We start from the raw sequence: 121896 nt of genomic DNA on the forward strand, positions 1-121896 counted from the left end.
GGGATTCCGTAGAAAAGTAGAGCACAACCAGGTTTCAGAGAAGTAAAATGGGCAACTAAAGAAGAAAAGTTCTGCTGAAGTTTCCGAAAGGATATTCACTTTCACTTTCTCGTATTAAATGTAGGAACTGATAATTGGACCATCTGTCAAGGAAACCGCAAAGTTTGGCCAGATGAACATGAAAAAACTGGAATCATTCTTACCAATTTGCTTGGTAAGACGCGAGGTTTTAAATCCAAGCTCGGTATTGTTTGATTCACAGAAGAAAAGGGAAAAAATGGTTCTAGTCTTACATTTCAAGCCAGGTTTTAAGCTGATGTGTATAGACACAGAAGAACATTTACAAGAATCTGCAGCCTCAAACTTCCTAGGTTGGGAGGAAAGAATTTACCTCTGCAAAATGCTTCTCAGGGGAGTCAATGCACCAAATTACCATTTTCAAAAGAGACTCTAAATCTTCATTCCCACAGCCTTTAATATCCTGTCAAGAAACATCAGTTATGATATTATTCCCAAAGAAACAAAAAACAACAAATAGTTTTTGATTAGTTAATGAACAAGATAGACCACGTCAATGGGGTTTCCATGGTTTAGCTTGTAACAGTCAAAAGTTGCTCTGAGCTGAAAGAAATTCCTTGTGCAAAGGATCCATGCAACTTGATCACAATCTAATTGCTTTGCTTTGATAGCTTCATGTAATGTAGCTGCCTCCGACCTCGCGACTGACATATCCACCACTTCTTTGTCATACCTGTAGGAGCTCACTAGACTCGCTAGCAGCTGCACAAAGCCACGTTATGAACCATCAATATATTCCAAATTTCGATTGAATACACAAGTGAAAATTGAACTTCACAAAGCTAAGTGGACTGACTTTAGCCTACAGACTGATGTCAAACAGGCCCTATAATATGATGCCATGGGCAGATTTCATGAAACAGGTGAGCTCAGTAAGTTTCATGAGCTCGCCTGTTTCATGAAATGAATTTCATCAAATGTTTGCTTCTTATGTGTATGACTGAGGTTGCCTTGGGTTCATATCACTTACCTTTCCGAGTGGCATATCAACAGTGGAGGCAATATCCTCTTCAAGTGAGCAATCAAAAAGAGCACAATAGGCCTGCCTGACTGCCATCAGATGATGAGGAGATGATGCACATGCTACCTCAACTATCACTTCTAGGTGTTTGATTCCTTTCTTCTTTATCCTTAATGCATCCTTTGCCAGTCTAGCATCCCTTTCTGGAGGATCTTGTGTCCACAAAATCACTGCTTTCTATCAACATCAGGTGACGGAATTGTTACATATAAACATATGGAATTACATATGCGAGCGCAATAGCTTAATGGAATGGCATGCTCTTGTTATAACAAAAATGTCATTCAAAATAACCCATTGACCTTAATGGCCATTTTGAAACCTGTCTAGATGCAAAACCCGTATAACGATCAGAAGTACAGCTATATAGTAAGTTATGAGCATAGTTTTGTAGAATAGATCCTCTGCCATTGTCAATTATCTCTAATTAAAATTCAGAACCAAATGAGTTGCTGATGAAAAGCAACCCTTTATTTATTTTTTTTCATTCGAACAAGTCTTTTTTTCTTCTTCTCGGCATTTAAACAAGTCAACCATGCAGATATTTGAGTTAACTGAAAACTGGTTAGTACAACCAGATGATCCATCACCGTGTTCTCCTAAAATACAAACGAAAACATGCATTAGCAGTGATTGGATTGGTCCATATATATATATATATTTGTTAATAAATTATTTATCAATTGGAACTGTAAATGGAAATCAAATTCAAGAAACAAGTTGATCCCTTCAAGACATTTTAACAAAATCAATAGATTTAGATATAAACATGATGATTTTCTTTCTTAAGCTACTACATCTTGACAATCAACATTCACTATAAACTTGTTTGCACATACGCTGTCTGATTTACATAAAAAAACACTCCCATGCACACACATAATGCCATCACCACCACACCCAACAACAACAAGAATTCATGTTCGGTTAATTTTTTAGGTAACTTTTAGATTTCTGGAACTTTTTCTCCTATTTTATGACAATGAGGGACATGATAGGAAAGAGGAGACATACTCTAAAATCGCCAGAAAGTTCAGAATCGAGCCGCTCAATGAGTGATTCATTGTAAAGCTGCTGATATCTGTCTTTAATTATCCTCCTTTGGCTTGTAGTCCTGCACCCTAATACCCGTATTACAGCCTTCTCGTCCGTCCCCCATCCTATATTATAGCAAGACAAACATGGTAAGCAATCCATTTACAAAAACATTCATGAAAAAATATTTCAGATGAATATTGCAACTCCTTAATTTACTACTGCTACCCCATATCTTTGAAAGGACGAAAAAGAAATCCACAAACAAATAGAAAAAAAACTGGTGTAAAGATATTAACTTAGTAAATTCTAAGAAATCTTCGATAGAAATTCAAGGAATAGAGGGGAAAATCACCATAATCAATATTAAATTATCATAATTCGATTTCAGTCTTCTAATTTGGTTGAGATTAAGGCTTAGACGTCGATTTGAATTAATTTCATCAGTCATCCCATAATCATGCATAAATTAGATTGCGTAATTTTCAACATTATAAAAACAGAGCTATTGAGATGAAGATCATCGTATTTCAGTCCCAGTCATCTCTGATCACTGCAATGAATTAATAGACACATAATCACATATATTGCATATTGAAGCGAAAAATAAAACAACCCGAGAGTGAAATAACATAAGAATTAAGAACATCATGGCACTCACTACCACACACACAGCGAGTCGGAGACACACCATCGAAGGCTTTCTTGAGTCGCTCACAGTCTTGGTCTGCAGAAGGAACCACATTTGGCACTCTCAACGTACCCATTTTTTCCTTATCCGTCAAGAGCTTTTTTCTCTGCAAATCAGATTCAGTGAGCTAAACCCAATTGGAAACGATTCAGTTTCTTCGTACTACAAATACTATGTGACTGAGGGTTTATCTAACGGAGCACGTCTGTTCTTTGGCTGTCTTTGTTTTGTTCTTCATTGCTCTCTTTCCTTTCCGTGATCAGTTGGTTTCCCTCCCTCCTCGTAGGCTCAAACCCCGCTGGAATAAAGAACTTCTCGTCCATCTTTTTATGGACGAAAATACCCTCTTGATTGTATAAAAATTCAGGGGGTTGAATGATATATTCCAAAAGTATGGGGGGTGTAAATAACAAGCCCCTGTTCTTTTTCCAATTTATGATTTTCATCTTCACGTTCTTGCTATTTCTATGAACTCCCATGCTTAATTATTTTGTATTTCTCACTCGTCCCATGTCATGAACAATTTATTTACTTCATAATAATTGTTTTTTTTTTTCTTTCCTTTTGCGATTAACTCCTGAGATTTACATTTATTTAATTGTTTTCATACTCAAGAGGCTAAATTTGTCACCCAATATTGATGATCAGATATATGGTCTTTATAAACTGGTCATAACTTCTAATAAAATGTAACCTCTATGTACATAAACGTATCAGTTAATATTCAACTCAACCTGCCAATATTTATATACATTTATTTAATATATAGACTCAACCATACAAATTAAAGTCTTTTTTCAGATATGTAGCAGCGTTACATTCATGATCGTTTTAATATAATTTTTTTTTAAAAACGATGAATTAAATCGCTTGTTTAATATTCCAATAGAAACTCTGTTCTAAAAGAATGTTTCATTTATTTGGGGAATATATAGTAATCGTGTTTGAGACTCCTTTATCGATGCCCACATGCAGCTTCATTAATATTACTTGCAGTCTGTGATCTATCAATAAGATGATCAACATGATATATATATATATATATGCATGCAACAATATTCAACAATCCTGGCGACCTGCAACCAAGTTCCAAACTTTTCTTCCATTTTTTTTCTCATTGTTTCCTGGTTTCCTTCCTTGCGCTCAAATATTAATGCCGGCCTAGCAGCTACCAAAAGACAGAGATGGAAAGGAAGCATTATTTCTTCCAGGACGTTCCAACTCATCAATCACTATCTATCCAGCCTTTTTTTTTTTTAGCATATAATGCATTCTTTCCTCATGCAAAAACAATTGATGTCAATTGACAATCATAGTCGACATGGTAGGACATATAATAATAAAGGAGACGATGATCAAGACATGGGGCTGCACGTATATATATGGATCATCTTCCTGTAAGGACTTGATAATTCATGAACATGATCATGGCCATACATCTCAACAACAAAAGCAGATAGCCGATTACAGAGCCCACAAGGATTGTCTTTTTCTCCTTGCATGTGATGATGATCCCCACGTACACATTTGAAGGAAAAATATACTGTCGGATTTTTTTAACGTTAGTACTGTGATGATCTGATCCGATCCCTTTATAATCATAAAATCTACAACCTCATCGCTCAGAATCTATCGTACGTTCGTTATATATGTCCAAGTGAGATTATAATTTGTATATTATATGTAACATTAAATGTGATTTTCGATAACTAATTATATATATGACAGTTGACATATCACGCACACACTCAAGTTATAAAGGAATAGATTAAATATTCATATATAGATAAAATTATAATAATACGTCAACTAAGACAAGACAAACATGATCGATCGACGCGACTATCTTAATCCAAACATGTCCTCGGATATATATACTCCATGCATATATAATCTTTGAAGTTATCAAGATGATGAGAAAGATAGCGCGCTGCTTGAGGGTTGAGGCCATAAACTCAGGATGTATATATACTCTTAATTAATATTGTACGTACGATCTGTAACGAAAGTTATTGTATATGATCCATCCCATCATCTCTTGATCAGACAGCTAGCACAGATTACCTCTAAATATATGCAAGCCATAATTTTCGAAATAAGTCGATATCCAGCCCAACATGTCCCTCTTGAAACTTGCCTCGCGTAGAGAGATCAGAGCCAATTGCGGTACTACGGCTCACGCAGTGTCCAAGGACTAAAGATCGAACAATATATAGTATTATTATTGCCACCAAACCATGTCGAAGCTGCTGGCCCTACGATATATTGTTTTCCAGCTGCCACCTAACGAAATGGATTATTAATTGGACGTACGTACAAGATAATATATATGACCTATCTATTATATGTATATACATGTGATACTCATGCATGATACTTACAAAGCAGAATAAGGATTGCAATAATTGGCCGCGATGATGATCATCATCATGTTCTATCCACACCCCATATAATTAAGATCATTAATATATATTATATATATATATATATCTCATGTTAGATATATTTTGTAATCAGAATATAACGCTCCAATGGAAGGTTCAAACCATATGGCTTATATTCCAAAAAGATTAGTCAATCATACAATTGGAGCCCCATTAGAATCTTATAAAAAACAAAAACTTTTCCTTCCCAAACAATATGAGATCTCATTTACCACCTACCTTTATATTTATCATATGGAGTATCACAATCTCACTCCTTTAAATTTCAGACGTCTTCGTCGGACATGTCCATTGTAGGTGACGGCTAAAATCACACATTTCTAGTTGGGATAAGCTTTGATACCATTTGTAATGCTCCAATGAAAAACTCAAACCACATAACTTATATTCTAAAATGACTAGTCAATGATATAATTAGAAGCACATTGGAACCTTATAAAGAGTAATAATTTTTCATTCTCAAGTAATGTGCGATCTTATTCACCACTTACACTTATCTTTATTATATGAGATATTACACAGAATATCATTGGAGACTCTTCATTAATATTTGAACCTACCTATATTAATTATACGTCTTATATATATGGCATGTGCTACACACCTCTATTTTTTTTTTCTTTGGGTTTTGAATATAATATATATTCTGATATTGTTTGGTGAGAAGTATGAATTGTAACAAGTTCTGGGGTATTCTAAGAAATACACCAGAATGTAAGAGCATCATTGCAAGAATAAAACAGTATGGTACTTGATTATATAAAACTGAAGTAATAAACGATAATACGTTAAAGTGGTCGGTCGGGAGCTACATGTCATTAAACTCTTAATTCCGTTTTATTTCGGTTTTTACCAACCCCTATTATTATCATATTGGTAATATTTGATACACCCAAAATGCCCTTATAATTATTAAATGACATAATTGACATTGTGGGGTCTATATAAATTACTACTCTTGGCCGAGAAGATCTCCATCCTCCATTGCCTAAACTCCGACACAAAAGGATCGATGGCTCTCCCTAATGAATTGGAAGCTCTCACCGAGGCCTTCTCTGGTACTACTTTCGTTTTCCTCCTTTTTTCCTCATAAATATTACTTGCATTTCAACTTTCTTTTGGTTTAAAGCCATTCAATTTTAATTCACGTTAGTTCTTCTTTTCTTTTCCTTTTTTTTTATTTTTTATTTTTAATCCTTTTTTATGTTTTCATTCTAATTCCTAGGATTTGTATCAGTCTTTCTTCACTTTCTTCTGTGCAAGGGAAAATGGAATCCATTTTCTCCTTCTTCTGAAGTGAGGAAATTAAAGCTATCTATTATCTTAACAGTTGGTATACCTATGCAGGGCATGGAATCCACGAGCAGGCATTAGTGTCGATATTGGGAAAATGGCATCCTGAAGAAAGGAAATCCTTTCGGAAAGGAAGTCCGCACTTCTTCGTAGAGGACGAACGTAACTTCGAGCGGTGGGATGATCACCATGTCAGGCTTCTTAAGCATGAATTCATGCGTTTTAAGGTGATTTCATTTTATAAACTCTTTTCTCTAGTTTATCGCATTCGTACTATAGTTAACAGTATCAGATTATATTATTTTGTTCTAAAAAATAAAATAAAATCTTAACTAGTATTTTCAAATTTGAAGGGAAAAAAGTTTCAAGGGCTTTTTAGTAATTTTACCTTTAACAATTTGCAACATTTCAAAAGCTTTTTTTAAAAATTGTTTTATTAATGGTGGCTCCTTAAAAGAATTTGGTATAGCTTGGTCCTCAAAAATTTTAATTCTAACACTATCCATGAGTATACAATAAGGTGTAATCAATTGGGAAAAAAAATCAGATTGTTTTTTTTTTAACTTAAAAAATACTGCTCAGACGATTAAAAAAATAATAATAATAATAATTCTACGTACAATCGTGAAGTACGGAAATGCTGCATAATCGCTTTAAAAAAGAGTAGGGTCTATTATTAAAAAATTAATTTTTTTCATATGGATCTTATGTTTTATTAATTTTTTTCAAAACGATTACATGGCGATTGCACAATTTACAAATATATTTTCTCTAAGAAATAATAATAATAACTTGGAACGTGGGAACTATTGAGATAACATGTCTTTTGAATGATGATCAGAATGCTGTGGTGCTTTGGACAATGCATCCATGGGAAAGGGATGCTAGGTTGGCAAAGGAGGCCTTGATCAAGAAGGGTCCGCAGTCGCATGGCATTCTCATAGAGATCGCATGCACCAGATCAGCTGAAGAGCTTTTGGGAGCAAGGAGGGCCTACCATTCTCTCTTTGACCATTCATTAGAGGAAGATGTTGCCCACCACATCCATGGCAGTGAACGTAAGGTAATTGGTAGCATTAGTGTAATAATCCTATGTATGAGTTTTGGTGGAAGTGTATCAAGATTAGCTGATCTAATTGTCTGATGGAATTGAATGGTCTGATTTTAGAGAGAAATAGGAACATCACGTGGACCCCACATATATATTTAATGTCGTATCTATATCTCTCTGGAAGTGATATGACTATTTTCTACTATGCTTTGAACAGCTCTTGGTTGCACTTGTTAGTGCCTATAGGTATGAAGGATCAAAGGTTAATGACGATGCAGCAAAATTTGAGGCTAAAACTCTTGTTAATGCCATAAAAGATGCCAATAAGAGGAAGCCCATTGACGACGAGGAAGTAATAAGGGTGCTGACAACAAGGAGCAAGCCCCACCTCCAAGCAATATATAAGCACTACAAGGAGATTTCTGGCAAGAACATTGATGAGGTATGAGTTACAGAAGCACCAATATTGAAGGAATATGCACTATTAATAACAATCTAATTCAGCGCTTGTTTCCTAACCATATGCACGTTGAAGACAGCCCAAGTGTTCTTTAAAAATGGAGTCCTATTGAAGACATGACTACATTTTCTTGATCATAGATAACAATATTTTAGATATTGAATTCCTAACTTCCTACTCTGTAAAGATGTGTGCACTACAGAAAAGAACCCTATCCAATGATGCTCAACTGTCCTGTTTTGGGTTTCACTATCTTGTTCCATCAAACCCCATTCCAACACAATACCAATAGATAACTTCAAAGACTCCAGGCCTCACTCCCCTTGTACCAACAATCATTACCTCTGTTTCAAGAAGAAATATGATCTGAAAGCCTGCACATGGCATTCTCTATTGTCAATAATTGAAGTGTCAGTGTTTAAATCACTCCTAAATTTTCATCCATAATTTTTGTTCAGGATCTCGATGCTGATTTGCGGTTAAAAGAGACGGTGCAATGCATATGCACGCCTCAAAAATATTTCAGCCAGGTAATATGGAAGCCACATCCAGATTGCAAGGATATGCAAAATGCAAAGTTACTTAATTTTTTTTATTTTTGTAACATTTTTTCTGAAGGTCTTGAACACTGCACTGAAAAGGGATGTGGATAAGAAGACCAAAAAAGCATTGACTCGAGTAATAGTAACCCGAGCCGACACAGATATGAAGGAGATCAAGGAGGAGTACAATAAACTATATGGGGTTTCTCTGTCCAAGAAAATTGAAGATACAGCTAATGGGAACTATAAGGATTTCTTGCTCACTTTAATTGCAAGAGGTGGCTAATTGGAAATATGGGAGTTGATCGAATGATTCATAATAATTGGGTTACTTACATGTACTTTTCTTGCTGATTGTCAATCTTTTTCCTTTTTGCGGCAAGTGTTCCTTTTTTTATCCGGAGATTTTATTAATAATCCTCACTTGTGGCGAGGAATATCATGATTACATCACAACTATATATCCTTCAAGAAAATCAAAATCTTGCGGCATGTGTTCTTGTGCTTGTATGAGTTTTACATCATAAAACCAAATGTGGTCAGCCACTCATATGGAAGTTTTATACTGTGTTTAGTCTGTCTCCATTTTGATACAATAAGCAAACTGGTATAAATTTTCAATTATCTTATTCATCTAATTCCCTTTCGAACCACAATTATAATTCCCATGGTATTCTCATATCTTCATTCCCAACTATAATTCCCTAATGATTTGACTGATTTTCAGATTACTAAAAGGTGTGATGGATAATAATTCCCATATAATTATAAGTTTCATGTCGCGGTTGAGATCATAAACATATTAGTATCTAACACATTGATTAGGGAGGGCAGGGGTGGACCAAGAACATTCAACATTGTATGTTTTCCGGGTTCGAATTGGTACAATTTCTCAATTGATGCCTTGGATCAGAGACTCAATTCCCATTTACTGCACCCTTAAACTAATGTCCTCGACAACAAACTCCTTAACAAAGCACTCACCAAAACACTCAAAATTCATACTCCATAGAAATTCAAGTTAAGACCATGAAAAATAAAGACACCCAGCAACAAAGTCCAACTTAGAACACCACAATTAACCAAATTTATTCTCAAGACTCTCATAGGAAAGCTTGCATCCATCTTAATCTTCCTTCCCAAGCAAAGTAAGGAGGAAGGCCTTGTAATCTCCTGAAGTTTCTTTGGCCACTGCATGATCAAGGGAAACACTGTTCCTCTGGTAGTAAAGCTCCTTGATGTCCTTCAGGTCCCTCTCTGCCCTCGTTACAATCACACGAGTCAGTGCATCCTCATCAGTCCCATTTTCTTTTATTGCATTGCGTACTGTCTGCAGTATACCCAAGAAAATGCTCCTAGTCATTAATTGGAACTTATTTTATTACTCAAAATTCATCTTTGTTCTATAAAATGTCACCTTTTCAAAATACTTCCTTGGGTCGTTGATGCACCGAATTGCAGCATGCAATGCCTTTTGTAACGTCCCCTCATCGGAATCAACCAACAAATTCTGGGGAAAAAGGCATGTTTAGATCATCAGTTCTTTATACTATTAAATACTTGTGTGTTATTTTTGTTAATTAATATATTTTTTTTTAAAAACCCAGAGAATGTTGGTACGTACCTTAGTGATGGAAATGCCATGCTCATCTCTGTAGCGGTTGAAAGAGGCGATGAGCTGCGCCTTGCTTCTTGTACTCAGAATCCTGATAACTTCTTCATGATTAAATGCTTTGTCTTTGATAGCATCGTTAAGAATATCAGCTTCAGATTTCGCTAATCTTTCATTGATCTCATGGCCAGCATACCGATAAGCAGTCACTAGGGCTACCAAGAGCTGTAATTGTCACCAAAACCCCTAATTAATTGCTCTATCACCTCAAGTTCGGATAAGAAATTGAGGGGACTTAATTAATTCATATAGAATATGCTAACAACAAATAAATGAATAAATATACATGCCTTGCGCAAATCACCGGAGGTATGAGCAGCCACATCTTCTTCCAAGGAACGCTTGTAGCGACAATGGTAGGCTCGCCTCACCGCCAAGAGGTCTTCAGGAGATAGGATGCATGAAATTTCGATGATAACATGGTAATCAGTCTCAGCTTTCTTGATGGCTACATTTGCCAAAACAGCATCTCTATCTGCTGGATCCAATATCCACCGGTACACCGCTTTCTATATATCATGTATATTTTTCCAAAAAGATTGATCAACTTGTTTATGATTACGAGATAAATCATGTAATTAAGATAATCGATCGACTAACCTCAAAATCACCCGAGAGTTCAGATTCAAGGCGCTTGATGAGATCTTCTTGATAAAGCTCCTCATAAGCTTGCCTAATTTGCTGCCTTTGAACAGCATTTCTATGTCCGAGTATTGAGATTATTGCCTTCTCGTCAGTTCCCCATCCTAACAAGTTATCATGTTTGAAGATCGAGAAAAAGGGCAAAAATGCAGATTAGAACAATTACCATTTCTCACAAATCATGGTTTTTCTTTTGAACATATATAAAAGTGGCATCATTAATGTTATTTTCTTCAGTCCTCAGGGAACGAGAATTATGATGTAAAATGAGGAAAATTATATGAATTTAAAAAGGAAGCCTACGAAATCCAACCACAAATTATATGAATGCTTTTGATATGTTGAGCATTCACATATCAACACGCGCGTACGTATTGCATATGACTTGATCAAAAGATGGCCGGGAAGTTAATTAGACCGCTTACTACTACTAATCTCAGTCACCAAGAAAAATAATTCAAAAAATGGAAAAATCAAAGAACGAACAAGTTAATATTAATTAACCTTGAAAAGTCTTCCGGAGAGCTTGTGCGTCCTCGTGGACAGAAGCGTTTTGGGAAACAATGATGGTCGCCATTGTTAATTAGCTCTCCAATCTCTCTTGACAGAGTATAGACTGCTCATGTGAAGGAGCTTATGTATATGAAAAATGCTTTAAGTTCGTATGTTTTAATTTCCCACACGTACAGCCACAGATCCATTAATATAAATATGGAACTTAATTAATACGCTTTCAATTAGTTGGTTTATTCGTTCTTATATATATATATATATATATATATAATTAATATGTTAGGTGATGAAGCATGACATTTAATTTCGGATATATATTGGGATATTAATTTTGATTAATTAATTCCCTTTCTTTTATTTCTTGGCACTACAAAAATATTATTCTTAATTTCCTCTAAACATACATGATGGATCAAATTATGAGTCTGATCTGCACTGAAACCGTAATTAATTAATTTTCCATCCAGTCAATTAATTAGCATTACTATTAATTATCCGATCAACCAAACATGATGACAGAATTAATTTAATTTCCACTTAATTTTTCAATGGCTACAATTTTTCCATTCACCCCGAATTAATTGATGATGATGATGATGCGTGCAGTACATATATGTTAATAGTTTGAAAATATATATCTTTTGTAAGGAAACTACAAGGAAATTTCCTCTACGTACAATATTCTCATTTAGGAAGTTTCCAAATTTTCATTATATTCTCTAAAATGCTTGTTAATTAAAATTAAAAACATGAATCCATTAGTACGTGGCGCCCTTTTCTTAATTAATTTCTTGCCTTTCCACGACTACTCAACTAATTCATCTCTGAATTAGGAGCATGATGACGATCTAATTAAAGATGGGTGGATGTAGGCCGGGTTGTTCAACTATATTTGGATTATGGACACTTTCAATTTCTTTTTCTTTTTTCTTTTTTATGTTTTAATGGTTCAAACACTTCAAAAAATTAAATATGTTTAGATTATTGCCCCTAACTAGCTACGACATGCATACGTACAGTACTAGCATATATCATGTGTTGATTAAGAATATTAATACCTTTGAAAGCCTTTCGGAGAGCTTCAGCATCTTCCATAGGAGAATGGGTGTCAGGAGCAACGAGGCTGGCGGCCATTGATGATAGATATCTATATAAGCTTTTTTGAGTTTCTCTTCGATGATCAGTATATAGCTAGAGAAGATGATGAATGTGAAGAACACCTTGCCAATGAACGTCCTATTTATAATACTATGCTTTAACATCAGAATTAACGCCAAAGTACTCATGCTTATCACGTTAATTTGGACGTTACTTACATCTGATCAAAAAAGACAATACTCAGCATCTCTTCTTTCACACCATTTATTATACACATGATGCATGCAGGTCTTTTCCTTCACACCAATCACGAGTACTCTTTTCTTGAGTAACGCCTAAATATAGGTTTCAAAAAATTATTTGCTAGCTCCATTTGAATTAATCCTCCCTATTCAATTCTCTCCATTTTTCTTAGATTTTAAGGAAATTAAATTAAATAAATAAATAGTGGTTAATTAGATGTACGTCCGTGATGATTATATTTGATTATATTTAATGTTCTATGAGACAGTTGCATGGAGGACTCCATGGCCCAATGGATAAGGTGCTGGTCTACGGAACCAGAGATTCTGGGTTCGATCCCCAGTGGAGTCGCTTCTTCAATATGCATGCTTTTCTATTTCTTTTTCATTAATGCTTTTTTTCATGTTTCTTCCACCTTATGAATTCATAAACGATGAAAGCCAAATAATAAAGAATACTAAACTAGTAATGTTTCTAAAGTAATGCTAGTTATAGTTATTGGGTGTATAAGTCCCGCACTCATTTTAAAAAAAGTAAGATCTATTATTAAAAAATTATTTATTCGCAAAGATATCAAATTTAACCATTTTTTTCAAATAAAAAAAAATGTGCGAGATTTGCACTCTAAGATTGTATATTACTTTTTCATTATTTAATGAGAAATTATATTTATAATCATAAAGTGTGCATGCGTCACGCAATTTTTTTTAAAGAAAATAAGTTAATACGAGACCCATATGAAAAAAAAAATTAATTTTTTAATAATAAATTCTATTCTTTTTTAAAACGATTACACGGCGCTTGCACACTATGCATGTAGCATTACTCTAATTTAATATTTTTAGCATCTTATTGATTTCCAAATTAACCACATTTGATGGTTTTCACTAATGTTTGTTAAAGTTGCCAAGGATGCTAATCTATTAGGATCATCTCACTATTTATTTGTTTTTTTTATTTTTTATTTTCAAGGATAGTGGAAACATATATGTGAGTGATGAAAAACAAGCCCTTCTTCACCATCCACTTTTCTTATCTTCCTCAATCTTCTTTCTTACTTCTCCGATCTCTTCAATACCACCATAAATTCTTTTTATATTCTTCTATTTCTTGTGGTGACAATTTATTTTCGTCTATTTTCTATCATCATCTCGCTCTCTTCCTCATAATTATCGCATTCCTTCCATCACCATAATTATCGTAATTATTTTTGCCATCGAGCTTTTACAAATGGCATAGGTCGATATCTTATACAACCAAATTATTTGAAAATGGTTTATGTCATCAACCAAATACTTAAAAAAAATGTTTTTAAAAAAAGTATATATTATATTAAAAATATCATATAAATAATTTTAAGTGGAACTAATTAAAGTCTTTAGCTAATAATTAAAGCAAACATTATCAAATCAAACCACTTTAATAAGAGGATAATGAGTAAGCCGGAGTCAAAAATGGTGTTGCACATGGGCATTATCACCTAATTAATTAATCCAAAAAATTAACGCTCTGCCATTAAAAAAAAAAAAAAAACTAGGATGAACTAGACTCACAAAAGCAAGGCCATGGCCCACTCGGCCCGACTGAGAGCGACCTCCTCCACGAATTAGATCCACCCATTGGGCCCACTTGAAATGAAACGCAAATGAACCGAACAAAATTTATTTTTTCCTTTAAATTTCCGAAATGAAATTCAAATCCAGCTCCAGCGAATCACGTGCGAGCATAAGATCGTTCTCTCCTGGCCACAAGTACAGATACGCCCCGGACACGTGTAGCCCAACTCCACCAATCACAAACCCACGTGACATCACGTGCTCCCTAACTCTGGAAAACTCCGTTTCACTGTGTGGTATCTTGGCTTGCCGTTTGGACAACTACCGCAGGAGGAAGAAGAACAACAATAATAACACTACAAAAGACAGCATCTTCGCTTGCTGTTTTTTGGTCTCGGAAGCTTTATGCTATCTCTGTTAGCATTTTTCTGAGGATTTTGGCAAATGTGCGAGTCAATCTACTTGCGTGGCTATGATCTGGGTTTCTGCGTAGAGATTTGCTCTTGGCTTTTCAGAGATGTTTGATTGGAACGACGAAGAGGTTACCCAATTCCTCAATTCTTGCCAATTTTATTTAGTTTTGTGTTCCTTAATTTGTTTATTTATTCACATGTATGGCACGTCTTGGTTCCTCGTGTTTGATATGATTGAAGTTTGGTACTTAATAGTTTGATGGTCTGAATGTGAAATGGTTGTATGTGTACAAATTTGAGCTTATGATGTCAAGTTGCTTCTGAGTATGTTAGCTTGTCTTGTTCTGGCTGTGGATATGTTGCTTCTGGGTATGTCAGCTTGCTTCTGGGTATGTTAGCTTGTCTTTCCTCAATTGTGAATTCGTGTGGATATGTTGAACAATCATAGATATGGTAATAGGATGCCGGACTATATTCGGATTTTTTTAGTGCAGAGAATTAAGAACAAGGCTATGAAGTATGTATTGGTATTCTATCAGAAAGTTCACTGTTTTCTGAAAACAATTAGAAATTCAATAGAAAACATGTTCCCTATTTTTTTTTAATACCTTCTTACTGCTACTGAAAACTTTGAATAGGAATGGTCAAGCGAGAACCCAACTAGCATGGCTCAAGTTTAAATGGTACTTCAGTGTGAAATTGAGACTTTATTTCCGAGAGAGAGAACATTTCAATTTCAAGTCTATCATGTGTTGGAAATATTTTCAAAATAATATATATTATATTTATTATTCATAATATTTTGGGGTTTATTTTTTAAAGTTATGAATTATTTTGGAAAATGATAAGTTATGAAAAGTTCATAAGCTATTGCTTATGGTTCTAATAATTTGGGTCTGCACTATAAATCAAATTAAATAATTGGCTTGGTGGTAAGAACCCTTAAATTGACCAAGTGGGTAGAGGTTCAAAACACAATGAGGCACCTTTTTTTAAGGTTTATTGTGGAAAATGGGCGTGTGGCCGAGCGTGGATCTATAGGCGTGGGCTCGCTCAGCCAGTGCAAGGTGCTTGGCGCACAAAGGCACAACTCTTGGCAAATAAAATGCCAAAAGTCGCACCTATTGGGTTTCAAACTCGTGCGAGAAGGATGGTAGGGAATCAGCATGACCGTTGGACCAAGTCCAACTTATGTATTGGTTGGCAGCAGGTGTAATGCATATACCTATTCAGAATAGATTACAAAAAAATGAAAACTTACAACTTTTTGTTCTCATTCTTTGGCCATCTATAAATAGACTCATTGGCCTACGAAGTGAACAGACTCAGAAGGCAATTTCAAAATTCTCTCTTTCCCAAAAGTTCTCATTTCTTCAAAACTTGTTATTGAGATATGTTGATTATGCGCAAAACAGATTTCTAATCTCTTGGTTGAATAGTAAAATCTGAGGGTATTCGGGGTCTAATTTCGTGTGTGCATAATGCAGTTAGACAAATAGACTTATTCTGAGCTTCATTATATCTTGGAGGCAAATTCGCTTGTAACCTATATACATACAGTTATTGGTGGAGGTGAATATTGTCTTAAGGAAGCGACATTGTAACGTACCTTAAAGCAAACTTTCCTCTCTCTATTTTTAGTTTGCCAGCCCTTTTTGCACCAACAATCTTAAGACAATATTTGATTATTAATGGCGCATAATTTGAGAGAGTTTGTTTCAGATTTTGTAAAACTCGAATGCTTTGATGGAGCCAATTTTTGATGCTAGTAAAAGAAGATGCACTTTCTCTTGGCCAGTCCCAAAGTGGTGTATGTTCTAACCACTTCTAGGCCTTCTGCAAATGAGGACAAGACAATCACTCAAAGTCGGACAAGGATCAAATGGGAACAAGACGACTACATCTACAAAGGACACATTTACAATGCAATGTCTGATACATTGTTTGACACTTACCTGAACAAAGCAACCACTAAGAATCTATAGGACACACTTGAGGCTAAGTATCTTTTAGAAGATGCTACAAGTAAGAGACTACAAAATTCTTCAATTATACCATAGTAAATTCTAAGCATGTTATTAAACAATTCATGCATATTCTTGATCAATTCTCTCAACATGACATGAAAATGGATGAATCCATAGCAATTTCATCCATTATTGATCAAATTCCTCAATCATGGAAAAACTATAAAAAAAAAAAAAAAAAATTGAAACATAAATGGGAGGAAATGTCTCTAGAAGAATTAGGCCAACATCTTCGCATATAAGAAGAGATCAGGCTTAGAGACAATAATGAAGGGTGTGAATCTTTGACCTCCAACATGCACATGGTAGAGGAAGATAAGACCCACAAACCCGGACAACCCAATGAATCCGAATATGAAAACCGAAAGAGAAAGAATAATTTTGGAAGAAAATAAAGTCACTTCCAAAATGAGAATCAAAAGAATCTGGAAGTAAGTTGCTTTCATTGTGGCAAACAAGGCCATTACAAAAGAGAATGTCATTGTCTTAAAAAGAAAAGACAGGACTCTAGTTCTAGAGAGAATTATGAGGCTATGATCTCCGAGACTAACACTCTTGAAGGAGATAACTCCTGGTGGATTGATTTAGGAGCAACAAAGCATGTCTGTAAAGACAGGAGCCTATTCAAGAGGTACAAACCAATGGAAGATGGTCATGTTCTTTATATGGGGAACCCATCCACTGTTGTAGTTAAAGGCAAAAGGACAATAAAAATGGAGTTTACCTCCGGAAAAGTTCTTACTCTCAAAGACGCGTATTATGTACCAGAAATTAAAAAGAATCTTGTATCTAGTAGTCTTCTAAATAAGTATGGGTTTAAATTGGTTTTTGAGTCAGAGAAATTTGTACAGACCAAAAAGGATAATTTCGTGGCGAAAGAATATTTGAGTGAAGGCATGTTCAAACTTGATATTAATAATTAAGTTAATGTTTTGCTTAATCTATGTTATTTAGAACACATTAATGCTAGAAGCCTAGAAATGATATGATTTAATTTATGAATATACATGCAAACAAATAAAAAAAATTGTGACTTGTATATGTGATTTTTCTATATATTGCTATGTTTATATAATGCTTTCAAAGAATTAAGTTAAATGGATAGTTGTACAAAGCATTTTATGGTATTTGAGAAATATCATGAATTATGGTATTGAGTACGACAAATTTCCTTCGGTTATAGAAGGAGGTTTCCTTCGATTGTAGAAGGAATATAAATGCTAGTTGGGAGCTAAGCATGATAATCACAAATCAACCAGTTGTTGGATACTTACCCTTGGTGGAGGAGTAATCTCTTGGAATCAAAGAAGCAAGCATGCATAACTTACTCAACCATGATGACTGAGTTTATAACATTGGTTTCTTGTAGCAAAGAGGTAGAGTGGCTAAGAAATTATTGATAGAGATCTTGGATTTGGCCAAAATCAATGCCACCAATATCTTTGCATTGTGATAGTTTAGGTTATATTGTCATTGGCCTAAGCCATAAATATAATGGCAAGTCGAGACATATTAAACCAATTACTCATAGATGAAGTAATTGCAATTGATTTTATGAGATATTGTCAGAAATGACATATTCATTAACTAAAAAATTTACAAGATAATTGATGTGGGACATCAAAGGGATGGATTTAAAGTCAAAACAATAAAATCACCAATAATGAAAACTCAACTCAACTCTTGAGCATATCATGACTCTAGTTCAATGAACAAAGTACATTATATGTCCTTGGTTTGCAAGCACTATGATATTAAAATTAGTCTTCAGACTAATTTACCATCCCAAGGCTTGAGGTGCTTGGTACTGTAATGAAAATGAGAGGCTGAGTAATAAGCTCTTAATAGACTTACAACATGGTTATGTTAAAGCGTTTAGCTACAGGACACTTTCGATAAGTCTACCTATATGAGTGTCGGGGGTCGTGTCGCCTCCTATGCAAATTAGGCTTTGTCTCTAGAGCGTTCATGAAACCAAGATATATACACAAGGTCAATCCACGTGTCGGTCTTTATGAACTACCCAAAGAGAAGAAAATTTATACATGAGATATATCAAGCTAATCGTATAGAATCGCTAGTTCAAAGCATGTCTACCATGTCATTCTGATTAGTTTTGATGTATTTTCACTATGTGAAGGTTCAAGTCCAAAAGACACCTTCATTTATGTATAAGTTTTCATATTCTAACTAGGATGTATTTTGAAAATGGTGGGGGATTGTTGGAAATATCTTCAAAATAATATATGTTATATTTATTATTAATAATATTTTGGGGATTTATTTTCAGAAGTTATGAATTATTTTGAAAAAAGATAAATTAAGAAAAGTTTATAAGCTATTACTTATGGTTAATTGGTTATAATATTTTGAGTCTGCATTACAAGTCAAATTAGATAATTGGCTTGGTGGTAAGAACCCTTAAATTGATCAAGTGGGTAGAGGTTTGAAGCACAATGAGGCACCTTTTTTTAAGGTTTATTGTGGAAAATGGGCGTGTGGCCCAGTCCGCACGAACCTATAGGCGTGCGGCTCGCTCAGCCAGCGCAAGGCGCCTGGCGCACAAAGGCACAACTCTTGGCTAATAAAATGCCAAAAGTTGCACCTATTGGGCTTCAAACCGGTGCGAGAAGGATGGTAGGGAATCAACATGACCGTTGGACCAAGTCCAACTTATGTGTTGGTTGGCATCAGGTGTAATACATATATTTATTTAGAACAGATTTTAGAAAAATGAAAAGTTACAACTTTTTGTTCGCACCCTTTGATCATCTATAAATAGACCCATTGGCCTACAAATTGAACAGACTTAGAAGGAAATTTCAAAATTCTTTCTCCCCAAAGTTCTCATTTCTTCAAAATTTGTTATTGGGATCTGTTCATTCTGAAGAGAACATATTTCTAATCTCTTGGTTGAATAGTAAAATTTGAGGGTTTTCGGGGTCTAATTTCGTGTGTGCATAACGCAGTTAGACAAACAGACTTGTTCTGGGCTTCGTTATATCTTGGAGGCAAATTCGCTTATAACACGTGTGCATACCGTTATTGATAGGAGATAATATTGTCTTAAGGAAAGCGACATTGTAACGCGCCTTCAAGCAAACTTTTCTTTCACTCTTTTTTGTTTTGCAGCCCCTTTTGCACCAACATCATGATTCTCAGTATCTTTGTGAAACATTTCCCACATTCAGCCTGCTCAACAATAAGTACCAATCCAGCTCAATATCACTTTAATGCAACAAATAGGAGCTGAAGATAGTTTGTGCAGTGCAGAGAAGAGTTCTTTGGTGGAGTGAATGAAAGTGACATGAAGGAACAAGGATTGGGCTGGAATTTCTGAAAATTATATTCCAATAAAAAGGGAAAATTTTAATTTCCAATATGGAATATTGCTCAAGTGGAGTCATATGCGAGATATTGAGTTTTGGTGTTCTACGATTTAACTGAAAAGATTAGGTGTTTGTTAAACTTTAGACAGAAACACAGAAAGGATGAGACTGAAAGAAGAAGCTGGTAACTTGTTAGTGAATCCTACTGCTTTTTAAAGTTGGGGCTTGGAATCAAATCCCACCTTCATCAAAATGCAGGTTTCATAGCAGTGAAGCCCATTCTCCTAGAAAGAAAAGATAAAATGAAGTGAACCCCGGTTATGGAGTCTTCATGAAAAAATGTGTCTTGTGGGTTAATTGGCCCAGTTTGGATTCAGAGATGAGTTGAGATGGTTTTAGATGAGTTGAATAAAATATTGTTAGAATATTATTTTTTAATATTATTATTGTTTTGGAATTTAAAAAAGTTGAATTGTTGATTATATTTTGTATGAGAATTTGAGAAAGTTATAATGATGAGATGAGTTTCCAATCCAAACCAGGGCTTAATGCACTTTCAATTTCCATATTCCTTTGGTTAGCAATAACTGAGTAGTGATTGATTTATTACTTAAAGGGCAAGACTGGAGGTATTTAGTCGACTTGTTTTAAAAGAATTATCAAGGTAGGGGATTTCTAAACTGTCAAAGGTTGGCATGAATAAGGGGTTTTGCTTTGCTTTAGTTAGATTTTGGAAAATTTGAATTATCGCTATTAAATCTATTGTCATTGTAATCACAAGTCATGCCGGTGGATTTCTCAATTTGGAGTGAACTAATATTTGGTGAAGGTTGACTCTTTTGATAGACAATGGTATTGGATAAGGTTTTGGCAGTGATAACAAAACCACCCTCAAGAGATGTGTGATTTGCAGGAGGCAAGAAAAATTAGCTGATCACGTATTTATTTTCACATGCTTTCATTCAGGTTTTTGGATTTATTGGGTTTTCCTGGCTTTTCTTAAGTCAGATTTCAATGCTGTTATCAACAAAGGGATCGTCTAATAAAGGGATTTGGTGGAAACAATTCTACTGGCATTGTTATGACTGAATTGGAATATATAAACTTTTGTAGGAATGGAAGTGATTGTAGAAGAGTGGACTGTGCAACTGTTCTCCACCCCTGCTTGTTGGTATCTCATAGATCTCGTACAACCATAGATCTTAGTTAAGTACATTATTTTTTGATTGACTATCACTTGCATGGAATGAAATAAGGCCAGACACTTGAAACAATTGCAGAAAGAAGCCAAAATATCTTTAAGTACTCCGAAAGGTCTTAGAAAAGCTTCGGATGTTCTGGAAACGAAATATATATAACATGAGCTTGAGGTCATCATGTATGCTGGGAGTCTTTCCAGCCCTTTAATTTTTAGAAGTGAAGTGGCATAGGTCTGAGGATCAGTGATCTCTGCTCTGAACTTTCCTTCAAGGAACCCTTAGGTCACTAGACTCAATCAAAGGTTAGCTAGGAGAGAATTACTTTAGGAAAGATCAGATAATTTCATTTGCATGTATGCTTTATGGATGGAAAGATCTGGTCAAGACGCACCTGAGGCATAACCGTATTTGCGGCTTCAGTTACCTATACCATCGTTTTCACAATCAGTTTTGCCTTCTTTTCTTTCTTTTTTTTTTTTTTTTTTTTTTTTTTTTTTTTTTCTTTTTTTTTTTTTTTTACTTTTGAATATTGTGCTAGATGTTTTCTTAAAATCTAAAGATATGTGTATTATACGCTTTTAGTGATCAGTTGAACTCTAATGATGGTGAACATTAAGAGTCTTTCCCTTCATACCTATCAAAGATGTTTTCCAGGGCTGCTTAAAATTTAATGAATTCTCCAACATTTATACTATCAATTGCTTAATGATGTTTTATCCGGTTAGATAACTTTGCCATTCTTACTTGTCGTAGTGATGCTTGAACCACTTAAAATTTCAGCTTGCAAACATAATATGGGGTGAGGGTGATGAGAGTGGTGACCACATTGTGCCTTATCCTGAGGCAAGTGAAGATTATCCCAAGAAGAAGCAATGGAACCAAGAAACTGCTACCATCAAGTCTACTGAGCTGAGGACAGCTGGGGTGAAAATTGATTTGCATGGCAGAAAGCTGGAGAGCAGTTCCGACCTTGACACCAATGCAGATATTACTACTTCAGGATTTGGCGAGGATTTATGGCCTGATTTGTCTTTATCCAATCCTGCCAAAACTGATCAGGATTCTATGGGTACTGAGGTGTCTAACAGCTTAACTGAAATTAAACAATTTAAAGCATCAAGAGGTGGTAAAAATGTCAATTATTCAAATAAAGTGCATTTGTATAGGTGTATATTTCTTTGTGTGTGTGTGTGTGTGTGTGTAGCCCAAGCAATAGAAGGGGCGGTTATTTAATTTTCTCATTTATAATCTGATTATTTGGACGGCAGAGACAGCTCAACTTGATAAAGATGTTGAAATTTTTCAAAATACCCATGAAGATAAAGAACAAGATGATTTGGTTGATTATGAATGGGCAAATATTGGAAGCTTTGATGATCTTGATCGAATTTTCAGGTAATTTGAGCTAGCTGTATCTCACTCTCTATCTTTTTCTCTCTACCTTTAGCAGTAATTTAGCATCACTTTGACAACACTGATACATTTTCTTGGTAGGCATGTGGTGATATGCTGATAAATAAAGATATTCTTTTATGAAATTGAAAAATAAATGTGCTACATAAAACTTATGTTTAGCTTTATCTAAAAAATGAGTTCTTCAAATATCATTGCCCCATTAATTTTGCCTTCAATTATCAAGTTCTCTAGCCTTGACAAGTAAAATAATAGAACTTGAAATCTGGAACTAATAGACAACTTTTCATGTTGGGCTTCTTTTTAACCTCAAAAGTATAACTACTAACTAGTATTATATTATAAGTTGATTCAATTTTGGTGAACTTTTCATTTCCCAATTTTACAAGTCTTGCATCATGTTTCAAGCTGAAAGTGCAACTGATTGATAAAAATATTTTAGATGAAAGATCAGGGCAGGCATGGTTAATTGTGAAAATATTCTCTCCTTCCCTTGTTTTACTTTATTACTTCAATTATTTTCCCATGTACTTTTTCCTTTCATTCTTCGCTCTTTTATATACTATGGTATCTATCTGACTCAATATCCTCACAAGTGATGATTTTGCAGTAATGATGACCCAGTTTTTGGCCATACAAGTGTTGGTAATGCTGATGTGCAATGGTCTTCTTCCAAAGATGTTGCTAACAGCCCAGTAAAAACCTTCCCAATATCTGTTGACTCACCAAGTTTGGCTTCTGGAGAACCACAGAAACAATCTAAACAATTTGAAATTAAAACAGAATATTTGCAACATGATGACCAGGCATTTACCTTCGGCCATGGGAACATCAAAGATCCTGCACTGCATGATATGCAGAATGCACATGGGATCTCAGATCATGTGGAATATGTTGGAGATAAAAGGAAGCCTGTGGAAAAGGCACAGGTATTAACTATTTTGCACTGCAAAATGCTTCTCACTTAAATAAGGGGACCACAGAAATCACATTAGTTTTGTTTGTCTCTTGCAGATAGATATGGACATGGTGGTGAAAACCTCTGCAGCAACCTCTCGCCCAGCTACTGCAAATGTCATGAACACTGAGGAGCTTATCAATAAGGTGACTCTTTTAAAAAAGATCAATTCAACCTCATAATGGTATAATTCTTAATACCTAATCTTGTATTCAATCAGCATTCAAAGGGGGGAACTTAGTGGAAATGTAATATCTTTCATGCCGCAATTATATATTTATTATCTCCTCGAAGCGTTTGCTTAAAGTAATGGGAGATTGATTATAGATATTATAGTTATCAAACTATATTTAAAGGTTCATATAGTTGGAATCTCTGCATCTTCATGTAGCCTCAGCCAAATACGTGGTATAGAATGATGTTGGGCCTTCAGAAAGAAATGTTTCCTGATGACTTTTCTATGAGAACTTCATTATTGCTAAGTGCAGTGGCGGATTAACAACTGATTCTGAGTGTTAAAAATTTAGAGTTGGCTGCCAAGTGCATTATGTTCGGGATCTAATAGTTCATCATTTGGTTATCTGTCAAAACTGGAACCTTTGGTGCAGTTTAGCTTGTAATCTCTGGATCTTTCCATCTGTGGCAGTTGTATTCCTAACATATGAAAATAGTTTTTAACACATTTTTGTCCTTTTTTTTTCTAATTGGTACATGCCTGAACATGCCATTGTATATCATGATGACTTTAAAGATCTGGACAGTAAAAAATTTAACCCCAAGTGTTCTACTTACCATTCTAGTTTCTTATTCATATGTATAGGCTTCTAGGCAAACAAAAAAGTTGAAATGTCAAAGAAAGTCATTGGAGAAGAATGAGGGGACAACATTACCTCATTTGCATGGTACCTGGTCTTCATCACGAAACCCACCTGGACAATTTGAGAGCCAAATGGCTTCCTCCATGCATCAGTCTCCTCCCTCTTCAATGCTCAGTCAACAGAGGCTGTTTCCAGGACCCGAGTCTTTACAATACCAGCATGTTGCCAATCTATATGTGGTTCCATCAGCATATGGGAATCTCACGAGTCCATATCCTGCCATGCCTGTGCTTGCTCACATTCGGTCTGCTGAGCATAAGCATCAGCCATTGCTTTCTGGTTGTGATGGTTCTCCATGCGGTCCAAATCCTCAAAGCAAGTCAGTGAACACCCCTGTGAAACCTCTGACCATGACACCTCAGGAAAAAATTGAAAAACTAAGGAGGCGGCAGCAAATGCAAGCACTGCTTGCCATTAAGAAACAACAGCAACAATTTAGTCAACAAGTCCCTTCTAACAATAATTTTATCACTCAAAGATGCCTCCAAGAAAGCCAAACTCAGCACTTTGAGGAAGCCAATCTTGAAGTTGAAGATAAAAGCACTCTTCCTGCTCTGAATCCAACCTCACCTATTGAGCAAGATGATTCCAATACAGTCTCTGTGGCAGTAAATAATTATTCAGTGGAGGATATGGTACTTTACAGGCTTCAAGATATTATTTCAAAGGTATGCCTGACTTATGCAGGGTTACTTTCCTTATAGAGTAGATTGGACTAGCTTAAAATTTATGATAGCAAATGTTTTGATACAGTTGGACATGAAATTAAGACTTCGTATACGGGATAGCTTGTTCCGGTTGGCTCAAAGTGCAATGCAAAGGCATCACGCTAGTGATACAGGCAGTACCAACAAAAGTAGCAGGGATGAACATGAAGTCGTTGCAAAGGAAGAAATCAACAGTTTTAATAGGTTGGTACACTGAATACAGTCATCATTCTGTTTCTTCAAATTGGAAGTGTGGACACCTCCTTTTCTTTTACATTCACGGAAACAGTTAAATTCGACCATCATGCACTTCTGATCTGTTGAAAGTTATTGTTGACACTAGATAAGTGATGGTTTACAGATTAAATATTATAAATCTCAGTTTTCTGTGCATTACTTCCTAGGTTAAAAGGACAGGTAGAGAACTGATGGAAAGTGGATAGTTACTTGACTTTGTTAAATCTTTTGATGCCAGTTGAACGAGATAAACTGTATAAACGTTTTTTCTCCCACTTTTGTTTGTCATTTGCATCTTCACTTGGTATGAATAATGATTACGTTATGTGATTATTTAAGTTCTTGAGAATAAGAAACTTTGATCATTTACAGCCATCGAGAACTCTTGATATCTTGCTTACATCCCTACCTGTATCGTTTATTAAAAAGATTAGGAAAAGGGCTAAATTCACATTCATTCCATGTCTGATCCACATTTTAGGTGACTTTTTGTGTAGCCAGTTCAGTAGTCTTTTTGCTTACCTTACAGGAAGGGAGAGAATTCATGTTTATTAGTTTTAGATATTTGAGCACAAACAAAGGTATTTATCTTTTATGTACATGTTGGATCTTCACCCTTGTTTATGTACATGTTGGGTTTTCCCACCCGTTATCTTAAGTTTTTGGGTTAAAATCTCCAAGAAAGTCAGTTTGTTTGATCTTACACTCCATATGTTTGGGCCGTTTCCTTCTTTTTTTTGGTATATTTCTTATGGTTCTAGTTCTGTTAGGCCGGTTTGGCCCATTTATCTCTGTTGTATTTCTGCTAAATCTATTGCATTAGCACGTGGGCTAGAGTGTTAGAGGAAGTCATATACTGGCCAAGTTAGACCATGATGATAGGAGTTCATTTGCTAGTTGCACCTATCCAACTTCAGCTTAATCATGGTGCAGCTACATCTTTTCCATGTTAGATGCTCAAATCATCATCACTTCCCTTAGTTGAACCATTATGGTATTGCAGGTATTCAACAATGCCTGACATGGAGACAGAGACTAATCCCATAGACCGAACAGTGGCCCATTTACTCTTTCATAGGCCTTTGGAGTTACCATCAAGACATCCTGATACACCTGAATCACCTATTTCTACAAAGCTTCCACATGAATGCAAAGTCGCAGGCTCAGTGAACTTGTCGATGGGCTGCCTGCCAGAGGGTGCAAAAAGTAAACAGAACTCTCCGCACCAAGGATCTAAGAATTCTTGCCCGTTATCTGAAACCCACCATGTCAATCAGTTTAAAAGTGGCCCTTGCATAGACACTTCAGAGAACGCTTCAAACAATGAGACTGCAGATGGTGGAGCTGTGGAGGCTGATGCCTCTAAATGAATGGAATTATCTTCCGGGATTCTGAGGGTAATTCCTTCCTTTATCTCTTCCATGCCTACTTATATGTTTTCCATACATAATTATATGGATTTACTGGTAACGCTATGGTTCTCTTCCATTGTCAGCCTAGTGGATCGTTATCAAGAGTGGATCATGGAACCTCAAACCTCATTGTTATGGAAGACCCTAGAGAAATTGCATGAATGCATGTTTCAAGTAGCATGGTCAAAATGGTTTTGTACTTCTATCTGGGATTTTACTTTTATCAAATTCATGGTGATGACTGTTGTGTGTGTGTGACTCAATATATGCCTAATGCATGAAAGGGTGAACCTACTTTAATGTCTCAAGTCTCGGCAGATACATGCATGCCAATTGAGTTGGAAAGTTTGAATTATATACTTGAGGTACTTCATTATGAAATCGTTGGGCTATATCTGCTTATGTTAAAGATGGAATCTTCACTCTCATATAAGATTTTGATTTGTTTGAGGATTTTCAACACATGATTGCCCTTGTTTTGGAGATTATTTGAGTATTTGAATCTTAATGCTGCTGCTTATCTTCAGTTGTGGTTAGAACAAAAATGGCACTCACTGGCTGAGGTTGCACGTATGAAGAGTTAATTACGAATGAATAAAATATCAAACAATCCAATCCACTCTATATATATAATTTTCAGTTTTCTAATAATCCCTTTTTATTTCTCCTCATATTTTCAATCATATCTTGTTTAATTTTCATTATGTCCAACAAATGTTACCCAAAAAAAAAAAAAAAACCCTTTTTTCTTCAGCACTTTACTTTTCTTTGCATGTAAATGAACAAGGACACCAAGAGTTCTATATTTGTACAAAAAGGCTCAAAAAGTACTAAGAATATCCTCAAGGATAAGGTGAATTTACCAAGGCATTTTTTATAGCAGGAAGCATACTATTTTGTCACATTATAAACTTCGAGTTTTCCTAAATATCTATATTTTTGTTATTTTATATTCTTAGTTCCGATGGAAATTTTAAAAAATGTTGATCCACATTTTTTTTTATCAGTAATACGTGATATTTCTTTCCCAAAAATGTCAATAACTTGTCCAGCAATAAAAACAATTCTGGAATGTTGACGGTATGAATTAGTCTAAGGGTGTAAAATTTAATTGAAAAGTTGGATCGGACTGGTCCGAACAGATGGAACCGGTCTAGCTTTGGACCGGTCCTGTTTGGGACCAGGTCCTTTAGTTCCAAAACCAGCTTGTACTGGTCCAGTATGGATATGTACCGATTCTATGCTTTTTAGTTTTTAGGACAGAACCAGTTCTCTATTTTATATATTTTAAATTAATTTTTTTAATATTATATAATTATAAATATTATATATATTTATATAATTATATATAAGATAATATTGTTATAATTTATAATATAAAATTTTAATCTTAAATATGAAAATTTATTTAATCATATGCTTTAAACATAATATATATATATATTAATAACATTTTATGGTATAAAAAATTTACATTTTATTAAAATTAAAAAACCGAACCTAACCTGATCAAAACTGATAAAACTGAATATATCGGTTTAGAAGGTTATTTGGTGGTAATAAGTTTTTAAAAATATAAAATTAATACATATCGATTCAAACTTAAATTTATATCGATTCAAACTTAAATTTTATCTAAAACTAGACTTGACTTGATCAGTTACACCCTAGTATGAAGTAGCTTGGTAAGTTGCGTCCATTGAAATAACTTGTGGACACGTGTCATTATGCAGGGAAGCTGCTTCAAGAAAGTTGAACTGCGTTGGTAAGGGAAGTTTGGGCCAACTTGGGTTAGACTGGGCTTACTAGGCCCTGTCCGAATTACAAATATCCATTGGGTAGGAACCATAAAATTACATGTCGGTTAACGGGCCCACGAGGAGAACTGCTTGTCGGTTACTCTTCGTCACAGTCAATACATCTTAACGAAATCTTCCAAAAAATCCAGAGAGGTTCGGGCAATGGACATGGAGGCGAAGACTAAAGAAGAAGAAGGGGAAAATGGGAGAAAGTGGAAGCGAAGCCTAAGGAAAAAGAGCTTTAAATCAGCTTCGTTTTGTTCAATAAACAATCTTGATGATGGCTGTCTCATGCACATCTTTAGTTTCCTTTCGCCAATTCCAGGTACCCATTTTAGCTGCTCTCACACAATTTCTTTCTTGCTAGTCGATTCAATCCAAGGTTTATCTTTTTACCTTTTGGTGGGTATCAAGCTATTTTGCTTTATATGGTAAAAACCAAACCTTAATTTCATCAAATATCCTTTTTTTCTGGGTGATTTATTATCATTCGTTAGGTAAAGACATTTTTTTGTCCAATCAAATTACCGCTAATTTTATGGTGTGAATGGATATCAGCCCGGTTTAGTTATAGTTTAGTTTAGCTACACTCATAACTTCGTAAGTTACAAGCTTTAAAGTCTGATTGGAGTCCATGTTGTTGATATCTCAGTGTAAATTTTGATGTTCATGAACCAAAAGAAATAGAAAACTATACTCCCATTCCATAATTGGCGGTCTCAATACTATATAATTAACCATCAAGGCTGCCGATTTATTTTAGTCATTACCGCAAGTCATGAAAATTTCGAAGAAAATATCTGAAATGGGTTTCTAAAAAGTTATTGAGGAACGGCTATTTTTCTTATATACTAGGAAGAGGAACCTGGCTAGATTTTTGGTTCTTCTCATGGACGACGAGGAACCAAGTCTATAACTCCAGGGAAGCCTGGGTGCAAGAAACTAGGTCAATCACCTCATATGTACAACTTCTGTTTATGTTTCCTTTTTCGTGGTTAGCATTCTTGAATAACATTGTTTTTCTCAAGTTCAGTGTGATTTTAATGATTTATGACGAGAAGATAGAAGTTTGAATGTTCTGATCATACAAATCGGCTTAGCCTAGTTGACTTCACCGCGATGCATGTGACGTAATTTTGTACGGTCCCTGTCACAAAATTGCTATTGAGTTTGCAGATCGGTATAACACCGCCCTCGTTTGCCACAGATGGCAGTACTTGGCATGTCACCCTCGGTTGTGGCTGCGAGTAGACCGATCAGTCAAAGATTTATCTGATCCTGGAGTTTTCCCCAATATTGAGACAGCCGTCGCTGCAGCAAGGTTTGCAAAGTTACATCTGCCCATATGCCATTCATTGGCTAGGTAGAAAGCTTAAAGCCTGATACCATTATTTTTTTTTCCCTTATAGGCCTGGAGACACCATTTTAGTTGCAGCAGGAGGGAGTCATCTTGCCTCTAATATTCAAATAAAAAAACCACTTTGTTTGGTGTGTCCAAAGTTCTTTTTCTTACTAGAAAGGTTACTTAAGTATCACAGTGATTGTGTGTGCATTTATAAATGGAGTTAGAAATTATATATGCATTTTAGTTTCTCCCTGAACTGGTATATATAAAGTTTACATCATTGGATTTCAATGCACTCAACATTCAATTGACTTTTCGAGAGAAGAAGATTTAAATTTTAATACTGATTCTTTTTTAGGCATGTTCTGGTTATTACCTTGAAACTAGATACAGTCGTGGAATGCACAAGCGTTGTACAATCGTTTTAAAAAAGAGTGGGGTCCACTATTAAAAAATTAGTTTTTTTTTCATGTGGGCCCCGTATTAACTCATTTTTTTCTTTTTTTCTTTTTCATCTTGTGTTATAGGAAACTTGTTCAACATTTTTTGGGTTGCAGCCTTATGTAGGTTGTATCTCTGTCTTACTTAATGGGCTAAATGTCTCACTAACTGCTAATAGCAATGCCTACTCATTGCTAACAATTCTCATGTAAATGTTTCGACTGCTGATTCTTAGAAAGTTGTGCGTCAACATTTTAGATGTATTACAATTTACATCTGATTTTCAAACTCTAGCTTACACACTTAAAGTGAATTTTATAGCTTCACTCATTGTAGGTTTACCGAAATTTTTTGGATGTATTCTAAAAATGTTGCTGTAAGCAATTCATTTCCATGAACTCCCATCATCATAGAACTCGGTTGCATTTGAACCAGCACTGAAGAAGCTAGGAAATTGCTTGCAGCTTTCTCATGGGAATGACAAATTCACTTGTTCTTTTTACACACTTATAATAAAAATGCCTATTTTGAGCAAAGGGTGTTCATTTCTTTTTACTGATTTTATTCCAGGAGAGAGAATATATACTTTTATTGTAGAATATCTTTCCATTTTTTGCTATTTCATGCTCGTAAAAAACTGCTATTTTCAATTTAATCTTACTTTGTTCAGATTGGTGGAGGTGAGCTTCCTGATGAGACAACTCTAATTTGTTCTCGAGGTTCAGACAGGTTTGGAAATTTTACGTGTATTATCTTATGTTGTTATGTGTGGTTTTATACCAGTTTTCCCTCTGAAAATATTATGGGGAACCATCTCCATACTGCTGGATCTAATGGTCCAAATTAAAGAGAAATGTGTTTGAGCCTTTTGCCTTGAGCATAGATTCACGTGTAGTGCATGTCTGTCACAAGAGATGTGCTGCACTAGTATTACTGGTGTTGAAAGCTGCCGTTTTAATTTATCCAGCAGTTTGGAAAGTACTCCTGGTGGAAATCACCACTCTGTAAACTCATCATGAGCAAGAAATTTTGGTATTTTCTGTTCATTTTGTTTGGGCAGCGCATTGGAGTTCCTGTCCACCTGCAAACTGGCAAACTTGACAGTGAAGGCAGAGCTTGGTTGCTGCTTACTTCATAGAAGGGGAAGGCTAACTATCGATGGATGTGTTCTTCAATGCGAGTCTAACCCTTGGACTATTTGTCATTCCCGATTGTGAGTACAGCCAGTGTTACTCAGCAGCTCCCTTCCTCAATGAAGAGCCATAGCGATGGTGTCTTTGTATCTCAAACCCGCATTGAGGGTGGTGCCAGGGCTGTTTTGACAAGTGGGGACCTGGAATTGCAGCGAGTTCGAGTCATTTATGCCCGAACATCTCTCCTGTTCTGGTTTGATGTGGAGCATCAGTGATGATTATCATCATCCTCAATTTGCCTGTGATATTGCTCGACTGTCTATTCTTGTAAACTTTATTCATAACCTTCAATTGAATGTTATTTTGCGGTTTCCCAGGTTTCTTACCAACTCACACTTCACTAGGTAAATATTTTCACCAATAGGATGTTGAGATCATTTGACAAAACCTTCGTGGCCCTGGAAACTAACTGAAATCTGTAGACAAGACCATAATTAGTTCCAAGCAGCTGGAACTGGGTTTTTCTTTCTTTCCTCCCTCCTTTAGTCCCTAAGAGTAGTGGTCCCAGATTGTGCGTTCACTGTATTTTTGTCGAACTTAATGTCATCTCTGTAATCTGTGTGATCAATATACAAGGAAGCAGCTCTGGGTTTCCGAAGCCCAAAAAATGAAAAATTAACTGATCTTTTTCGCCGGCGTAACACCATAATCCGTTACTAGCAGTGAGTTTAATGGCATTTTGTATTATATGTGTATGTATATAAATCAAGTGTTAAAATGTTGAGATGGGCATGAAACGTTGTCACGGTGCAGATGCAAGTAGCAATCAGGAATAACTGGAGACTAGGCCCTGTTTAGATTCACAACCCATCTCAGTTCATCTCACTATTATTCACTACTATTTATCAACTTTAATTCACAAATCTCACTATTATTACAACCTATCTCACTACTATTCACAATTCATCTCAACTCATCTTCGAATCCAAACGACACCTAAGACGCGGGTGGCGGGTGGTTTTGATGCGAAAGCAATCCCGAAAGGCTTGAAGCCTGAAACACACCTTAATAACAGTGATAATATTTTCACCAAGCTGTATACCACCCAAAAACTCTTTTCCTTCCTCGGAGGAGGATGGAGTCAGAAAACTGTTCTTAATTAAGAAATACCAAAGCAACATGCTCATGGAGTAAAGGCGTAATAACCCGAATGCAAACTGCGACAAAAACTTTAGCCATGCGCAATACAACAATGGTGAAAGTCTAATTATGTGCCATAGCTTTGCTACAAAATACAGCACTGAGACTCTTGCCCTCTCGCATTGACAAATTATCTTCCATTAGTTAAGCTGCTTCCCTCAATACGGCTATTCATAGTCAGGAAGTTGCTATTCTTATTGCGTATTCATTCTCATTTCACAACATCGCAAGAGCAACTTTTCCTAATGCCTAGTCTCTTCCAGCATTAACATTTGCTCCCAAATTCATACAATGCAATCCAACTTTCATCTCACTGCCGCGCTGCTTATCCACTAGTTTTCTGAATTACCTGAAAGTTGAACAGGGTATTAAACAACAACAAATCATGATAATTTTTTTTATCGGTAAATAAGAATTTTATTGCAAATAGGCAAAGCCAAGTACACGGGACATATACAAGAGACGCACCTAGGCATGCAAGAAAATCATGACAATGATGATAAAGAGAATAGTAGCTGCAAATAGTTAGTGAGGAACTCTTCAAAGCAAAAAAACCAAAACGTCTAGTTCATGTCTACTTTCCACATCAAATTATCCTCTCTCTAGACTGCAGGCTCGATAAATGAGCTAATCCAAAAGCTATAAGAAGCCACCCAAACTTCAACAGGCTGAAGCAGCATAGAATAAAAAACTTTATTTCATACCCCAATTTAAATACCCCAATTTAATGCCACATCAGATTTGGACATGATCATCCCATACCAAGGCCAGGAATAAGTTGGCCAGGAATAAGTTGGATTTCAAGAGGTTCAAGTAATCCCAAGTGTTTCTAATGGATTGTTTCTATATTCAATTGTGATAAGAGACTCTTTGGAGGAATCTTATAGTCGTTTTATACTAGTTTCTTTTTCATGTCATTGTATCTGATCCTGCCAAGGTCCGTATCTAATACCTAAATGAGATAGCCACCTTGTGCACATGGGGTATACTTTCCAGATTTTATAGTAATTATGCCTCCAGTAATTTCAGTATTGAATGAAATAAGATCCCATGTCATTATGAAGATAGTTGCTCTTTTAACGTACACCAGCCACTTGACAGAATTGCCATGTGTATAAGTTCCAAATGGAACATACATAGATATTAACATTTTCATTGTGCTGGAATTTTAAATTTCAAAAGTTCAAGCTTTTGCTTCATCAACGAAATGTGTTGTACTAACAATTTCACACTAGAGTCCAGGCACAGCCATTTGACTCATGTAACATAGAAAACAAAAATACTTACCCAACATATGACAAGAAAAGAGGGAGCTAAACTCATCTCCCTGTAGGTGGTCTTCGTTGCACCACCAAATCATCAGCAGAGTAATAATCAGCAATGAGGCGATACATGTATGATGGGTTGTGCCCTCCTCTGTGAAGTTGAGTAATTTACAAGTTATCACGCTAATAGGAATAGAGTGAACATGAAATATCAAGACTAGTACGACAGAGTTCAAAATTCTCAAAAAAACCAACTAAAAGCATACAGAAGTGAGCTAAAAGTAACATCCATGAATTAGAACGAGGACATAAAAGAAAAGATCGCACAATAAAGTGAAGGAGACATCTTTCAAAGAACTCCAGATTATGCAAAATTTTGGAAGTCCAGTAAATCCTTTCTTTTATGAAATTTACGAGAGGTTCAAATTTCTTACTTTGTCTTCTAAGCTACATAAACTCATAAAGCAGACATTAAAGGCTTTTTCTCTCTCCCCTTCTTTTCTGGTTTTCACTGGGGGACAAGGAGGGGGATTACTATCTTTAATAAGTACTCAAGATTTTATTAAAGACAAGGAGGGAGATTACTATCAGATAAAACATTGAGTATAATGCATAGCAAGCTCATTAGAGTAAAATTTTTTAGGCATTCTAGTACTGTTACTTACGTGTCAGTAATAAAAAGACTAACGAGTTTTGGTGGCACATAATCAAATGTTGGATTAATCACATGAAGAAGGGGGGAAGCAGTGCCACTTCCAAAATCCATGCAGTCAGAGAACTCTCCAAAATCCAGCAGCTCGGATGGGGATCTCAGCTCATTCAACAAGACCTCGGGATTGTGAGGATACAGAGGACACAACTGTCAAGTAGACAAAACAGCAATCCACAAGAGTACCATGAGCAATCACTAAATGATGACGATAACAACAATTTTAAGAAATGAGATTCAAAAGTAGGGCACTTCCACTTGCTAATAATTAGCATGTCAGAAACTTTAGACAAAACAAGCACTTGAGCACTCATTGACTCTATTGAGATACACATCGGCCAAAGCAATCACAAAATTTTCTCTGCTTCTTTTGCAATACATGTCAAATGTTTAGGCCATATAGATTTCAGTCATTACTAACTTTGTTTGCTCACGACCCACACAACCTGATCCCTGCTTTGATCCAAACATGCAAAACAAAGATGGACAGGTCATAGTATGCTCTATGGTCTATGGATATTGGCATAAACCTGATTAGATAAACAAATAAGCAACTAAAAATGAGTTTATTTTCTAAGAATATATGCTTTGTCTTGCAACTATTAGTATCCGTGTCGAAGGATCTTCATTATCTCGTAAATTCAATGCAGACAATTCACTTTTGGAAGTACACTAAATTCAACAGTTCTGAAACATTTTTTATTTTAGAAGTTTTTTTTATACAGGTATATTTTTGTTTTCAACACAAAATCGAAATAAGCAAGTAAAATCTTAAATACTCAAGTTACATGACCAAAGGACATAAGCCTTGTTTTACACTTTAGAAGTAATATATTTCACAAAACACAATTCCATTATATCCCATCCAAAGGGCATTATCAGTAAACACAAGTGTTTTAACTTCAAGCATAATAAAAGAGCAAGAAATCTAAGAATCGTTCATAAGGAGATCTGATTTATCTTTCATTAAAACCTCTAGGGCAAGTGGAGCTGTCATTGTGCCAAATTACCTTGTGACTGCCAGCAAGTACAACAAACGGAACTGCATGCCTTTTGGCCGCAAGTGCAACCATATTCAATCCAACGGGTGCTATGACCCCACCATTGGCCATGACAGCATGTGCTCCAACTATAACCTTAAGGAATTCCCACATGAAGCCAAGAATCAGTCCCAAATCCATCTCTAAAGGAGGAAGAAAACTTAGGAAAAAAAGAAAAGCTGAAGATCATCACTATACCATGTTCACCCGGGAAATCATGGCAAAGACTGCAGAATCAGTAATTAGCGTGGTTTGTAAACCTCTTGTGACCAATTCTTTCGCAAGAAGATGTCCTTGATACCTAATTGCAAAAAAACAAAGGACATTAAAAGAGAACATCAAAACTATCACAGCTAAACATGCTTCCAAAAGAAGTAGCCACTTGCACAAACCTTGGAGCACCCTCCGCAACAAACACCCGAAATGACCTCTGTTTTTCCTTCGCCGCACAAAGAAATTCCAAAACTGTTCTTGAACTTCCTAAAGTTAAAATTACCTCACTGGGAAAAAATTGCGATTAGAAATGTTATACAATGACAAGAACATCAAGAAGTTAAGACCATAGAAAAAGAATTTTCACACAAGCTGATGTTTGTATGATTGTAGTTTCAGACTGATGGGACAACACAAAAAGACATAACTTTATAGACATGTGAGTGCTCTACAAGTATGCGAGGAATACAGAGTAGAAGAACATAAATTATGCTAACAATCAGACTGCAACATCAATCCATGAACAGCTGCAGAACTCATTGCATGTATTATTCACTCAAACATGAACTATGGATCAAACACACCAATTCACAATCCTCGTCAACATATCATACTCATCAAGATATCTATGAAAATCTCGTTACTGTAAGGGATCGCATCGTAATGATTTGAGAAAGGGTAAGCAGTTCTGAGTCATGCAATAAAAGTCACAGCACTAAAGAGGAGCTTTGTTCATTCTGAGAAATGAATGAGTCGATTAGTTCAGCATGCCAGATGCATCCAACTCAAACATAAGCTAAAATCGGTTCCCCAAAGTTGACCATTATTCTCGTGATTTAAGTCAACGCTAGAATCATGTCACTTAATTTTCAACATTAGAGCTTTTACTGCAGGTTTGGGTTTAAGGAAAAGTATGGATTCATGATCGACTCCACCGTTTTGATGAGTCAAACTGCATATCAAAAGGATTCTGTGTAACACTCCAATAGAAGGCTCAAGCCACATGACCTATACTCCAAAAGGACTAGTCAATGAAATAATTTTTTTAAGTAATAAGAGAAGTTAATGAATACGCCCCAATAGAAGGCTCAAGCCACATAGCCTATACTCCAAAAGGACTAGTCAATGAAACTATTTTTTTAAGTAATAAGAGAAGTCAATGATACAATTGGAGCCCTATTGGAATATTATAAAGAGCAAGAACTACTCCTTCCCAAGCAATGTGGGATCCAATATACCACCTACCCTTATCGCTTATCAGAATGGGGTATCACATTCTGTTTCTGGCAATTTGCCACCATTATGTATCCACGTCCATGCCAAACTCCATTATCCATTTAAATATTTTCCCTTTAACCATATAAACACAAAAACAGCAGAAGGCTTTAGGCAAACAAATTAACCAGTTCATGCACAACTATTTCGTCTATAGCTCTTAAAAGAGGAAAACCAAAAACAAAAAAACAAAAACAAAAGCTACAGCTATTCTTGAAGAAATTTGATCATGAAAATCATATTTCTTTGTCAAAGTCCCATCTCTGGCTCCAAGTTTAAATTAAATCCCTCTCTAAATTTTCAGGTCTTTCACCTCAGCATAAAACCCAAAAACTTCACAAAGATGAACACTAACGAACAAACCACCACAGGAAAATGACAATAAAAATCAGCTGTTGATGAAATTTGAGGATGCATAAATCCCACAAGCATGAAAATTTATGCTTGCAGATATTTATTTCATTTGTATAAAAAACAATTTTAAGTGCATTGTCAACTCAAAATTGTATAAACCATTTCAAACAAATTTAAGACCATCTTGTAATTTTGAGCTTATGTATGAACACATAATGCTAATACAGAAGAGTTCACGAGCAAAAGGGGAATCTTTTTATGGGTAAGCTACACAGTTACACCTCACCCTCCAACCAGGTCGTAAGGGGGGAGTAGGTGCCATTTGAGCTACAGCTTGTTGGTGAAGAAAAAGGAAAAATTAAATCTAGAGGCAAAACAAATTCAATTTAATGAATGGTGATGATGTTGGATGAAATCCAAAACAAATCCAAAGAACGAACGTTGGATGAAATTAGGGAATTTTTCTTTAAAACTGTCTTTGGGCTAAGGCTAATGTAATGAGTGGTGATGATGTGTTGGAGTTTTCTAGTTTTTTCTATTTTTTTAGTTGTTGTATGTAGGCATTTCCTATAGTATACTTCCTGTGTACTTGGGCTATGCCTATTTATGGTAAGAATAATGATAGGGTTACTACCCATTTACTACTCTTTTTATATTTGATTTTTTTTTAATTTTTTTATTTCACTTAATGATTAAGAAAGTTTGTATTAGTAAAGTTATATATTTTTTAATTTTTTCTTAGTGATTAAGGATGTTAAAAAAATATTTAAAAGAAAATGATAATGAAATACCTTTCGGTAGTAGATAGATAGTAATAGAGTGGTAACCCTATCACTACCCTTATGGTAATAAAACTCTTATTAATTATAAAAAATAAATAAATAAATAAAAACAAATTCAATATTGCTAGTTTGAGGAAAAATTACTTTTGATGAATATGCTCTACTGCTTGCTCGGCAATCTGTTCATGGCAAGTGGCAATATCTTGAATAAGTTCATTAACAGCTTCAATGACACCATGCTTTAACTTCCGAGTTCTTGAACTTTTGTCAGCAGCTGCCAAGGAAAAGCATTTATGAACAACCAAAGCTCATCATTTTGAAATTTATTACGCAAATGGTTCTCCCACATTCAGCATTACCACTTCCATTGAAACAAAACACCACAGCAAGGAACAAATTTCGTTCACTCACCAATGTCCAACCACAATTAGCCACATTTATCTTCTGAGAATATAGACGCATAATTTTCAAATCATCATGCACATTGTAGATTGACTAAATAGAAATATAGAATGAACTGATAAAAGCTTTGATGAACAAGCATATTAATTATAAAAAACAGCAATAGCAAAAATAATTAATGAAATGAATAAAATTGCAGAGCTCACATTTGCTTTTTCCTTCAGAATCACCCCCAGATGAAGAAGTGTGAGGAACAGCTGCTGAGTCAGGCACATCCTCGAGAAGGGTCTGCAAGGAAGGTGGACGCAATGTACTTCTTGCAGCAGCAGCAACAGCAGCAGCTGATAGAACTGGATGATTATCTTGATCAGCATCGTCTTCATCATCACTAGCAGCTGATAAGCCCAGACCAGCCATAGCAGCCGTTGTGAGAGATAGATCCTCCTCCCTAATAATATGCAAAACACGCCTCACGATATTACCAACAGCAAGCTCTGCAATGATATACATATCATATTGTTATAGGCAAACAGAAAATACGTCTTTATACTCCATATAAGTAAAACCTTAAAAATGCAAGCCATCCTCCACAATTTTCATTTTCATGTGATTATACAATATTTTTTTGATAAGCCATCAGCAATGCGGAAAAATGAATCAAAGATATGTAGCCCGAGTGAATAAGCATTCTTAGACTGCAAAACCATATAAACAAATGTTATGCACATGTGCACGCATAAAATTTAAGAATAAGAGTGCTGTACTTCATAAATATTAAAGTTGATTGGCTCTGAGTAAAGCAGAACATAACAAAATAACACTTAAATTCAAAGGAATAACGTTAATGACTTTTATGCCTTGACAGATAAGTTAACGTTCCCCGGATGGTTTTAGGGCCTTTTTCTATCACACATTGTTGCTTTGGGCTTCATCCATAGTATGGAATGGAGCGAGCTTTAATGACTTTTATGCTACTTTTTGTAGCAGGTAGTTTGTAATTAGCTTTTTTTCTTGTATACTTCCTATGTACTTGGGCATTGCCTATTTACGTGGATCAATAAAACTTCTTACTTATCAAAAAAAATGCCTTGACATATTTTTTTATGCTAAATCTATTGGCAACAAGTAGCCAAAGTTTGAAAGCCTAAAATAGAAGTTCAAAATGACCATGTTTGATTCATAGAAATACTTGGCCTCCTGCATGAGCAATGAGAAAAACCAGTGTTGTTTTGTACATTACTACATTTCCGTTCTTGGGAACAAATTGTGACATGTGGCTCACTGAAATTGCATTCATCCACGACTGTTTGTAACTAAGAGACATTTGGCACTGACAATTTTACCAGGCCTTTTTTATGAGTGAGTTGATATAGTTAATGAGCAAAAATGATCCCACCCGAGTATACAGTATATACACCAAGTTAGAAGAGTGAATGGATCTTAAAAATCCTGAAAACTAAAACTGGAAAAACTGACTAGCCATTTTCTACACCTCCCTATGTGCAGATTTAAAGCATCCTTACAAAGAAAACCTGACTAGTTGTGCTCACAATAAGAAATTGCAAGAAAACAAAGCCCATATCAACAGAACTGCTAGAATGCTGTCTACCACAGCATTGGGTGTTCAATTTACCAATCTTAACTTCCTTAAAAAATTGCTTCATGAGAAAAAGAATAATAAAAAATAATAATAATTGGAAGAATAGTCTGAAAATTGAAAAGAATATCAATACTAAAGAATTCTCGTAAGGTAATAGTAAAAAGCCAATTTCAAGTTTACCTAATTAAAAACCTGTGGTTGATTCAAAGTTTTAAAGTGACTGCAATGATATAAAGATTTTTATCCTACATGGCGTGACCTTCATTAACAGATGAAGTTCTCTCAAGAACCTATACTACTGCATAATTTCTGGTCATGATTTGCGAAATTAATCCATACACATACCGACAGGATTTGCAGCAATCAGCTGCTCCCCAACAGCTCTTACAGCATCAATCAAAGCTCTAGCCTGGTTTCTGTAAGGTACACGCTGCTGTGAAATCACCGACCGAAGCAATTCAGCCGTCTGCCTTGCCGTGGCCAGCGAGCCCTCAATTTTACTGCGACCACAAAAAAAAAAAAAAAAAAACACATGAATGAGCATATGGTCTTGGAGTTTGGACAGAGCCTCCAGATACAGCCAGTGCAGGGAAGAAAAAAAAAAGTGCTGAAGATTTTACCGTTTTTTAAGTTTGTTAAGGAAATCATTCACAAGGACCTGTACGTCAGGCATGATTGTCACCAAAGTTCACCACTTCGCCTAAAAAAGTTGCATAATCTTGGTCAATTTTCGATTCTAGAAAAATGTAAGATAAAAGCGAAGGAAACTTAGATTTAAAATCTATGCGAAAGGAAACTTTTATGGCTTAGCTGATCCGAGCAGGACTTATCCAAGTAAGATCAGAAAGTTTTATTTTCTTTCTAATCTGCTGTGTCTGCTCAGCAAACAAACAAAATAAAAGAACCGAAAAAAAATTCCACCTCAATAAACTTCAAAATAAATGCTAGAATTGCCACTGCCAAATATTCAGCAAATTTATACCATTTTGCCACCACTCCTCTGTTTGGCTAAGTAGAAAATGTTACAAAAGTATAAAACCAACCTAAATGAAAATTGCCTAACACTTGAATACGTGGGAATACAAGTCCTCCTGATCAAACTTATGACAGCTCTATTTCCATGAAATCGAAAATTAAACAGTATAAACAGCACGACCCAATAACCTGCACCTTCTTTCCGTTTCCATCATTTCACAGCAACCAAAGAGAACAGATAATTACAAAAATAAATATAGACGATACGATCAACCAGATTAAAAATCGTGAACAGTAGAACGACTAACATGGAGTAGCTGAGAAAGATAATCTATGTGAATAGCTTACTTCCGGGATCGAAGAAGCATGCGAGTGCGAGAGGGTTTCGCTGACGCAAGCGAGAGGTGAGAGAGAGAGAGAGAGAGAGTGGGTGCGTAGGTGTCTGGGGTTTCAGAGCTTCGATGCTCACATTCATCTGCGAACGCGAGCTCATTCGAGTTTGGGTTTTGTTCGCCCGTGTTTTTACGTGCGGGCCACGGGTTTCCTTTCGGATTTTCCTAACGGGTTTCTCGGCCCGGACGCGGAATTCACCCGGTCTAAATTGGTCACTTACTTGTATTTTTTTCTTGTATTTATTTTGGCACACAATATTTTTTAGAAGGATAATGTCAACAAAAATATTTTTTAGAAGAATAATATTATTACCTATAATAAATATTATTATTTTCAGTAAAATTTATTTTAAATGACAAAATCAATAATAAAAAATATATTTTCTTTACAAATAATTATTTTTTTTAAATCTGATATAACAAAAACAATTTGTTGTTCAAGTTGAAAATATGACCTGGGTAAGAAGGAAAGCGAGTCAAATTTTGCTCCGGATTTTCATAATTGAAGAAAAAGCATGAACCATGTTCCAATTTCATACGTGTCTCATGATTGGATATACAAACTTTTTTATATCATATCATCTTATCATTACAATTTTCTTAAATTTTCATATAAAAATATAATAAATAATTCAACTTTTCAAATCTCAAAATAAAAATAAAACTAAAAAATATATTCTAATGATATTTTATTCAACTATTATTCAAAACATCTTATCTGAACTGTCTATCCAAACCCAACCTAAGATGAGTTGAATACTTTATAAATAGTAATGAATTGAGATTGTACAATGAATTTTATGGGATCTACCTAAGATAAATTTATATATATTTAGATGTTAAGATAAATTTAGATATATTTATGAGAAGTTAAAAAAGGTTGTAGATTTCACATGTAAATAGGTATTGAGTTTAAAAAGGTTGTGAGTCTCAGGTATAAATAAGTTTTGAGTTGAGATAGGTCTAGATGTGTTGAGATTAAAAGTAAAAATTGAATAAAATATTGTTATAATATATTTTTTTAATATTATTTTTGTTTATGATTTGAAAAAATTAAATTATTTATTTTATTATGTGAAAATTTGAAAAATATTATAATGATTAGATAACATGAGATAATATGAGTTAAGAGAAATTTGGAAAACAAACAAGATCTAATAATTTGAGAGTTAGATATTTAGATGTTAGACTCAATTTAAAATTAGACTGAACTGAATTGATCTCAATTCAATCTAAGTTTCAAATGAGGCCTTAATCACGAATGAGTGCTCTTGACTTGCTACATTATTGTCATTTTTATTTGTATTGAATAATTATATTGAAAAAAATTTACACTATATATGATTCACGTAGCATAAATTTATTTAAAATATAAATTTTAAATTTAAGTATTACGAATTAAATTATATCATATAAATAGTAAATAATATAAAGGTCTTCAAATAACACTATTTATATATTACTTATTTCTCTAAACTCGCATACAAAGGGATAGCTTCTCCACCAGCCAATCTTTAAAAACGAAATGCAGCGCACGACATCACCACAAGGCGTGATTAGAGCAATTAGAGCATTTTCAATGGTTTTTTTTATCATATTCTTTAAAATATATTATTAAAATATATTTTTTTATTTTATATACTATTTTTACAATCGGTCATACATTAATTTATCTATTTTTTTTATATCATTTAAATATTTTTTTAATATTTTTTATTCATTTTAAATATTTATTCTAACTATCAATAAATTTATAATATTTTCATATATTTTGATATTTATAATATTATATAATTATATCGTATTTCAGATTAATCTAAATTTAAACGCTAAACCACTATTACAAGGTTTTGATCCTAGTGCCTTTTGAAGAACTTCTTCGCCACTTTCAAATAACCAATTAATTGGCTACTATACTTTTCCTTCTATCGTTATGAGGAAGATAATTAAAAATGAAATAGTGGTAAATAAAATAGCCAAGAAAAAACATTAAAAGGAAAGAAAAAATAATTAAAAATATTTTAGAATCGTTAACAGTATTCTTTACATTTAGAGGATTATTGTAGCAAAATATAAAATAAAGATGAAAATACAAAATCTACTGAAATGATCATTTGATCAACTTTTTTTTTTATATTTTACAAAAAAATATATTTTATATGAGCCATTGTGAATAATATTACGATGTTTTAAATTGAAACAGAAAAAAGAAATTGAATAATGGCATCAATACAAATATTTTACAAGAAGTCAAGTTAGACTATTTAGTAGTGTCATTTTGTGCATGTTTGATTTTGAGTTTAAAAGTTAAAAAAATAATTTTAATAGGTTAAAAGTGGTTTGAGCACGTAACGAAAAGGCTGGCACTAAGGTCATTGCTGGTAGCTTTCGTTGAGGGATTTCGCTAGTGTATTTTATGTTTTTTTTTTTTTTATTCACATGTATTTTTTAATATTTTTTAATATTTTAAAAAATATTTATAATATTATTAAAAAATAATTTCTTAATCACAAAGTTAAAAAAAAAAAAAAAAAAAATCCACCCAGAGCCCCCAGCCGGAAGACTTGCATTTTGCTAACAAAAAATACTTCCATTTTTTTTTAATGATCATGAGAGTCTAGCTAGTATGTGAAAGAAGCGTCTATCTGATTTTTTTTTTTTTTTTTTCATAAAATACTAAATTGAAGTTATTGTTAAGAAGCTTCTATTGATAACGTGAAAATTAACATAACTAACTTTAAAAATGTTTTAGGCTTATGTTTGCAAAACTATATAATTCCAAATAAGAACTTCATAAAAAATTGTTTGATTTTAGATTTTGAATTTTTCTTTTGATTTGAGTTTTAAATTTTTAAAAAGAATAGTTAAAAGAGGTTATAATATCATTATTCTTTCAAATTTCGCAACCTCTCACCGTATACCTATATATATATATATAAAAAAAAAAGTTGCTAAACGAATGGTATACATTTCACTAATTATTTATTATTTGATCATTTGATAGGTATGTATATATATGAAAAATTATATACACCACATTATCATATCACTTTCATTTCATTATATAAGATGTATACATTTATTACTATTAGATATTTTTTATTATTCATTAATAATAAATATGTCATATGTTATATACTGAAGTCAAAATAAAATGAGAATAAGTGTATAATATTACCATATATATATATACTAGTAATAGAGCAACGTCCAAGGGACGTTTGCTTAGTTCAAATTTTTTACAAAAATTATATGATCTTTTATAAAAGGAAAATGATTAATAAATTATCTAACAAATTTTAGCAGTGATTTAATGTGCAAAGCGCATTGGGCACATTTGTCTAATACTCAAAAGACATTTACATCCTCACAAAAATGGACACAAAGGAATAAAAAAGAAGAATAAAAAAGGTCCAATACAACACAACTTTTATACGGATGAATAAGAATTTACTGTATAGCGGCTCGATAAAGGACAAAACATACAACCTGTAGAAGAGAAAAAGCATAAAAATAGTTTACTGACACAACTGACAAAATATAAAGGATAAAAATAATAAACCTAAAATATCTTACTACTCAAAAGTTTGACTTAAAATCACCGTTTCCAAAGCTGCAGTAGTGATTTAACAATTCCTATCAATATCCATCTCGATTCTCCTGCAACGGTGTACACAGTACTTTCAGATACTGAATTTGACCAAACCTGAATGCATGAGTTCTACTATTAATGTTACAAAATGCATGGGATTAATTTAATTCAATTTATTAGTAAAAGAAAATTAACAAACTTTGTAAGGGCATCTAATTTGACGGTCCATAACAAAAAAATGTATAATTAAAAGCAAGCAACTTAGTTAGCAGAAATACTTTTATCTCCCCTTTATTTTCATTCTCTGTTTGAAAAGGAATGGAAGGACTACGAAAGGTCTGAATACACCCAAATATATCAACAATCGAGATCTACAGTAAACATAATGCATTTCATGGGCTCTCATGTGTGAAGGAAGTCGTACCAAGATCCTTTCTTACCATGTACATGTTTATGGGAATTTCAGATAAAAGAATGCTCTTTCTCATAATGTGAATCAACTTTATTCTTGAGGAAAAGTACTCGTAATCATCCCCAAGACAATATAAAAAAAAGATGAATAAAATGTACTGCTGCTAAACAATCTGAGGAAAAGATGAAAAAAGAAAATATCTTGCATGAGAAATTCCAAAAGGTAATACTCAATGGATAATGTGAAAACCTGCAAAACTGACTAAAAGATAAGAAAAAGTAGACATACAACCTACAGACTGATGGATAAAGATGTGAAAAACCCAAATAAAAAGTATACAACGAAAAAGCATGAAAGTGGTGGACTGATGTCAAAACCTAAAGGAAATAATAAACTCAAAATAATCTAATACTCAATGGATAATGTGGAAAACTGTAAAACTGACTAAAGGATAAGAAAAGCATGAAAGTGTTGGACTGACATAACGGTCAAAACCTGAAGGAGAAAAATAATAAACTTAAAATAACCTAATACTCAATGGATAATGTGAAAAACTGTAAAACTGACTAAAAGATAAGAAAAAGTAGACATACAACCTGCAGACTGACCTTCTGAATCACACAACCTGCAGAGCAGAAAAAAAATCTTTGTTCGTACACAATAGCACAAAAGAAATGAACTTGCTTTCTCAATAAACAGGCACCAGCAAATTGGACGACAGAAAAGCAGGAGCAAGAGCAGAAAGATATTTGACAAGTCCCTTTCAAATGCATAAACTCCAGTTGGGTTCCGTGCATTTTTATCAAAGGTAAAGGCCTTACTGGTTTTTGGGTAACAGCTCTACATATTAAAGATGTGAAAGCTAAATCAGGTAGTAAAGATGTGAAAGCCCAATGAATAAAGACGTGAAAAACTGGAAACTGACTAAAATAACTGCTCCCAAAGCTGCTGTAAATGGCCCTATTGGTTTTTGGGTAACAACTCTATGTATTAAAGATGTGAAAGCTAAATCAAGTATTAAAGATGTGAAAGCAAGTTGTTATGCCTTACGGATGTAAAAGGTCAAAGCAAATGTATTTGATCATATAAACGCATGGGAAAAAAGGAAGGTTTTGCTAGTATCAAAATCCACATTTAAGCATGGAAATCTTTTCTTATGATAATGTCTTGCAGACAAAGAAAGCAGCTACCAGAGCAAGGGTCTATTTAACTTTCAATTGCTGAAATTTATTTATAAAAGAAAAGAAAAGAAAGGAAAGGAAACAAAAGAGCTAAACACAAGAAGTTCTTCTCTTTTTTTCAATTAACTGAAGCACCCATGGAAATGCACGTGACCTCATGCATCATCCATCCTTATGCAGATTGGAAGTGCCACTCAACACAAAAATAGAAAACATAAATAAAATGTAAAAACCTTTGATCATAAGTATCTCAGCCAGATTTGCCTTAAAACATATAAATTAAAGTAATACCATACAAATCACTTTCTTTACCAACAGAAGTTGAAGAAGAAACTAAGTCTGTCTTGGACAGCTTCAAACTTTCTGAGTAAAGCTCTTCAGCAAGATTGCCCTCCATCTGTACAAGCATAAACAAGTGAAACTAAAGTAACAAAGTCCAGCATATCAATAAGTAAAACACCACACACACATCTCATCATGTGCCATTGCTTAATTAATTTGCTTTCTATAAAGCATCTCCATGTACACCACCCTAGCTTTTTCGATCCCTACTGATGATCACTTCCATCGATGATCTTTGTAGCAAATATGTATCTAGGAATTATAATTGCTTCCATTTCTCATTATAAGGTGCATGCTTGAAACTTTGATCTAAATTATATTAATCAGCACTCTCTATTCTACTTTTCATGCACAAGTAAATCGATGCTCTATTTTGTTAGCGACTTTTGTCCACATTTTATCTTTATTTGAGCCGATCGAATGCAAAGGATGTATCGATACAAAATCGAAGTTCATCAACTATATATTGTCTCAACGCAATTAAATTAATTGTGCATGTATCTTTCAAAATAAATGTTTCAAACATGAATAATTCAACTAATAAATTAATGTTCTAATAACTGCCTAATTATAACGTCCAAACCAGTTTTTTAGCACCATTTCTTGCAATTTTTTTTTCCTTTTGTGTTGTATGCTCTGATGTTCTGGGATGCATGCATGGGGTGATTGTATTTTTCTTACTTTTACCATGATGTAATTAATTCGACCATTAAAAAAAGAGGCTATCTAGCTAGATGCAGTGAATGGTTTGAACAGAATATTATATACATCGATTATATAATAAAATACAAAATGCATCAAATTAAACACTACGTACTTATCATTACAATATCTATATATATCATCTTTTCCTAGAGAAAGTTACTCCTCGTACTTTGTTCCTGTCAGCTTAATTTCTTAGCAAAGACTAAATGGTAGAAGAAAATTGATCAAAAGCATGCTTTGTGGGTGCTTGCTTGCCTGCTTTTCTTTCTTTATTTCTTTGTTTATAGTGTTTTTTGCTTTAGTCGAACTTTTTGTAAAAGACATTGGCTGAGTAGAGATTTGAGTAATCGGTGCAGTTCCAAAGTAGAGATTTGAGTAAAATAAAATGACCAAAAAACACACAAAAGGTCTAAAATCGATGGAATTAATGGAAAATCAAAACATGTGCTCAATTAGACATTTCATCAAATACAGAGAATGCCCAATATAAAACTAAACATCAAAACTGTGAACATTTACCACCAAGATCGATATTCCACAACAAACCAGCAATCCTCCATAAATTTATTTTTCAAGTTCATATAAAGGAGAGCAGTTTCGAACAGAAAAGGTAGAATTTAATCACAATCATGTGTAATGAAATGTAATACATACATACATACATTATATATAAATATATAATACACAAAATCAAGATGAAGCTAAAAACTTACTTGGGTGAGCTTGAAGGAAGTCGGCCACCCCTTTCCTTTCAGGACATTTGAAGCCCATAAATTAAAAAAACTCAAGAACTTGCTCACAGGGACTTTGATACACAATCTGGCCATCAGAGAGGAGAATAATGTCATCAAAAAGATCGAAAGTCTCTGGTGCTGGCTGGAGGAACAAAAACCAAACAAGCATAAAAATGAAATAAAAAAATCCACACGAAACGGAAAAAAAAAAAAAAATCAAGACATCCTTCAGATTCCAAAAAATGGTCCATACCGACGAACAAAAATCCAACAAGCAGATTCACATTCAAAAAAAATGGAGAACAAATACCCATCAAGCAAAAAAATGAAATAAAAAAATCCACACACGATGGTTTGGGAACCCCACGCATTTCCTTTAAACCGCGCGTCGGCGCAACGCGCCGCTCCGATTGGCTTCGAATCCGGTCGATCACAAGATCGGCGGATGAGGCTTTTCCCGGTGGTGTGCGTGTCGGACGATGGTCACTGGAGGAGCTCGAAACGGCTACACCCTTTATTCGGCCAAAAACCTGAAAAAAAAAAAAACAAAACAAAAAAACTCAACAAAACCACCGAAGACGAAGGGCCGGAAGGGAGAGGGAGGAGAGGAAGAGGAAGAAGAAGCCGAACCTCCCCTTCCCCCAACTGGATTCGGACGAGCGAGTTTCTAGAGAGGGAGGGTCTGGTTTCTGTCAAGAGAGGGGTTTCAGTCGAGAGAGGTATAGTTTAATCGAGAGAGAGTATAAAACGGAAACTTAACGGAAATTACTGTAGCTCCGTTAAAACAAGAATTTCCGTTAACTTCCGTTTAATAGCCACTTATATAATAGTAGAGATATATATACACGATCATGAGATGAAAGAAGCAACATATTTAGGTTAGATTTGAATAATGAGTTGAGATGAGATGAATTGAGATAAAAATTAAAAGTAAAAAAAATATTATTATTATTTTAGAATTTGAAAAAATATGAATTATTTATTATATTTTATGTAAAATTTTATAAAAATTATAATAATGATACGAGACAATATGAAAGTATTGCTTAATACAAACTAAGTCTTATAATAAAGAAATTTTATAAAATATATTCATAAATTAATATAATATACCTTAATATAACTTAAATACAATATATACTCTCTCTCAAAATGATATTTTTAAATTAAATTTATTTTCCCTCTCAAATTTGTCGAATCTGATTGGGCTAAGTACGAATTTAGAAACGCTGCGATTTCTGTGGACTGTGGAGCCCAGCCCTTTTCAACCTTTCCTTTTTGTATTTTCTCGAGAAATTTCTCTCTCCTAACACCCATTCTCCGCTCCTCTCTCTCGCTCTCTCAACGGCTTTAATTTGAAATTCTTGGACGCCCAGTTCGTGTATCCTTTGATTCCTTTTATTTTAGTAATTAAGCTAAACCGTACAATCAATACTTCCAATCCGGCCACCCACCAAATCTCTGTCTTTGTGCGTGTGCGCTATCTGCAATGGGTCTTGGTTCGATCTGAGCTTCTAGGTAATCTGTCTCTCTTTCTCGTTCTTGAACATTTCCTTTTGCCCTTTTCGGAAAATTTTTTGGTTCGATTTCCTCTTACTTCCACTGCGTATCCCATTCTAGGATCCTCGTTTTAGAAATGTTTTAGATCTGTTATCAATTTGTTGTGACTTTGAACCTTGAGTGTTCTCAATTTATTACTTGACATTGAGTAATACCTGGTCCCTATTTTATCGATCCCATGAATCAGTTTTCGTAGTCTATGTTTCTTTTGTTCCAAGAATCATATAGTTTTGTAGTTTACGCTGAGAGATTCGAAAAAATGGCCGATGGCGTTTGTGCTTCTTAGCTGACAGCATCTAATATTTTGATCGCCTTCGACGTTTGGTTTTAATGGCATTGAAAATGATTTGTGTTCGACTTGGTGTTTATCTGTTTCTCTTATTGTGCGGTTGCTGGCAATTTGAGTTCTTGTGTAGTCTGGGATTCTTAGCATTGCTAAGAATTGAGCACATGGTTTGTAGTTTGAGATTGAATTGGAGTGGTTACTTTGAGAAATGTATAGCATAGTTTATGAAACATAGTTTATGTATTTTTGAATGTATTTTTTTTCCTTCTGTTAAATGTATTTTTGAGTCATTTAAAGAAGGATGAATAGCATAGTTTATGAAACAACTCCTGTAGAGCACACAGCTGCAACATCATTTTCCATCATTTTTTGATAAATTGATGACGTTGTAAGAGTTATCACTTACATTTCATAGAAGAACAAGGGAGAGTGAGAGAGGGAATGAACAAAGAGAAGTTGTTTAGTAAGAACAAGAATATGCAGAGGAGTTGTTAAGTAAAAATAATCAAGCAATGGTAACGATGCCTAAGTTGAGATGTATAACGTAACAAATCAGTGGAACATCTAAATGGTTAATCTCATGGTCAGTGGGATTCGACTGATTTGCTATAGGCTTCCTATCACAGAATGATTGAATCCGGGAGTTCCAATCTGTTCCGATGTTACTTGAAGTATTTTTACCGATCACTTTATTTATTATAATTTTTTAGCATCCTGTACCAGAACTCATTTCTTACACATTATGAATTTGATGTTATATATGTATTTGTGTACCCAGATTTATTCCTAGACTAAGCCGCCCTACTACTGGAATGGCATCTGGGAATCCATTTTTTGATGATATGCGGAGCAAACCTGAGGTTATCGATCCTCCTCAAAGCGAAGACATGATGGATGCCGGTGAGAATGTGAATGACCCTGCTTCAAATGCTCTAAAACCTACTGTGACTGTTTCTAGCAGTGTACGTGAGCTGTTGGAGTGCCCTGTGTGCTTAAATGCCATGTACCCTCCTATTCATCAAGTATGTTTATGTTCTTAACATAAATATGTTAAATTTCACTTATCAATCCATCCTAGAATAAGGTATCTGTCACAGAACCTTTTTGGTTTTTAACAGGTTTTGATTTCAGTTTATTAATGTCCAGGTGTTAATCGAGGGAAATTAAAAATGCCAAGTTTTAATTTATTAGTTCTCTCCATTGTTGCAGTGTTCAAATGGTCATACATTGTGTTCTGGTTGCAAGCCCAGAGTGCACAACCGGTGCCCTACTTGTAGGCATGAACTTGGCAATATAAGATGTCTTGCATTGGAGAAGGTTGCCGCTTCTTTGGAACTTCCATGTAAATATCAGAGTTTTGGGTGCATGGGCATCTACCCATATTACAGCAAACTTAAACATGAATCTCAATGCACCTATAGACCCTACAATTGTCCCTATGCTGGATCAGAATGCACTGTCATTGGTGACATTCCTTCTTTGGTAGCCCACTTGAAAGATGATCACAAAGTTGACATGCACAGTGGCAGCACTTTCAACCATCGCTACGTCAAATCAAATCCACAAGAAGTTGAAAATGCCACATGGATGCTGACGGTATAGTGTTGCTTTGCCTTGTCTCATTGTCTTCTTTATTGTTCTTTGCTTGCTTACCCTTTGGTGGAGGATGTAATGTGTTCGTCCACCTTCAGTAGAAGAATTACATCAGATTCATCTACATTCACTAGTCAATGTAGACACAGAATTTGGTTTTCCCTTCAGTGAAGGTTTTTGTTTTGTTGTTTCAGCAAAAATTGGATGACATTTGTATCTCGGTTCTTTGAACATCTCCTATTTTTAAAAACAGGAAATCTTTTAAGTTATGAGCTCTGAGCCTGATGGATAAAATTGTACATATCCAAAAGACGGCCTTTTGGGGTTAATTTAAATGAATATATTTAGTGGGACACATCCGAATCTGTTTGTTATATTGTTTCACCTAAATTGAGAAGAAAATTGTTATGTCAGTGTTTTGGATATCCCTTGTTTATGGAGCAGGAAACATTTGATGAGTAATGAGCTTGATCATCCAAAATGGCAATACATGAAATATGGTGTTCCATATAATACCATGCATAACAATTTTCACTCCACCATAAAAATCAAATGTTTATGGTGGAGTGACTACACTTGCACTTTAGAACATATCATTTTATATTTACCTATAGCCTAGGATTACTAGGAGACTCTTAATATGTTTACAACTGATCAATGGACTTCTTTGTTGATTTCTAGGTCTTCAGTTGCTATGGCCAGTACTTTTGTCTGCATTTTGAAGCTTTCCAGCTCGGGATGGCTCCAGTCTACATAGCATTCTTGCGATTTATGGGTGATGATAATGAGGCGAAGAGCTACAGCTACAGCTTAGAGGTTGGTGGAAATGGAAGGAAGATGATTTGGCAGGGTGTACCTAGAAGCATTAGAGACAGCCATAGGAAGGTTCGCGACAGTTTTGATGGTCTCATAATCCAACGGAACATGGCTCTCTTCTTCTCCGGAGTAGACAGGAAGGAATTGAAGCTTAGGGTAACTGGTAGGATTTGGAAAGAGCAGTGATCATCTCCTTTCCCTTACATCATCTATCTTACCCCTTAGTAGTAAGTCGGTCAGTGCGTTACTAACGCCGTGTGTCTCCTGGTCATGTATTTTTTTGTCTCCGGAATTTAGGAGGCAAACTCTCTTTGCTTGTCCATTGCATTAAATACATGAGTGGGAAGGCACACCTATTATCTATAATCACGATACTTATCTATTTGTAGATGAATAGTAGTCTGGTGATGCTAATCCTTTCTTCTGCGTTCGTGCATGGGTGAACATACATCACTATATGAACAGCTTTGGATGCTGGAGCAATTGAATTGAGGAAGGGCACAAAATCCAAGAGGAAAAAAATAAACTATGATAGAGACAATGATCACTCCAACTCCCCTCTCTCCCCTTTCTCTCGTATTCCCAAGCCTCCCTCTTTCTCTCCGTTTCTCTCCAGTTTTTGCACATAGTATCCCATTTCTTTCTCACTTCTGTTCAATTTCTGCACATCCGTCTCTAATTTCTGCATATTTTAACAAATGGTTATTTTTTTTAAAAAAAAACATTGAATCATCTTAATGGTGACTTTTTTTTCAAAACAATTATAATAAATATGAGCTTGAGAGAAAATGTAGATGATTGAAAGACGAATTTATTTTTTGAGTTAGATTAAAATATTTGTCAAAAATGATTTAAAGATGAACAATACCTCTCTATATTTAGGGAGCCAATGTTTAAATCCTAAACCCTCTCCTAAAATATGCAGCTTGATGAAGAGAGGTTTTTGTCAAAAAATTAAAACTTTTAGCTAAAATTTAAGAAATATGTAGCACTCATTTCCTTCTATTTTTCCTACTTGCTCGTATTTTTTAAAGAACACCCACCATGACGTGTACCATAGAAAACAAATTAAACAAAAGTTCTAGTCCAATAATCCAACAACCATTCACAACAACTATTCAAATTAATAATCCAATAAAGTTGCCGACAACGTCAACATCATAAAGTAACCATTATCCTCGACTTTTCTCTTTTGTTTCATACCGTAGAAAGTGCGAGGAAGAGAGAGGCAATGGATTCCATCCGTTGATAGAACCCCGGATCAATTACAACCCATCTTCCCCGAAACAAATAGCCAACAACCAATGAAGTCTTTAGATTAATTTGTTGACTTTTGAGAGCGCTCATATAGCTTTTTTCCAGACGGAACCAGTTACTTCTTTCCACTCTTTGGTTAATCTTTTACATTGTTTCCTGATTCATTCCTTCCTCCATAGAAAGAATGGCGGTGGGAGAGCTCTTTCTTGCTGCGTTCCTTCAAGTGTTATTTCACCGATTGGCTTCACCCGAGTTGCTGGACTTTGCACGCCGAGAGCGACTTGAAAAAAAGCTGGACAAGTGGCGCAAGACGTTGTCAACGATTCAAAAGGTGCTTGATGATGCAGAGGAGAAGGAATTACATGCTGAGGGTGCTGCAGTAAAAGAGTGGCTGGATGATCTCAAAGACTTGGCCTACGATGTGGAGGACATACTTGATGAGTTTGCCACCGATGTTTTGCGACGCAAATTGAAGGGTAAAAATCAGGCAAGTACTAGTAAGGTACGGAATCTCATCCCTGCTTATTTTAGTGGTTTGACTCCTAGTGCTATTATGTTAAGAACTAGGCTGGAGTCAAATATCAAGGACATCACTACTCGAGTTGAAGATCTAGCGGCACGAAAAGAGAAACTCAATTTGAGACAAAATGTTGACAGGAGGTCAGAAAAAATAAGAGTGACAGTACTGGCCCCAACTTCTTTACCGAACGAAGTTGTTTACGGCAGGGACGAAGATAAAAAGGCTTTACTTGATTTATTGCTGAGTCAAGGATCAAGCGATAAAGTTTCTGTGATTCCTATAGTTGGTATGGGGGGTATTGGAAAGACAACCCTTGCCCAGTTTGTATACAACGATGAAGAAGTCAAAAGTTTGTTTCATCTTAGAGCTTGGACTTGTGTTTCTGAAGATTTCGATGCTATCAGGGTCACGAAAGAAATTTTAAAATCTCTTAGCCACGGAAGCAATGATGATAATAATCTAGATTTGTTACAAATCAAATTAAGCGAGGCCCTAAAAGGGAAGAAATTTCTAGTCATTCTGGATGATCTTTGGAATGAGGATTATCATCATTGGACAATCCTACTTGCTCCTTTCAAAGCAGGCGCTCCAGGAAGTGTTGTTATTATCACAACTCGCAATCGAGATATTTCAAGAATGGCGGGTACCACTCAAGCTTACCAGCTGGATTTGTTGTCAAATGACGCTTCTGTGTCCATATTTACCCAACATGCCTTGGGGGTGGAAGACTTTTCTTCGCATGCACACCTCAAAGACATTGGTCTGGGAATCGTTCGAAAATGTAAAGGCTTGCCTTTAGCGGCAAAAATACTTGGAGGCCTCTTGCGCTCAAAACAGGACCGTGATGACTGGGAGGAAGTATTGAATAGCGAGATATGGAATATTTTAGAGGAAAAAAGTGGAATCGTTCCAGCTCTTATGTTCAGTTACTACCATCTCCCATCACATTTGAAGAGATGCTTTGCGTACTGTTCTATACTCCCTAAAGATTATGAATTTAAGGAGAAGCAGGTGGTTCTATTATGGATGGCAGAAGGCTTGATTCAACCGCAACAAAAAGGAAAGGAAATGGAAGATTTGGGTGCAAAGTATTTTCACGATTTGTTGTCAAGGTCATTTTTCCAACAATCCAGCAACGATAAATCTCGATTTGTAATGCATGACCTCATCAACGATTTGGCTAAATCAGTCGCTGGAAATACATGCTTTAGAATGGAAGATAGAGTTGAGGGTAGTAAACAAGGGAGTATTTTTAAAAAGGCTCGCCATTTGTCTTACCTAGGTGATCGATTTGATGGTTTTAAAAAATTTGAGCCTTTTCTGAACTCACATGTTTACGAACCTTCTTACCATTGCCAGATCTTAGGGGGTGTTATTTGACCAATTATGTTTCTCTTGAATTGTTGCCGAAATTACGATGCTTAAGGGTGCTCTCTTTGAACGGTTATCACATAACCGAGGTATCAGATTCAATTGGTGATATGATGCATCTACGGTATCTTGACCTTTCTCACACCCACATCACTAACTTGCCTGAATCAACAACCACACTCTACAATTTACAGACATTGTTGTTAGAATGTTGCAAATATCTAGAGAAACTACCTTCAGAATTTGGGAATCTGGTCAACTTACGCCACCTCAATATTTTACAAGCAAGATCACTAAAAGCAATGCCTTTGCATATAGGCAAATTAAATTGTCTTCGAACGTTGTCTGATTTCATTGTGGGAAAAGATTGTTGTTCGGGGTTAAAGGAGCTAGGGTCTTTGTCGCATCTTCGAGGAACACTCTGCATTTCAAAATTGGAGAATGTGATTGAGCCAGAGGATGCAAGAGACATGAATTTAAGTGGTAAGCCCAAGCTTGATGGGTTGTCATTGGGATGGAGTGAAGACATTGATGACTCAAAGGACAGAACAAGTGAAAAAGAGTTTCTCAACATGCTACAGCCTCGCAACGTTTTGAAAGAACTCACTATTACGTGTTATGGGGGTACAGAATTTCCGACATGGTTAAACCGTACTTCGCTTCCTAATCTGGTGTTCTTGACTATTGAAAATTGTAAAAAGTGCACATTATTGCCACCATTGGGGAAACTTGCATCACTCAGAGTCCTTTCGATCAAGGGGATGGCTAGCGTGAAGAGTATTGGTCCTGAAATTTGTGAGGATGGTTCGTCACAACCTTTTAGATCTTTGGAGACTCTGAATTTCGAGAATATGGAGGAGTGGGAGAACTGGAGTCCTTGTGAATCATTCTCAAACTTACACGAGCTCTCTATAAAAAATTGTCCCAAGCTCTTTGGAAATTTACCAAACCACCTTCCTTCACTTGAAAAGGTTGAGATAGATAGATGTTGGAATTTAGTGGTCTTAGTTTCGAGCTTTCCAGATCGATGCAAAATAAAATTTGAGGGATCCGAAGGGGTGGTGTGCGGAAGAGAAGTTGATTTTAGCTCGCTAAAATTTGAGTATCTTTCAACAATTTCAGTATTTGAATCTCGAATGAAAGTGTTAATTACAATGGGTGGGCTGGCAAATGTACAAACATTAGAGGTTAATGGATGCAAGGAACTGACGCATTTGTGGTCGAATGCGGTGGGATCATTTCCACATCTCCCACGTCTTCGTGATCTGTCGGTTTCTGGTTGTCCAAAACTAGTTTCGTTGGTTGCTAAAGGCCAGCTCCCTCCAACTCTAGAGGAACTAATTATACAGAATTGCAAAAATATTCAGATTTTGGTAGAGGAGGATGACACCAACAGTTATGGCAGTAGCGGTGACAACAACACATCTCTTCTTCAGGTTTTGAACATTTCCCAGTGTCCCTCCCTCAAATCCCTAATATCAAGCGATGAATTACCTGCAGCACTTCAAACATTATGGATTAATTCATGTCCAGAGCTAGAGTCAATAGCTAAGGAACTACATCATAATTCATTGCTTAAAACCATTGGCATTGATAATTGTGGAAATCTTAAATCCTTACCCACTGGCATACACAGTCTCAGCCATCTAAGCAGTATTACGATAGAAGATAATCCGAGTCTCGATTTCTTACCTGACGGTGAGTTGCTGCCTGCGAACCTGACATTCCTTCATCTTTCTAGCTGCAAGAAAATGCAGGCCGTGGTCAATCGCATACACACCTGCACCTTTCTTCAAGATTTGAGAATGGGGAAATGTCCATGTGCATCCTTTCCAGAAGAAGGTTTTCCCACCAACCTGACACGACTTTCGATCCATGATAGCAGTATCGCTCAGGGCTTGTTTGAGTGGGGGTTGCACAAGATTACCTCTCTCAAAATTCTTCGAATTTGCGATGGATCTTCGCACCTGGTGTCCTTTCCAGAGATGAAGCTGCCTACTTCTCTAACCCAGTTGGCCATCGATAACTTTCCGAATCTGAAATACTTGTCTTCCGAGGGCTTTCGAAACCTCACATCACTTAAACACCTGTGTATCTTAAATTGCGAAAAACTAGCATCCTTTCCAAAGAAGGGCCTAGGCCTACCTCCCTCACTCCGAAGACTTGGCATTGTTGATTGTAAAAGGTTCACGTCATTCTCAACGAAGTGTCTGCCGCTCTCACTCCTGGAACTTTATATCTTTGAATGTCCTCAGTTGGAAGAATGGTGCAAGAAAGATCGAGGACGGGAGGGGTCTACGACAGCCCACATCCCTTTCATTTCATTTGATAGTTATACCGCGATATGGTAAATTTCTTATGTATCTCTAACTACTTAAGACTTGATTGCTAATTAGAGTATCAGTTTCACATTTCTATGTACATTTGAAAATTCTGGTGCGGATGGTGGATTAGTTAATATTGACAATTTGTGTGAAGCGTTCGTTGAAATTCGTATGGGTTTTAGAAATGAAAGTTCATTGAAAGAAGAATGTATATATTCACGTTAATTAGTCTTAATTGTAGGAAACATGGCCTTCCAAGAAAATTAGTATTCAAACATGATCAGAAGATTAATTAAGGGTAATGTTTTTAGACTTAATAATCAAATATTTATTTTCTCAGTCTAAAACTGTGATTCACAACACTTATGCAATTTAAAAAAATATACATCACAACTTAGTCATAAATATAATCAGTAAAAAGTCGGATTCTAGAAACTATATATCCTTCATATATACTTGACGACTTGTTAAACTAATTATATGACAAGTTTTTGATCCTCTAACCAGAAACAACATCCAGAACAATTATTTGCTTTTGCAAATCTTATTTGTTGTTTTTCATCACTTTTACATAGAATTAGGACCTTGTTTTTAAGAGAAACAAGTACAAAAAAAAAAAAAAAAAAAATACAAAACCAATCGAAACGTATATATAATTTATAAAACACTTTATTTAACGTGAAAATTCATCCCTCAAGTAAGATCATCAATCTTTGAATTTTCATAATATATATTCCTCTCAAGTTTTCAATAATTTTGTATATTATTCATTGCGTTTTCTCAGAATTATAATCCATTCCTTCGTCAAATTCCTGCTAATGAAAAAGTTTTCATGTGAATATTATAAATGGAGGCTGTTACTTTGAGAAATGCGTCTGAAAATAGAGCAATTATTATTGGATATGTGCATTCTGTCCTTTTTTTTCCCCTGTTAAGTGTATTTTTGAGTCATTTAAAGAAGGATGAATAGCATAGTTTATGAAACAACTCCCGTAGAGCACACAGCTACAACATCATTTTCCATCATTTTTTAATAAATTGATGACGTTGTAAGAGTTATCACTTACATTACATAGTGTTCAAGCACTCTGTACACTGCATGCACCTCATGCAGATCATACCACAACCAAGGTCCATACTCACATTGTTGAAGAGCAATGGAGCTGCTGAGTTGGAAAGGTATGAACACAGTCACTCTCACCCACATCAGCACTGAATGGCAAGTCAGTAGAGAGGAGAAAAAGGACGAACCAAGGGGAATGAGAGAAGAAAATTCTGAAGCATGAAGTTTTGTTTTATATGCACAGCTCTGTCCTTTGTCTGTCATCTGCTCCTTTTTCATTTCTGTAAAAATAAAGTTGGTTAGTAGTGCGCACAACAGTGCTCTTTTGTATGCTAGTGATATTCATGTAATGCTATAAATAGCCACACTCTGTACAGACAAAGTAATATAAGGAAATATCAAAATCCAATCATTTCCAAACCTCCTCCATTGTTTTGCTCTTGGTGATTTACATACGCTGTTTTTACATTTCTAACATGGTACCAGAGCAAGATTATGGAAGATAGCAACTCAGAAACCCAAAACCAAGATAACAACTCAGAAACCCAAAACCAAGATAGCAACTCAGAAACCCAAAACCAGAGCAAGGTTATGGAAGATAGCAACTCAGAAACCCAAAACCAAAATCAAAACCCCAATCCCAACAAAGACCCTACTCACCCAAGCAGTCCATACTACATTGGCACCAATGATGGTACTGGCTCCATGCTTGTCACTCATAGCTTGGATGCTAGTAAATATTACTCATGGGCTCGATCAATGAAGAGAGCATTAAGAATAAAAAATAAGCTTAGCTTCATTGATGGAAGTCTATGTGAACCAACTGATCCAAATGACCCCCTCATGGAACATTGGCTGCGTTGTAATGACATTGTGATTACTTGGATGCAAAATACCATGGCTATTGACATCAAGTGCAGCACAATGTATGCAGAAACAGCACACCAACTTTGGCTTGAGTTAGAACAACGTTTTGCTCAACAAAATGCTCCTCGGATTTTTGAGATTAAGCATGCTATAACCATGCTAATGCAGAACCAAGATGTTGTAAGTGTTTATTTTTCCAAACTCAAAACTTTGCTGGATGAACTTTTGAACTATGAGGCCATTCCTAGTTGTAGTTGCGGGGGCCTAAAAACAGTTGTACAAAATCAACAAAGGGACTGGGTTATGAAATTTTTAATGGGCTTGAATTATTCTTATAAGGGAATCAAAGCTCAAATCCTCTTAATCAAACCCTTCCCTAGTCTTAATGAGGTTTATTCCATAATACAACAAGAAGAGAAAAGAAGGGAAATATCTACTGAGGGACCCGTGCATGACTCCATGGCAATGTTTACTCGAGGAAACTACAAGGAGGGTGGTAAACCAAACATTTCTACACAAAAGAGGGATCGATATTATTGTTCTTTTTGCAAAATATTAGGACACTCTCTAGAAAGATGCTTTAAGGCTAACCCAAGCAAACCAGTTTGTTCTCACTGTCAAATTCCAGGTCATACTGCAGACAAGTGTTTTAAGCTTCATGGATACCCATCAACTCACAAGTTTGATGGGAGGAACAGATCTTCAGCAAACCAAGCCATTGCATCTCCAACTTCTGCACAGGATTTGGTAAATGACAAGTCTCAAGTGTCCTTAAGCCAAGAACAATACTCACAGCTCCTGGCTTTGCTCAAACCAGCCACAAGTCCTTTACACTCAAACCCCTCTGCCAACAATGTTCAAAGCATTTTTGCTTCCTCATCTTCTGATGGAAATGTTCATCAAATTTCTGGTATGTCATTATGTATGTCTGTTTTTAATTCCAAGCCTTCAAATAAATTGAATGTGCCTTGGATCATTGACACAGGAGCAACAGATCACATGATCTGTTCTCCCTCACTGTTCTCTTCAATTCAATCACAAGCTTCTCATTCTGTTGCTTTACCTAATGGTAATATAGCTGATGTTATTCACATAGGAACAGTAAGAATTACAAACTCTCTAACCCTTCAGGATGCTCTTTGTGTTCCTAGCTTCACTTTCAACTTGATTTCTGCTAGAAAACTAACTCAAACACTTCATTGTTGTTTGATTTTCTTTCCTCATTTCTGCTACATACATGACCTTTCAGTTTGGAGGACGATTGGCATGGGTGAAGTGAGGCAAGGGCTGTACCATATACTGCAAAAGGAAGTCTCTCCCTCAGCTTTGTCAAATGCCTTGGGCAAAATGAGTCCACTATCTTCACTCCCAATTTCTGCTTCAGTCACCAACAATGACCAAAATTTTGATGTTTGGCATTATAGACTAGGACATTCTTCTTACTCAGTTTCTAACAAAGATGGTGATGTTCATTTTTCAAAAAATCCTAGTGAAAAACTTTGTTCCATATGTCCTTTAACCAAGCTACACAAACTATCCTTTCCTATAAGCACACACAAAACAGAAAAGTGTTTTGAATTATTACATTGTGACATTTGGGGTCCTTGCAATGAAACTGGCAGTGATGGTTCAAAATACTTCTTAACTATTGTGGATGATTTTAGTAGATGCACTTGGATTTATATGTTGAAACTAAAATCTGATGCCACCACCACCCTTCAAAGCTTTTGTGCTATGATAGAGACTCAATTTGAGACCAAAATAAAAACCATTCGGAGTGATAATGGAGGGGAGTTTAATATGAAGGATTTTTATCTCAAAAAGGACATCATACATCAAAGAAGTTGTGTTGAGACACCACAACAAAAATGCTGTAGTGGAAAGAAAACACCAACATATTTTAAATACAGCCAGGGCATTAAGATTCCAAAGTAGCATTCCCTTAAAATATTGGAATCATTGTATTTTAACTGTTGTGCATATCATAAATAGGACACCTTCACCTATGTTGAGCAATAAAAGCCCTTATCAGATTCTGTTTAAAAAGAAACCCAATTACACACACCTTAAAGTTTTTGGCTGTCTAGCTTTTGCTACAACCATTGTTAATGGAAGGCATAAATTTGATCCTAGAGCAAAGAGGTGTGTGTTTATGGGATACCCCTTTGGGATTAAAGGATATACTTTGTTGGACCTTGAAACCAAGAGAATATTTGTTTCTAGAAATGTGGTTTTCTATGAAAATGTTTTCCCTTACAAAAATAAAATCCTCACTGACACTCATGTGGAATCAAACCAAAACAATATCAGTTTTACTCAAGTCCCTACCATTTTTACAGAATCTGTCACCACTACCTCAAACATTCCTCAAGAAACTGAAGCAAACTCTCAAAATACCATCTCTGAACAGGAAGTTCTTGATACTTTCTCTCAAATTGAGTCAGAAACCAGCCCTCAATATTCTGCTACTCATGACTATGCATCGAATACCACACCTATCAGTCACTTGCCTAGGAGGTCAACAAGGGTTCGAAGAGCACCTTCCCACTTGCAGGATTTCATATGTTAGCAGGTGACCTCTCTTTACCCATCTCAAATGTTGGACAAACAGAAAGGCAATAATCTCTCAGGTAATGCTTATCCTCTCAGTGTTAGTGTTTCATATGAAAATTTGTCCAATTTGCATAGAGCTTTTGTTGCCTCAATTACATCCCAACCTGAACCTAGAACTTATCAAGAAGCCAAAAATTCACCTGAATGGTGCACAACCATGAGAGCTGAAATAGAAGCTCTTGAACTTAATAACACTTGGGCCTTAGCTAATTTACCACCGAATAAGGATGCAATTGGGTGTAAATGGGTTTATAAGGTTAAGTTTAAAGCTGATGGGACTGTAGAGAGGCTTAAAGCAAGACTAGTAGCAAATGGATACACCCAACAAGAATAATTAGACTACCATGAGACTTTCTCACCTGTGGCTAAACTTGTCACTGTCAAAACCCTCTTGGCTGTAGCAGCAATAAGGGGATGGGGCCTTTTCCAATTTGATGTAAACAATGCATTTTTGCATGGTGAGTTAGATGAGGAGGTGTATATGGAACTTCCTCCCGGTTATTCCAATGATGACAGTAAGAAAGTGTGCAAATTAAATAAGAGTTTATATGGATTGAAACAAGCATCACGACAATGGTATTCTAAGCTTTCCAATTTTATTGTTGAACAAGGATTCACACAGTCTAAAGCTTATTACAACTTGTTTACCAAGAGCACTAAAAGTTCATTCACAGCCATTTTGGTATATGTGGATGATATTATAGTGGCTGGTGATTGCATTGAAAGCATTAACTATCTCAAAACCACCCTTTATGAAAAATTCAGAATCAAAGACTTAGGCAAGCTGAAATTTTTTCTTGAAATTGAGGTGGTCAGGTCTGAAGATGAGATTCATATATGCCAGAGGAAGTATGCTCTAGACATTCTAAGTGACTCAGGCACCATTGGGTCTACACCTACTAAAATCCCTATGGATCAAAACATGAAGTTGAGCAAGGAGGAATGAGAGCTACTCCCAGAACCAACAATTTATAGAAGGCTAGTTGGTCGATTGCTATACTTGACAATAACTAGGCCTGATATTTCATATGCAGTCCAGGTATTAAGTCAATTCATGGATAGCCCTTGGGTCCCACATCTACATACAGCACACAAGATCCTAAGATACATCAAAAGGGCACCAGGCCAAGGGTTATTTTATCCAAGAAATTCAAAACTACAGCTACATGGGTACAGTGATTCAGATTGGGGAGCTTGTCCTGATAGCAAGAGGTCTGTGACAGGGTATTGTGTGTTAATTGGTGAATCACTAGTGTCTTGGAAGTCCAATAAACAACATGTTGTTTCCAGATCATCCTCGGAGGCAGAGTATAGGGCTATGGCTAATCTATGTTGTGAATTGGCATGGCTCAAATATTTGTTCGAGGACTTACAAGTTGAACATTCCCAAGTTGCTTTCCTTTACTGTGATAACAAGTCAGCTTTATACATAGCCACCAACCCTGTCTTCCATGAAAGAACCAAGCATATAAAGCTTGATTGCCACTTAATTCGGGACAAGATACAAGAAGGAAGCATTGTTACAAAACATGTATCTAGTAAATCACAAATGGCAGACATACTTACCAAAGCTTTGGACTCCCAAAGCTTCTATTCTTGTATGCTCAAGATGGGAGTAGCAGATATCTACTCTCTATCTTGCGGGGGGCTGTTGAAAAGCAATGGAGTTGCTAAGTTGGAAATGCAAGAACACAGTCACTCTCACCCACATCAGCACTGAATGGCAGGTCAGCAGAGAGGAGAAAAAGGACGAACCAAAGGGAATGAGAGAAGAAAATTCTGAAGCATGAAGTTTTGTTTTATATGCACAGCTCTGTCCTTTGTCTGTCATCTGCTCCTTTTTCATTTTTGTAAAAACAAAGTTGGTTAGTAGTGCTCACAATAGTGCTCTTTTGTATGCTATTGATATTCATGTAATGCTATAAATAGCCACACTCTGTACAGACAAAGTAATATAAGGAAATATCAAAATCCAATCCTTTCCAAAACTCCTCCATTGTTTTGCTCCTGGTGATTTACATACGCTGTTTTTACATTTCTAACACACGCTCAAAAATAGCATCTTCCCACCCACGTCAATATACTGATGGCACCGTTCGATGGCCGCCACCACCACAGGCTCATCTTACCATCACTGCTTCCAACCTCATACCCGAAACCCCCTCATGTTACACCACTATAGAAAAATTTCAAGATTGGCGAGAGGCCATGGCAAATGAATTTAATGCTTTATTGGCAAACAAGACATGGACACTTGTTCCCTCATCTGAAGCTCAAAATATAGTGTCCTGCAAGTGGGTCTTTAGAACAAAGAAACGTGCAAACGACACCATTGAAAGAAGAAAAACACATGTAATGCCCCGGTCTCGAATGGGTCGGAGAGTTACTACTAGTCCCTCAAAATCATGTCTCAACCATATAGTCATAGACTCCAAAGTTTTCAATGTCACATACAACTCACTGTTTCAAATCAAATAGTCCAATATGAATAATTTAAAACACCACAAAATCTCAAAATAAACCCCAACCTTCCAAAATACCCAATCGACAAAGCAAAAATAGAACTATTGAATAAAATGCTCAAATAACCAAAGTACCATCTTTGTACTTATTTCACTATACTCACGTAGCCTTATACAAGATTTCTAGTCTTAATCCCAGCTGTACCATCAAAAAATTTGAAAAATGTTATGGAGATAAGGGGTGAGTTATCAACAACTCAGTAAGCAGAGAACATATATTAGTATGTAAACATGAGCCTTTTTAGAAAGTTCAGTATGCAGAAACAAAACATTTTATTTTCATATGCATAACTTATAAACTTGTTATCAAAAAATCAGAGCGATTTTTCAATCTTTTCATACTTAAAAACCAATTGTTCTTATTTAAAGACACTTTTCATATTCAAAGACCATTTTCATATTAAAAAACGCTTTGGCATAACATAACTGAATATCTTTATCTTATCATATCATATTGTATCGTATCATATACCATGTTTAACCCTCGTGGTAGGGTTGTGCTATTCCCGATGGTCAAACAGGACAGTATCATATTATGAAATTTTTCATTTTTCAATCTCGGAGCCCCGAGTGTGCACACAGGAAAGAACACATAAAAGACCACTTTGTTTCCAAAGTGAGTGCACACATATCATATCATATCATGTTGATACCAACCATATCACGTGAACCAGTATCATCATATCATAACCATATTCAGAATCAGAATCAAAACAGTTAAGTATGCCAAAGGTTTTTCATATCCATATCATATCAAACCATGTGCTGAATATATTCATATCATTTCCATTTGATTAAAAACAGATCCAAATCATTTTCATATCATATGTACAAAAATTCACAGATATTATATTCGCTATTTTGCACATTTCAGAAACATGTCAAATATCGCTCATGTCTACACTATTCATGTCAAAAGTATTTATTTTCTCTTTCGTACATATCTCATGAGTGAATGCAAAATATATACTGAGGTTGTTTTTCACCTTTTTCTTTTTAAAACAACATGCACATTTTTACAAACCAACCTCAGTTCATTTCTTTTTATGCAAATCTAGTATAGAAATCCCGCTTACATGGACTTTTTAGCTTTTCTGAATGTTTCTATAATCGTGCCGAATGAATACCAATTGTCACCTATACGGAATATTAAACATTACTAAACTTCTAAAAGAACTGCTAAAACTCTCCATCTACATAAATTCATACTACGGAAATGGCTTTGATAACTATCTAGTTATCAGAAATCTAATAAATACCATTATCATTAAAATAATCTTAACTTGTCATAATATAATTTTATCAAATGTGGCAAAACAACTTAGATTCATTTCGAAAATTAACTTAATCATATTTAAAACTCATATCTCTATAAACTATTATTAAAACAATAACTTAATACTGTCAACATATAATGTAGTAGGAAATTCATAAATTTCTTAAGCAATAGTAATTCATAAAATATTCTTAATCATATCTAATTTAAAAACCATCAAGGACTTGTATTATATAATCGGGTTAGTGTTTAAAAATAGATTAAATACTACTAATTTACAACTTAATAATATACTTATATCAAACTCAAATAATGTAACAAGCGGAAAACTCATTTAATAGAATTAAAAATATTTTTATTTACTATTGAAAGTAATATAATTATACTTAAAACAATTTCTTCAACATGCATGCTTTCCAAATGCAATACGACAAGGGATTAAAATTAACATAATATAATTTAAATCCTGATTTATTTTCTTTATACGATCTTATATTAAAGCACAACCTTCACAAAATAAATATAATATATAGACAATGACCCAAAATAGAACCCGCCTAATAACAGGGATATTTTAGGAAACATCATAAAATGTATGGGCAGATTTCTGGGAATAAAACATAACACTACCATGCGATGGAACCAAGCTCACCGTGAGGGAAACTCGCGACATCGGATTGGAGCGACACTGGGTGGATGTCGACAGTGGTGCAGCTAGGTGTGGCGGTAGGGCACAAAGAGAGGGTAAGTGTGAGAGAAAGACGTGAGAGAGAGAGAAAGAGAGAGACAGAGAGAGACAGAGACAGAGAGAGAAAGAGAGAGATCACGGCATAACAAGAAAAGAACATTCACTGAGGGAGAGCAGGGAACATGTGAATGTGCAGGGGTTGGGCTGGCGAGGTACAATCCAGGCAATCTCTTGCGTGGCAGGCGGTGGAGTTCAAAGAGAGGGAGAGAGCATGAAGACCCTGCCAACAGGGAATAGTCGAGAGGGTGAAGGTGCTGCGATGGTGGCTCACGACGACTCCAGGTTGGGTATGGTGGTTCGGGGTGGTGCAAGGTGCGTGTCACGGTGGTGTTACTCGAGGATGCATGGTGGTACGTGAGGAGATGTACAACATGCTTGGGGTGGCGTTGCTCTGTTATATGGGCTTAAACCAGAGCAGTTTCGGTTTCTAATTCCCACGAAGGTTGGTGATGGTTGGTTGGGCGCGACGGAGCTTCATTGCTGTGGGGTTCTCGATGCAAGGTTGAGGCGGTGGGAAGGGCTAATGAAGGCTTGAGTGCATGTTGAGGTGGCTTGTCTATTGCTACCTGGACGTGAAAGGCAGCGGTGTAAATTTGTTGCTTGTTGCCGACTATTGAAGTGCGCGCAGTGATTGGTTCCTATATAAGGACACGAAGGTGCTCGGCTGTGGAGGCTGTCCCTTGGTGGTTGGATGGTGGCGTTTCTAGGTGGCTTACGATGTGGTGCAGAAAAGTTAGATAGGTAAAGAGAGAGGGCGTGAAGGCAGCGACAACTATGCTAGCCTGCACACAAGAGGGAGAGAGATAAAAGGATGGGATGAGGGAGAGCAGTTGAGAGAGATTAGGACGTGGGTAACAACGAGGGAGAAATCGTTTGGTGGAGGAGAGAAGAGAGGGAGAAAAAAAATAAAAAATAAGAAAATTAGTAACCAAGAAGATAAAATAATAGTAATAACAAATAAAAATAAATAAAATAAGAGTGTACATGAGTGGTTTTTCCTTAGCATCAGAGCTTCTTTATGGGCGTGGGCTAAGATTGGGTTCGAGTGTTACAACACGTCTCGTGGCGAAGGGTTTTCTGCAGCAACCCGGCATCGACTATGATCAAACTTTCAGTCCTATGGTGAAAGCTACAACTATAAGGCTTGTGCTAGCTCTTGCTGTAACAAATGGTTGGCCGGTTCAACAATATGACGTTCAAAACACATTCCTCCACGGCCCTCTATCGGAAACAGTGTTCATGGCACAACCCCAAGGCTTCTCAATACCCCACACATGTCTGCAAACTTAGAAAAGCAATCTACGGTTTAAAGCAATCACCAAGGGCATGATATTCTCGACTCAGTCAAAAACTTAAGGAACTCGGCTTCACCACCTCACTTGCAGATTCCTCACTGTTTATTAAAATTAATGGCACCTCTGCTCTTTATGTCTTAGTCTATGTTGATGACTTACTTGTTACTAGTTCTAACATGAGTCACATAACAGCCTTGCTTCATGACTTAAGCTCAGAATTTCCAATTACCAATCTCGGCAAGCTCAACTTCTTTCTCGGTATTGAAGCAACCTATAACAATGATGGAATTCTCCTCACTCAGAGCAAATATATTGTTGAATTGCTGGAGAAGACAAATATGCAACTTGCCAAACCAGTCAAAACACCAATGGCAACCTCCGAAAAATTGAGCATGCATTCGGGTTCCATGTTTGAAGACCCATCTCTCTACCGAAACACCGTTGGATCTCTTCAATACCTGTCATTCACAAGACCAGACTTGGCCTTTGCAGTAAGCAAAGTTTGCCAATACATACATGCTCCACGAGTCCCTCACTGGATAGCAGTGAAACGCATCTTACGGTATTTAAAACACACTGCTACCCTTGGTTTACAACTGTCCAAATCGTCTTCAATGAACATTACAGCCTTCTCGGAAGTCGACTGGGCGGGCTGTCTAGACGATAGAAAATCCACAAGTGCTTACTGCCTATTTTCAGGATCAAGTTTGATCTTTTGGTCATCCAAAAAGCAAGCCACCACTGCAAGGTCATCTACTGAAGCCGAATTTAAATCAGTAGCAAATGCCACAGCCGAAGTGATATGGGTACAAAACTTGTGCAAAGACCTTGGCATTAATCTCACTGCTGCACCGATCCTCTACTGTGATAATCTAGGAGCAACATACCTATCCTTCAACCTAGTTTTTCATGCAAGGACAAAACACGTGGAAATAGATTTCCACTTTGTACGCAGTCGGGTGCTAAATAAATCACTCACAGTGGCTTTTATCTCAGGAAGGGACCAACTCGCAAATGCTTTAACGAAGCCACTGTCGGCAGCAAGGTTCCAGTTGCTTTGTTCAAGTCTATGCTTACGTTCACTACAGCTTGACTTGAGGGGGCTTGTTCAAGCACTCTGTACACTACATGCACCTCATGCAGATCATGCCACTCACACACTACACATAGACCATGAAGCACAGAACGTATCACCACTACCTCATACACCATTACTACACAGTAGCACACTGCCTCTGCCACACACCAGAATGTTTTGTAGTTTTCTGTAAATCTGTTATAGAGCATATTCTCATTTTATACCTTTTCTTGTACGAGTATATATTAAGAGGCAGTGCCTCATTGTAAATATTAAAGTTGAGAAATATACAAGGAAGAATTTTCCTTTTACTTTTAGCACATAGAAGAACAAGAGAGAGGGAGAGAGGGAATGAACAAAGAGAAGTTGTTTAGTAAGAACAAGAATAAGCAGAGGAGTTGTTAAGTAAAAATAATCAAGCAATAGTAATGATGCCTAAGTTGAGATGTAGAACGTAACATATCAGTGGAACATCTAAATGGTTAATCTCATGGTCAATGGGATTCGACTGATTTGCTGTAGGCTTCCTATCACAGAATGATTGAATCCGGGAGTTCCAATCTGTTCCGATGTTAACTTGTCTTCGAACGTTGTCTGATTTCATTGTGGGAAAAGATTGTTGCTTGGGGTTAAAGGAGCTAGGGTCTTTGTCTCATCTTCGAGGAACACTTTGCATTTCAAAATTAGAGAACGTGATTGAACCAGAGAATGCAAGAGACATGAATTTAAGTGGTAAGCCCAAGCTTGATGGGTTGTCATTGGGATGGAGTGAAGATATTGATGACTCGGAAGACAGAACTAGTGAAAAAGAGTTTCTTAACAAGTTACTGCCTCACAACGCTTTGAAAGAACTCACTATTAGGTGTTATGGGGGTACAGAATTTCCTACCTGGTTAAACCGTACTTCGCTTCCTAGTCTGGTGTTCTTGACTATTGAAAATTGTAAAAAGTGCACATCATTGCCACCATTGGGGAAACTTCCATCACTCAGAGTCCTTTCGATCGAGAGGATGGTTAGCGTGAAGAGTATTGGTCCTGAAATTTGTGGGGATGGTTCGTCACAACCTTTTAGATCCTTGGAGACTCTGAATTTCAAGAACATGGTGGAGTGGGAGAACTGGAGTCATTGTGAACCATTCTCAAACTTACGTGAGCTCTCTATTAAAAATTGTCCCAAGCTGTTGAGAAATTTACCAAACCACCTTCCTTCACTTGAAAAGGTTGAGCTAGATAGATGTTGGAATTTAGTGGTCTCAGTTTCAAGCTTTCCAGATCGACGCAAAATAAAATTTGAGGAATCAGAAGGGATGGTGTGCGGAAGAGAAGTTGATTTTAGCTCGCTAAAATTTGAGTATCTTTCAACAATTTCAGAATTTTAGACTCAAATGAAAGTGTTAATTTCAATGGGTGGGTTGGCAAATGTACAAATATTATAGGTTATTAAATGCAAGGAACTGATGCATTTGTGGTCGAATGCGGTGGGATCATTTCCACATCTCCCATGTCTTCGTTTTCTGAAGGTTTCTGGTTGTCCAAAACTAGTTTCGTTGGTTGCTAAAGGCCAGCTGCCTCCAACTCTAAAGGAACTACGTATATATTTGCAAAAATATTCAGATTTTGGTAGAGGAGGATGACACCAACAGTTATGGCAGCAGCGGTGACAACAACACATCTCTTCTTCAGGTTTTGAACTTTTCCGAGTGTCCCTCCCTCAAATCCCTAATATCAAGCGGTGAATTACCTGCAGCACTTCAAACATTATGGATTAATTCATGTCCAGAGCTAGAGTCAATAGCTAAGGAATTACATCATAATTCATTGCTTGAAACCATTGACTTTAGTTTTTGTGGAAACCTTAAATCCTTACCCACTGGCATACACAGTCTCGGCCATCTAAGCCATTTTAAAATTGCGGATTGTCCGAGTCTCGATTTCTTACTGGATGGTGAGTTGCTCTCTGCCAACCTGACAAGCCTTGATCTTACCAGATGCGAGAAAATGCAGGCCGTGGTCAATCGTATACACAGCTGCACCTCTCTGTTGAGTATTTGGAGTCTGGTTCACGCCGCTCGAGCGAAGCGTCTAGCCACTCGAGCGAATACAAGTCAGAGAGCTTCGCTCGAAGAGAGCTCGACAGACTGCTCGAGCAAAAGCAAGTCAGAGAGGTTCGCTCGATCACCGCTCGAGCCGTGAGTCGAGCAGAGGGAAGTCAGAGAGCTTCGCTTAAGGAGCCGCTCGACTCACGGCTCGAGCGATTGCGGGAAACAGGTTCGCTCGACCCGGACTCGACACGCCGCTCGAGCGAACATCATTAATTCTGCTGTTTTAGGGTTTCCGCTGTACAAGATATAAATTGGGTTGTTGTTTGACTTGTACTGTATGACAGTGAACAGTAGCCGTTCTACACCATTGTATTGTGATTCCTCAAGAAATAAAAATCCTCTGCAACTCCCGTGGACGTAGGCAATTTGCCGAACCACGTATATACTGTGTCGTGTGTGATTGCTTGTTTTCTTGTGTCTATATTCACTTTATTGTCATCGTTTTTCACAACGATTGGTATCAAGAGCCAAGGTTAGGGTCTGAGAAATACGATGGCTGGAGAAGAAGTGAAAGTATCAGGGATCGAGAAGTTTGATGGCACAGATTATGGGTATTGGAGGATGCAGATAGAGGATTACCTCTATGGGAAGAAACTCCATCTTCCACTGTTGGGGAAGAAGCCAGATAGCATGTCAGTTGCTGATTGGACTCTGTTGGATCGACAGGTCCTGGGGTTATTCGTCTAACCCTGTCGAGATCCGTTGTACACAACGTCATCAAGGAGAAGACGACTGCGGATCTCATAGCGGCTTTATCAGGTATGTATGAAAAGCCGTCAGCAAATAATAAGGTACATCTGATGAAGAAGTTATTTAACTTAAAGATGTCGGATGGTACGTCTGTTGCACAACATCTGAATGATTTCAATACTATCACAAATCAATTATCGTCTGTTGAAATTGAATTTGATGATGAGATACGTGCACTGATACTATTGGCATCACTGCCAAACAGTTGGGAAGCCATGAGGATGGCTGTTAGCAATTCTGTTGGCAAGTCAAAGTTGAAATATGATGACATCCGTGACTTGATTTTGGCTGAGGAGGTGCGTAGGAGAGATTCAGGCGAGACCTCAGGTTCGAGTTCAGCTCTGAATGTCGACTCTCGGGGGAGAGCACAAGACAGGAACTCAAACAGAGGTAGATCAAAATCAAAGAATAGGAGCAAGAGCAAGTCAATAACTGGTCAGCAGGCAATTTGTTGGAATTGTGGCAAAGCTGGTCACATAAAGAAGAATTGCAGAAATCCCAAGAAGACAGAGAATGATAGTGCTAATGTGGTAACTGAAGAATTACATGATGCACTATTGCTTGCAGTTCATAGTCCAGTTGATGACTGGATACTTGATTCAGGGGCATCCTTCTATACATCTTCCCATCGGGAGATAATGCAAAACTATGTTGCATGTGACTTTGGAAAGGTGTATTTGGCTGATGGAGAAGCTTTGAACGTAATTGGAATGGGAGACATCGACATTGCACTCCCTAACAAGAACAAATGGACCTTGCAAAAGGTCAAACACATTCCTGAGTTAAAGAAGAACCTCATCTCTGTCGAGCAACTTGATGATTGTGGTCACTCAGTGGTGTTCTCAGATAGCACCTGGAAGGTCACCAAAGGGGCATTGGTACTGGCTCGGGGTAAGAAAACTGGTACACTCTATATGACTACTGGTTTGAATAACACTATTGCCACTACCGTTGCAGAGAGCACAGCAGACTTATGGCATTGCAGGCTTGGCCATATGAGTCAGAATGGCATGAAAGAACTTCTGTCTAGAGGCAAGCTACCAGAACTGAAGTCAGTTGATCTCAGTATGTGTGAGAGCTGTATTATGGGAAAACAGAAGAAGGTCAGTTTCTTAAGGAGTGGTAGAACACTGAAGTCAGAGAGACTGGATCTTGTGCACACTGATGTGTGGGGACCTTCCCCAGTGGCATCCCTTGGAGGTTCTCGCTACTATATTACATTTATTGATGATCACAGCAGGAAGGTATGGGTCTATTTTTTGAAACATAAATCTGATGTATTTAATGTGTTCAAAAATTGGAAAGCCATGGTTGAGACTGAAACAGATTTGAAGTTGAAATGCTTGAGGTCTGATAATGGTGGTGAGTATATTGATGGTGGGTTCAAGGAGTACTGTGCAACTCAGGGTATCAGAATGGAGAAGACCATTCCTGGGACACCACAGCAAAATGGAGTTGCTGAACGTATGAACAGAACCATAAATGAGCGTGCTAGAAGCATGAGGCTGCACGCTGGGCTACCACCTACTTTCTGGGCAGATGCAATTAGCACTGCAGTATACTTGATAAACAGAAGGCCATCAGTTCCTTTGGATTGTGGATTGCCTGAGGAGACTTGGAGCGGGAAAGAGGTCAAATTTTCTCATCTTAAAATATTTGGCTGTCTTTCTTATGTTCTTATTGATTCTGATGCTCGTAATAAGCTTGAGGCCAAGTCAAGGAAATGTTATTTCATTGGCTATGGAAACGAGGCATTTGGCTATCGTTTCTGGGATGATCAGGGTCGGAAGATTATAAGAAGCAGAAATGTGATCTTCAATGAGAAGATTGTGTACAAAGACAAGTCTAGTACAGTTGCTGAAGCAGCTCCTCAGGAGTTTGAGTTTGTGAGTTTGGATGATCTACCAGAGGTCACAGTGCAGTGCAGAGATGTGAGTGACGGGGAGAGTGGGTCCAGCACACCCATTCCCATTATTCCGTAGTCAGATCCAGAGCCGTCCACTCCAATAGCTGCATTTCGCAAGTCAGGTAGGACTATTCATCCTCCACAGCGTTTTTCACCTTCTTTGAATTACATTTTGTTGACAGATGGTGGAGAACCACAGAGTTACCAAGAAACCTTGCAAGATGAAAATTCTAGCAAGTGGGAGTTGGCCATGAAGGATGAGATGGATTCCTTGTTAGGGAATCAGACATGGGAGTTGACAAAACTTCCATCAGGGAAGAAGGCATTACACAACAAGTGGGTGTACCGGGTGAAAACTGAGCATGATGGTAGTAAGAGGTACAAGGCCAGACTTGTTGTAAAAGGCTTTCAACAGAAACAGGGCATTGACTATTCTGAGATTTTTTCTCCTGTGGTAAAAATCACAACTATCAGGCTAGTTTTGGCTATGGTTGCTGCTGAAGATCTATTTCTTGAGCAGTTAGATGTGAAGACAGCTTTTCTTCATGGAGATCTTGAAGAAGACATCTACATGCACCAACCTGAGGGATTTGTGGTACAGGGAAAGGAAGGTTCAGTTTGCAGATTAAAGAAAAGCTTGTATGGCCTGAAACAAGCTCCCAGACAGTGGTACAAGAAATTTGATGGTTTCATGTGTAGTGCAGGGTACAGCAGATGTCAGGCAGATCATTGTTGCTATGTCAGACAGTTTGACAATTCTTACATTATTTTGCTGCTATATGTGGATGACATGCTCATTGCAGGGGCTAGTATTGATGAGATCAACAGTCTGAAGAAGCAGATGTCAGAGCATTTTGCAATGAAGGATTTGGGAGCTGCAAAGCAAATCCTTGGCATGAGAATTGTTAGAGACAGAGTCAGAGGCACTTTGAGACTCTCACAGGCTGAGTATGTGAAAAAGGTACTCAACCGGTTCAGTATGGACAAGGCCAAGTCAGTTGGCACACCCTTAGGAAGTCATTTCAGACTCAGCAAGGATCAGGCACCAAAGTCAGAAGAGGAACAAGACTATATGAGTAAGGTTCCTTATGCCTCAGCTATTGGGTCACTTATGTATGCTATGGTTTGCACTAGACCAGATATTGCCCATGCAGTGGGAGTTGTGAGTAGATACATGAGTAATCCTGGAAAACAACATTGGGAAGCAGTGAAGTGGATTTTGAGATACTTAAAAGGCTTATCAGAAACGTGCTTGTGTTTCTCAGGAAAGGGCTTAGAGGTGCAAGGCTATGTTGATGCTGATTTAGCTGGAGACATTGATAGCAAAAAAAGTACCACAGGGTTTGTTTACACTCTGGGTAGTACTGCAGTTTCATGGGGTTCTAATCTACAGAAGACAGTTTCTTTGTCTACTACAGAAGTTGAATATATTGCAGTTTCAGAAGCTGCAAAAGAGATGGTTTGGATACAGGGCTTCTTGGAGGAATTGAGTAAAAAGAATCAGAATAGCACTCTCTACAGTGACAGTCAGAGTGCCATATTCCTTGCCAAGAACCCAGCATTTCATTCCAGGACTAAACACATTCAGATCAGGTATCACTTTATACGATCATTGTTGGATGATGGACAGTTGTTACTTGAGAAAATTTGTGGAAGTAAGAACCCTGCTGATATGTTGACAAAGGGTGTTACACTTGAGAAACTGAAGTTGTGCGCAACTTCAGTTGGTCTTCTAGTATGAAGACAAGAGCTGTGAGTTGCAGAGGTGGAGGATATCATGTTTGAGGCAGAGGCGACAATGTGAGTGTACCAGTCTCCAAGTGGGAGAATTGTTGAGTATTTAGAGTCTGGTTCACGCCGCTCGAGCGAAGTGTCTAGCCACTCGAGCGAATACAAGTCAGAGAGCTTCGCTCGAAAAGAGCTCGACAGACTGCTCGAGCAAAAGCAAGTTAGAGAGGTTCGCTCGATGACCGCTCGACTCACAGCTCGAGCGGAGGGAAGTCAGAGAGCTTTGCTTAAGGAGCCGCTCGACTCACGGCTCGAGCGATTGCGGGAAACAGGTTCGCTCGACGCCGGCTCGACACGCCGCTCGAGCGAACATCATTAATTCTGCTGTTTTAGGATTTCCGCCATACAACATATAAATTGGGTTGTTGTTTGACTTGTACTGTATGACAGTGAACAGTAGCCGTTCTACACCATTGCATTGTGATTCCTCAAGAAATAAAAATCCTCTGCAGCTCCCGTGGACGTAGGCAATTTGCCGAACCACGTATATACTGTGTCGTGTGTGATTGCTTGTTTTCTTGTGTCTATATTCACTTTATTGTCATCGTTTTTCACAACACTCTCTTCAAGATTTGAAAATGGGGAAATGTCTACTTGTATCCTTTCCAGAAGAAGGTTTTCCCACCAACCTAACAACTCTTTCGATCCTTGATATCAGAATCACTCAGGGCTTGTTTGAGTGGGGGTGGGACAGGATTACCTCTCTCAAACATCTTCGAATTTGCGAGGGATCTTCGCACCTGGTGTCCTTTCCAGAGATAAAGCTGCCTACTTCTCTAACCGAGTTGGTCATCGAGAACTTTCCGAATCTGAAATACTTGTCTCCCGAGGGCTTTCGAAACCTCACATCACTTGAATTCCTGTGTATCTTAAATTGCAAAAAACTCACATCCTTTCCAAAGAAGGGCCTACCTCCCTCACTCCGAAGACTTTCCATTGCTGATTGTAAAAAGTTAACGTCATTTTCAACGAACTATCTGCCTCACTCACTCCGGGAACTTTGTATCTTTGGATGTCCTCAGTCGGAAGAATGGTGCAAGAAAGATCGAAGACGGGAGGGGTCTACGATAGCCCACATCCCTTGCGTTTCATTTTACTGTTATGTCATGATGAATGCCACGGGAGGGGTCTACGATAGCCCACATCCCTTGCGTTTCATTTTACTGTTATGCCATGATGAATGCCACTTATGTATCTCTAGCTTTTTCTCGCTGGTATTAAGACTTGATTGCTAATTAGAGTATCATTTTCACATTTCTACGTACATTTGAAAATTCCGGTGCGGATGGTGGATTATTTAATACTGACAATTTTGTGTGAAGCGTTCGTTGAAATTCGTATGGATCTTAGAAATGAATGGTTTATTGATAGAACATACAATTTATATTCACGTTAATTAGTCTTGTAGGCCAGAAACATGCCCTTCTAAGAAAATTAATATTCAACCATGATCAGAAGATTAATTAGGGGTAATTTTTTTAGACTTAATAATCAAATATTTATTTTCTCAGTCTAAAACTGGGATTCATATATCCTAAAGTTTATGACATGTTTTTTTAATGTGAAAATTCATCCCGCAAGTAAGATCAATCTTTGAATTTTCACAATATAATTCCTCTCAAGTTTTCAATATTTTTGTATATTATTCATTGCGTTTTCTCAGAGTTATAATCGATTCCTTAGTTAAATTCCTGTTAATAACACAGCTTTCATGTCATGAATATTATGGCACTAATGATCTAATTATAAATGACTTGGATGGAGATTTTCTTTTTAATAATAAATGATATTACTTAACTTGTATTTTACACCAAGGCTTGATTAAACAGATGCATGTAGAATAAAATATGCGAGTTGACAATTCTCAATTTCTCACTAAAAAAACGATTAGGCAGGCTTGAGACTTAGGTCCTCACACCAAGCAACTCAAAACATACAACCCACTCTACATGCAAATGACAATAATATTATTCCTTCCAAAAGAAATTTGGAAGACAAAAAAATATGTCTCAAAACATCATCCAATTACTGAAACCAATTGATATTTTTCATCAAAATTTGATATACGGCAGCTCTGTCTCAAGAACAGGGCCAAAAAAATGCCAACTTGAATCATGGAAAGCACCAAAATAATCATCTGAAACTGTATCAATCCTGAATTCCTTTGTAAATGGGCGAATAGACAAGATTCGCTTTGCCGAACCAACGATAGCCGAGTTCTTAAATTCTGAGATATGCTGCTCATATGTCTTGAAGCTATTTCCAAACAAGACTACACGATTCAACAACTCCACTCCCCAATTTGCATGCAATAAATTGTCATACAACTCTGCCTCACAATGTGGCATAAAAAACATTGTTGGCTTTACAGCACGTCGATGTCCTTGCTCATTTACTGAGAGAACAGAACAACCTAAAGCTTCCAATACCCGAGATTCAGTTGCAGAAAGAATAGGATCAAAAACCTCAATCTCTCCAATCCAACTGAACTTCCTCTTCATCAAGACTGCAAGGCTAAGCTGCAATCGAGGGGGTTCATATGATTCGATGCTGCCTATACCATAAATCACCATTTGCATCTTTGACTCGGAGCCTAAGACCCTACGTAAACAATGCAAGATTTCTGGAGTTTGAATTTGATCCAGTAGAGTACGGTAGAATGAAGAGCTCTCAATTTTCTTCATGCAGATCTGCATCTTCTGTATTAATTTAGATGTTCTGATAGGATCAGTTTCAACATCAGTTGGAACCCACGGTTGTTGTTGTTCCTGAGATCTAATTGTTGGCAAATGTTTTCTCTGTCTGCCACGACGGGGTAAAACAACTGTCCAGTCTCCATTTAAACTACGGTTTGCAACAGTGAGGGTTTTTGCTGATGCTGCCATTGATGCCAAAGATCCTCTCTTCTCAACTTCTGTAATTATATACCATTTTCAGGAGTATGCTGGGACAAACTTACATGGAAAGGATGCGAGTGTTGGGGCAGATTCTGTCTTCATTTTCATGAGAGAAAAATAATGGGGGATGTTTCTTATCAAGGAAAATAGAAGACATCAGTATATCATGTGAGACATTTTAATTGTCCATAAACATTTCATATTATGAGAAACAATTTTCTAAAACTTTCTATGTACAAGTAAAATTAAATCCCTTTATTAGATGCGAAATAAATCTCTTCAAGGGTGTTCACTAACCATCACGGACTTAAAAACAGAAAAGCTCAACTTAGTGGTTATCTAGCGAATTTGAGTATTGTGGATGCCATACAACTTTCGGTGAAAAAAAAAAAAAAAAGAAAAAATTCAAAGACAAAGCAACACGAAGAAGATCTAAATTAGTCAACCATCGCAACGTAGAAATTGGATAATATCTATGGTCATTGTGGTCTCCTAAAAACATTTCTAAATTCATCGAGTTGTTCCAAAGGATCAGAAATGACCAGTTAGTGAGATACAAAGGATCACGAGCAATGAACGAGTATGCGCGTGCTTGTAAAATGCTCGTGACAAATGAACTGGGTTCTTGTTCTTGTTCTTAACTCGCTACAGAATGGAGGACATGTCAATAGTGAAGAGAAAACAACTGGGCTTTGCTAAACAAAAACTGAGCTTAGAAATACAGGAAATCAAGGCCAAATACAATTCTTAAATCCAATACAGCGAGCAAGTGGAAAAGAAAGCAGAAATGCAATTCTTTTTCTTTTCTAGAGTAGTACCGAAAATCGATTCCCAAAAGTCTCAAATTCCATCCTTCTATTTCTCTTCCTTAATTCCAAAAGTGCTAATATTTCCAGATCTTTGCGAATATGGGTTCTTCCAATCACCAAAAACGTTACAAAACAGTGCAGCAAAGAAATAGATTGATGAATGAATAGTGAAAAAGGGTGGGTCTTATTGATGGTACCTTAATGGCGTAATTGAGCCGCGGCGGTGGGCGAAGGTAGGTGAGGTAGAGTGGGAGTGGATAGAGGAGTTAGATCAACCACACGGTTGGAGGTTTTTCCTCGATCCAGAGCCCACTGAAACTGCGGCGTGTATGGTTGCTGCTCTTTATAAAGTATTTGTCTTTGTCGATACCGAAGCGCCGGGCCTCCACAGTCCACAGCTTTCAGGGCCACCAGAAGTTCTAACGGAAGGGAAGCGTTGAAATCATAACCTTGATTTCCTTTTTAATTCTCTATCCATAACTCATTATTGGTTAAAACTTATAAGAAACATGTGAAATTTTATTTAGTGAGAAACTTGGCTTATTCAAATATTTGAGAAAAATCCAGTAAAAAAAAAATATTTGAGAAAAATATAAATAAATTAATTATTAAATAATTCCGAAATGCATGCTAATGTTATTATATTATTGTAATATAAATATATTCACTTATTTATGTGAAAATAAATAAAACTATCATTCCATCAAAAAATAAAATATAACTATCATAAATCCTTCGTATTTTTTGAGGCTATCATTCCTTTTTTCTTTTTTGGTGCTGAATCGAGGTTATCGGGGAATCGACGGGGATTAATAACTTAACGGCGTCGCGCCGTCGTCAATTAGTAAAACAATTTGGGTCCGGTTGGCTTTTTCTAAAGACACGTGCACTTACTAACGAGTACTGGATTTGGGGGTTTAGGGTTTTGTCCAGTCTGCTCAGCCCAAGGGCTACGGTTTCCTCATCTCTCTCTCTCTCTCTCTCTCTCTCAGTTTTACGGCTTTTATTCGTCGGAAAGATGATGTACGGTGGTGATCCTCACCAGCAGCAGCAACAACAGCAACAGCAGTATAATCAACAGCAGCATCAAGGTGGCGACTTTCACCGGGGCCCACCGCCCCCTCCGCCGCATATGATGAGGCAGCCCTCTGCATCTTCCAGTACTCTCGCCCCAGATTATCACCACCCCTCCGCCCCTAACCCTCCCCCTCCTTACGACGGTAAGGTTTTTAGGCCTCGCATTTTGCATTTTAGTTTACTACTATTGATCATAGAATTATTGTTATTAGATGTTGTTGCTTTCTTTTATACTCTGAAATCTGGAATAAACATGTGAATTCTACAGCTAATTATGACGGAGATTGGAGAAACTTTAATGGTAGGGGATATTGTAACTCACCCCATGGTTTCGGGGCATTTCTGCATTGTACACTTTATTATCATTTTTGCCTGTGTTTATTAGTAATTGATAACCATGTGAATTTTAAGGTCAACTCTGAATGGTTCGGTAGATTAATCTCTTAAATTGTATCGTTTGTTTTGCAGATGAGATGAGTTAAGATGAAAGTTGAAAATTGAATAAAATATTATTAGAATATAATTTTTTAATATTATTTTTGTTTTGGGATTTGAAAAAGTTGAATTGTTTATATCATTTTGTGTGAGAATTTGGGGCTCAGCTCACTAGCCTTAATTGTCACTGACAAAAGCTTTTCGAGCGAAAGCTATAAGACCTCATAGAAATCGGTTAAAGCCTTTCCAGTTGTGCTGTTGGATGGATTACATATCCAATGATATATAGTTGATGTTCTTGAGAGTATGATTATTTCTAATGTTTCCCTTTATAATGAGTAATATATGCTTGTTGCAGCTCATGGTGATAGTTTTGCTGCAAAGAGAATGAGGAAGCTTACCCAAAGGAGGGCGGTTGATTATACAAGCACTGTAGTGCGGTACATGCAGGTAAATTTTTTCATGGATAATCATCTGCTTGTTTTCGGGTGGTTTTTATTTTTTATTTTTTATAAACTCCTTTCTTGTCACTCTTATTATTATTGGACTCTTGTTTTACATGGTTGGGCATCAGTTGTTATCACAAAAGAAATTTGACTGAAATATGTCATGATTTTTGCTGAGATCCTATGATACAAGTGGTCCTATTACATCCCTTATACGGATGTTTTTACCTGACTTGTATGATTTATATCTCACATTTTGGTACATTTTTATAACTTCATATAACAATTATTTCATTCTTTTGAGACGCTTTTGGGATTTCAGTCGAGGGATGTCGGCATCAAGTATCTTGTTATTTTATGATTTCGTATTGGGTTTTGAGTAACTTTGTTTCCCTATCAACTACTCTGCAGATTCGAATGTGGCAGCGAGATTCAAGGGATAGGACATCATTGCAACCTACCCCAGCAGCAGCGATTGATGTCAGTCAGTTGTTGTCGTTTGTCAATATTATATTTTCTTGTAATGTGGAAAAACGTGGTTGACGGGAGGCATGATGGTGCATAATTCTGAACTTGATTTATACCTTGTATTTATAATGTTTTGTTAATCCTTGGTGCAGATGTTGCCTACAATTGCCTATTCAGATAATCCGTCTACAAGCTTTACTGGAAAATTTGTACATACATCTTTGAACAAAAACCGTTGTTCAATTAATCGGGTTTTGGTAAGCTAGACTGAAACCAATTTCCCCTGAAATTATATATTTTACTTGAGAATTTTTGTCTTTACTAGTTACCAAAAAATCGTCTTAACTGTGTGTTTCTTGTTAATGTGGTTTTACCTTTATTCTCCTATCTTTGTTTATTGTCTGTTGGCAGACTTGAAGCCAGAAATACATGTTATATGATTTCCAATGAAACCTCCTGTTGTGTACTGCTCCAATATATTGATTTATTGGTTTATGGAAAATGTGAGATTTTTTTTTACAAGTTGAATTTTATTTAAAGCGCAAATGGGCATAATAACCCAAGTATTCCAGAAGTATACAATTGGAGACACACAACTGTAGAGATGAAGAAAAAGTCAGAAGTCCATAATTTCATCCTCAAATCTTTTCTGATTAGTGTGGAGTTATTATGAATGAGACCGACAATTATCCAATGCGCGCTAATTCTTAGTTAATGCTGAGAATTAACCCCTAGGGATTGGCTCAAGTGGTAAAGGCTTTGGGCTTGGGGATATGCTCCCCTCAGGTCTAAGGTTCAAATCTCCTTGGGTGCAAACGATCTCTAGGAGCCATCAGACTGGGGATTTTGCACTTCAATTACCTTAGGTGCACTTGTGGGAAACTTCTTGGAGAGGGCCTGTGCACCCTTGAGATTAATCGGGACGTTGTTCCTTGACACCCAGTGCCAATAAAAAAAAAAAAGTTGATGCTGACATGTTAGCTATTTCATTAGACATTTGAGGTATGGTTTTATTGATTATTCTTCTATACTTATTTGTAGAAGTTACAAAACATTATGTTTGGTTTACCAAAGTAATTGACAGGAGCCTGCACTCCTAATGGATTTTGGGCTTACTGCTTTTTTTCTTGGTGAATGTTGGTCAAGTGGAGAGATGACTTCAAGAACTGCCATATGGCTCAAGGAACTTGATCTGGACTTTTTTTTTTCAAAAAAAGAAAAAAAAAATTCTGCCCAAGGCTTAAATAAGGACTTGAAAACAGCTACCTTTCCTTTTTCTTGTCCAATTGGATTGCTGCTGACGGGGTTATTATCATCTATCTAACCTGTGTTTTCTTTTTCATCTTTCAAAGTGGACTCCTACAGGGAGACGATTAATCACGGGCTCTCAAAGTGGGGAATTCACTCTTTGGAATGGACAGTCCTTTAATTTCGAGATGATTCTTCAGGTACGTAAGAACATAATTTTATTTAGTTACATGTTCACTCTCTCTCAATAGAAGCCAGACTGATGGCTTTTGAGATATCCCAACTGTGTAGGCCCATGATCAAGCAATCAGATCTATGGTATGGAGTCACAATGACAACTGGATGGTTTCTGGTGATGATGGGGCTCGATAAAGTAAATATGTTTCTTAATAGAATTTGCAGTGCTGTTCAGTCCCATAACTTATATTTAAATCTTATGAGTTTTGTTGAATGGTAACAAAATCTCATGTTAATTACAAATGTATTGGCCACATTTTGGGGGAAACTTGTAGGTATTGGCAGAACAACATGAATAATGTCAAGGCCAATAAATCTGCTCATAAAGAATCAGTCAGGGACTTGAGGTATTTACTATATATCTAGATGAGTATTCTTCAAGAGGCATATAATTATTGGCTATTTGAACAGCTTCTGTAGGACAGACCTGAAGTTTTGCTCCTGCTCAGATGATACTACTGTTAAAGTTTGGGACTTCGCACGATGCCAAGAAGAGCGCTCATTGTCTGGTAATGTGTTCCGAATACTTAGCAGAATGAGAATAAGATTGGTTCCCTTGATTTGGGTGGATTTTTACTCCAAGAACAAATTAGTGATTCCAAGATGTGCTATTATGTTGGATGTCATCTCCTGCTGGAGTTCTGCGATGGCACGTCAACAAGAATGTTTTCCCTGCATTTAAACAAATACAGTGCATCAAAGGCTCTCTTATGTCCTTTTTGAAATTTCTTAATATGTAGTTCTTTGTGCAATTACATTCTATATTTCAAATAAGTAGAACTTGATTAGAATGCTTGTTCTACCTTCTATAGAACGTTTTTTGTTTTTGGTGGGTGGTAATTGATTTCGGACCCTACATTGGAATTGCTGGTTGGTTGCTTCGGTTCCCCTATTTTTAGCACCTTGGGAATTCTTACTTGACGCAAAGCAACTCAACTCACTTATATCGTAGTTGTGAATATTTCTGGTAGTTACAAAATATATATATTGGAAGTTTTTTATTTTTTCCTAATTAATGTGATTTATTTGTCCTTGTTTTTTAATATTGTAACCACACATTTTTTCACACCCTTAAAATATCTCGTTTTTTAAAAGTTATTTTGTTGGACTCATGCATGTAATTACTAGTTTGCTTATTCTTCTAGCAAACTTGTCCTCTAATTCTTAGATTAACAATGTGATACATTACTCATGATTGCATGTAAAATTGCTTCTGCTCAGTCTGAAGGAAATCCCTTTCTATGCTTTCTGTGTCTGTTATATGTGTATGAATTAACCTAGGAGTTTTCTATTTGGGTTTGAACTCAGGCAGGCCATGGTTGGGATGTGAAGAGTGTTGACTGGCACCCTACAAAGTCTCTTTTAGTTTCAGGTGTATACTATAGTTCTTTTGTGTGTGTGTGTGTGTGTGTGTGTGTTTTTTTTAAATTTTCTTTCAATTTGTTGTTGCAATACTTATATCTGCTTGATTGTTTGTTGTATAGGGGGGAAAGACAACCTTGTGAAACTTTGGGATGCCAAAACAGGAAGAGAGCTTTGTTCGCTGTTAGTACAATACCCTCATAGTTAAACCTGAAGTCTAGCTTGTTAGTTGAATTCTTTTGAGGACTCATAGGTCTTATTTGCAGCCATGGCCACAAAAACATGGTTCTCTGCGTTAAATGGAACCAAAATGGTAACTGGGTGCTAACTGCTTCGAAGGATCAAATCATCAAGGTGAGTAATATGTTCCTCCTTTAAAATTGTTAATTAAGTTGGTAGGGCCTATTTTTTTCGGTGTAGCTATCTTTCTTTCCTTGTTACTTTTCCTTTCTGTATGCGTATCTCTCTGGATGATCATGATTTTGTTCTATCTTGCATTTTCAGCTGTATGACATTAGGGCTATGAAGGAGCTTGAGTCTTTCCGTGGACATCGGAAAGATGTGACCAGTCAGTGACAGCCCTCTCCTAATGCTAACCATTCTGCTTTAAGTTTGAGTTTTTATTTGGGTGTTGTACTAAATTTAGGTTTATGATACTTTTGTATTAGCCGTAGTGCTAGTGATGCACCATGGTGGACTGTCACTAGCGCAACTTGCTAAAGCTATCTAGTGGGATTTGTAAGGGAATGAAACTTATGCTGCATTATTGTTTTCAATTGTTAGCTTTGGCTTGGCACCCGTTCCATGAGGAGTACTTTGTCAGTGGGAGTTTCGACGGGTCCATTTTCCATTGGCTTGTGGGGTAAATCCTTTTGATACAGAGCCTTTTTTTTTTCGGGTTGCACTAATTCATTATTCCTCTAATATTCTTCAAGTATGTACTGATAAAAAAAATATTCTTCCAAGTATGCAGTGTATTGAACATATTTTACAGATTAAAGAAATCCATTCATTAACCTAAATTAGATTTTTGATAGTTAATCAAGAACTTTTATTCATAAGAGAAAAAGGCATAGCCCAAGTACACAGGAAGTATACATTATAAGTGCCTAACCTAACTAGGGTTTACAATCGAAAGTAGAAAATTATGGACATTTAGTCCATTAAAATCGATGACCCCCGCCCATAAGAACAAAGTTTTAAAAAAGACTACTTTTGAGCTCATTCGTTGTCCTCTCACGATCCTCGAAGCTTCTATATTAACCTATATTAGTTTATCCCTTATCTTAATTTTTCCTTCTGAGGCATTCATATTGTTTCTTGCCTTATCAAAAATATATATATATATATATATTAACCTAAATTAGATTTTTAAGTTCTAGTCTTATAATTATAGGTGGATATAGATGAATTTAGAGAGGAGTTTGCACCCCTCTCTGCTTAATCGAGTCTTTTTCTTTGTAACTTGATTGAAAGAGGTGTGTGGAAATGTAGAGGTCTTATAAGATTCAAATGATTCTATCTATCCAATGAAAGAGAATTAAATGAGGTATATTTGACAGTTGTCCACAATGGGCATATGTAATAGTTAACACACAAGTTTGAAAATATTAAGATGTTTTGAAACCTATTAATTACTTGGTGTTATCTTGATGCGAGAATAGAAGAACTTGTAAAATCTAGTTCAATTAAGGTTACTCTGGTAATCATATCTGATACAAGAGTACTCTGGTAAAGGTAATAGCTGTTGAAGTTCCATGTAGAAAGGTTGTTGGCCTTGGCTTTCTTATTTTGACACCTTTCTGTGGGAACGAGTGGTTGCACCCGATAATTTTCTATATTTATGTCCATTTCTGATGCGCAGGCATGAAACTCCCCAGGTAGAAATTTCCAATGCACATGATAATGCTGTATGGGACCTTGCATGGCATCCTATTGGATATCTTCTTTGCAGGTGAACTCAGTCCTTGTTTATAGTCATCTTGTTTTAGGCAGTGAATTATCTTGAATATTTTTGTTTCCTATTTTTCCAGACTTTTGACTGTATATAGAATGTATGAGGTTAAGCTTAATTTAGAACAGAATTCTATGATACATGTGAATATATAGTACACCATCTAATTATTTTATTCAGTCTATGGAGGAGAAATAAAATTAGAGAACCTGTCAATATTTCCAAAATAAAAATTGTGGTTAACCAAGGAAAATAGTTTGTAGTAAAACACCTTGACCATAACGGTCCCTGCTCGAGAACGATTATGATGTGCATATAGCTTTTCTATTGCTTTAAAACCATCCCACTAGGCTTTATGCATACCTCAATAAACCATGAGCTGCAATGTTGCATCTATAAATACAATTTTATGTACTGGAGTGGACCAAAGATTTTAGGGCTTGACCAAACTGCTCTGTTACTTTCTCCTTAAAATGTCATTTTAAATGAACCGACTGTCGAAAGAATTCACTTGAATAGAAAATTAGAAAATGCATTGTTGGCTAGGGCCTGTGCTCTACTATTTTTCTGGCCATGAGTTTTCAGGATACAGTGATTTCCAGTGATGCTTTAAATTAAGAAAAACAATTGCGGAACTAACAGGTTTTCAATGATTCTAGCACACATATTAGGCAGGTTTTGGTAGAAATTAAATGAAGAGGAGCTTTATTGAATGCCTCGTGTTGTATTTCTATCTAGTAGAAAACATAAGGACGTTTTTTATCTGTTCTTTAATATCATCACTGATGCATATATGATTAGTTGCAGGTGTTTATTAAGCTATGACGACCCTATCAATTTCTAAACTTGTATGGTTTCTTCTGCAGTGGTAGCAATGATCACACAACGAAGTTCTGGTGCAGAAATAGGCCGGGTGACACTGCTCGTGATAAATTTAGCATGGGTCAGACCCAAGGTTGTACCCCCCCCCCCCCCCCCCCAACTAAAAAAATAAAATAAAAAATGAGCAAAAATAAAAAGCCACATCACTCCTGATGTGAGGTGAAACTGCCCAACTTTCATTGGGGCCATATAATTCCAGCAGTCAGATTTGAGCGTTGTAAATTTGGTGTTGCAATTTTATAGGATGTATGCTATACTATCCAATGAACTGGCATAAATTTTCTGAAAGTTCATGATCGAGGTAGAAATAGTCAAACTTGAAGAGAGCATCTTTCATCATCTAAAGTATTTTCATCTATATCAGGTTATGGTGAGCAAAACCCGGTTTTTGGCGTTCGCATGGCTGGTAATTTCCCAGTACCAGAAGGGCCAACAACTCCAGGACCATTTCCTCCTGGGTTGAATCGAAATGAAGGAACCATTCCTGGTGTTGGGATTGCAATGCCACTATCCATACAAGCTCTCGATGCATCAGCTCAGGGAGACCAAAAGCAGCCCCTTCCTGTTTCTATGTCTTTAGGGCCTCCTCCTCTCCCTCCTGGTCCACATCCCTCCCTTCTTGCTGGCAACCAGCAGCAAGCATATCAACAAAACATGCAGCAGATCCCACAACAACAACACCACCATCAACACCAGGCACTCCCACAGCAAATGTCCCCTTTGCATATGCCAAACATGGCACAGCTTCAGCCTCCATCTCATTTACCTTTGCTTTCACATCCCCATTTATCTCGCCCTCCACCACAAATGCCCCCACTTGGTATGCCTTCATCAATCCCATCTTCAATGCCAGGATCAATGTCTATGCCTTCATCAGGGCCTGCCTCACATCAATTGCCAATGCCTGGTCCAGTGGTATGATTTTGTGAACAGCTTTACTTTTTGTTTAATCTTTTGAAACTAGGCTTCGAATGTAGCCTGACCACTTCTAGAGAAGTGTTTATTTTATTCAGGGAGAGGGATCGGAGGGGACAAAACAGAAGAAAACCAGTTTGTTTTTTGCTGTAAATGTGTTGCTTAATAATTACTGGACTCCTGTCCCTCCAGTCCCAATGCAAACCATGAAGAACCCAAGCTGGGCGACCTTTAGAAATTCTATTTTGGCATTTTGTTTCGCTCCCCTGCTGAAGATATGTATGTGCCATAATGAACGGGATGGTTTGTTCCCTTCGCAAAGTAATGGTATTCAAGCAATTCTGTTTCATTTATCTTTCTTTTTCGCTTAAAGGTGTATCCCCTGAAAATTTCAAATTTGTGAATGGAGGACTTTAAGTTAGCTATGCTCATTTCTATATAAGAATAGAATATATGAGACTTATCTACAAGGATTATTTTCTGTTGATGGGTGGTGATACCATGGGGTATGGCATTGAATTCTAGCATGCTTGTTATGCGTGACCCAAAAAAATTACTTTTACAAATTGATGTGGCCTGCAGCCCTTGGAAGAAGCTATACTTTCATTGGACTGCAATAACTATCGACATGAATGTCCCAAAACTTATAAGGCCATGAATTATCTGCATGAACGGCCAGCTTCAGGAGTGTTTCTAAGTTAGTGTATTCTCGTGTTTGATTTTTTTTTTTTGGGTACCTAAAACCTTATTTTCTTACTTTAGGGGATGCAAGGCACAATGAATCAGATTCATCCATTGCCTCAAGGCCATTTTATGGGCATGAGCCCCTTGCACTCAAAATCTTTGCCTGCTAGCGGAGCAGCTCCACCAGCTGGGAATTTTCAGAACGGATTGCCAAATATGCAGGCCCCATCAAATGCAAGTGGGCCCCAGATGTATCCTCAGGGTGGGATGTTTAACCGGCCACAAGCTGGACAAATGCCAATGATGCCGGGGTATAATCCCTATCAGGTAGGATAGAGAGGTTTGTTGCTTTTGTGAACTGCTTACCTGTCAACCATCCAATTACCACCTGGGAATCTGATTCAGCGTTTTCCTCAATGACAATGCAACCTGATACAAAGTCTTGATCCATATAGCACAGCCATCAACTCCACCATAGTGTTAGAACCCCAACTGTAATGGGAAGAAAAACCTGCCATAAAGCACCCCTCTGCATTTCTGTAACACTGCCACCCCCACAAGGTCCCAGATTACGCAATGAGCTTCCCTCAATATTCAATTTAATCCATCTTGGTAATGATCTTTCAGAATACGAAGTTCTTGTTGTCTACATGGATTAACAGAGACGCCCAGCTGCTATTAAGAAAGCTTATCTGCACAAACCTTACTAACCTTTGTCACCGGAGACATGACTTCCACCAGCATTGCTTTATCTTCCAAATTAGGCTAGCCTTCTCCCAAAGTTGCGCCTCCATCCTTGCATGGCAACGCCTTAACGAAAGGCAGCAACTCATGATTGATGGAAGAAAACCAATAAAACAGAAGATTATCCTGTTTTCTGCATCTGCAAACTAATTCTTCAAAAACATGATTGCCTCACCAGAAATCCTTTTTCTTTTCTTTTTTTTATGACGGGGGAACCACCCCAGGGCAGAGCCCTTATGACTCACCCATGGAACCTAAACCCCCGGGGAGACTAGCATAGCAACCCACCACCATGGCCTCCTAGTTAAATCGCAGTTTGATCCCAGAGGGAATCGAACCTATGACATGGGCTCACGCACACAAGTTTGCCCTTACCGCTTGGGCCCACCTGTGGTGATTGCCTCACCAGAAATCTTATATGCAGCACATCTAAAAATAACTCCAAATCTGTAACGGCAGCTCACTATTCACTCCGAACATGATACTAAGATTCCTCAGCATGGCATAGACAACAGTCACATTTTGAAGCTAGAAAATATATGAAATTTCTTGAGATTTACATCAAAAGGCAGGCTGTTGTTAATACCCCTCCTCATGAAGACCGAGATTTTCTTAGGAGCGTATTTATGCCATATCCATTTTGTGTTTGTGCTTGTGTAGTGTTTCCAATCATAGATTAGTCTACCGGAAGCTAAAACGCTGCACCCCCTTTTGCAGTCTGGGAATCAATCTGGTATGCCTGCACATCCACCACAAGGTCCACCACCACATGGACAAACACCGCAGTAGGCCATTTTTATGTCAAACTATGGCATTGCAGGGGCTGCCATCTGTCAGAAGGGAAAGCTATCTGTCGTGGACAACTTATACTAATGTTTAATCCTACCTTTCAGCCCTTTTCTTTTCTTTTCTTCATTTCTTTTTTGTGGTTCATTGGATAGGATGGCTTTTGTTGCTCCAAAGATTCGCCATAAGTTGTCAGTTTGATAGGATTCTCATCTGGTTGAGCTCTTCATTAGTTTTGTTAAACAGCTGGTTATCACATACTGTAGGTAATGAATTTGAAATCCCAAAATCCCGCTCGTAGCAAATCCGGGCTTTAGGAATTTTCATTGATCATTTTCTGTAATTTTTCTGTTGATGTTAGTGATTATTTGCTATATTTTGCTATAACTATGCCGTATGATCATGTTATGTTTACTACTGCGTATACTGTACTGCTGTGTTTGTGTATGTTAGGCGCAGAATCCTCCCAAGAAATTATATTGTATCAATGAAAAGGGTTCAGAACCAGAATGGTTCAAACTTCCTTTGGCACACCTCTTTTTCCGCCTCTTTTATAAGTTATAACAAGAATAATGCTACTTGACATCTAGAATTTACCGCTCAAATAGCCCTTTTTACGGCACCACTTTGTGATGTTACGTGGTTTATTAAAAAGATTAAAAATTAAACATAGAAAGGACTGGAAAATAGTCTTGTTTGGATAATGAGATAAGATGAGATCTTTGAATAATAATAAAATAGTTTATGAATAATAGTGAAATTATTTGAGTTAATATATTTTATGGGGTTTTAGGAAATGAGAAAAAAAATTAAATAAGAATATTATAAAATTAAAATATTATTAGAATATAATATTTTGATATTATTTTTATTTTGAAATTTGAAAAAATTTGAATTGTTTTTTGTATTTTGTTTAGAAGTTTAGGAAAGTTGTAATGATTAGATAATGACTAGATGAAAAATTTAAAAATTTAAAATTGAAAAGTGTTTGTGTTTGTGGTATTTGGACATTGAAATTAGATGAGTTGGGAGGATTTTTCAATCCAAACCAGGCCTTAGGATTTCAATCTTTTTGTATTTTCAGATGTCCTTTTGTTTTGGATTTTTTCAACTTTAGTTTTAATAAATCACATGGCACGTTAAGAGGTTCATATGAATGTTAAGTTTTCAAGAAGCAATACTCTTATAACAAAATGCATAATTGTCATACAACAGTCGCTAAAGTTAGTTTTATTCTATACCTTACCCGGCATTTAATCAATGCTCTCGAGCTATTGATTATTTTTAATAGAAAATTTTAAAATAATAAATAAATATATCCAGACAAATTTTATATGCTTTGAGATGGCGTAGAAAGTGTTGTCTAGGATGTTGAATCATTTTTTTTTTATAGGTTCTAGGATGTTGAATCATAAATTTCAGTTGGGAAGGATCAAGCCTTTTAATCCTCTATGATTACTCATTTGTTTTATGCGGATGATCTCTTGTTATTTGCTAATGGTGGGGTGGCAAGGTGTATATGCGGCGTTTAATGGAGGTGGTGCACGGGTATGAGAGAATGTCAGGCCAATTGGTAAGTCCGCATAAGTCCTCAATTTTCTTTTCTTCCAATATTTCACATGGGCGGCAAAATGCATTGAAGCAAATTTAGAGAATGAAAATACAGATATTTTTTTTTTTTTATTGTCAAAAAAATTAGTCGGTTGGAAGAGCAAGTTTCTCTCGTTTGGGAGTGAGATTATTTTAATAAAGCATGTTTTGAATAGTATGTCAATTAACATGCTTTCAGTTTTAAATTTGCCAAAAGGAATTTTGGGTTCTTTTCAAATTTTTTATAGGGTTCTAGTCTCGAAAAAAAAGAAAAGGAAATAGATTTCATGGAGAAATGAAACTAGCAATGGGTGACTTTTGGAAAGAAGTTGAACCAAATGAAACTAGCTTTTCAAGGCGCGCGCATGCTTGTAAACGGCTGTAAGATTTGTGCAAATAATTATTTTAGAGATCTTAGTGTTTACCTTGCTTCTTCCTCTAAAATCCTCATCAGATACTTGAGGGGAGATCATAGTCATACTCTGCTGAGCAACACCTGCTCAAACGCATGCAGATAAAATGTGTTTCTCTTCTAACTGTACATGAAAGGATATCCCAAAATTCCAAACTCTGAGGTATTTGAGCTGTCTGGCAAAGCCTGAAGCCTGTCACAATCCCATATTTCCATGTTATCGAGAGAGCTGAGGTTTTTCAGTCCCTTGGGTAGTGATTTAAGACTTGGCAGACGCTCAAGATGAAGAGAGGATAAACTACTTGGCAGCAACCACTTCTCTGGAAAAGATACTAACCCCTGACATCCACCGAAGGACAAATCCATGAGACAAGTGAGTCTGTGCAGCCCCCACTCATAGGAGGGCCTGAGATTCTCAGAGTCTAAAATTGAAAGTGACTGCAGATTGGCAGGTAACCCCCCTTCTGGAAATGATGCAAGACTTGAGCAACCATTTATATGTAGTTCTTGAAGAGATGTGAGGTTACACATCCAATTTGGTAGGGACTTGAGACTCTGGCAATTGGAGATTCTAATTGATCGCAACTTGGCTGGCAAGCCAGGTTCTGGAAAACACAGAAGAAGTGGGCAATCAACTATTTCCAAGTAATCGAGATACACGAGGTTTTGTAGGCCTCCAGGTAATGACTTGAGGTCTTTACAATTGTTGATGATAAGTTCCTTAAGGCTTATGGCGGTGCTATATGTGACTCTGGACAGTCCAAAAGTACCTTCGGAGAAGGACCTAATGGAATGACAGCATGAGATTTTGAAGAATTCAAGGCAAGTATTGTTGTGCATCTGCTCTGGAAACGACTCCAAATTCATGCAGTTATGGATTTCAAGTTTCTTAAGTGTGCTGGGAAACTGGCCTCTTGGTAAAGATGTGAGAGAGGAGCAATCTTCAATTACCAAATATTCGAGTAAAAGAGGCTCCTCATTGTTATGCATCTTCCACTCAGGTAGGAACTGCAGAGCCTCACAGTCCTTGATATCAAAGGCCAATAAGCATGGAAGGCAAGCCCGTCGAAGGAAAGGAGACAAGCAAGGGGCATTTTAAGACCCTCAACTCCTTAAGAGAGGAGAGTTCATGTAAACTTGGTGGCAACTGCTCCAAGAATGGACATCCTGAAATCTCCAGTCGTTGGAGGCGTTGGAGATTTTGAAATCCAATTTCACTCGACAAAGAAGTGATCTCACCAAGATGGGCAATCTGCAATTCTTCCAGCGATGTTAACTTCTGAAGAAACCCTTCAAGCAAACATGTGAGCCTGGAAATTTCACACATACGCAAGTAGCTGAGTGAAGGGAGCTTAACCATACTCTGCAACAGCTCCTCATCAATCTTGTTTACTTCTAATTCACGGATTGAAGGAAGCCTTGGAAGTTTTTCCAATACTTGGCATCCATTTATTTCAAGTATTGTCAATGAAGGAAAGAGACGAGGCAGTTCCCTCAGGTTGGGACATGTCCATATAGAAAGCTCAACGAGGCATGGGAATTCTCTGCCTTGTTCTAAGCTATCATCAACTGCAAGAAGCCTCGGAAGAGTTTCCAGTTCTTCACACTCCTTAATACTCATTTTTTTCAAGGCAGGAAAATGGTGTGAGAATTTTCTAAGCTTAGGACAGTTGCAAATTTCAATCTTTTGAAGGTTATTGAAGTCTGCCCTGCCTTCAAGTCCAGAATAAGACCATTCCTCCCATTGTAACATGCTGTCAAACTTTAGGGTTTCCAATGCTGGGAAAGGCATAGTAGAAGAACGCCCATCTCCATAGAACTCAGTTCCTATGCTCTTTATTTCTTCCATTCCTTCAATCACGAGGTCTTTGAGAGAAGTTAGTTGCCCAAGTGGTGGTAGACAACTACACTTTCTGCAATTGCTAATCTTTAGAAGATTCAGATTGGAGAACAAAGGGGATCCCATCCAACTTGGGAATCTTGTACCTCCATAGTCCCTGATTATGATTTGCTTGATGTTTTCGTGTGGTTGCAACATCTCAAGAACATCTGTTGCAACTGTTTCATTTCTTGAACCATCCAAACTGTTGCTCCATCCCACTGTTTGCTTAGCAGATTCTTGCGTATAACTTCTCATGGCTTCCCTAAAGCTTGGAAATCTTGTACCACTAAAGCCTATGGTGCTGAGATCTTTGTGGATTTTGAGAACTTGTGGCATGTCAGATACTTCCTTTTCATCCACAGCAGTAATTGAATCGTCGAAGCTGTCACTCCATTGGAATATTAATTGATCGAGTTCCTGCTTGTCCTTCAAATTAGCCTCGACTGTATCATCAAAACTGACAACGTTTTGCAGTCCAGAAATGTGAAGTGATCCTTGAAGTTGCAACATGCCCTTCAAGCCTCCAATTTTTAACCCACCGTCTTTACCCACCATATAAGTGGACAATGTCTGAAGATTCTTCAATCTACAAATTTTCTGAGGCATCTCTTTTAACCTGCTTCCACTAATAAGGAGATGTCGTAAGTTTGTGAGGTTCCCCATCTTGGAAGGCAGCTCATTGAGTGAGTTACATTGCCACAGGATCAAAGTCTGTAAATTGTAAAGAGTACCTGTTGAGTTGGGTAACCTCTGAATGGCTGTGTGAGATAGGTCCAGGTAGCGTAGAAGTTTCAAGTCACCTATGGAATCTGGCAATTCAGTGATACGGCAAGCATTGAATGACAACACCCGTAGATATCTTAACTTGGGCAAGAGATCACCAGGTACATTATTAGCCATATAGCTTACTCCAATCATGCCAGTTGGATCTACTGGCAGGAAGGTGCGTAACCGTTCAACTCCATTGAAGGCCTCGAATTTTGAGAGCAAATCACGCCTGCCCCGAAGGTATGAGGAATGACGAGCCCTCTCAAAATTTCTGCTTTGATTGCCATTCTTTAACTTATCCCCCAATCTGAAGCAAAACTCACCAGAAACAACATCGGCTAAATCTCTAATGAGGCCATGCATTACAAATCGTGATTTATTGACAATAGATTCCTGAAAGAATGACCTTGATACTAGCTCAAGAAAATATTCGCCACCCACTTCTTCAAGCGTTTTCTTCGCTTTAGGTAGCTGCACAAATCCTTCTGCCATCCATAGCAGAACTAGAGAGTCCTTATCAAATTCATATCCCACAGGGAAGATCGAGCAATAAGCAAAACATTGCTTCAAATGTGCAGGAAGGTGATGATAGCTGAGCCTTAGACTCTGAAGAATATCACTTTCATCATCCGGTAGATCCCATATTTTCCTATTTAAGATATCTTTCCATTCGTTGTCTTCTTGTCTAGAGCGCAACAGAATTCCCAGTCTCTTTACTGCTAAGGGCAAACCTTCGCACTTTTCCACAACCTTCCTCCCAACTGCCTCCAAATTTGGATAGACAGCAATGTTTCTATCCTCAAATGCATGGCTTGTGAACAATAACCAGCAATCGTCAAATGATAAACCTCTCAAATGATGAGCTGGAACCGTCCCCAGGCTTGATGCAGCATCCCTATTCCGGGTTGTCACTAATATTTTACTTCCTCTTACCCCAGCTTTCAATGGACTCCATAAGAGATCCCAATCATGATTTCTCTTGTTCCAAACATCATCGAAAACAAGCAAAAATCTCCGTCCAACCAATTTTTTTTTCAAACTAACTTGAAGTAGATTTAAGTCATCGAGATCAGTATCTTCCAAAGTGACTGACCTAAGAATTGTTTTTGTCAGCCTCAATACATCAAATTGATCAGACACGCTCACCCAAATCCTTAAATTAAAATGCTCCTCCACTCTGTGGTCGTTGTAAACAACTTGTGCAAGAGTTGTCTTACCAACACCACCCATGCCAACTATAGGAATTACACCAATTTTATCTATAATTGTTGGTGTATCCCTCAGTAGCAGCTCGATTATCATATCTTTATCATGAACCCTGCCATAGACACGAGTTTCATCTACCAATGAAGTTGTTGGTAATCTTTGCTTGAGTCCAGACGACCTTCCTTCGTTATTCAAGCCAAGGACATCTTTATATCTGGCAATCAATTCTAGTTTCTCATTAACCCTTTTCAATTTGGATTCCATCCCCGTACTAGATGGGGTGGAGACGGGAGTCCACTTCCATACCTGATTGGAGCTGTCCCGAGATTCAGCTTCCACCGTACATCTCAGAGCTTCGGAAGTAAGCTCATCCAATATGTCCTCTGCATCATAAAGAGCCTCTTTAGCCATATGCAGCCACTTCTCCACCGCAGGGCTACGAAACTGCTTCTCCTCAGCATCGTTAAGCAGTGCTGTAACTGTCAGCAGTGTGATCTTCAATTTCTCCAACAAGTCATCATACTTCCGGCTTTGTAGCAGGCCTACGAACTCGCGTGAAGCCAATCTGTCAAACAGCACTTGAAGGAACGCAGAGAGAACAGCTTCTCCCACGGCCATGGTTATCTAAGCAGAAAGAAAAAATGAGTACAACGAAAGTTAAAGCAAAGAGGAGATGTAAGTCTCCTTATTGTGGTTTGAAAAGTAGTAATTAAAGTAGCATTTTTCATTAAAGAAAGCTATCTAGCAGGCTAGCAGCTACTGACTGGACATGTCTCTGACAGATTAGTAATTAAAGAACGGAAAAGCTTCTTTGCTTATTAGTTTTACAGTTGACCGCTGGTCAAATTATTTTTTTTTAAGAAATAATTTTAAATATGTTAATGTATTTTTTTTATTTTTTAAAAATATTTAAATATATTAAAAAAATATAAAATAAAATAAAAATACTCATTTTACCTGTCGGTTAAGTTGTGTCAGAGTAGTCTGACTCGTTAAAGATAGGTCTTTGGCACTGTTACCAGACAAAAAAAAGTAAGAAAAACCTTTCGTATTTTTATATGAAGTGCTAATCATTATCTTCTTTCTTATTATATTTTTATCATAAATAATATTTAATTATCTAATATCATAAAATGATAAAAAAATAATAAAAAAATAAATAATAGATGAAATCAATTCAACGTTCAAACATAATCTAAAAATACGTAAAAGTAGTTTTTATGCAAACCTTACCCCCAGAAAAACCGCCCTCAGTTCGTTGGGTGGCTCTACAGTTATCGTGGAGCTCCCGACAGGTGTATTTCATTTTTTTTTTCAGAATATTTTATCACTTTTAAATATTTTTTTAAGAAAAAGTTTATAATATTATTAAAAAAATACTTTTTTAATTATTAATTAAAAAAACACCCATTGAGAGCCCAACGGGAGCAGCAGCATTTCTCCAGTTTGTTTTTTTAATTATAGTAAAAAAATTATTTTTAACCCGTTTTACCAGCTCATCAATTACATCATAGATGTGAAAGTATAAATGATAAAGAAACTAGTCGTAGGAACGTAGCAATAGTGCCAAAAAAATATTTTAGAATCCTAATGCAATAAATAAAATATTTTAAAAGGTGCCAATATTTGCATCTTCATTCCAAACTTTGGTTGAGCGTCTCCATCTTCTCTCAATCGTTTTTATGTAATATATTATAATAAATAAAAGGTCTTATTTTTTGGATTATATAGAGATAACTGAAAATCCTTTTTTGTATTAGATAGAGAATCAAAGAATAATGATAGGTTTATTATTTTTTTATTATTTATCTATTATTTTTTTATTTAATTTTTTTTAATTTTTTATTTTACTTAATGATTAAAGAAATATTTATTAATAAAATTATATATTTTTTTAATTTTTGCTTAGTAATTAAGAATGTTAAAAAAATATTTTAAAAATAATAATAAAAAAATTTAAAATATACTTAGATAATAAATATGTAATAATAGAATAATAACCCTATAACGACCGAGAACCAAATTGTCGTTTCCTTCCTTTTCTTTTTCGGATAAAGCACCAAACCAGCTTTTTATCATACAAATTCCAATTCCATTCTTTCTTTTTTTACTAATATTTTAAGAGAAATAATATTTACAGTTATAAATTATATAAATGTTATGTAATTATTTAAAAAATTAAATAAATATGAAAATTATTAAATAAATATAAAAATTAATCTTTTAATAATAACCTTTACTCTTTTTTAAAAAAAGTGCGTATTGATTGACTGTATAGCATTACTCTTTATTGAGATGTAATTTCCAAGAAGGACATGGAATTTTCATGAAGTCCGGACAGGCATTGCAGTGCATCTTGTTTGGAAGTGATTCCAAATTCATGCAATTATGTATGGATTTCAAGTTTCTGGAGTGTGCTGGGAAACTGGGCTGGTATACTTGTGAGAGAACTTGAGCAAACATCAATCGCCTGGTATTAATGCAGAGAGACAACCAAAGGAGGAAAAAATATGGGTTCTTATTCAAAATTCTGATGATGAGATACACAGATTCACCGGGATGGAGCGACGAGTTTGTGCTTGTGTTGGTGTTGTATTGATCAATGAATATAAAGAAGCAGCCTTATCTATATTGAATAAAAAGGAAAAAACACATTTTGCTAAACTAATCATATGAGGATGAATGATCGATGATCAGTAATTGAGATCTTCACGCTGGATAGAACGAGCAATATCATCGGCAATCAAAAAACAGGTAGACAGCCACTCACTCATTCCGATCCATACCTTACTTGCCACCCAAAATACTATGGCTGTTCTCATTGCCATAATTCTTCTTCTTCTTCTTCTTCCTCCAAAAACCTGAAAAAATAGATCAAGAATGAAACACCAAATAGGCAAAACTCAAATCGAGATAATCCATTTGCATTGAGCGAAGAAATCTGTAGTCCTTTAAGAGAACAGCGTAAATGAAGAACAAGACGCAGGCTAAAAGGATTTAAGAGTGTTATATCCTATATATGGCTATCATTTGGTGTAATTAAGGGGGGTAAAAAGTGAATTAAGGCGCATATAAATTCTAGTTGTCAAATCTAGCCCATTTAATTTCGGAATGATGGGTAATTAAGATTTTGAAAAGTCTACCAAGCTGCTTGTTCTTATCCCGTACTATTTATGTGGGAGAAAATCTCTACTGATATTAATTTATCATAGCATTAATATTGACTTCATCAAAATTATTTTAAAATTTGATAAAAAAATATATATTTTTTATAAATTCAAAATTTCTCTATCTATAATCCTATATTGAATTAGTCATTAGATTCATCAAAATATAATATAATATTATTTTTTTAATAATATATTTTTTTTTTTCATATTTTACAATTACACTAATCATATATATTAATAATTTAATTTGATATTTAAATTATTGTTTCCTAACTAATTTTTTTTTCTCAACCTAATTACTCAACAAATACATTTTATAAACTAATTTTTAAATCCAAATTAATAGTCTCCTATATTTTGGAATAAAATAATATGATAGACTTATGAATAGTGAGTCTTTAAATATGAAGATGAAACTAAATTTTCTGTATCTCAAAGTTTTAGCCAATCCAATGCCAGCGTCTTTACTCTCAATCTATTCAAATTTTACAGTTTTCTTCATTTTATCGAATCTGCTACCAGTGCTCTTAGTGGGAAATGCTATGTTGTCACTAGTGCATGGTATCCAAATGCACTTTGGAGCGGTGCATTTTATGTTATATATTATTTACGTGATATAATTTGATTTTAAATATATATTTTAAAATTTAAATTATACAAATCAAATCTTAGTGATATAGATTGTGTGTTTTGACCACTAACTTGATAAAAGAATAAGTCAAATATTAATATCTGATTTCATGTTTTTTTGTATTAAATTATGATTGCATTTATTCTATAGTGAGATCTTTTTTTTTTTTTTTTTGGGCACTCCTTGAGCAAGTGACAACAGACTGAGATTCTGTGCAGGCCCCACTCATAGGGAGATTATGAGAGTCTAAAATCGAAAGTGCAACAGATTGGCAGGTAAGAGTTGGGGGCAACCATATATGTATATGTGGGTGGCAAGTGAAGCCAGGTTTCATGGCAGTGCTGGAACGAAGCTCCCGTACTTGACAGCCCACAAGGACTTGAGCGAATGACAACTTGGAATTGTTGGTGCAAAGGGCTGCAAAAGAAAAAATAGTGAAATAAAAATTTATTTAAGACGAGTTATAATATTACTTTTCTTAAAATAATATTTATCTCTATCAATAATAGTATACACATAGATTATAAACGAATTTATTTTCAAAATATAATGCAGCCCATAACAAATTTATTTGTCTAACTGCATTATATACACCTAAAATTAGACCTCGAATACTCACAAATTTTATTATTCAACCAAGAAATTAGAAATATATTATATGCAAAATGAACAGATCTTAATAATAAGTTTTGAAGAAATGAAAACTTTTTGAGAGATGGAATTTTAAAATTGGCTTCTGGAATTGTTAAATTCGTAAGCTAAAACCAAATTATGTGAAAAGTTGTAACTTTTCATTTTTTTTTAAATTTGATATGAACATACGTGTTTATTGTGCCTGTTACCAAGTAATACAATTGTTGGATCCAGTCCAACGGTCACGTTGTTTAGGGCTGAGCAAAATTTGAAAATTTGACTCTAGCTTCAACTCCACACCAACTCCACTCCAACTCTAATTCCGATTGTTCGACTCCAATATTGTACATATTTTATAAAAATATATATATTTTTTATATATTAATCATATATATTATATAACTATAACTTATATAATTAGTTAAATTTAATAATATACTAGTATGAGTAAATTATTATAAAATAATATACTTATACTATAATATAAATAGATTAAATTGACTAATAATAGTTTAGTATATGTAAACACCGTACTATTAACTATTACTACCATGTAACACTAATGTATAAAAACAATTAATGTATAAACACTAATATATAATAACACGTAATACTAATTATATAATAATATTTAATACTAATGTATTATGTATAAACACAAATTTATAAATTTATAATAACATGTAATACTAATGTATAATAACTAAATTATAATAACATGTGCTAGTAATATATAATAATAAATGTGTAATAGCATGTAATATTAATGTACAAACATTAATATATAATAATATATAATACTAATGTAAAATAATATTAATTTGTGCAAAGATTTATTTTATTTTTTAATTTTGGTTATGTTTTAATAAAATTGAAATTTGAAAAAATATTTTTTTTAAAAAAAATAAAATAAAATCTAGAAGTCCAATTTGATAAATGAGAGCCTAAAATTGTCGAGTTGAAATTTCAAATGGGCTAAAAAAAAAACCAATAAAAAAATGTAAATCCGACTTCGCTACTACTAGTCGGAGTCGGAGGTAGGGCACTCTAACTCCGACATTATTAGAGCTCAGCCCTAAGTCGTCGTTACTTTCTCTCCAACCGACTTGTCCAGGTTCGAGTTCTAACATGTGCAATTTAGGAATTTTATTTTTTCCATGCATTGTAGCACCTGGTGCTTGTGCCCCATGTGTAAAACTAGAGCCTCAATACCACTAAGCCAGGTTGTGGCTTATGGTATGCATTTAAACCCAAAATACTATAAGTATTTTAGACTTTTCATAACTTCTCTCTTTCTAAAATAATTTTCAACTTTCAAAATCAACCTCAAAATAGAATTACTAATAAATCTAATATATAATTAATTATTTAAAAAATATTATTACTAATAAATATAATATATAAATAATTATTTTAAAAATATTTCCAACGGAAATTTCCAGATTGAAGAAAAATAATACCAAAACTAGTAGCGCACTGGTTCTGGGCAATACAAACAACGCTACAATTCCAACTTTAGACTTTGCTGTGGGAAATAAAAAACAAAAAAATTAAATAATTATCTCCCGTCGCATATGCAATAACATCGAAATCGGAACTGAGTTCTTATTAATTTTTCATTAAAAAACATTATTTTAAAGATTATTAAAGAAATAACGATATAAAACCACCTCCTGATTTAGGGGCCCGACTATCCAAAAGAAACCTCATCGTCATTGACTCACTCGTCTTCTCGCTCCCGAATACTTCCGATTGAAGTTGCTTAGAATCCCATTTTTTTAGTATTGGAGAAATGGAATCCCTAATTTGATCAGACGCCGCTCCCTATGGACGACGAGTCGTTTCCTGGTCACAAGCTCTGCGGTTACTTGTACGCGGTTCTTACTGTCAATCCTCCGCCTCCACAACCCGAGACCCTGAATTTTAATGCTCGTTGTGAAATTTTCCGAGACGGTTCTGAGGTTGGTTTCAGCTCCGATAATGGCGTCGTACTCTACCCGGTCGATTCCATATCCAATCTGGTCCCGAACGCTGACGTTCCGTATTCCGAGCAATGCAAGCGGAAGAGAAGGGTGCGAAATATCGGGCAGGTGCATGGGAGCATAAGCGTGGTGCACCAGCTGCACGCCCTGGTTACGCACAAGTGCGTGAAGATCAATGCTCGCGTGGTTTGGGTTGGGACTCGTGGTGGTGATAATGGTGAGACGAGGGCCGTGGTTCTGGTCGACGTGTACCTGCCAATGGCGGTTTGGAGTGGGGGGCAGTTTCCGAGGTCCGGAGCTACCGCCGGTGCGCTGTTTAGGCACTTGAGGTGTGGTGCTATTTCCATTCTTGAAACTTTGTAATTTGTGTGTAGCATTTTCGAATTTGCTAGCTATGATTTGAAAGTCAAATTGAACTTTAAGTGCAGAGTTTTTGGAAAGTTGTGTTTATGTCAAGCATTTGTCTCCCACCTGTAACTGCTCTAAGTTGTAAGGTTTGTTCATATGGTAGATTGCGGATTAGGTTTTGAAACCTCATAGGCATTTGCTTAGGACGTAACAGAACATTCGTGGTCAAATATAATATTGAGCATTTATCTGTTATATTCTTATCTTTTTTTACCATATTGCTTGAACCATCAGTCATCATGTCCTTATTTTTTCAAGGTAAGTTATTTGGATTATTTGGGAGGTTGGAGGTTCTGCATTCTATTACGTTTAATCGTGTAAACTAGTTTATTTTTTCAAGTGGAGGAGAAAATTTAGAGCAGTGAAGCAGATAAAAATACCTAAGTAAATTAATATAGTGAAACGAATATTACTCTATGAACCATGATTAAACTGGTCTATTTTGTTGCATCAAACGTAGTCTTACCAGGTCCATTTGGCTCCATAAGACAAATAGGCTCATGTAGATGCATTATAGATTGTTCTCTTTTCCAAGTTCTTTGTTTATCCATGAGGCTGACACAGTACAATGACATTTTTCTGTAGCTGCAACTGGGGGGAGAGAATGTCGATGCTTGCTAGGGGAGAGTATTGCATAGAAGCTTATGAAGCTGAGAAGAGCATTTGGTGTCTTTCTGATTGTCATGTTCTTGGATGCAAGCTTCATTACAATGTCACTGATTCTTCAAAAAGAAGGCTATTTGAACTTCATGAAACTTTTAAGAGCTTACCTAGTGTCACAAAGAAGCTACTGCCGGGTCCTTCAAGAATGATGCCAGTAGATGACTCTCATAGATCTGGCATGTGGGAGGTATCGGATGACATTTTGATTAAAATACTAGCTATGCTTGGCCCAGTGGACCTTTATAGGGTTGCAGCAACCTGTCGCCATCTAAGATCCCTGACCGCATCAGTCATGCCATGTATGAAATTAAAACTGTTTTCTCATCAGCGGGCTGCGATTGAATGGATGTTGCAGCGTGAGCGCGATGCAGAAATTTTTCCACATCCTTTGTACTCAACTTTCTCAACTGAAGATGGATTTAGTTTTTATGTAAATATTGTTTCTGGTGAAATAGTCACTGGGATAGCTCCCACTGTCAAAGATTTCCGTGGGGGTATGTTCTGCGATGAACCTGGCTTAGGTAAGACTATAACTGCTCTTTCACTTATTCTGAAGACACACGGAATGTTGGCAGATCCACCAGATGGGGTACAGGTGATCTGGGGTACACATAATGGCGACAGGAAATGTGGCTATTATGAACTTTGTGGTGATAATGTTACTCTTGGCAACACATTTTTTGACAGAAGGGATGTAAATCAGAAAGTTCGAAAAAACATGGAGGACGGGAACCACTTTTCACCTAAAAGAGCCAGGTTAGTGGTTTTTGATGACCAATTTGCAGGATTTGACAATCCAAGTCCTAGTCAAGGAATAAAAACACCTGTATCTGCATGCTCTGAACAGGCAATGTCCGTGGTTCAATGCTCTAGGGACTTGAGCTGCATCAGGAAAAACCTTCTTTCTACATATGAAGGAGCAATTGGTTTTTCGAGGGAAAGGAAGCTTGGAGATGATTCTAGTAAAGGGAGGCATGCTTCTATTGTTCCAGGAGATTGCTCTCACAAAAAGCAAGATGGTAGGTTATATGGTGTAGCAAAGGGTTGCAAGAGGCCTGCGAAGGTTGCTGCCAATCATCTCGAGTATAATGACACCTGGGTCCAATGTGATGCATGTTACAAGTGGCGGAAGCTTGGAGAAACTAGGGTAGCTGATGCTAGTGCAGCATGGTTTTGTAGTATGAATGCCGATCCTTTATTTCAGTGTTGTAGTGTTCCTGAAGAGTCTTGGGACAATTCCAGCTTGATAAGATACTTACCGGGATTCTACAGCAAAGGAGCCTCTGGGGGCGAGGAACAAAATGTTTTGTTCTTTACCAGCGTACTTAGAGAGCACTATCAATTGATTGATTCGGAAACAAAGAAAGCCATAACTTGGTTGGCTAAGCTTTCTTTGGAAAAACTCTCACAAATGGAATCAATTGGCTTACGAAGTCCTTACTTGGGAACTTGTCTTCTGCCTGTTGGAAACATCCATGGTTTCCATAGAATATTTCGAGCATTTGGTCTCGTAAAGAGAGAAGAAAAGGGTATTTGTAGGTGGTATTATCCACGAGATCTTGACAACTTGGCCTTTGATGTGGCTGCTCTCAGGATTGCTCTCTGTGAACCACTGGATTCCATCAGGTTATATTTGTCTAGAGCAACCCTAATTGTTGTGCCGTCAAATCTAGTTGATCATTGGAAAACCCAAATCGAAAAGCATGTCAGTCCTGGTCAGTTACGTGTATTTGTTTGGACTGATAATAGGAAGCCTTCTGCACACTGGCTAGCATGGGATTTTGATATTGTCATAACTACCTTTAATCGTTTAAGTGCAGAGTGGGGCCCCCATAAGAAAAGCGTACTGCTGCAAGTGCATTGGTTTAGAGTCATATTAGATGAGGGACACACCCTTGGCTCAAGTCTGAACTTGACAAACAAATTACAAATGGCTGTTTCGTTGGTGGCCTCAAATCGGTGGATATTAACGGGAACTCCAACTCCTAACACTCCCAACAGTCAACTGTCACATCTTCAGCCATTGCTTAAGTTCCTTCGTGAGGAAACATTTGGGCATAATCAAAAGTCATGGGAAGCTGGAATTCTTAGGCCATTTGAAGCAGGAATGGAGGAGGGGCGGTCACGTTTGTTGCATTTACTTCGTAAGTGCATGATTAGTGCAAGAAAGTTGGATTTGCAAAATATTCCCCCCTGCATCAAGAAAGTAACTTTTCTCAATTTTACTGAGGGGCATGCAAGAAGTTACAATGAATTAGTAGTTACGGTGCGGCGCAATATACTAATGGCTGATTGGAATGATCCTTCTCATGTTGAGAGTCTACTGAATCCCAAGCAGTGGAAGTTTCGAAGTGCAACTGTCAGGAATGTCAGGCTATCTTGTTGTGTGGCTGGACATATTAAAATGACAGATGCTGGCCAAGATATTCAGGAAACAATGGATGTTTTAGTTGAGAAGGGTCTGGATTCTACTTCAGAAGATTATGCTTACATAAAATACAATCTCCTCTATGGTGGGAACTGCGTAAGGTAATATTTGGGTTTTGAGGCTTCAAACGGCTTTTCAATTTTTGTTCTTGGAAATTTTGGATTACATTTTATCACTAACTGTGGATTACTTTTTGTTTGTTAGATGTAAGGAATGGTGCCGTTTGCCTGTCATTACACCGTGTAGACATCTTTTGTGCCTTGATTGTGTTGCTTTGGACAGTGAAAAATGTACCTATCCAGGATGTGGTAATTCATACGAGATGGAGACTCCTGATGTTCTTACCCGGCCAGAAAATCCTAACCCAAAATGGCCTGTCCCCAAAGATCTTATCGAGTTACAACCATCATACAAACAGGCAGGCCTTAGCTATAGGGAGCAGTTGGAATTATATCCAAATTCTACATCTCTTTTATAACAGGTTTTACCAATATATGTTTACAGGATAACTGGGATCCTGATTGGCAATCAACATCAAGCAGTAAAGTCGCTTATCTTGTTCAGAGCTTGAAAGCTTTGCTGGAAGGTAATAGAGAGGTTTCTCACTACACGGCTGAGGGAAAAAACACCAAGTGTATGGACCAGCTACTTTCTTCCTCTCAGATGACTGATGGGAAAATGAGCACAGATACCCAGAAATTTAGTCCGGAGAAAGTTCTAATTTTTTCTCAATTTCTTGAGCATATTCATGTCATTGAACAGCAGGTAGTTTTTGTATGCCATAGACTAGGCACAGCTTTGTATGATTGTCCTCATCCAATTGATAGTTTGATGAATTCCATTTCTACGGACAGTTAACTTTTGCAGGTATTAAATTTGCCAGTATGTATAGTCCAATGCATTCTAGCAACAAGGTACGTGTCTCTCTTTCCCCCCCATCTTGTCCGGATGTTGTTCCATGTTCTTGTTTTAATGTTTACTTTGATTAGTTCAGATGAAGGCACTTGCCACGTTCCAGAATGATGCAAGTTGTATGGTACTTTTAATGGATGGGAGTGCTGCTCTGGGGCTTGATTTGAGCTTTGTAACGCATGTGTTCCTAATGGAACCTATTTGGGACAAAAGGTAATGCTTTTTTGTATCATTTATGGAAATTCTTTTTTTTTTTTTCCTATTAACTTTGAGTTTCTTACCTTTGTAAATGATTGCTTAAAAAAAGTGAGTTTCTAGACCTTTTTTTTAAGAAAAAAGAAATGAAAAAGAGAATTTCGAGACTGCAAAATGGTCATCCATTTCTAGATATTTTCATATTTTCGAAAGGACTTTTTAGTTTTCTTTTTTAAAGGCTGTTAATTTTCTTTTACGAAAGAATTGTAGTCAATAATTCATTATTAGGAATAAATTATTAAAATTTCTGTTGGGCTAGTTGAATAAACAATGTATTTTTTCGAAAGAACAGACTTAAATTTGTATTGGATTTGCATTATTTTAAACGATTCTCATTACTTCAAATATAAGGGTGAATTTTCTACTTAATCTACCCATGAGAGAAACTTTAAACATGCAATGGAAACATTATTAGCTCCAGCAATCAAAAGAGCACCGCTGCTGGCCCCATCATCTCATCCTATGATTGAATCATCACCTCTCTGCTTTTGTGAGAGCCAATCATGACATTCTACTGTTACTTCATGCATGTACAATGAATATTTGTCTTTTCCAAAGACATTGACTTATCTTACTGATATTAACCTCTAACCTTTTTAGTATGGAGGAACAAGTTATTAGCCGTGCTCATAGGATGGGTGCTACTCGTCCTATCCATGTTGAAACTTTAGCTATGCATGGTACAATTGAAGAGCAAATGGTGGAGTTCTTACAGGTAGGCCTATCTTTGACTCTGCCTTGGTTTTAGCATCAGTAATGTGCCTTGGTGGTTCTACAAGTCATGTTATTTTTCAGTAGTTTTATAAGTCATGTTTGTATAAAATGGTTTGCTTCATGTTTCTTCAGGATGCTGATGGCTGTAGAAAATTCCTGAAGGGAGAGTATGGAAAACCTGATTGTGAAGGGCCACGAGCTCGTCGAACATTGCATGATTTTGCTGAGAGCAATTATCTCTCTCAGCTTAGTTTTGTCCGCACTAACCTGAAGATCTAAAGGTTTGCGTATCATTCTTTCACCATGTATTGTTATCATGGTGATTTATTGTTTATTCTGTACAGTGATAGCTTGAAATATTCCAGGGACATACTGCCACTTTCATTCTTTCTAGATACAATTATTTCATGGATTAAACTAGTATGATAATTTTGTTACTTGTCTCTCTCATCTTAGGTGTTTTCTAGTTTCTAAAACCTCTGTTTGTTCAAAAGATGTCTTCCTTGAGTGAACTAAAGAAAAGAGGTTCACTGGTTTATAACGTTTATGACATGGGATAGTGGTTGCTACTTGCTACACAGCAAAGGCCGACTTCTAATGCTTGGTTGCTCCTTGCCGACAAGGAGTCCCTGGAAACTGAGTGCCTCCATTAACATCACATGAGGTACAGATGCCACCTACGACATCATACAGTGTCAAACAGTAAATCATCAGTGATCACAATGAATGATAGGCAATAAAACTGAGGTCTCGTCCTCTTCTCGAAGGAAAAAAAAAAATGTGGTAGACAGACTTCACTAGCTTGGAGTTGTTAATGTCACCATAATAACCTTTGATACAACGTGTAATGCCTTCAGAATGGCCACCAAGTATTGTAAAGATAAAAAAATGTTGTGATTTGGTATCACATGGCACCCTAAACGAAAACTGTTCCCATTTTATATTGCTTGCAGCTTCAAATTCAGATCATCATTGATTCATTTGACCGAACTGTCCGCAGACACTAGTTGTGCACGTAAACTGGACAAAGAGAACAAAGACACTAACAAAGAAAGATACTCCAAACGACCGGCTGACACCTACAGCAGATGGCCATTCAACATGTCCAAGTCTTTTTATTAAAAATACACGTGTGCTTCACCAAAAAATTGCAAAAGTGAATGATACTGTTCGTTTTTACCTTTTTGAATGTTTTGCATTGGATTTTGTTTGACAAAATGCGCAATGAATAATGTGTGATTTTTACTCCATTTGTTCAGCCTTATCACGTTGCCCCTTGTCAAGTAGAGTAGGCAAAACGCATATGTGGGGAAAAACTAAAAAGGGAAACAAGTAAACAAACACCACGCTTTACATACCCACCTCCATGGCTGGCATTGGACAGAAGCCTCTTGATCGAGAGTGCAAGTACAGTAACCCATAACAACGGGGCATACAGATCCAGTAGTAGGTGACAATTGTTACATGGACCATTCTCCATTTACTGGGTTATGAGTCTTCCATCTCACGTCAGGTAGCGTACCTGTAACCTTTTCGATTCTAAATATTTCCCCGACTTGGAAATTCCACTGAAGAATTGGAGATAGAAAGACATATGAAAGATGCATTAAGATCGCCAATTTACATGATAGTTTTGAATATAACACGAGTAACCTACTTACAAAGAATTTACACATGCCTAACAACTTCACAACTTTCCTCGAAAAAACACAGAGAAAAGGCGGGGAATGCATTTCCGGAGAAAAGAAAAGGGGTTGAATTTGAGGGAAGAAGATAATACAACCCTCCCCGCTGTGAAAACAAAATTGGGGGTATCCAGCCCTTTCTTTCGAAGAGCTTAAAAGCTGAATCTGAAACAACAAACTTCAAATTTGGAAGTTTGGAATATGGAAATTTCCAACTCATTTACATCTTTTGAATCTAGCTGGTCAATGAGCTAAACTTTCCCTTCCCTTCCCATGCCAATGCCAGACTTGTCAACCATGGGAATGTTGTACTGCTGATATACTCTAGCCCTGTTTAATGCCCACCATTGTTCTGCTTCTTTCTCACTAAACCGCTTACGACTGCAATTAGAGGAACCAAGGCACCAAAAGTCAATGAGCATTCATTACTTAAAAGAAACATCTGGTTTCTTACTGAGAAATCTTCTGCCGATGATAATGAGAAACTTGGCTTATAAGAGCAGGCCCCAACATACAGTGGACCACTCGAATTAATATTCTTAAGAAATATCTAAAATTGTCCATTAGCAATTCTATTTAACTCTTATTCTTTGAATCAGAAAAACTTGAAAAAATGCCACATAAATTTCATAATACTTTTTTTTTTTTTTTTTGATAAAATTTCATAAAACTTGATGGTCCAAACTCATTCAATGATTTCTTTCAGGCTCTTCAAATTGTGCTTATAGAGCATAGAATGTTTCAGGCCCCTCCAGTTGTGTCATTATAACATTCCCAAGCTACATGTTTAGTCTCAAGTCGATGCCTCCAACCAAATTTGAACCTTCTCTTTATCTAATTTTCAAATTTTGGGAGTGAATGTGGTCTCCATATACCTGAGTTGAGTAACCAGGTGTCTTCCACTTAGTAACTTCAGACCACCTTCTTTATTGCTTTATAAACATGGAGATTTGGTTGCTTATTACTTGCTATTAAATTGTGTGAAGAATGCCCTAGATAGTCATGGGGTTCTTTGATATACACTGATGCTCCCTATTTATCAATATGGCCCATCAAGTGAGAGAAAAGTTCAGGCCTTAATTAAGAGGTGTCGAGTCATTGTCAAGTCACAGCTTCTGGCTTTGAGACCACTTTACAAGTGGATGTGGCATCAAGTGGAGTTACTCATCTTATCTTTTCTTTTGTGTTACTCTTTTATTCTTATGTACTAGTATTGTGGCCCTTCTGGAGCCTTACTATAAATTTTACTCACTATCAGAAATGGAAAACAATGATGTGAATGGCAAGGGATTGAACCAAAATCCAGACTGGACAAAGTGTTTGTCCAGCTTTGACTACATGGAACACATAAGGGGAAGAGATACTAGGTCAAATTCAACTATGACATACCTGAAGCGGACACGTTTAAGATCTTTGGCACCTCCAGGTAAGGAAATAAGGGTGATATAAACGCCCGGCTCATCTTGCTCAACCCATTCATCCCCATGGGGGGGTTCAGATTTTGCTGCTCTAGTCTTACTCCTTGTAGTTGTTTCTTGATGCACCATTTCAGTGTGACTCAAAGTGTTGTTACCAATTGTGGTTGACCCATTAGAAATCACCAACCTGTTTGATCCCTTTGAATCTAGTTCATGGCAGGTCATGTTACTATCTAGCACATCAATGGGTGCAGTAGAAACATCCTGAGTAAGAGAGGGGTTATAAGGACCAAAGGAAGGTGAAGTGCTGTTTCTTGCAGCTCCAACAGGTAACCTCTCAGCCATTTCCTTCAACTATCATACATGAAAGAACAAGGCATGAATTCAGATGTGTTATGATGTATGCAATTTACATATTAGAAGTGACAACTATTCTGTCCATAAGAAAACAGTACAAACAACAGAATTTAGAGATGACCATTTAACTCACCTGTGCAGTAAGTGCCTTAATTACTTCCTTTGCAGCTTTTGATTTTGCAGCCTCTTCCCCTGCTATAGAAATGGCCTCCTTCAGCTGTTTGGTTGTTCTCTCCAGCTCAATTTCTTGAATTTTTGCCTTGCGGGTAAGATCATCAACCTAAATCATGAAGTCAATCAGTCATAATGCACAGAAGTTTCACTCCCATGCAGAAACCTTTCTCAAATATCACAATGCACAAGCTCAAAATCACAAAAGATTTACACCTTTCTATACATAAGAAACAAGAAGCCCATAAAGCCCTTCTATCGATGCAATCTTGTATACTACTTGAATACATAATGGCAAAAGATCCAATCAATTTTCCTGTAACACTATTTGCCATGTCAGTTTTGACACGTACAAATGCACAAGTAGCTTTTTACCAACTACCATGATTTATAGGTAAAAACACTCGAAAGGTGAAAGAATAAAACCAAAATTGGAAAGAGATTTAAAATGACAACTGTGGAACTCGAAATCATTTTTATACCAGCTTAACATAGAATTGTCATGATGATATTACTAAAATTACAACTTTCCAAGATTCCAGGCAAAGAAGAAAAAAGAAAAGAGATTGCATGTCTTGCATGCATTAATGCAGGTAGGACATACAATGTACATGTCCCTATTCCTCCAAGGGACAATGTCATATTCTGTGAAAAGAAGTACAGTAAAAATAAGGAAGCAAGGATATGCATGAAATGAACAAGAAAAAGTATGCACATAAAACAATTAAATTGAAAAACACAAATAATATACCTGGACTCTTAATTTTAGAACCTCTTCATTCAGATTATCATTCATCCTTTTAGCATCACCCACAACAAACTTTGGTGAACTAAGCCCTGATAAAGTTGGAATTGGTGTAGTGGCACGAGGGGGACTGGATCGCCTTGACTTTGGAGATGTTGCTCGAGAAACAATTCTTGATCCAGGAAGAGAAGCCGAGAAGAACTTTTTGGATGACCCAAACACTGGATTGAGAGATTTAGAGTCACTGAGCGCATCCCACTGAGAAACCCCATTGGGAAGGGGTGAAACACGACTAATGTTAACATCTAGTTTCTTGTTTCTTTTAGAAGATCCGCCACTTTCTTCTCTAGATGATTCTAAGGAAGAAACTCTTCCAGGGTGGACATACGATCTTGAATCCAACTTTTCATTCTTGTCATTAAGTTCATTTTGCCCCTGATTCACACTTCCCCTTCTACTAAGAGCAGGATGAGACGAAGAGTCAGCTTCAGTGGCTTTCCAAAGTTTTCCAAAGCAATTATCACAGACACGGTAAGGTTTGTTTGGGTTTGGTGCCATGGAAGCCTTGAGAGACTTTTTACTAGTGCATGAGTGGCAGAAAACAAGTCCACAATTATAACAATTGTGTCGTTTTCTTTTGAAATTAAATGGAAGGCGGCAGCCAGAACACAATGATTGATCAATACCTGAGACCCATTTATGCAGACAGATGGCTGTGGTGAAATTTGTGCCACAAGCAATTGTTTTGACTTGTTTGTCTTTTAAAGCTTCAACTAAAAATGGGGACATTCGATCATCGGTATCCCCATGACCCAAACGACCATTGGCACCCTTTCCCCAAGTGTAAACTTCAGTTCTTGAAGTTAAAACTGCAACATGATAAGCACCACAAGCTATTTCTTCAACAAAATTCTTCATAAGCTTTCCCTCAACCTTTCTGGGGAGCTTCCCATCCGCTTGGGGATCTCCTAGTTGACCATAAACAGGGCTTCCCATGGTGAAGACATGGCCTGTAGTTGTTAGTGCCACAGTCAGGCTGTCTCCGCAGGCAACTTGGCAAAAGTTAGGTTCAACAAGAGCGGCAACACAAGTTGGCACCAGTTTTGCTTCCTTATCACCATGCCCAAGACGGAATTTATCTCCATCTCCCCATGTAAAAAGCTTTCCTGATGAGCAATTGCTGGAAGTCAAAGAGCCAACCATGACTTCAACAACTGCTGCGGTGTGCCAAACACCACAAGCTACCCGCACAGTCCGGAGGCCTTTAAGGGACTCAACTTCCCTTGGTATTGCCACACATCTACGGTCACCATGTCCTAAAACACCAAAAGTCCCATCACCAAAAGTAAACAATTGCCCTGCAGAAGTTACAACAGCTGTGTGCCACAGTCCACAAGAAACTGATGAAACATGTATTCCCTCCAAAGGTCCATTTAATTTTTTAGGAACCCACTGATAGGATTCATTTCCGTGTCCAAGGAGCCCAGAATTGTAAGAACTATTACCCCAAGTGTACATTTCACCAGAAAGAGTAACAGCACAGGAATGGTACTCCCCACATGCCACAAGTTCAATATTGATATTTCTAAGACCATCTAGAAGCTTTGGATGAGAAACATCAGAGTCAACACCATGTCCAAGTCTGCCTCTCAATTCCTCCCCCCAAGTGAAAACCTCTCCTTGCTTGGTTACAAGAGCAGCATGTCGACGACCACAAGCTAAGTTCTGAACATCAAGTAACACTGCAGATTCCATGGGTCTAGGAACTAAAGAATCAATCTTCGCACCAGAAGAACATCCATCTCTATTTATTCCTCCACCCAGAATGCCATCACCAGTGCCTTCCCCCCAAATGAAGACATCCCCTAAAGCATCACCATCATTGTTACCAGAGACTTGACTTGATGAGCTAACAGCACTGGACAAACTAACTCTGAAAGCATCCATGCCTGTAGCATTTCTGCGCCCAGTTGTTCCATCGGAGGTCCCTGATGACAAAGAATGGACTGAGCCACAAGCAGAATCTGAGGGAAAGAAAGCCTCAGGAGGCACAGCACATAATATCACATCTGATAATGCCTTCTCTAGACCAATTTTTGGAGGGCTTTCATGCAGAGTATGCAGATGAAGGGGATCGGCGCCATCCTAAATCAGCGAGAAGACAACTACTCAATATACTAAATACAATAGCAAATTACATCTAATGAATAAATATATGTAGGGAAAAAAATATTTTAATAAATGTAAGAAAAAAGAAAAGGAAATTTGTGCAAACAAAATAGAACACCTTTTGTGAGCTGCCACCACTGCCAAATGGAGAGCTCAAAGGAGAACTTCTTCGGGTGTGTGCTCTAGGACTAGTTGCTTCAGTTGGAACTCCATCTCCTTTTGACTCAGATCGCCCTGTTCGGTGGCGGCCACGGGATATTAGTGCTTTTAGACCAGTAAACCAGATTTCAGCTTCATCTTTATCCTTGCATATCTGAAACAAAGAGTATCAATAGAGCAAAAAATATTTCCACCGAACAAACTGATTTTTTCTAATTTGATGTTTAGTACATTGGACAGGCATGACGGAGAGCTCTCTGAAACTCATACAGAAAAAGTTCAGTTGAAAGGAAAAGGAGTGGACACAAGGAAATGCTCACCAAATCTAAAGACCTATCATCATATATAAGAGAAAATGATTGGTATTCCTTCTCAGGCCGAGGGTACCTCTGAAATATAGGCTGCAGTGAATGAGACCAAGAACAATCAGGAAGTCTTACAGTCCCGAAATAGATGAAAAATTGCATTATATAAGTAAACAACCAAAAAGCACGCATTTCACAAGGACTAATGATTAGTTTCTCTTTTGATAGCATTAAATCATTCAAGTTTTTTTTTCACAAGTGAAATCATCTATGTCATACCTCATATAAGATCCATGCAAGTTGACGATGCATGTCACAGAGCTTGTTCAATTGAAGCTAATGCTATGCTATCCTTCCCTTGTTCAAGACATACATAATGCGTCCTAACACCTACTTTTAATTGGTAGTTCTGATATGCATAGCAGCATAGGTAATCATGTAAAGAATTATGCCAGGACAAAAGTATCCATCAAGTATTAACATATACAGAAACCACTGTGCTTCTACAAACTGAAGACGCAGCCTTCCTAAACTAAAAGCTTCCAGTGGTTGATCCAAGCACACATATACACACGCACAAGAAATAAAATGGGTATAAAGTATAAAAACTAACGTATCAGGAAGTAGACTGAGTAAATATGAAAACAATAAGTGGTATGTACAGAACGGTAAGACATTGCCTTGTTTCCATGAGTCAGTTAAGATCAGTCATTGCAACTTCAGATATCTGGGTGTTCCACAGTGCAAGAATTAAATGAAAAGGTATTGACAACATCAAAGACAAATCATTTGAAAATTTTATTTACCCTCGCGCTACCAATCTGCCCAATCCTAAATCTAATCATTGAATCTGTTATACAAATCTAACACCCGCAAAGTTTCCATGTGGTATTGAATTTTTCTTCAAATCTATAGCAGTATGCAGGATGAAAGAGGTGAAGTATAACTGATCATGGACAAACTTACAGTACGCTGACCGGGAATAATTCTGGACACATGGTTTAGTTTAAGGTGTTTCTCCTCTTTTCCAGAAAACCAGATCAGGGTAGATTCATCCTGAAAAAAACAGAACCAAAGACAGAATGTATATATCACTTAAGTATAAAATCCTACCAAATGATTCACTAGTCTACAACGTCAGAAGCAACTGTCTTTGGAACAGATCATAACATGAAAAATACCAGACATTGTGAAGCAATTAAAAAATAGTCTAGGAGACTAGGAGAGGACACTTCAGAAACAGAATCAATCCAACATCATGACTGCTAGACATAATGACAAGTATGCAACCGCAAATAATAACATTATAACACGCATTTTATCCTTGATTTCTTTAACCAGTATATTATAAAATAAATAAATAAATAAAAGATTTATTTTACAGGTATCTATGTATGAGGCAAAACAAAGACGATGACAATAAAATTTAGGACAAGAGTCTCTCTCTCACACACAAGAATAAGCCTAATAGTGTCAACTTATTTCATATAACAAGCAGAAGGGGCAAACTCAGGGACCCATAAGGCAGGTAAATCTACACTCTAGAGAGACTAAACTGTTAAAAAAAAAAAAGAAGTAATGCTATATACAATTCAACTGTGTGTAAGCCTTGTGCAATCCCTTTAAAAAAAAGTGGGGTCTACCATGAGAAAGTAAGTTTTTTCATGTAGGTCCCAGGTGTGCCCTTTTTTTTTCAAATGGACTACGCGGGACTTGCACCATCTAGGATTGTACAAATCATTTTCCATTTTTTTATAAATATAATAAAACTGCAAAACATAGCATTAAGGTCATGGTGGAAGCAGGCAACTGAATGGAAAGTGCTTTAGGGAAGCTATGTCAGATAGTCCTGAACCCAGGGCTTAGGGCGTGCCCATGACACAAGGTTAATCTTTGTGACTTAATTTGCAAACCTTGCTCCTTCGAGATAAACAGATCTTCTAGGATTTTTCAAAACAAAGGGGCACAGCTCTTGCAACTTGGCACCTATGTTAGCACCCAGATTACAATGACATTTTGTGGGGATGGATGTTTGGCAACATTGCTTGGATGCTTCCCAAATGACTAATTGCATACATGGCTTTTTGTCTGGAGGCAATATATTCATCTGTTGAAAGGTTTTCTCTCTTGGATATTAAAAATGGCAAACTTTCCCCATCAGCCTCACAGCCATTGTAAATCGCTTGCAAATGCTCTTATCGTATGCATATACCCATGCACATGAATGCATGCATGCAAATTTTTCTTATGAGAAGCAATAGAGTTAGTGGCTGTTGGGATGATTTTTTCCCATTCCAGTAATTTCACTCTTGGTAAACGTTAAGCATTACCGTCGATTGTTCATGGTTTTTGTGACCAAAATAACAGGAGTAGCCATTATCTTTATGTTGTCTTAAAATATCCAAGATTCAATTTCTTTTTCTTTTTTCTTGATAAATATAAATTTATAGATACATTAAGCCTTACATTAGCCAGTTTGAAGGGACAAAACTTGGGCTTCCCTCTCCTTCCATACTTGAGCAACTGCGCACCTTTCTTAAGAGCAGTAATGGCCTGTGATAAAGAACACGCCATAAACCCAAATCAAAACAAACTAATAGAGTTACCAACTAATCTTAAAAGGGAGAAGAGCAAATATTTAATACCATATAACTGTATCATAAAATAGATTTGTTTGTGACATAGTTACAAAGTACAAAATATTAAAAAAAATGAAGCCATACAATCATCACAGATTGACTCAATAGAGAACTAAAGTTAATTGATGAATATATGATTTGCATAGGAGGATTTTACCTTCCCAGCTCTTCGTAGAAATTTTTTTCTTAATTGCTTTGCAAACTAGATGTTGTGGCCAAAGAAGTTCTTAGCAAGCCAGAGGTAGCTGAAATCGTTTTGAGGAGGCATCATGAGGCACATGATGCCATCCACTTTTTTGTGCATTGTCAAACAAATGTTTCTCCTCAAGTTTCTGTGAGACGTCCCGACACACACACACACTCATAAGTGGAATTTTCTTTTTGACAAGTAAGATGAAATTTCATTGATATAAAGATAGGCATAGCCCAGGTACACCGGAAGTATACATGTGAGTACTCCAATTTAAGAAGTAGAAACGGTTACAAGAAAATCATGGAAGCTGAGACCATTTAAATCTACTCATAAGTGGAAATTAAGGCCTCATTGACATAGGCCAAAGATCTATGAAACACATTAGCTGGAAACTTCCTAGTGCTTTGGCCGTCTCTCAAACACTTCCCTTGGTTTCCGATTTTATTGGCATGTTTGGCTAAGAAAAAAATTTCAGTTTTTAAGAAAAAAAATTTAAATGTGTTTTTGTTCATGTTTTACAAAGCGGAGTCCACTGAAATATATGTGTGGAAAATAATTGAGATTTGTTTTATCGGTTTTCATGAAAGTGAAGGGGTCCACTAAAAATATTTTTTAGATAAATAACATACTATATTAATAAGAATACGCATAGCCCAAATAAACAGGAGGTATACAAGAGTTTACACCTAGGTAAGAGGGGGGGTCCACTAAAAATATACTAATGATTAGATGGGTAGTTCATTTTAGAGAGAGAGAGAGAGAGAGAGAGAGAGAGAGAGATGATATATCATTTTGGGGTTTTAAACGTGTTTGAAATGAAAGTAGAAATACTTTATGGCAAACTGAGAATTTATTTACTAGCCAAGCATAGCCATCACCCAGCTGCTTATGTTTTCCCCTCTTTTCAATCAAATCCTTTCTACCCAATCATCAGTTTTTCTAACAAAAACCTTAGAAATTTCAATTATGCCACAATTAAGGAAAAACTTATAAGTAAAAAAGAAAAAAAAAAGTTCTGACAGGCTGGATCAGTGCTGTAGTGAAGCCACCAGCACCAGTAACATCGGGAGGAAAGGCACCAGTGGCACCATAGGCACTGTCTTTTTTTAATGGATCTGATTAGAAACGAAAGAGAGCACAAGTTAATGAATAAAATTGAAAACCAAGGGACCTATTCAAAAATGGACGAAAGCAGCGAGTTGTTCTTTGATAATGTTGATAACTTTTTTATTTTATGTGCAGCTGACGGACTGGGTAAGGAGTGTTGGTGATTACATATCGTATAATGTCACATGTTAGTGTATACTAATCGATGTCCTCTTAATTCTGATTTTGAATATCTTAGTTGTATTATATATGATGTAGAATCCAATTTCTTGACTCCTCATAATTCATAGCTCAAGCCCACTGCGCATACACCCTGTGTTGCGCTCTTAATGAGTTTTGAATTACTTATAAAAATAAAAATAAAAAATAAATAAAAAATTCAAACCCACTGTGAATGGAATTTAGTGTAATTCAGACGTACTATTTTCTAGACGTATGTCAAAGCAAAAAGTCACTAGCCATGCAAAATTCATCAAGCAACACAAGATCACAAGTACACGAAAATTTCGCAATTCCTTATGGCAAGTTAAGAGTAGAGAACATGGGAAAAAAAGCATACAATCTTCCCTATACTAATCCAATCTTGCTAACAATTGCTACAAATCCTCATTTAAATTAAGAAAGAAAAAAATAACATGATGTGAAATTTTGCCACCTCATACAAGCAGCACAGACAATGGTGCACAAAAATTACCAACATTTCCGGTTTCGATAAACCAGAAACGTTCTCAACCATTCATAAACGAAAGCCTCAACCCTAACGCACCGAAAAAAATTCTTCCAAAAAAAAAAAAAAAAGAAGTAATAAATTTCTTGAATTGACAAACAATTACCAACTCAATGTCCCTCTCCACCGGGCCCGGCTTAGACTGGTCAGCGCTCATCTTCTCTAGGGCGACATCAAGCTTCGAGTTTCGCTAACGAAACCCTACCCTCCATCACTCCCAATGCACCAGATTGTCCGTACACTAACTCCTCCACACGCTGCCTCCACCAAGAACACAAAAAATCACCGCAATTCGACACCTGTATTCACATTTCCTCGAAGTTCAATTCGGTTAAAGTTTGAGCTCGGATTTGAGCTAACTCTCAGTGGAAAATGGAAGATGAACTCCGCAAAAAGACTCCACATCGAAGAAAACTATGAGCAATGGCGGTGAAGAAGGCTAAGTTTTTGGAAGCGACGAGAGAATGTGACAAAAACAAAAGGAGGTTTTGAGAATTTCAAAGATTCTTCGGGCCGTTTGGTTCGAGGCATTACTTTTTATTTTTCTTTTCTTGTGTATATGGCAGAGAAAAAGAAAATTAAAACGGGAAAAATGCGAGAAAGTGCGAGGAAGAGAGGGAAAAATCAGTGAGTGAGGGAGTGTTGACGAAAGCGATTGATGGATAGGTGGAAAGAAAGCCGTAGAGAAATTACCAGCAGCTTGAGCGAAATAATAGGGCTTTTTGGATTTTAGGACCTTTGGTTCGCACAGCAGTAAAGCCATTGACCACTCTGTTCTCTGGTCAACGTGCCATTGACAGGTTGCCACGTTGGTATGAAATGAGGTGGGGCCTACGATACCCATATGTCTTTTACAAACATAACCTCTAAACTACTATTTGATTTTATCTATTTCAACGATTTAAAAAATAAATAAATAAATAAGAAAACCACTTCATTAATATTTAAGACAGGGTCAGAGTTTTTTATTTTTCTTTTTTATTTAATGTGACTATATTGTCTTTTGAAAAATTATTAGGGGTAAGTTGGACTTTTAAAAACACCTCTCAACTCCTCAAATATTACAATTTTTTTTTATATAAATA

At 36.6% G+C, this 121896-nt stretch overlaps 14 protein-coding genes, 2 long non-coding RNA genes and 1 other non-coding gene across 38 annotated transcripts in view; 8 read left to right on the top strand and 9 right to left on the bottom strand.

The window, feature by feature from the left end:
• The window catches only part of LOC121238466 (annexin D3), a 3560-nt gene extending 429 nt beyond the window's left edge, over positions 1 to 3131 (bottom strand). Inside the window, exons 1-5 of one of the 3 annotated variants that reach the window (XM_041135325.1) lie at positions 2804 to 3131; positions 2114 to 2261; positions 1049 to 1276; positions 568 to 780; positions 392 to 481 (exon numbers count right to left, since the gene is read on the bottom strand). In XM_041135325.1, coding sequence (XP_040991259.1) covers positions 392 to 481; positions 568 to 780; positions 1049 to 1276; positions 2114 to 2261; positions 2804 to 2901 — 777 coding nt within the window. In that variant the 5' untranslated portion in view covers positions 2902 to 3131. Of the gene's footprint in view, positions 1 to 391; positions 482 to 567; positions 781 to 1048; positions 1277 to 2113; positions 2262 to 2795 lie in introns of all 3 variants that reach the window. The other 2 variants (XM_041135323.1, XM_041135326.1) reach the window with 2 other exon arrangements.
• Positions 3132 to 6188: 3057 nt separating this feature from the next.
• On the top strand, positions 6189 to 9189 carry LOC121239587 (annexin D4). 2 transcript variants are annotated; one of them, XM_041136860.1, is made up of 7 exons: positions 6189 to 6327; positions 6617 to 6789; positions 7404 to 7625; positions 7831 to 8055; positions 8532 to 8603; positions 8692 to 8946; positions 9000 to 9189. In XM_041136860.1, the coding sequence occupies exons 1-6, from the start codon at positions 6282 to 6284 to the stop codon at positions 8899 to 8901; spliced, it is 948 nt and encodes a 315-aa protein (XP_040992794.1). In that variant the 5' UTR covers positions 6189 to 6281; the 3' UTR covers positions 8902 to 8946; positions 9000 to 9189. The 2 variants fall into 2 exon arrangements, with proteins under 2 accessions (XP_040992794.1, XP_040992793.1); XM_041136859.1 differs by having other exon boundaries at positions 8692 to 8945; positions 8997 to 9189.
• Positions 9190 to 9452: 263 nt separating this feature from the next.
• On the bottom strand, positions 9453 to 12658 carry LOC121239586 (annexin-like protein RJ4). Of its 2 annotated transcripts, none has more exons than XM_041136857.1 (6): positions 12501 to 12658; positions 10888 to 11033; positions 10578 to 10796; positions 10240 to 10452; positions 10033 to 10125; positions 9453 to 9945 (listed from the first exon to the last, which is right to left on the bottom strand). In XM_041136857.1, the coding sequence occupies exons 1-6, from the start codon at positions 12574 to 12576 to the stop codon at positions 9742 to 9744; spliced, it is 951 nt and encodes a 316-aa protein (XP_040992791.1). In that variant the 5' UTR covers positions 12577 to 12658; the 3' UTR covers positions 9453 to 9741. The 2 variants fall into 2 exon arrangements, with proteins under 2 accessions (XP_040992791.1, XP_040992792.1); XM_041136858.1 differs by lacking the exon at positions 12501 to 12658 and adding an exon at positions 11434 to 11598.
• A 403-nt stretch (positions 12659 to 13061) lies between these two features.
• On the top strand, positions 13062 to 13134 carry TRNAR-ACG. The gene has a single exon. It is a non-coding gene; the product is annotated as a tRNA-Arg (tRNA).
• Positions 13135 to 14641: 1507 nt separating this feature from the next.
• LOC121238822 (protein LNK2) lies at positions 14642 to 27321 on the top strand. 4 transcript variants are annotated; one of them, XM_041135857.1, is made up of 9 exons: positions 14642 to 14880; positions 22088 to 22433; positions 22576 to 22702; positions 23331 to 23649; positions 23735 to 23824; positions 24499 to 25224; positions 25310 to 25467; positions 26504 to 26897; positions 26996 to 27321. In XM_041135857.1, the coding sequence occupies exons 1-8, from the start codon at positions 14857 to 14859 to the stop codon at positions 26868 to 26870; spliced, it is 2157 nt and encodes a 718-aa protein (XP_040991791.1). In that variant the 5' UTR covers positions 14642 to 14856; the 3' UTR covers positions 26871 to 26897; positions 26996 to 27321. The 4 variants fall into 4 exon arrangements, with proteins under 4 accessions (XP_040991791.1, XP_040991794.1, XP_040991795.1 ...); XM_041135860.1 differs by having other exon boundaries at positions 22582 to 22702; XM_041135861.1 differs by having other exon boundaries at positions 22088 to 22430; positions 22582 to 22702.
• A 1484-nt stretch (positions 27322 to 28805) lies between these two features.
• Positions 28806 to 32001, top strand: LOC121238777 (F-box protein SKIP5). Its single transcript, XM_041135805.1, is given in 6 exon segments — positions 28806 to 29036; positions 29888 to 30032; positions 30121 to 30199; positions 31168 to 31226; positions 31558 to 31685; positions 31688 to 32001. Coding segments are annotated over 6 exon segments (792 nt in total). The 5' UTR covers positions 28806 to 28873; the 3' UTR covers positions 31906 to 32001.
• Positions 32002 to 32151: 150 nt separating this feature from the next.
• Positions 32152 to 32958, bottom strand: LOC121238778. The gene is made up of 2 exons (XR_005935162.1): positions 32627 to 32958; positions 32152 to 32473 (listed from the first exon to the last, which is right to left on the bottom strand). It is a non-coding gene; the product is annotated as an uncharacterized LOC121238778 (long non-coding RNA).
• A 120-nt stretch (positions 32959 to 33078) lies between these two features.
• LOC121238776 (translation initiation factor eIF-2B subunit beta-like) lies at positions 33079 to 41969 on the bottom strand. Of its 3 annotated transcripts, none has more exons than XM_041135799.1 (11): positions 41794 to 41963; positions 41091 to 41170; positions 40816 to 40970; positions 39077 to 39364; positions 38613 to 38742; positions 36237 to 36344; positions 36043 to 36145; positions 35815 to 35940; positions 34761 to 34954; positions 34118 to 34246; positions 33079 to 33179 (listed from the first exon to the last, which is right to left on the bottom strand). In XM_041135799.1, exons 2-10 carry the CDS (start codon positions 41141 to 41143, stop codon positions 34150 to 34152), a joined length of 1254 nt encoding a protein of 417 aa, XP_040991733.1. In that variant the 5' UTR covers positions 41144 to 41170; positions 41794 to 41963; the 3' UTR covers positions 33079 to 33179; positions 34118 to 34149. The 3 variants fall into 3 exon arrangements, with proteins under 3 accessions (XP_040991733.1, XP_040991734.1, XP_040991738.1); XM_041135800.1 differs by having other exon boundaries at positions 41754 to 41963; XM_041135804.1 differs by lacking the exon at positions 41091 to 41170 and having other exon boundaries at positions 41794 to 41969.
• Positions 41970 to 50074: 8105 nt separating this feature from the next.
• Positions 50075 to 53424, top strand: LOC121238472 (E3 ubiquitin-protein ligase DIS1-like). Its single transcript, XM_041135341.1, has 4 exons — positions 50075 to 50321; positions 51428 to 51671; positions 51859 to 52245; positions 52924 to 53424. Exons 2-4 carry the CDS (start codon positions 51462 to 51464, stop codon positions 53242 to 53244), a joined length of 918 nt encoding a protein of 305 aa, XP_040991275.1. The 5' UTR covers positions 50075 to 50321; positions 51428 to 51461; the 3' UTR covers positions 53245 to 53424.
• An 899-nt stretch (positions 53425 to 54323) lies between these two features.
• On the top strand, positions 54324 to 58617 carry LOC121238470 (putative disease resistance protein At3g14460). 3 transcript variants are annotated; one of them, XM_041135339.1, is made up of 3 exons: positions 54324 to 56045; positions 56091 to 56146; positions 56197 to 58617. In XM_041135339.1, exons 1-3 carry the CDS (start codon positions 54500 to 54502, stop codon positions 58555 to 58557), a joined length of 3963 nt encoding a protein of 1320 aa, XP_040991273.1. In that variant the 5' UTR covers positions 54324 to 54499; the 3' UTR covers positions 58558 to 58617. The 3 variants fall into 3 exon arrangements, with proteins under 3 accessions (XP_040991273.1, XP_040991271.1, XP_040991270.1); XM_041135337.1 differs by having other exon boundaries at positions 54324 to 56041; positions 56087 to 56146; XM_041135336.1 differs by having other exon boundaries at positions 54324 to 56146.
• On the bottom strand, positions 57680 to 72044 carry LOC121238476. The gene is made up of 2 exons (XR_005935133.1): positions 71958 to 72044; positions 57680 to 57924 (listed from the first exon to the last, which is right to left on the bottom strand). It is a non-coding gene; the product is annotated as an uncharacterized LOC121238476 (long non-coding RNA).
• A 6420-nt stretch (positions 72045 to 78464) lies between these two features.
• LOC121238473 (protein SENSITIVITY TO RED LIGHT REDUCED 1) lies at positions 78465 to 80716 on the bottom strand. 10 transcript variants are annotated; one of them, XM_041135351.1, is made up of 3 exons: positions 80442 to 80716; positions 80254 to 80350; positions 78465 to 79452 (listed from the first exon to the last, which is right to left on the bottom strand). In XM_041135351.1, exon 3 carries the CDS (start codon positions 79421 to 79423, stop codon positions 78590 to 78592), a length of 834 nt encoding a protein of 277 aa, XP_040991285.1. In that variant the 5' UTR covers positions 79424 to 79452; positions 80254 to 80350; positions 80442 to 80716; the 3' UTR covers positions 78465 to 78589. The 10 variants fall into 10 exon arrangements, with proteins under 10 accessions (XP_040991285.1, XP_040991284.1, XP_040991283.1 ...); XM_041135350.1 differs by having other exon boundaries at positions 78465 to 79482; XM_041135349.1 differs by having other exon boundaries at positions 78465 to 79492; positions 80442 to 80715.
• A 284-nt stretch (positions 80717 to 81000) lies between these two features.
• LOC121238475 (flowering time control protein FY-like) lies at positions 81001 to 91896 on the top strand. The gene is made up of 18 exons (XM_041135353.1): positions 81001 to 81464; positions 82115 to 82206; positions 82614 to 82682; positions 82823 to 82927; positions 84023 to 84118; positions 84210 to 84286; positions 84425 to 84502; positions 84567 to 84664; positions 85468 to 85527; positions 85640 to 85700; positions 85784 to 85871; positions 86022 to 86085; positions 86301 to 86379; positions 87382 to 87471; positions 88338 to 88426; positions 88718 to 89268; positions 90031 to 90279; positions 91414 to 91896. Exons 1-18 carry the CDS (start codon positions 81263 to 81265, stop codon positions 91483 to 91485), a joined length of 2220 nt encoding a protein of 739 aa, XP_040991287.1. The 5' UTR covers positions 81001 to 81262; the 3' UTR covers positions 91486 to 91896.
• Positions 91897 to 93604: 1708 nt separating this feature from the next.
• LOC121239412 (putative disease resistance protein At3g14460) lies at positions 93605 to 94474 on the bottom strand. Its single transcript, XM_041136665.1, has one exon. The coding sequence runs from the start codon at positions 94472 to 94474 to the stop codon at positions 93605 to 93607; it is 870 nt and encodes a 289-aa protein (XP_040992599.1).
• Positions 94475 to 94514: 40 nt separating this feature from the next.
• LOC121238471 (putative disease resistance RPP13-like protein 1) lies at positions 94515 to 98077 on the bottom strand. The gene has a single exon (XM_041135340.1). It carries the CDS (start codon positions 97956 to 97958, stop codon positions 94518 to 94520), a length of 3441 nt encoding a protein of 1146 aa, XP_040991274.1. The 5' UTR covers positions 97959 to 98077; the 3' UTR covers positions 94515 to 94517.
• Positions 98078 to 103429: 5352 nt separating this feature from the next.
• Positions 103430 to 110999, top strand: LOC121238477 (F-box protein At3g54460). The gene is made up of 9 exons (XM_041135354.1): positions 103430 to 104085; positions 104750 to 107356; positions 107460 to 107673; positions 107760 to 108020; positions 108110 to 108169; positions 108250 to 108380; positions 109023 to 109137; positions 109269 to 109417; positions 110396 to 110999. Exons 1-8 carry the CDS (start codon positions 103601 to 103603, stop codon positions 109413 to 109415), a joined length of 4020 nt encoding a protein of 1339 aa, XP_040991288.1. The 5' UTR covers positions 103430 to 103600; the 3' UTR covers positions 109416 to 109417; positions 110396 to 110999.
• Positions 110720 to 121525, bottom strand: LOC121238478 (PH, RCC1 and FYVE domains-containing protein 1-like). 2 transcript variants are annotated; one of them, XM_041135355.1, is made up of 9 exons: positions 120918 to 121525; positions 118612 to 118698; positions 117112 to 117201; positions 116161 to 116241; positions 115800 to 115994; positions 113519 to 115657; positions 112730 to 112876; positions 112211 to 112593; positions 110720 to 111202 (listed from the first exon to the last, which is right to left on the bottom strand). In XM_041135355.1, exons 1-9 carry the CDS (start codon positions 120966 to 120968, stop codon positions 111073 to 111075), a joined length of 3303 nt encoding a protein of 1100 aa, XP_040991289.1. In that variant the 5' UTR covers positions 120969 to 121525; the 3' UTR covers positions 110720 to 111072. The 2 variants fall into 2 exon arrangements, with proteins under 2 accessions (XP_040991289.1, XP_040991290.1); XM_041135356.1 differs by lacking the exons at positions 118612 to 118698; positions 120918 to 121525 and adding an exon at positions 116425 to 116554.
• Positions 121526 to 121896: the final 371 nt, after the last annotated feature.

This window comes from Juglans microcarpa x Juglans regia, chromosome 7D (assembly GCF_004785595.1).
Source record: "Juglans microcarpa x Juglans regia isolate MS1-56 chromosome 7D, Jm3101_v1.0, whole genome shotgun sequence".
Taxonomy (NCBI): Eukaryota; Viridiplantae; Streptophyta; class Magnoliopsida; order Fagales; family Juglandaceae; genus Juglans; species Juglans microcarpa x Juglans regia.

Excerpts from the sequence above, each read along its gene's own strand:
- LOC121238472 (XM_041135341.1), top strand. The coding sequence starts at position 51,462 with ATGGCATCTGGGAATCCATTTTTTGATGATATGCGGAGCAAACCTGAG. Across the intron at positions 51,672-51,858 it reads TGTACCCTCCTATTCATCAA|TGTTCAAATGGTCATACATT; the intron begins GTATGTTTATGT and ends CCATTGTTGCAG. Across the intron at positions 52,246-52,923 it reads ATGCCACATGGATGCTGACG|GTCTTCAGTTGCTATGGCCA; the intron begins GTATAGTGTTGC and ends GTTGATTTCTAG.
- LOC121239587 (XM_041136860.1), top strand. The coding sequence starts at position 6,282 with ATGGCTCTCCCTAATGAATTGGAAGCTCTCACCGAGGCCTTCTCTG. Across the intron at positions 6,328-6,616 it reads TCTCACCGAGGCCTTCTCTG|GGCATGGAATCCACGAGCAG; the intron begins GTACTACTTTCG and ends ATACCTATGCAG. Across the intron at positions 8,056-8,531 it reads CTGGCAAGAACATTGATGAG|GATCTCGATGCTGATTTGCG; the intron begins GTATGAGTTACA and ends ATTTTTGTTCAG.
- LOC121238776 (XM_041135799.1), bottom strand. The coding sequence starts at position 41,143 with ATGCCTGACGTACAGGTCCTTGTGAATGATTTCCTTAACAAACTTAAA. Across the intron at positions 34,955-35,814 it reads TACTTGCTGGCAGTCACAAG|TTGTGTCCTCTGTATCCTCA; the intron begins GTAATTTGGCAC and ends TCTACTTGACAG. Across the intron at positions 34,247-34,760 it reads AGTCTTTTTATTACTGACAC|AGGAGGGCACAACCCATCAT; the intron begins GTAAGTAACAGT and ends TCAACTTCACAG.
- LOC121238473 (XM_041135348.1), bottom strand. The coding sequence starts at position 79,423 with ATGGCAGCATCAGCAAAAACCCTCACTGTTGCAAACCGTAGTTTAAAT.
- LOC121238471 (XM_041135340.1), bottom strand. The coding sequence starts at position 97,958 with ATGGCCGTGGGAGAAGCTGTTCTCTCTGCGTTCCTTCAAGTGCTGTTT.
- LOC121239586 (XM_041136857.1), bottom strand. The coding sequence starts at position 12,576 with ATGGCCGCCAGCCTCGTTGCTCCTGACACCCATTCTCCTATGGAAGAT. Across the intron at positions 10,453-10,577 it reads CCTCCGGTGATTTGCGCAAG|CTCTTGGTAGCCCTAGTGAC; the intron begins GCATGTATATTT and ends TGACAATTACAG. Across the intron at positions 10,126-10,239 it reads ATGGCATTTCCATCACTAAG|AATTTGTTGGTTGATTCCGA; the intron begins GTACGTACCAAC and ends CTTTTTCCCCAG.
- LOC121238822 (XM_041135857.1), top strand. The coding sequence starts at position 14,857 with ATGTTTGATTGGAACGACGAAGAG. Across the intron at positions 14,881-22,087 it reads TTGATTGGAACGACGAAGAG|CTTGCAAACATAATATGGGG; the intron begins GTTACCCAATTC and ends TTAAAATTTCAG. Across the intron at positions 23,825-24,498 it reads CTGAGGAGCTTATCAATAAG|GCTTCTAGGCAAACAAAAAA; the intron begins GTGACTCTTTTA and ends TCATATGTATAG.
- LOC121238477 (XM_041135354.1), top strand. The coding sequence starts at position 103,601 with ATGGACGACGAGTCGTTTCCTGGTCACAAGCTCTGCGGTTACTTGTAC. Across the intron at positions 107,674-107,759 it reads TACAACCATCATACAAACAG|GATAACTGGGATCCTGATTG; the intron begins GCAGGCCTTAGC and ends ATATGTTTACAG. Across the intron at positions 109,138-109,268 it reads AAATGGTGGAGTTCTTACAG|GATGCTGATGGCTGTAGAAA; the intron begins GTAGGCCTATCT and ends ATGTTTCTTCAG.
- LOC121238470 (XM_041135336.1), top strand. The coding sequence starts at position 54,500 with ATGGCGGTGGGAGAGCTCTTTCTTGCTGCGTTCCTTCAAGTGTTATTT. Across the intron at positions 56,147-56,196 it reads TTGATGGTTTTAAAAAATTT|CTTAGGGGGTGTTATTTGAC; the intron begins GAGCCTTTTCTG and ends CCATTGCCAGAT.
- LOC121239412 (XM_041136665.1), bottom strand. The coding sequence starts at position 94,474 with ATGCATAACAATGAGGAGCCTCTTTTACTCGAATATTTGGTAATTGAA.
- LOC121238475 (XM_041135353.1), top strand. The coding sequence starts at position 81,263 with ATGATGTACGGTGGTGATCCTCACCAGCAGCAGCAACAACAGCAACAG. Across the intron at positions 84,665-85,467 it reads AGAAGAGCGCTCATTGTCTG|GCCATGGTTGGGATGTGAAG; the intron begins GTAATGTGTTCC and ends GAACTCAGGCAG. Across the intron at positions 86,380-87,381 it reads ATTTTCCATTGGCTTGTGGG|GCATGAAACTCCCCAGGTAG; the intron begins GTAAATCCTTTT and ends TCTGATGCGCAG.
- LOC121238478 (XM_041135355.1), bottom strand. The coding sequence starts at position 120,968 with ATGAGCGCTGACCAGTCTAAGCCGGGCCCGGTGGAGAGGGACATTGAG. Across the intron at positions 118,699-120,917 it reads TGGAGAGGGACATTGAGTTG|GCCATTACTGCTCTTAAGAA; the intron begins GTAATTGTTTGT and ends TCTTTATCACAG. Across the intron at positions 112,594-112,729 it reads TTAAGGCACTTACTGCACAG|TTGAAGGAAATGGCTGAGAG; the intron begins GTGAGTTAAATG and ends CATGTATGATAG.